This window comes from Petromyzon marinus, chromosome 27 (genome assembly GCF_048934315.1).
Source record: "Petromyzon marinus isolate PM22_M1 ecotype Great Lakes invasive population chromosome 27, UKy_Petmar_22M1.pri1.0, whole genome shotgun sequence".
Lineage (NCBI taxonomy): Eukaryota > Metazoa > Chordata > Hyperoartia > Petromyzontiformes > Petromyzontidae > Petromyzon > Petromyzon marinus.
The window spans coordinates 6,100,689-6,244,867 of record NC_133693.1 but is presented as its reverse complement, the minus strand read 5'-3'; the positions used below and the strand labels follow the sequence as shown (position 1 = coordinate 6,244,867).

Here is a 144,179-nt window from a genome sequence, read left to right as displayed (position 1 = left end):
TCGAAGCTGGTAATTAGGTAAGATTGGTTATTAAGTTTAAGGTGTGGTGGCAGGGGTTGGCAAAGGGGGAGGGGGGGGTGGTGGTGGGTGACCCCAACTTGTCGCACCCCGCCCGTAGCTGCACGTGCCCGTTAGCCGCTGCGGTGTGGATGTGACCACCCCGGGGGAGAGACAGATTGGTGGCGTCTCTCCCCACGCTGGCGTTCGCTCAGACCACGCAGCGCGGTGTTGGCGCGCGACAACCAACCACGGATGAGGTTGTTTTCGCCACACGCAGGGTAAGCGATGACCACAACAACGAAAGACAAAGATCCCACTCCCCGTGTAGCCTTTACAGACTGTTGTGGAAAGTGCTGTTCGCGAGCACCTATGAAAGGCCAGAACGGCACACGAGGGGGTGGGTGGCCAACACCACGCCCGGCCGCTTTTGTCTCTCTAGTGGCGATGTTTACACACCGCACCAGGTACTAATTTGAGGCTGAGTCGACCTAGGGGAGGCCCAGGACCGGTTCAGATAATCGTCACTGGGTGTTGGCCGTGAGCGGGAATCGAACCCGGGTCGCCAGGTTCGAAGCACAGCGTAGCGCTAACCGCTACACCGCCGCTCCCCACATACATTCAAGCATGCACACGCAAACATGCCTATACAGCATGAAGACAAAGTTCACTCGCATAGCCTTCACAGACTTTTGGGTAAAGTGCAATGAGCGAGCACCTCTGCAGGCCCTTTGTCTCCATGATATTCACAAAGGGAGCCGGGGGTTCATCATGTTACGGCCGAGTCGACCTGATGGTGGCCCAAACCAGCTTCTGATACCACTTGCACACGGCGCGGTTCGCGCGCGCACTTCAAGAGAACTCTGTTCGGTCACAGTGTAGGAGGCAGCGCTTACCCCCCACCAAGCCAGCCCACCATGCCATGTGAACGTGGTGAGAGAAGGTCGGTGTGGACGCGTGGGAGTGCAGAACCCAACGTTGACGTGACGGCTCCTTGGTGCATTGCGACTCGTGAGCGGGATGAGACCATCGAATCGCTACCACGCGCCGGAGAGAGCCGCGGTTGAAACTTGGGCGGCGGTCAACTTGTATTCAGCCGACCTTGCCCCCTTTCATACGTAACCCAGTGAGAATCGTGATCAGCATTTTTATTTATATCGGAGGAATCCGATGAGCTATAAAGCTCTTTTTCGCAGATGTTCCAGTCGGGGTGGGTCAGAACGTTACACCAACAAACGATAGATTCAAAGTATAGGAAAGGTAAACAGATCATCCATAAAAGGGTTTTTTTTTGGGGGGGGGTTTAGATCGCGTAAATGTGTCGTTAAAATCCGCCACCACCCGACACAGCCCACTAGTAAGGGTTGTCACGTGATCAGAAGGTGGCCATACATCACACCGGTTGTGTATTGGAGAGCCAAGCCACAACATTTACAATCTGAGTACGACGTTTCGCTAGTAATTATAACCAGCTTCATCAGGCGACAGCCAGACTTGTGGAGAAGTCCACCTGTTTTGTTCCTTATATTTTAAAAAAAAAACTCTCTTATGGATGACATTGGTCGCGAAAGCCTTCGTGTTAAACAAATAACTTTAAAGACACACGAATAAAACCCCACCATTTGTTTTTTTCATCTTCCCCGATAGAGCCCCCCGCCGAGGTAAAGTATTAACTTATTTTTCAGAAGCGACCTGGCCACAAATGACAGCTCAAACAAAGTAGACCACGTGCCCCCCCCCCCCTCCCGTTTAATGAGGTCGGTATTGAGACATCCGCGGAAGTTCACGACGTTCCACTCCATTGACGCAACGCCCACAACGCTCCCCATGTTGCGAGGTCCGTTCTGAGTGAGCGCGTGAGCGTCCGGGTCTGGCGAACATTCCACGAGGCTGGCTCGGGCTCACAATGGCCCCACAAACCTCCACGGGGCAGCAATGACGTCACCGAGTCTTTAAAATTCCACTTCTTTACCGGACGTGGCAAGCGGTGTGTGTGGGGTGGGGGGCTTTAGAGGTCAGAGCGCCGAGGCTGACGTTGCTGAGAAATCTGGGTTCGAGTCCAGTTTGCAGCTGCCCGTGAGTAAACCGGGGTTCTGAAGTACAGCGAGTTGATGGTGTCTCCTAGCGCGGTTTCCTAAAAGACTGCGCATAGGAAAAAACACATCACATAAAACATGGTTCGACGCTTTTATTATTATTATGTATTATTATTTCTCCGATTCTTTACCCAGGATATCGTCAGCGAGTCTTGTGACTCGTTTTCAAGAGGGCCCTGCCAAGTTTTCATAGTGCAGAGCGTTAAGTAATTTGTGGGTAATTTGTTTTCTCCTTTTCAAATTTGGTAAACGTGGACCCTGATGCCGTCACGGGATCTTTGACGACCACGGTGAAGAGGGCGGCACGTGTTTTGAAAGGGCAGTGCCACTCGCTGTACGAACCAGGGCGACCGCTGGATTGGAACCGTGAGGCTCTGCATCAATGCCACTTAATTCGCCTAAATTCCGGTTCTGAGAATGAAAATGTTGGTTTGGCGGCCATGCATTGTTACTTATTTATCTCCTGGATAGTGGCCACGAGAAGTAATGACAGGGGAGTCAGCCTGCAGTACGAGTGGACTAGTGACCACGGCAGGTAATGACAGGGGAGTCAGCCTGCAGTACGAATGGACTGGTGGCTACAGTAGGTAATGGCAGGGGAGTCAGTCTGCAGAACGAGTAGACTGGTGGCTACGGGAATGATCGAGAATAGGAGCGTGGCCAGGTGACGGAAGAGGGCGGTAGAGTCTGGCGGTAGAGCGAGTGGTCTAGAACCAGCAAGAAGGTTCGGGAATGGGGGCGTGGCCTCGGACCGTATATAAGGGGGGGGATACGCGGGAGACTCGGGGCTGTTGCAGTGGGGGTCTCCGCCTGTTCGAGTGCGAGCACGTGGTTCCTAAAATAAAGTGCGTCGAACTCGTCTCTACACATGTATGCATTTCTGAATCGGAATATTTATTTATACTGGCGAGGAATCCGATGAGCTATGAAGCTCTTTTTCGTAGATGTTCCAGTAGAGGCAGGTCAGAACGTTACAACATCAAACAACGCAAAAACACGGAGTGCAAAGTAGAAGAAAGGTAAACAAATTGACCTATTAGCTTATAGTTCAAAAGCCACCTGGCCACAAATGATAGCTCAACGAAGTGGCTTATCGTGTGAACATGTACGGCGGCAAAATAATCAAATAATCTGAAGGCATATTCAGGGCCGGATTAAGATTCTGTACGCCCCGGGGCTACAGGTCCCGTGAGTGCCCCCAGTAATATTTTCAAAAGGAAAAAATAAAGTTAGAGAAAAATCAAATGTATTTTTACAAGGCTAACAACAAAAATAAAAATTCAGCATTCACGAATGAAATAACTTTAAATTTCATCCCTGGAGGCCCTCTAGCTGGCGGAGGCCCCTGGACTGCAGCCCCTGAAGCCCCCCACGCCTTAATCCGGCCCTGGGAATATTCCTCAATGTCGTAGTGCGCGGACCGATGCACCACCGCTCTACCACCCACGTGCTTAGAAAAGAAGAAATACAACAACAGCACACAAAAAAATGATACAAGCGAATTGATTGTCGGGAATTTGTCGTGATAACAGATGGCGATGACTCACACACTGCATCGAGAGGGACCGGCAACTACGGCGGCACCCAAACTCACTGGGTCGTGTACCCCCCCCCCCCCCGGGCCACTCCCGCCGCCGTCTCTCTCCTCGTAACGCTGGGCGGAGATTCTTCCACGCACGGCGGCGGCGATGGTGGTGGTGGCGCGTGGCGCGTGCCACCGCTGTTCAATTCCATCGATTTATTTCGCAAAGTTTCGCCGAGAAAAGCGACCAAGAGGAGCGTGGCGCTTTTTGGCTCTCGAGAACCTCGTAAGGCTCTCGCCTTCATTGCCGCCGCCGCTGCTGTAAGTTATTTTTTGTTTGGGTGAGCAAAGTCACGCAACGTGCATCGTGTAGGTCGAAGTCTAGTTAAAAGGTAATTGATAGCAACGCGGAGGCGATTTAAGAGGATTTAAGAGGGTTGTAAACAAGCCCCCCCCCCCCCCCCCCCCCCACTGCTTTCACACCATCACGTGTATCTGGGCAGCCCGGTGCGACAACCTGGGTTCCGACACTCATACCCGAGGCTACGCGTTCCCGGACAACAACAACAACAACTCAGTGGCGATGGCGTCACCACGACGCTGGTGCCAGGCTACGTGCACGTTGAGGCTACCACGTGAAGTGTCGAACGGCCCGCTGGCAGGAGGTCACGGGGCAGACCCAGCAGGTGCCACCCACCCTCAAAAGGCACGTTTAGCCTTGGGTGGCGTTCACCGCCCACTTTTTGAGACGACAATTCGCAAGAAAGTCGACTTCGAGGTGACGACGACGTCTCTCGCCGTGAGCCCACTCGCCGGGCCTGCCACCGTCGTCCGAGCAGGAATGGAGCCGGGGGGCAGCCCTCCCTGCGCCCCTCCTGCGCGTCCCTTGCTCGACCCCCACCGGAGACCGCGCTCCTGTTCCCCGCTGGATGGAACCCCGAGATCGGAGATCGCTGTGGAGGGGGTGGGGTGGGGGGTCTTCCTCCATTCACCCTCCGTTATGTCTGGTGGGGCGGGGGGTGGGTCCCTATCTAGGGGGGGGGGGGGTGGGTCCCTATCTAGATGATTGACACCTCGTTTGCTGCAGGTGTTTTTTGGAATGTTTTCAATCGCCCGCTTTTCCCTATGAACCGCGCACATGTGATGAGGAAAGAGGAGGAGGCTTGGGTGGGCAGCCAAGAGAGGGATGCGGCACGAGCGTTGAATGCAATCGATGACTAGCCCAGTGGAGCAGCCACGGAGTGGGAAACGTCTGAGGTGACGGTGATGATGATGATGATGTCTGCTTTATGTGCTCCGGATTATGAGACGCGTGCCTCTCTCTCTCTCTACCCCCCCCCAACCCCCCATAACGCCCACCACAATGCTGACGCTGTCATCGTCTCAACTCAACCACCACCAATTTATTTTGCCCTCCAGATGATGAATCTACGTCATCATCCTACTTGCTGCATTGCCCACCCCCCCCCCCCCCCCCCCGCAATCCCGACCGCTGTATCTTGAAGGATAAGATCGGGGTGCGTCTTATAATCCGGTAGGCGTTGGTGTATATCGAACCAGAACTGTGCACACCTCTGTTGACAGGTTTGGAGGTGCGTCTTTCCATCCGGAGCGGTCTCATAAACCCGGCTGAAAATTTACGTTCATAGGCGACCGACGTCTCTGGGAAACGATCCTTGTTCAGAGTAGAGAAGAAGGGCCGATGCCCGAAACGTCGCCTATTGTACATATGTTTTCTTTCATTGCAGGCCCGCAGTGTTAATCACGAGTTTTGTCTGCTCCTGCTGCCTCTGCTGTTGTTATTTGTGCGCCACTGGCAAACAAAGCAGCGTGCGTCCCGCGCGCGGTTTAACTCCGAGGAGTTGGAGCGATGGAAATGACCGCGCTGCTGGCCCGGGTGGACGAAGGAAATCGTTTCGGTGACATCTCAGGCTCGCGAGAGACAAGCGGCGTGTGGACGGCGAGACACGGACAAGAGAGAGGGCATCCAGTGACGACGACGAACGATGGAACGAGAGAGTCTGTGAAGCGACCTCGCGTGGAGCGGTTGATGTTGTTGAGATGGGAGGCGGCGAGAAGGGGGTCATCCAGTGGCATCGTTAACGGCACGACGCAAAACTCGGTGCCGGTTGTAATTGCTGGTGACACGTCGTACTCAGATTGTAAATGTGGAATTGCTCTCCAACACACAACCGGTGTGCTGTACTTAGAGCCGAAAATAACAACTGAAGAGGTAGGATTGGGAACATCACAGCCAGCTATGACTGAGACGTTGTCAACCAGTTTAAGTTAAACTGGCTGTGATGTTCTCATCCTACCACTTGAGTTGTTATTTTCGGTTCTCTTATTTTACATTAACAGGTTAAATTTCCCACACTAACACAGCCACCTCGCTGGCGAGCTCGACGTTGCTGCCCTCCGATCTCACATTAACATGCTCACCTCTCACATTAACATGTTCATCTCTCACATTAACATGCTCACCTCTCACATTAACATAGCCACCTCCACGTCCACCTGGAGGGCGCCCTCCGATCTCACATTAACATGCTCATCTCTCACATTAACATAGCCACCTCCACGCCCACCTGGAGGTCGCTCTCCGATCTCACATTAACATGCTAATTTATCACATTAACATAGCCACCTCCACGTCCACCTGGAGGGCGCCCTCCGATCTGACATTAACATGCTCATCTCTCACAGTAACATAGCCACGTCTACGTCCACCTGGAAGCCGCTCTCCGATCTGACATTAACATGCTCATCTCTCACATTAACATAGCCACCTCCACGTCCACCTGGTGGGCCCCCTCCGATCTCACATTAACATGCTCATCTCTCACATTAACATAGCCACCTCCACGCCCACCTGGAAGCCGCTCTCCGATCTCCCATTAACATGCTCATCTCTCACATTAACATAGCCACCTCCACGTCCACCTGGAAGCCGCTCTCCGATCTGACATTAACATGCTCATCTCTCACATTAACATAGCCACCTCCACGTCCACCTGGAGGGCCCCCTCCGATCTCACATTAACATGCTAATTTATCACATTAACATAGCCACCTCCACGTCCACCTGGAGGTCGCCCTCCGATCTCACATTAACATGCTAATTTATCACATTAACATAGCCACCTCCACGTCCACCTGGAGGGCCCCCTCCGATCTCACATTAACATGCTAATTTATCACATTAACATAGCCACCTCCACGTCCACCTGGAGGTCGCCCTCCGATCTCACATTAACATGCTAATTTATCACATTAACATAGCCACCTCCACGTCCACCTGGAGGTCGCCCTCCGATCTCACATTAACATGCTAATTTATCACATTAACATAACTAGCCCCGCCCACTTCGTTTATGCCCCTTGGGCTACGCCCATTTTAAACCTTTTAAAACAATCTGCCTCAGCAGCTGTCCCCCTCTTTTTTCTTCCTGATGACGCCCGCTCGCGTTGCGATCGAAACGTCGTCGTCTTTTTTTGTTTGTTATTTTCTTTGAACCTATCTACGTGACTTTACCGAAATACCCAAGAATATAATATTATTATTATTATTATTATTTTTGGGGGGGTGGGGGGTTCGGGGAGTGGGCTAAGCCTTCCCCTCTAACCCCCCACAACGACGCTTACGGGACTGCTGTGAAGTCACACAGATGTTCCAATTGCGCGCGTGGTCTGCTGTTAGCAACGCTTCAAAGGTTTGTTCTAAAAAAAACCCATGATATATAAACATATACACACACGGTGTTATGTGCCCCAGCCACATTCGACTCCGTGACCACGTTGCCCGCACATGATTTACATGCTTATTTAAATAAGTCCCTGGGGTTCTTCGTAAAAAAAAGATTACGTACTGCCAAAGCAGACGTTTATGTTTTTTTTTTATATTTCCACCGGATTATAAGACGCTCCGGAAAGTACGACGCAACCCCAAAAAAACATGTGCCCAGTGTCAAGAAAGTTGTACGCACGCATGCACTTACCTGATTAACCCCCCCACCCACCCAGCCACCCACCCAGCCACCCACCAACTTTTGATTTAAAATACATTCAGAGAGTGGGCAAGTCTGCGTCTTATAATCCACACAATACGACAGTGTTAAACTTAAAGAGGTCGGCAGCGTGTATATCCAGGCTTTCGAATTCCCCTCGAGAGAGAGAGAGAGGCCTTCTAGTGGAGACCTCTCCACCAGCAGTGGCGTCGGAACGCAATTGCAAGTGAAGTAAAAAGTAATGAAAAAAAATTGCTACAGTGGCCCGTACGGGGATCGAACCCGCGACCTTGGCGTTATTAGCACCACGCTCTAACCAGCTGAGCTAACCGGCCAGCTGACAGGCATCACCAAGTCTCTTGTCATTGATTCTTAGGGCCAATAGGGACACGGGGCGGCACATGTACAGCTCTGTGTGTGTGTCAATCCACTGCTGGATGAAGGCTTCCCCACGCCACGTCGGTCGTGGAGGGGGGGGGGGTGTTTGACCATACTTCACCTTCGCTGGTCAATGCGGATTGGGAATCGAACTCAGGTTGATTGGGGGCCGTCCATAAATGACGTCACGCGATTTTGGACGATTTTTGACCCCCCCCCCCTTCGTCACGCGGCGTCACAAAAAGTCAGGCCCCCCCCTCAAGTGTGACGTCACAAAGCTCTGCCCCCCCCCCCAAACAATATTTCCATTTTGAAAATAAAACATGCTTCAAATCACATTTAACTATTGTCATTGTAGTGCGTATTTAATGTGGCGCTGCACTCTGATGTTGTAGGAGTGTTGTTATAACACAATTAGTGTTGTTACAACAATTCTAAATTTGTTTAAAGTTGCGTATTTTGATGTGACGTCACATTTCTCAAACACCCCCCCCCCCTCCTCCTCGACAATCCGAGATGATGCTGACGACGGTGATGAGTTGATTATTCGCGCGAGAGATTGGAGCGACGGAATCATCTCCGGTGGGGATTCTGAAAGGATTTGTTGCACCGCGGGGGGTTGTTCGGGTCTTCACTTAGCAGTGGGTAGATCCTGGCTGCCGACGGCGATGCCACTGCCATTGCAGGATATCACGAATGCTATAGAAGTTTGCTGCCATCTACTGAGAGCGAGATGGTAAAAAAAACGTTCAAACGCATTCGCCAATAGCAGCGTGGCCCTGGTATGTGTACTCGTCGGCGACGTTTCGGGCAATGACCCTTATTCAATAAGCACACGGATAGAAGACGCCACGTGGACAGAGTCGATGTACATTAGGAGAGATAAGGTACTAAGATTGTAGAAATGTTATGCATTGCCGCATTCTCTCGATCAAACTACGCACTGCCCCCCCCTCTCCCCTGTGTGCGTGCATGCGCGGCTCGTGAGCGTAGATTCGTCCAACTTTATTGACACCGGGCACAGGGGAGCTTGGCGTGCGTCTTCCTTTGTTCGGAACGTCTCAACGGGTCCCTGGACTCGTTTAATAATATCGCTGTGACAATTCGCCTTCCCCGATGCGAGAATCGATGACATGTTTTTGGTTTTCGTTCTGCCGCGATGTTTGGGAGTTGAAGGTAGCGGCCTCGAGGGGCTGGAAGAATCACGCAAAACTCGCTGCGTTCCGTGCGGGAATGATGATTTTTTTTATCATTCACCATCCTGGCAGCGGCGGCGGCTATTGGCTAATCGTGGACGAAAGACGGCAGTCGCTTGCATCGCGTGGCGCTTCCAGACGCGCTTCAGCGGCCGTCTGGAACGCTCTTTCTTCCGATATTAGGGAGCCACTGGTAGCTACGGACTTTTAAATCATCTCGATTGAAAACTCATTTCCTTAGAAACGGATTTTTGCGTTCAGTTTTGTTGTGTCCAGCCCCCCCCGCCGCCGCTCCCCGCGCAAACCTTCGAATATCACGGTTGGCTACGTACGGTACGAAAGAAGTTCACAGTGAACCAAACCAGTATCGGCAGATCTCAGCTCAGCAGGCGTGAGCCTGGTCAGCTCTTGAAAATGCGGCCACCGTGTGAAAAATGTCAGGACAATCGAGAAAATCCCTCCCCCCCCCCCCCAAAGATAAAGATTCCCCTGTATCGCTTTAACCGGCTGTTGGAGCGAGTGGTGTTAGAGAGCACTTATGAAGGCCGGAACGGCACACGAGGGGGTGGGTCGCCAGAACCACGCCCGGCCACCTTTGTATCCCCAGTGCGCCACCGCTCAGCAACAGCCGCGTTTCGCCACTAAGTGGTGGCGCCGTCCCCACAGCGCTTTGAGGCTACGTGAAGTGTTGGAAGGCTCGCTGGCAGGTCACGGGACAGACCCAAGTGCCATGGGTTGACCGATTGAGATGACTGGCAGATGCCACCACTACCTGTGCATCCCTACTGCGCCAACTGGCTGAATTTTATCCGCCCGGCGCTCCGCTCGTTGTTGTGAGCGTCGCTCCGCTGCCCTCCTGTGTTGTTGGAGGACGATCGCCTTCAACTGCCCAGTAGCAGCAGCAGCAGCGTCCTTCACCAGCCTCCTCCACAGATGCCGAGCTTGACGCCGCTGGTGCCAGAGTCTTCGGCAAGTCCAATAATTCCCAGACCCTCCCTGTACCGCATCAGCCCGGCTCGTCTCTAGCCCATGGAGGGCACGTTTGGCATCTCGCCATCCGGCCAAACAGAAGCTGCATTGGGGGGCATGCAGTAGCCTGGGCATGCTGGGCGACATGACCCAGTCAAATCACCCCACGCCTGCTGGAGTCCAGATCTTTCATAGCTCCCACCCCCCCACACACACACACGTGGAACAGATGACGCTCTCAAATTCCATTTTTTATTCCTTAATAACAACAGTTCTATACTTAAAAAGACTTCACCAACATACCAACATACATTACAATGTACCGTCGGTAGTCATAGCAACAGAGAAGTTATACAAATTAACTCTTACAAACGATACGAAACCAAACGTAAAAAAAATTGCTACGTATTCATTTTTTTCTTCATAGTTATCAACATTTGTATTCATATTTTGTCGTTGTGTTGTAATCCCTTAGTGAATTCGCGTATTAAATGCGAAACAGTCGATTCAAAAGACGCGTTTTGTGTGACATTCAGGAAAACGCAGCAAGTCACGTGGCACAGGAAGAAGCCTACAAGATAGCGTCGAGAAAGAAAAAACACACAATTCTCACGTTAACGATAAAAAACATTGATGAAATTTGTTGCCGCGTTCACACGGTGGAGTATTCGTTCATGGTTCTAAAACGGTGTCGGCTGAACAGTCACCAGACTTGGGTCTCAATGTCAGCTGGCACGGCCCCACCAGCACCTCTGAGCTTAACCAACTCTTTTATCAGCACGACCAGGGGGGTATTAATGAGAATACATGGAGGGAGTTATGCGCATTCCAAACGTACGTATAGTAAACCCGCGCCGTGAGACAATACGGTGGTTTCCCTCGCTTTATGCGGTAGTAGATGCGTTCCAAAAATGAGGGCGCACAAAGCGAACCCGCACGAGGAGACAGCTGGAGACACACAAAAATTCAGTACACACACAGCACGCACTACACACAGAAAATACAGTGCACACACAGCACGCACTACACACAGAAAATACAGTGCACACACAGCACGCACTACACACAGAAAATACAGTACACACACAGCACGCATTACACACAGAAAATACAGTACACACACAGCACGCATTACACACAGAAAATACAGTACACACAGTACACCGAGCACACAAAATACAGTACACACACATTACACCGAGCACACAGAAAATACAGTACACACACAGCACACACACAGTCCATCCAGCACACACACACACACAGTCCAGTCCATCTAGCACACACACACACAGTCCATCCAGCACACACAGTACATCCAGCACACACACACACACAGTCCATCCAGCACACACAGTCCATCCACACACACACAGTCCATGCACACACACACAGTACATCCAGCACACACACACAGTACATCCAGCACACACACACAGTACATCCAGCACACACACACAGTACATCCAGCACACACACACAGTACATCCAGCACACACACACACAGTACATCCAGCACACACACACAGTACATCCAGCACACACACACACAGTACATCCAGCACACACACACACAGTACATCCAGCACACACACACACAGTACATCCAGCACACACACACACAGTACATCCAGCACACACACACACAGTACATCCAGCACACACACACACAGTACATCCAGCACACACACACAATACATTCAGCACACACACACACAATACATTCAGCACACACAGTCCATCCAGTAAATCCAGCACACAATATATCCAGCACACAGTCCACAGCACACACACAGTACATCCAGCACATCGACTGAGCGAATTCAAACCGCAGTAGTCGAGCGAGATAATTTTGGTGAGAAAACATCAGTCACATCTAAGCGAGATCGCAAAAAAAAACCCATCGAATCCGCACGAAGCGAGGGAAACCCGGCACGTCGTTATGTGTACGCTCAGAAAATTTACCTGGCACACACAAAAAAAATCACACTCAAAAATGTTTAAAAATGGGTTTGAAGTGGCAGTGATTAGGCTCACGCATCCGCTGGAGACTTTTGAGTTCAATTCCTGGCCACGGCTAAACACGAGTGAGTGGGCGAGCGGTGTCTCATTCTAGTCCCCCGACGTCCTGCCTCGGTCAACTCGGCCTTCAAGGAAGAACTTACCGCCCAGTGCGACGCGTCAACAAACAAGGATGGTGAGATGAACAAGTGGCGCATGATGCCTGCCACACTGACCAGCGTTTTAATAGGTGCTCGCTAACAGTACTTGCCTCAACAGCCAAGTAAAAAGTCCACAACGCAGGGATCGTTACAGATCTTAGCAGTGCTGCGAGTCTATTAGCGAAGGTCGGAGGGCTTTGTTAGTGATCTCGGTCGTCAGTTTAATGGGGATTTTCTCGTCAAAAGAACGTACTCGCATCCGATGAGCACGGCCGGCGACGCGAAATACGTCCAACGTACACACATCATCGTTTCGTTCATTATAATGTTGTGGTTACTTTATTTATTAACTCTAAACAGTCCTTACGAGGGAGCCCATTCAACGTGTGGCAGCAGTGCCTTAATGCGATACGTGTAGTTTTATGGCAAATTGCTAAAATGAAACATCAAGGATTCAAAAAAAAATGTTTACAGTTTAATTCTTTGGGTCTTTCGGTAAAGCCACGGAGATAAAAAAAAATATTTTTATGTCTACGTGGCTTTACCAAAAGACCCAAAGAATATGAATTCCTGCAGCCACGAAAGCTTTAAGTCAAGATTTAGTTCACGGCCCTTTGTCAATGCACGGCTGGATGGAGGGCCTGCCAAAAACACGCCGGTGAGTCGTGGGGGTGTTGTTTGACCATACTTCACCACTCCGGTGAGTCGTGGGGGGTTGTTTGACCATACTTCACCACGCCGGTCAGGTCGCGAGGAGGGGCCGGCTCAGATTCCACTCGTCACTGACGGTGGCCGCGACCGGGAATCGGAAACTCGGGTGGGCAGGTTTGTGGCGCACCACTCCACACCTAAATACAATAACCTGGGGTCAATTTAAGAGACGGGGGGTGAAGAGAACTTCCGACAAAACCTTCCTAGACGCACAGAACGCGTACCAAATCCGCATACAAAACTATATGGAGGGGGTGGGGGGGTCTTTTATATATATACTGCAGATTGCATGAACAGCATATGTAGAAGTGATGCAGCCCTTGAATGTCTTGCTCACGTCACTTCTGGCAGGAGGATCTCTTCCCCCCCACTCGACGGAGTCCTATGGGAGAGGCTCCTCCCAGAAGGTATTTGGCCTACTCTTCCACGCTGGCGAGACGTCTTGGAAGACGTGGGATGCACCCACACTTTGCACCACCGCCCAGGATCCATATTTAAAACTCAACATAAGAAATCCTTTCGTTACAATGCCCCAAGTCATGCTGGTTAATGTGATCGATCGCTTGCCGTAAAATACCTTCGCTATTCTTGTGCGCTCGCGCAAACTTTTAACCACGAAAAAGATATATACAGTAAGTGTAAGTTATTTTGAGTCGTTCCTGGCTACCGTCAGATGCGTGATTTGAGGCATATGAATGTCCGCAAAATTACGTCATTAAACACGGCGACGAAGCAGCAACAACAACAACAACCGTCTGGATCGAGCTTCTTGTTTTTTTTCTTTTGACGTTTCAGCTGCTGGTTCAATCAGTCGGGCGGCTGCCGATGTGGCTCTGCTGCCTAGCGAGCACCTCCGGGCTGCGAATGAGGCGGCCCAGTGTGAGAGCGACGTGGCACCGCATGCACGCGATGTTAAAACACACAGCCTATGCATCGATCCAATGCGCGTGTGCACGCATGGGCACGCGAGCACACACACACACCAAAATGTGAGTTTCCAAAACGTTACGCTAAAAAAATGTTTTGTTGTTGGTTTCCCTCCCCCTCTCCGCCCCCCCCCCCCCCATAATGAAACGACCACGTTTCATTTACCAAATGAGAAAAAAAATAGTTAGTCAAAAAAGGCGAACACGTGCGTGTGTGCGGCATGATTTGTACACGTGCGTCGTTTTATAATTAACCCGTTACGCGTTGTACAGAATAGCCGCTGTGGGTCACTTGCGAGGGGTGAATTCTCGTGTCAATTGTGATACCCATCGTCGTCACAAGGGACATCAAAATCGTCGGCACCACCACCACCAACCATCATCAACATTTTTTTTCTAATTTCATGAAACTTGGGGCGGGGGGGGGGGGTTGCCAATTCAGCCAAACGAACTCAAGGAACAAGATGATTTTTTTCTTGTGCGGAAGGAAATCGGGAGTGCCCGGAGAATTACCCCGTGCATTCGAGGTGGGACTAACACCCCACGGAGGACGCCCCCGTGTCACGTTCGGCTGTTAACGTCAGGGCAGCGGCGGATGGAACGATGCATCGACTTATCACAAAAAGAATTGTCCTTACGCCCCCTCCCCCCGCACCTCCAATTAAGCACGGTTGGCTACGTACCGCGCGAAAAAAGTTCAACGCATGAAAAAACGTGGGTTTTCACGTCACCCCTGCGGCAAACTGGAGGCGCTACCATTTCACCGCAACTGAAAGCTAAAATTCTTGGACCAAATCGCGACTGCGAATCCCAACCATATCCATTGCATCGCGACCGCAGAGGCGATTCGTGACTCGTCTATGGTACGAGCAAGTTCCTTGGGCTGCATTGGGCCCCCCACAACTCAACTTGTCACCCTGCATCCAATGCCAGTTTTCAACCCAGTCCCACAAGGGACCAACCCAGCGCTTAACGGTAAGAACACGGCTCGCAACGGCCACATCCGCGCTGCGTCGTTTTTGTCGCGGACAGATTTCGCCCGCTCGTGTCGGAAACACCCCCCCCCCGGCTCTCTGAACGTCCCGAACAAGTGCTGGAGTCTGTTCAGAGAACCCGTCCGCCGAGTGTAAGTTTGAGCTCGTTGAAGAGGGCCTAAACGCTTTGACCAAAACCAAGAAGCGGATTCCATCCGACCGGAGCCTGGAGTCCCAGTGGGAATCATCTTCTTTGGTTCTTTCGGTAAAGTCACGTAGAATGAGTTTAAAATAATAAAATAAAATAATACAATTTTATTGAACTTTTATTCTCATTCTACGTGACTTTACCGAAAAAACCAAAGAAGATGAATCCTTGCAGTCACGAAAGCTTTAAATCGAAATTTCCCAGTGGGAACTTTTCAAATCCGGGTTTTATAACCATCAGCCGCGAAATATTGGCAATGTCAGGCAACTATTACAATTATGAGTATTATTATTATCATGCAAGGCGTAACATTTGAGAGACATTGCAACGCCAAGATTGTTTTTCTTCGAGGAGTGTGACGTGATAAACGTTTTCGCAATGGTGGCTTCATCTTGTGCGACCTTGTGTATTCCGCTTGTTTAACAATCTGTAACATCGTTTCCTTAACCTCCTAAAAAAAAACCTAACGGGTGCTTTGTATATATAAATACTTCCACATTTCTATGATATATATAAAAAAAGGCAAAAACAATGGAGTCAAACATATAGTGCACTTTTTACACAGTCAAATTCTCATAAAACATACAAAACATAAAATATAAAAGTGGGGATTGAATGCAGCGAGGGAGGGGACCGTGTGAAGAATGCTTATTTTAAATAGATAATTTAAGGTTCAGTGTCAAGAGCCCTGCGTCCGGGCACAATTGTATGGCTATAAGCGCCAAGTTGTACAATATTTGCTTTGCGTTTAAAGGGGGAAACCCCCCCCCATCTCCCCATCCCAACAACTCGCGTTTGCTAGTGTACACGCGGCCCTCGCACGCGCCTACAATAACCAAAAACAACTGAAAGCGAATACGTTTTTAAGTTTGAACAGCTGGATTTTGAAACGGGTGTGACAAGAGTCCCCCCCACCACCACCACCACCCCAGCAGCAGCTCGGCCACGCACCAGGAATGTGTTGTTAACGAGATTTGTTTGCCATCACCCTGAGATGACCACTGTGTAGGGGTTGGGTTGTTGCTGTCCACAGTTGTGCGCGATACAAGCGCTCGCCGTGGGTGCGTTATTCTGTTGAACCCGCGGGTATCTATGGGATACTTTTTTGCCAGTATTAAGATGAAGGGGGGGGGGGAAAGAATAGGTATCATACCCTTGCCGTCATCTTAACACATCCCTGAATTATTGCCGGAAAGGGGTAAAGCCTATTCTCTTTTGTACCTGGGGGGGGGGGGGGGGTGGGTGAGCACAATAGATTTGTACAAAGCTGGTGCTGGACTACCATCCCGCCTTGCGTGCATCATCATGGGTCAGGTGGCCATCGCCACCACCAACATTGCACGGGCAATGCTAATCTCAGCCTTGTCCAGACCACACCAGCAGAAGAGCTGAGCTTATTGCTGTTTGCCAGATTCTTGTTTAGACTGTCGGCTTAAGAGAGGCTGAAAAACGCTGTCCGACCTTTCGCTGCCCCGTGCCTGGGAGCTTCTGCAGAGGAATTTTCTGGAGCCACTGGGTTCTGGAAACAACGCACGGTAGCATCACGGGATCCGCACGCCGAGAGAGGGAGGCCCATTTCAATTTAGGGAGGGTTAATTTCAACAAATACTAACTCCTCAAACCCTGCGGACTTTCCGCAGAACCAGAGTTGCCACGCGATACGTGACAATACACTAAGACATGATATCAATTCATCTATGTATATTATATCTGACATATCAATCGCCACGTGGTGAGAATTATTATCCTATCTTGTTATTATCTTGATATCTTGATATATCAGATATCAAGATATATCAGATATCAAGATAGGATAATTCTCACCACGTGGCGATTATCGCGATATCGGCTTCCTGTTTTAATGTAGCTTGCATTGTTGTTTGTATTGTATGTTTGTGCTTTGCCGTACTGCCAGAACACACTCGCACACAATATCGCCACGTTATAAGACGCTCCGGAAAATTGCAACACAGCTCCACAGTTTTTTTTCTTCTTAAAAAAATCGTGATATGGGGGGGGGGGGAGGGGTTATTGTAGAGAATATGGTACTTAAAAAAAAGTTATTCAACTGCAGTTCTCAACTTAAGACCACCCCCACACATCTTCTAGTCATTGCAACTTTACAATGTATACCCACGTACATAGCACACCGCTACCCCAACACACAAGTAAAACGTTTAAATAACGCGCAGCGCAAATGACGACGTCATGTAAATCACCACTGCGTCAATGACGCCGGATAAAATAATATTTTTACGAAGCGCTAATTTAATGGGTAAATAGCTCTTTACTTTAGAACTTTAATATATATACAAAACAACTGAAATATAAAAAAAATGTTTAATGAGCAATGATAATCACAATATACGGATATTTAGCAAACACGGACGATACTTAGGCGGCAACCCCAGAGTGTTGGCGAGAGACGCCAACAGGGACCTCTCTCTGGCTCCCTGCACCTTGACCTCGTCACCCTCGTCACCCTCGTCACCCTCGTCACCCTCGTCACCACACCATTCCGTCCGGCGCAGGGTAAAAACGAGCGCCACGTGATGGGGACGATGATGCTAATGATAATGGGGATGATTGATGATGATGACGATGATGACAATGGGGATGATGATGACAATGGGGGTGATGATGACGACAATGGGGATGATGATGATGACGATAATGGGGATGACGAGGATGATTATGACGATGGGGACAATGATGCCGATAATTAAGATAATGACGATGAGGATGACAATACACCGGACCAATGCTTTTTGCCCGTGGCGAATCGTCCGTATAAGTTTGTATCCTACAAAAGTTAACAGTTTAAACAGTCCCAAGTGAGCTGACAGATCTCACTTACGATTATTTATTATTTTAACGCCGCCACGAAATTGCACCGCCGGCTTCGGCCCGTCGCTGACTATTATTATTTGATGAGGTTGGTTAGGGCCTGGGAAAAAAACCCAACAACTTCATAATCCACAACATCTTCTTGTTGTTGTCCACAAACGAAGGCTGCCGTTGTTGAGACGGATTAAATGAATGAAACATTGAACTATAAAAAGGTGGCTGTCAGTAGATGTAATAACAACAAAAAGACCTCCCATCAAATTTCCCTTGTGAAGTGTTCCATAAACGAGACTATCGTGGGTTATATCTTGACAAATAATTTACACGCATAGGTTTTAAAGTTTTTTTTTTTTACCAAAACATCTCAGAAAGTTTGGACGGAACCAGGGGGCCTCTCTCTCTCTCTCTTGTGCGAATTTAAGTGGCTGGGTCGGTCCATCTCCTTGCAAGCAGAAAGACGAGGAGGGGTGGAGGCTGTACTGGAATTGGGATTCTCCAGAAGACGCGTATCCCTCACCCCAGCGGGGCTACGCACTACGCATCCCAGGGGTCGAGACACGCTAAGAGCTCGGAGCTCCGTTAATAACGAAACTAATTTTGTGGGTTGGCCTTTGCAGCAGCAGCCGCTCCAGCGACAATCGCACGAACGTCGCTACAGCGCCTAACAACAACAACAAAATCAATGTTTTTAAAATAATTCGGGGGCGCTCTCCGGTGACGACGACACCCATCGTGTATCTTTAAATATAGCATCACTTGCGCAGTGGTGTCACCGAGAACGCTCCCGATGTGACTTTAAAAGTATTTTTTTTTCACCCCCCCCCCCCCCATCTCTCTCTCTCCCACTTCTAATTATGAGTTTCAGACCCTCGTCGCGCAAGCCTCGGGAGACGCAGCCTGGGCCGCGTAGCGACCAGATGCATAAGGAGATTTTTTTCACGCTCGCGATAAACGGCCAGTTAAACAACATCGATATCCTGTGCATCAACAACAACAACAAAAACCCAACAAGCCAAAGAGCTAACGGACTCCCGTACGGCACCGCCCGTTGTTCCGTAGATGGACTCATTCGTCGACATATGGACTTCAGTGGAAGAACAAAATAGCAACCCCCCCCTCCTGCCGGATTAAGCTCACGGGCCTTGCAAGTGGGCACGTGTTCAAACTGTGTCACGCATGTTGACATTGGTGGTGGTGGTGGTGGGGGGGCTAAGAGTAAAACTGAGCGCAACGCAAACGGCAGTGTACAACTGTTATTAATACGACGCATCCACTGGAGCTGCCGCTACGTTTCACCGCTAAAGTTACCGAAATAAAAACCTGTGGTTCTCGAATGGAAGCGCGAGACCGCCGCGCCCGTGGGAATGCCTCCAAATCGAGCAGCCCCCCGGCCGCCCCCTCCCAGCTCCCCGCGCCCCCCGAAATTGTGAAACACTGGAGGGGGTTAGTGGGGGTTTGGGGCGGCGGCATGCCGGGAAAACCATCGATTGCCTGGCAACAACTGGCGATAATCACGAAAACAACAACATTGCATTTATATGGCGCTCTGCGGGACAAAAAGAACCTCGCCCGTCTCTCCGAGCGCTTATCGATCCAACCGCTTGCAGCGTCAAAGCGAGGGCCCTAAAGAAATAAAAATAAAACGACACGGGGCAGGGGAGATAACGGCAAACGCAACGAACTCGCGCATCCACGGAGCCGGCAAACCGTCAGTTGACAACAACAACAACCAAAAAAAGAGGCCTTATCCAACAGATATGGCCATTGAACAAAACAAAACAAAAAAAAACACGGACGAACCAGAATCGACGGAGCCGAGCTGGAGAGGGGGCGCGCGTGGCAAGGAGTCCCAAAGGTTAGGAGCCAACAAAGATACCGCACGGCTGGTCGGGGTCACGCTTGGCGCACGCGAGCCCCTTTTTGCACCAGTTACGGCGCGTCTTGTAAATGCAACGTCGTCGTCGTCGCCGTCGTCGGTTGCTGCTCTAAGTCTGCGTTTAAATTGAGATACGCGGTGCACTGGCAACAGCGTACGATGGTTAAGATCCAGAGCCGGGATTTTGTGAAAGCAGGTTGTCAGATAAAACGTCGTTCCAAATTGAACATTTTTTTGGCTTGGGGCTTTTGCAATTCAATCCCTCGTGCACGAGTGCGCGGGAGTGTCCGTGTCGACTCGGCCTTAAACGAGCAGCCGGTGCGATGCGTCAACATCGCCACTGGGGAGACAAAGGTGGCCGGGCACGGTGCTGGCCACCCACCGCTTTGTGCGCCATCATGCCGGCCTTCATTAGGTGCTCGCGAATAGCACTTGCCCCGACAGTCTGTTTGGGCTATACGGGCGGGGTCTTTGTTGTGCGTGCGTGTGTATCTGCGTGTGTCTCTGTGTATCTGCGTGTGTATCTGCGTGCGTCTCTGCGTGTGTCTCTGCGTGTGTATCTGTGCGAGCGCGAAAGAGAAACACTCAAAATTCTTAAAATCACAAATTGACGATAAAAATTCGGCCATCCGCGTCGCCACATTATTTTGTTTTTAAAACCTTACGATAAAAAAAATAAAACATAAAAAAAGCAGGGGAACAGCGTCGATAACAATACCAGTGGGGATGGGGGGGGGGGTGCAGAATCTCCCCCCGCCGCACCCCAACATTTCACGCGAACGCAAAAAAAACGTCATCATCTATCAAAAAGTTTTTTTTTTACCTCGCTTATTGTTTAAGTAAAGACTCAACAAAGAATATTCACAGAGGAGCGACGCTCACGCCCCCGTCGCAAAGACGTTAATCAACGGGGGGGGGGGGGGGGGTGGGCCCTTCCCGATCAACATGACGCAGACACAACTCGCACGGCGCGTTGTAAATAGCTAGAGACGTACGCGAGGACGATCTACGCGACTACCAAGAACTTCCTCCCGACACCGATGCATTCCTTTGCCCAGTTAAGAGCTTCCCGGCTTAACTTAACGCTAAGATGCGTTGTGTGTGTGTGTGTGCAGCTTAAACATTAAAAATGGCATTTTCTTTTCTCACCTCCCGTAACACGACATCACTCAGATTGTTTTTTTTACATTTCGTACAAATGTCCCATTGAGGAAGTTTGAAGTTTCACCGTTCCAGTAAGATACATATTGTTGTTCCAGACCTGACCTGCCCACCGCCCCCCCACCTCTCCCCCCCCCTCCGGACCCCCCCACCTTGCTGATGGTGCACAAGTGTGTCGCACGTACACACGCCCGCCCGCCCGCTCACTCCTGGCGCTAGAGAACACATTTGCCAAACCAACCAGAAACGCACCCCGCCAGCCCCCACCGCCATCCACCTCTCCACAAACGTTTAACAAAGGTGAAGCCATGGGAAACCAGAAACAATCTGGTTGGCTGGCTGGCGGGCGGGCCCCCCCCCCCCGTTTGAAGAGTATGGAAAAATTCGACTCGGAAGCATTCCTTCCAATCTCGTAAAATGAGCGAGCGAGCTGCTGGCGTTGTTATTTTTACAAAATTATTTACACTTGGGGTTTTATACTGAAAGATGGGCTCCCACTGCTCCCCCGCTCCCATTACACCCCCGCCCACATCCCCCCCCCCCGCCCCCCCATTTCACATCCCGCTTTCATAACCGGGCCCTCTATTTTTTTGTTGTCGGCTTTAGTCTCGAAATAAAGTCTCCTCCCCGGCGCGTACTTAAGTCTACGGGCTCACGTCAGATGTTTCACTTGTTCGGTAACCACCAAAAACACAGTTGCGAAACTGTCATCGTTAAAATTGGAAAGCTCAATCTGCTGCTGGATGAAAGCTGCCGCCCCCACGCCATGTTCGGTCACCTGGAAGAGGAGGGGGGGGGAGGTGTCTGCCCAAAGTTCACCACCACTGGTCAGGGATTGGCGAACGCGGATAATGGGCCACGGACCGGTTCTCGAATATCACTCGCCCGTGATGGTGGCCATGTGGCCGGGAATCGAACACAGGTCGCCGGGTTCATAGTGCAGCAGTGCGGCGAGCAGGAACACTAGCGCATGCCTCGCAGCCGAAATTAAAATTAATTGGTCAATAAAAGCGAATTGTAGGAAATCGATAAAAACAGTTTCGCCACTTTCCGTGGTACCAATCAAGTGCCCTGGCCCACGGGCTCGGTTACAACATCGCCGGCTCTTGCCGTCAAACTCTTCAAAAAGAACACAAACGGCAGTAGCGACGTTCGCGGCTCGGCCACCAGGCAGGTTGTTGCGCACGGGTGTTGCTGCACACGTTCCCGTCGACGGTTGCCGAGGACCGCATTAAGAACACAAAACCTCAGTCCGAGTGCAGAACAGTTTCATTCGCGAGTGTCACAGTAGCTCCATGCTTAATTCCCCGAGACTGCAAAATGTAACCCGAAAAAATGGCCACTGCAGCTTCCGTGCACGGCATCCATCGCCTTCATATGAACCAGAGTTACCAAAAAAAAGAAACTAATACATATTTGAAAAAAACGACGGTGGAAACGGGCGGTTAAAATAATCATCCATCGGTCGAACTGTGGGGCAAATTCTCCCACCGCATGAGCGATCGGAATCCAGAGGAGCGGGGCCCTGTCGCCCGCAGTCCGGAGTGGGAGCGTCGTCGCACAGATAGCAACGGTCGGTTCTCGGAGTCTTCACCCGTCCCGTCCATCCCGTCCGTTCCGTACGTACGTCCGCGTGCGTACGCTGCACTCCCACAAAGCTGCGGTGCTCAGCGGAAAAATCGTGGCCTAGCCGCCACGACGAACACCTCTCGTCCGCGCGACCTCGGCGGGAGTGAGACGGGACAGCGTCCGTGAGCGTCGCCGTTCCTTCGGTCATAGCCACCGCCCGTCGACCCCGCCTTGGCCACCGTTCCGTCTTTCTCCGTTCCTTGCTGTGCCACCCACGAACGATCCGTCCACTCAACCACCCACCCCGCCCCACCCCAACTCGAACACCCCCCCCCCCCCCAACCTGGCCAGCAGTGCCTCTTCGTCATAAAACCGCGCATTATCACGCGGTGCAGATGCGGCCGGATTTTCACGGCAGTGCTGTAAAATTGGAAACGGCGCCAAACCGGACCCCAGCATGGCCCAGCCGCCAGCGGCAAAATTCTTTCACCAATCTCCTTCTCCCCCTACCACCACCACCACCACCACCACACCTCCCCACCACCTACTGGCGGCGGACAACATGTACAATGTCACTGGGCTGCGGTGCAATGTCCGTGGCTAATACATGGGGCTACAGATGTAGTCTGGTGTGTACACACGCACGCGCGCGCTCGCTCGCACGCATTACAAGTGTTTGGCTCGGTCATAAAATAAGCTACGTTTCGGAGCTGTCGGGAGTCATCAGCATGGCGTAAGCCACCACGCTCTCGATACACACGCGCGGTCACGCACGTACGGATGCACACACGTCCCCACACACCTCAACCACCACCACCCCCCCTCCTACTATGGCAGGCAAAGGAGTGACGTCCTCGCATCTCATCCTCCTCGTTGAAGAGGTCGTCACATCGTTAAGACTGCGATCCACTCCCCACCCTTCCCCTCCGGCGCCAGCGCCTGGCTCCACCCTCCCTCCCCCCCAGCCATCCCTCCTGCGTCTCAATTGGAGGAGCTCCACATCAGGCGAAGTACATTGTGCGCAGCGCATCCTGGTGAACCTGCACAGCCTTCGCGAGCGCCAGTGAGTCGCGTCCATTGCTCTGTCCTGAGATGTGGCTGCCCTCTCCACTGCAAAGACAAAAAAAAAACCCATACAGCCTTAACAAACATTTGGGGAAATTACCGCTTGCAAGCACCTGTGAAGGCCAGCACGGCACACGAGGGGGTGGGAGGCCAGCACCACTCCAAGCTGCCTTTGTCTCCCGAGTGGTGATGTTTACACATCGCACCAGGTACTCATGAGGCTGACACAACCTAAGGGAGGCCCAAGACCAGTTCATATAATCGTCACCGGTGTTGTCTGTGAGTGGGTATCCAATTTGACTCGCCAGGTTCGGTGTGCAGCCAACTAACCGCTGCACTACCATACCACTGCGCCCACACACGCGTGTGTAAACGGACACACGAGTGTGTAAACAAATTGCGCGTACACATGCACAAACAGCTAAAGATGATGGACCCGTCCAGCATGGCATGGGCTTGTTGCAGCTTTATGCTCCACAGGGAGCGAAGAGGCGTAAGTATGCACAAACAGCGTGTCAGCGAGCGTGCGAACGTACTTACGAGCGAGCGAGCTGCCGCCGAGTGAGCAAGCATGCTATTGAGCGAACATGCCAACGAGCATGTTCGCTCAATAGCTAAACGCGCTAAACGCGCGTGCAGGTGTGCAGGTGCGCGTACCTGTCGTGCTCCTTCTCCACCAGGTGGTAGCGTGCCCGGTACGCGACCAGGTGGGCGTAGTAGGCTGGCGCGGGGATGGAGACGGAGCGCGTGCAGCGCACGTACGTGTGGCACAGCTGGTAGGTGAGCACCTGCAGCTCGTCCGCAGAGAAGCGGTTGTCGTCCCACAGCACGTGGTAGTGGGAGGGGCGGCTCGTGCCCTAAGCGGAGGGTGGGGTGGGGGGGGTTACACACAAAGACACAGATCACCCTATAGCCTCTAACTGACTGTCGGGGCAAGTGCTTTAAGCAAGCACCTACGGAGGCCGGTACGGCACCATGAGGGGGTTGGATGACCAGCAACAGGGCCAGCTACCTTCACCTCCCCAGTGGCGATGTTTACACACTGCACCATCGACCGAGGGGAGGCCTAGGACCAGTATATGTGTAGTGTTCGATTTCACTCGGACAACTTCTGTCTTTCTTCGAACACCGCTTTATTTACAACTCTCAGCATGTCCTCCACATTCCACAGTATTCTGGTCGCCACGGCTCGCTCGCCGTGCTTCACTCGACTCGCTCGCCACCTTTGTCTCTCCACTCCCCACGATTACTTCGCTTACTCCGCCGCTAACTTCTTCGTCTCCACTCGCCGCTATCACCGTCACTATGCTCTCTCCACTGCTAACGGCTTCGTTTCTGTTCGCCGCTATCACCGTCGCTATGCTCTCTCCACTGCTAACTACTTCATTTCTGTTCACCGCTATCACCGTCACTATGCTCTCTCCACTGCTAACTTCTTCTTCTCTGTTCACCGCTATCACCGTCACTATGCTCTCTCCACTGCTAACTACTTCGTTTCTGTTCACCGCTATCACCGTCGCTATGCTCTCTCCACTGCTAACCGCTTCGTCTCTGTTCAGCTCCGCTATTGCTACGCTCTCTCCACTGCTGGCTATTCTCTTCTTCAGCTCCGCTATCGCTATGCTGTTTCCAAGCTCCGTCTCCAAACTCTCCTCCAAACTCCACGTCTTGCCTCGTCCAGCTCCCAACTCCAACTCAACCCATCTCCAAGCTCAACTCCTTCACCTCAACTCCCCTCTGTTGACTCCGACTCCCGCTCTTATACCCGCTCTCATTACACCCCCAATTAATTAACCCTCGTCCCAACGGCGCTCCGCGTGACCGTCGCACCTGTTCCTCGCCAGACTTCCAGACACCTCTCCAGCCCCGGCAACAGCACCAACCAATCACGGCCGTCCACGGCTACCCCAGCTTGATTGCCCTAACATAACCTGCACTGTATTCGCCTTCACTACAGGCTGACCCAAGATAACCCGTACTGTCCGTGTGATCATGTAATCACGCTGTTTGTGCTACGCACCTTCCTACTCCACTACATATGTACAATCGTCCCCGGCGTTGGTGGCCATGAGCGGGAATTGAACTCGGATCGACGGGCCTGCAGCGCAGGGCGCCAACCCCTGCGGCACAGTTGGCGTTCGACCCGTCACGGTGCAAGATCACGGTTGAGCCGTCGCGCTGGCGCCGACGATCTCACCTGGATGCCCGCGTGGCTGCACAGGTAGAAGTCGAACTGCGTCGGGTGGGTGATCTTCGTGTCCACGGTGGTACCCGCAGGGATGTTCCCGCTCTTCCCGATCTGCAAAGAGAAAGCGTCGCGCGGTTTAAATGTTTGTTGCTCTGCGAGAGCGAGAAACGAGAGATGGGTTTGGGGGGTGAGGATGGCTGATTACTTGTCCCATCCTCACCCTTGAGACCCCCCCCCCCGCCATTTCTGGGAGAGGGAAGGAGTGAGTGAGAGTGACGACGCAGCGATCCAAACTGAATCACACGCTCGCGATATCACTCACGCCGCACCGCAGACGGAAAGGGCAGGGTCCGGGGGAGGCAAGGGGGCAGCAGCGGCGGGGGTAGCGGCGAGCGGGCGGGTCAGTGTGGTCGCACCCGCTCGGTCTTGTCGGAGCAGAAGAGGCGCGTGTGGTGGCGCTTCTGCACGGCGATGAAGGTGATGCCGGGCTGGTAGTCCTCCTCTAGGCGAATGCACGCCTCACGGATCGCCAGCAGCTCGTGGTGCAGGACCTGGGGGGTTGGGGTGGGGGTGGTGGTGGGGCAGTAGGGGGAGCAAGAGGACGGGAGGCGATTTAGAGAGAGCGGGCACAGGCCTCGATCGAGTGAGTGAGTGCACGGGTGCCTGCTAGTTCGATTGAGTGTGCGAGCAAGCGAGTGAGTGGGTGTCCGTGCGAACAAGCGAGCGTGTGCGCGAGTGAGCGATCGTGTGCCTGCTGGGATGAGCACGCGAGCAAGCGAGCGTGTGCGTGGAATCCTGCCCAACGGTGCGTGTGTAATGACTGTGCGAGCGAGCGAGCTTGCGGGAGCATGCCTGCTGGAACTGGCCCTCGGACACCCCGTCGCGGTAGTAGATAATCTTGGTCGGCTTGAAGTGCGTCGACTTGTAGAACTGGATGAGCAGCTCGCGCGCCACCAGCGACAGGTCCTGGATCACCTCCTGCCGGTGCTGCTGCACCCGCACCGTGGCACAGTAGCGGCTCGGGTGAGCGTCCATGCTGCCCACCACCTGCACAGACAAAGATCCCCGCGTTCCACCGTGTAGCCTCAACAGACTCTTGGGGAAAGTGCCCTCCCCCGTCAGCCGTATCCGTGACTCGGGCATGGTCAGTGTTTTGAAGTCACGGCTGAGACCGGGCGTCTACAGATCCAACGATTCGGTGCAATCTGTTCACCCCATATTGCACCAGAGGCCTATTTTATAGATCATCATCTAATATCTTGGACACTTCGATAGCTCTTATTTTGTACGGAATGTTGAAATACTCACATGTACAGCGCTTAGCGATCTTCCGATTAAAGGCACTGCGCAAAATGTTTGTGTTATTATTATTGTTACTATTATCGCTAGTTCACGATCAATTTTTTTTTTTGCGTCAAGTCGCAACGTCTGAGGGCCGGGTGGGATGGGTGGAGGAGGGGTTTCCGACACACGCAGGAGTTTTACTCGCTCGACCCGAGCCAACCATCAATTACGGATCATCACCGTGTGTATACATGTCTTCGCGAAAGCCCACCGGGCGACAATTATTAATCATTGTCGGGGTTCGCCTAGGGGGAGTGCGTCGGCAAGTGCTCACGGCAGCGATGGACGGCTTCTTCCCGTCGCCGGCCGGCGGGTGGGTGACGTCGGCGCCCAGAAAGATCACCGGCTGCTGGAACACGGCCGGCCTGCGGGGAACACGAGCGAGGGGGCGTGAAGGAGCGAGCGGGGGAGGGGGGGGGGGGGAGAATGAAGGAGGACAAAGGGGGTCGACGTCAATACGAGTCACGTGACGGAACAGCGACGGCGGGAGGGGATCAACCGACACACGGGCGCAGTGGGTACAGGCATACCCCCATCACAGCACTCCGGATGCGGTCCTCTTAAAAACGGAGCACTATACAAAACGGCGTTATTATAATAATAGGTAGCGCTATAAGGGGTAGCGCTGTATACTGGTGGGTGATTGTGTGTATGGGTGCATGGATGGACAGGTATATGGGTGGGTGAGTAAATGAGTAGGCGGGTATTTGGGTGGGTGGTCGAGTGTATGGGTGGGTGGGTGCATATATACGAGTGGTTGGGTGAGTGATTATGTGGGTGGGTATATGGATGGGTGGGTGGGTATATGGATGGGTGGGTGAGTATTTGGGTGGATGCGTAGGTGTGCGAGTAAATTAGTGGGTGAGCATATGGGCGAGTGGGTAACCGTATGGGTGGGTCGATTGATATACGGTTGGATGGGTGATTATGGGTGGGTGCTTATGGGTAGGTGAGTGTATGGGTGGGTGGGTGGGCATATTGGCGTCTAGGTGAGTATACGGTAGGTGGGCATACAGGTAGTCGGACGAGTATATGGGTTGGTATACTGGTGGTTTGGCATACAGGTGGGTAGATGAGTCGGGGAGCAGGTTGGCGAGTGGGCGAGTGAGCACATGGGTGGACGGGTGGGATAGGTGGCTATGCGAGTAGGTAGGTGGGCGAGAAGGTAGGTGGGCGAGAAGGTAGGTGGGCGAGTAGGCAGGTGGGCGAGTGGGTTGGTGGGACAGGCCTCTGGTGCGGCACGAGGATGTTGTTGACCCCGCCGAGCTTCACGTTGATCTTGAGGCAAAGGTTGGAGAGCGTCTGCGGCGACGTGCGGATCACATTCTTCATCTGCACGCACTGCGTCGCCATGCCCAGCAGCGTGTCGCCCACACGCTTCACTTCCGCTGCCGCCACACACACGCGTATTAAACACACGAGTATCAAACACACGCGCGCGCACGCAAGTCCACACAACAACAACAACAACAACCGCCATTCGCCACTAAAGTGGCGGCGAAGTCACCGCAGCGGCTTGTGCCAGGCTACGTGCACTTTCAGGCCGTGTGAAGTGTCGAAGGTTCGCTGGCAGGAGACCCAGGTGCCATGGGCTGACCGACTGAGAAGACTGGCCGATGCAGGGCCTGTGCCCCCTGCTGTGTCAACGTGGCAGCGCGTTCAGAACTCGTTGCAGAGGTTCGCGATTCGAAACCGGCAGGCCTTGGGCTTCGAGTTGCCGACCCAATGCAGTATATAAAGCCGCGCTCATTGCACACAAAGTGCTTGCCACAAAATGAACCACAATACCTTGGCGATCTCGTCGAGGAGCATAAATCAATCGCGCGAAACTCCGGTCATCCTCGCAGCGGCTTTTGGCTAACCATCGAACAAAGACGGTCACCGCATCGCGTGCTTTCAGATGCGCTTCCGCGGCTGTCTGGAACACTCCTCTTTCCGATATTAGGAAGCCACCAGGGTTATGCACTTTTAAATGCAGATTGCATGCTCATTTCTTTTATAACTGCTTTTTGTGTTTAGTTTGTTGGCCTTCCAGACACGGACGCATAGCTCACCACTTTACCCTGCATCGCAAGACGACGCTCGGCAAACAAAAATATCTTCCACTCCCGGCACCGGGTTCGGGGTGAGGTCCAGCCGTGGCCGGCACTCACCGTAGACGGGCGTCTTGCCCGGCAGGATGACGAGGATGAGCTGTAGGCCGGCGTACGTGTTCTTCAGGTGCCGGAACATGGGCTCCACGCTCTCGGCGTCACGCGCGTACTTGCAGAAGCACGGCTGTCCCTGGATGGGCATTCCCGCGTCCTTCGAGATCTTGCGCAGCTGCTCCGTGAAGTTCCTGCGACGGTCGTTATTTTTCCCAGCGTTACCACCGCCATCGCAACAAGAATAATAATGTCGACTTGTAATGCTGCAGCACCGCCGCTGCCGCCACACGGGGCAGTCGCTCCTCGCTCTCGTAGAGAGAGAACGACTCCGAGGGCGCGAGGAGAGAACCCACAGACGAGCACCAAGGCAGCCACGCAATGAACCGACGATAACAACTGCCAAAGCTCTGCGGTCCTATATATATAAAAGGTGTTATCGGCCAATTAATCATACGCGTTCACATGTGGGAGGAAACCAGAGTGCCCGGCGATATGCCACATGTGTCAGGGGGTAACCACTCCATCCCATACAGACGGAAGGAGTGGAGTCAACGCTTTTGCTGTACCGCCTTTCTGCTGGCGAGCCAGGGTATTGGACCTCCTCGACGCCCACGGGAAGGGAGTTTCGCAACGTTTGCGCGGCGTTCCACCAAATCCCGATTGCACCATAGCCCCCCCACCTCCACCATCGCTCAGCCGCCACGGCCAAGCCAATGCTGGATCACACCCATCCCCACCACACAACCCTCACACCCGGCACCCGCACTCGGGCGGATTCCACTGCTCCTTGTCGCGCTCTAATATTTACCAGATTGTGATCGATAAGGTTTTGTAAATATTATCGAGAGGAGACAAAGCAGAGCGGGTTGATGGATCGCACAAAATGAGTCATAACCCTGGGCTCGCCAGTAGGCAGAACAGCAAAAGGTGGACTCCGCGTGTCCCAATCTGCGTGGGATAGCGAGCGCTTCCCCCCACGCACGCGTGGGGGATTTTCTCCGGTTGCCCCAGTTTCCTCCCACCAAAAAAAACACTCCTGAATAGCTGGCCGATAACACCTTGATATGTATACAGAGGAACGCAGAGCTTTGGCAATTTCTAGCACCGGCTCACCGCGCGGCTGCCTTCCAGCTTGCCCGCGGTTCCTCCACGCGCCCTCCAAGTCGTCCTCTCTCTCGACACGAATCCCGTGCGGCAGCGGCGGCGGCGACGACGACAACGACGCAGCGTCACAAGTTTCATTTTTATTCATTCGCCATCATCATCATCACCCACGCCGGTTCACCGCTCGACCGCGGGACTCACTTGAGGGCCTCCTCGCGGCAGTCCCTCTGCGAGGCGAAGCAAGCGACGGCCCACACCTTGATCTCGATCCCCGTGAAGAACTGCTTCCCGCGCATGTCCCACACGCCCTGGTTGGGCGTCACCATCGTCTTTGTCTGCACAGGCGACACGAGAACGTGGCGCCGGCGGCAAAGGCGGTGGACGCGTTAGCGCGGAGGTAGCCGCGTGGGATCCAGGAGGTCAGAGCGCTGGAGCCACCACGGCTGAAAATTCCGAGGTTCGAATCCAGGCAACTGCCTGTGGTTATAAACCGGGGCTTCTCAAGCAGAGGGAGTTGATAGTGTCAGCCCCGGGCCGCACCAATGGACGCGTACAAAAACCCATCACGTTTTTTTTTTACTTTGGTTTCGGCACTTAATTTGGCTAAATTCCAGCGCTGAGAATGACATTTTGGTTTTGAGTGCCCTGCGACGAACATTCAGTTCACATGCAGGTCTGGTGGGAACGTGCTTCCCTCTACTGCATGGACCAGAAGTCACGTGAAGGTTTCTCAGAGGTAGCTCTGGGATATCCGCTTGCGTCGGCCGCTCTTCCAGTAAAGAGGGTTGTGGGGGGGACTGCACTCTGGGAGGATCCGAATGGATACTCCCATCTCATGGACACGATGTGACGGAACAATGTGGGTAATATTAATCTGTGACAGGTGTATACGGAGCACAATGTGTTAGCTTGCAGAGTGTGCCGTATTACATGACCGCTGAGTCTGGTTAAACTCTAATCCAGATGTTCATCTGTATGCAGGTGTAAACAAAGTGTGATGTGTTAGCTTGAAGAGTGAGCTGTATTACATCACTGTTGAGTCTGGTAAAACGCTAACCCACTTGTTAATCTGTAGAGGGGTAGATGCAAAGTGTAATGTGTTAGTTGGAATACAGGCAGTCCTCGACTTACGAACATAATTCGTTCCTGAGACCCGTTCGTAAGTCGAACGGTTCTCGTAAGTCGGAACACAATACTGTAAAGCGTTTTAAATGCCCATATGGTCAGTGTTATGAAATGTGTTATGGTTCAACAAAAAAGGAATGCATTGTTAAACTCATGAATAAGAAACAAAAGTACATTGCCATGTAATACTGTCATGAATACTGTATAGTAAACAAAGCATAAAATAAAGTGACAAATACTTTTTTTAATTACCTCGAGTCCTGATGCTGACTTGCTTGTCGGAAGGGGCGCAATGAGTCACCACAATTGCATACAGACACGGGGCACGCACACACGCACGCACGCACACACGCACACACGCACACACGCACCAACGACAACGATTCCCCGTATAGCATTAACAGACTGTTGGGGCAAGTGCTGACGGACACGGGGTAGCCCCGCACATCAATTCGGACGATCTTCCATCGGCCAAGTCCCCGATAGCAACACAACCTGGTAGTCAAGCTACATTCACATTGAATCGGACTCGGGTCACCGGGTTCGTAGCACTGTGCGATAACCACCCACTGCTGTGCATAAACAAAGCTCCCCCATATAGCTTTTACCGGACGGTTGGGGCAAGTGCTATTAGCGAGCGCCTATGAAGCCCAGCGCGGCACACGAGGGGGTGGGTGGCCAAGACCACGCCGGATCGCCTTTGTCTCTCCAGTGACGATGTTTACACACCACACCAAGTACTCATTTGAGGCCGAGTCGACCTAGGGGAGGCCCAGGACCCATTCAGTTAATCATCACTGTTGTTGGTAGTAGAGCGGGAATCGAACTCGGGTCGCCGGGTTGGTAGCACAGTGCGCTAACCATTGCACTACCACTCCTCACGCACACACACAGGGGGGGCATGCGTGCACAGAGGCACACACGTGTGCATGCACGCACTCACTTTCACACACAAACACTCACATGCGCACACACACACAGACACCCACTCCCAGCATGAGGCCGACTCATTACATCTCACGGAGGCTAGCTCCGCTGAACAAAATAGTTCAGTGGTTCAGTTTGCAAGTGCGAGTTCGTGTTTTAAGTTAATGTAAAAAAAAATCATGGAAGCTGACTGGTAAGAGCGGTTTTTCTAAATTGCGTGTTCGTAAGTCAAGGACTGCCTGTACATGACTGTTGAACCTGGTTAAACTCTAATCCACATGTTCATCAATAGAGCGGTTTTCCTAAATCGCTTTTTCGTAAGTGTTAGCTTGTAGAGCGAGCTGTAAATGTGACTGTCGAGTCTGGATAACCGCTAACCCACAATGCAAATCTGAAAACAGGTATATACAAAGTGTAATGCGTTAGCTTGTAGAGTGTGCAGATTCTGGTAAAACGCTAACCCACATGTTAATCTGTCGACTGTTGTATACAATGAGCGATGTGTCGGGATGCAGAGCGAGCCATCTCATTTGCTCAGGCCTAGGGAAGGGACGCACCTGGCCACCGTACTGCAGCATTGGAGCGGGCAGCACCCGACCTGTGACCTCCGTCATGTCGTCGCGAACCCGGATCTCAAACTCGCGCATGAACGGATCGCCCTTGAAGTTTGCATTTTTCATCTGAAAATAACACACGGACGTGGTTCGATTCACGGTCATCGTTTCGTATGAACAGTAAAACCTTGGATTGCGAGCATAATTCGTTCCGGAAACGTGCTTGTAATCCAAAGCACTCGTACATCAAAGCACTCGTATATCAGTTGTGATCACGTGATGCTCGGCAGTACAAAGCGTACAAGTACACTGCTCGCATTGCAAGACCGCGCTCGTTTATCAAATACAAATTTCTTTAAAATTTTTGCCCGTCTTGCAAAACACTCGCAGACCAAGTTACTCGCAATCCAAGGTTTTACTGTACGTAGAACTTCTTTCGCACCGTATGCAGCCAACTGTGCTAATCGGAGGTTCGGGTGAAGGACAACAAACTAAACACAAAAAGTAGTTCTGATTAAATTAGTTTTCAATCTAGATTTTAAAGTACATAGGGTCCAGCGACTTCCTAGTATCGGAGGAGCTTTCCAGACAGCAACGAAGAAGCGCACCTGAAAGCGCGCGATGCAGCGACCGTAGTTTCAGTCCACATCGGGAGTAAAACATCACAATTGTTGATCACGAACCACTGGTGGAAATTCCACATTGTTGTGGTGGGACCTGGTCATTCCTTAAGCCACAGATGGGGAACTTTATCCGGACCGAGCACGAGTCTTGTGTAAGTCTACGGGCCGTGCGTTATTCTATGGAACCGATTTGCAGGGCTTCATTGATCACCGAATATTTTCCGAGTCGCTGTGTCTCTACCAGAGGTGGCATGCGACTCGTAAGCCACGGCCATAGCTGGAGGTATACTGGATGTGGTGTTCTGGGTGCAGAATTTTTTTTTATTGGGTCACGGATCCAAAGACCAAACAGACTGAAATTAATCCATGTCCACACAGATAATCTTTGCCTTTGTGCATGTGTGTGCACATGTGCAGTGCGAGTGTGCGACGGTGCAGTGGTGTGCAGTCTCTTCGTACATAAAGCGGTAGTTGCGTTCCTGAAGAACACTGCGTTATATAATAAATATATAATATACGGTAAAGCACAGTCCGCGATAACTCGTGAGATGCGTACACAGGCTAAACAAAGACCGAGGCATGTGGGTAGCATCCGGAAACATCCAGCAGCATCCCGCCTTGTGCGATGCTACGCCGAGGCAGCCGCACGGCCGCTTATTTATACTCGCGCGACGTATAGTGGTTCGTTCACTCAATCGCGTTATATCCAATTCGCATCCACGTTATAAAAAATGTGTTCCCCTAATACATTAATTGCATTGTATCCAATTCTAGTTATGAAAACCACATGGCGTTATAGGAGAACAGACTGTACTGGTTAGCGCACTGCGCGACGATCCCGGCAACTCGAGTTCGATTACCGCTCGGCGAATATTTGAACCCGTCTTGGGCCGCCCCAAGGACGACTCAGCCTTGAATGAGCACCTGGTGCCGTGTGTAAACATCAGCACTGGGGAGACACAGGCGGGCGGCCGGGCGTGGTGCCGGCCACACAACCCCATCGTGTGCCACGCCGGGCCTTCACAGGCACTGCTTGCGCACAGCACTTGGCCCGACAGCCTGTCAAAAGGCTATACGGGGGATCTTTGTCTTTGTGGGGCTTTGCGTCCCCACCAGTTTGCTGATTTCCTCCTGACGGTCGGGGGCCGAACGCGCCGTCGCCTTGATCATGGTCGACGTCTGGCTGTCCGTCAGGCGTCGGATGCACCGCTGGCCCGGCACGATGTTGCACACCTGGCGGGATGGGGACAGGGTTACAGCAGGCTTGCGGTTGCCGAACGAATACATCAGGTTGTGCTCATCACGCAACAAAGTGCTCGCCACAATACCTCGCCGAGCTCGTCAAGGAGCGCAAACCGTCACGCGTAACGCCCGTCATCCTCGCAGCGGTGGCTTGTGGCTCGCCATCGAGCAGACTGGCGCTGCATCGCGCGCTTTCACAAGCGCTCCCGCGGTCGTCTGGAATGCTCTTCCGATGTTAGGAAGGCCACTGGAGCTATACACTTTTAAATCTAGATTGAAAGCTCACTTCTTTAGAACTGCTTTTTGTGTTTAGTTTGTTTAGTCCCTTCCTCACGCTTCCGAATCGGAAGAAAAACTGATGATGGACACACGTACGTCATCGGGACGGGAAAGGGTTCAGAAAGGAAGTGAAAGGTTGGTTCTAGAAGGGGGTGAGGGGGAGCGTGTGGCCTCACCTCCAAGGGCAGGTAGGTGTGCTTCTCCTTCTGGCCGACCTGCAGGCACGGCAGGTGCGGGTAGCGCAGCTGCAGCTTGTGCTTCTCCCGGAAGTAGTGAGCGACAGAGCACTCCACCGTCTGCCCGCTCTCCAGCTGTAGCGGGAACCTGTGCGGTGGAGAGCAACGGAACGGTCGTTCGGCAAGTGGGGGGGGGGTGTTCGGGGTGACGCCTGAACAGAGCGATTCACTGATATGTGTGAGAGACGTACTAAAGACGAAGTTCAAGGACTCGCCCGGCTGAGGCTCCTTTACACATGCAATGCACCACAATAGAACCACGCAACCCGGAGTATGGATCATAGAGTAAACCACTGTGGTCTGTGCTCCTTCAACGGAGGAGGAGGAACAGCAAAACGACACAAACTCTCTCTGCTGAAGCCCTCTCGTCTTGGCCAGCAGCAACAGCAGCAGGCCTCGACATTGGCATCGAGCTCCTGAACCACCGTGTTGCCATCGTGCGAAAGAGTAGAATAATAGTAATATTGATGATGGAATGGCAGTTTGAGAATGTATGCTAAAAATCCCGTGACATCATTAAAAATGAGCATGCCATCATTTGTGAGCCGGCATCAAGGTCCAAATTTGCCAAATAAGACAAAAAAGAAGAATCACTCCGCAAACTACTCAATTTGTCAGTTTAACACGTAGACTTTCGCGACCAATATCTTCCACGAGGGGTTTCCTTTGGGTTAGATCGTGTAAATATATCAATCTGTCGTTAAAACCCGCCACCACCCGACGAGTAAGGGTTGTCACGTAAACAGAACGTGCCAACTCGATTCGTATAAGAACACGGTGATCATTGCCCCCTACTGGTCGGTGCCGGGTCACCTTCAGCCGCACAGGGACAGCCGCCAAAGGGGGGTAAATTACTGCCATTCAAATTGAGATGAGGTGCAATGCTCTTTTTGAGTTGCCGAGGAATTTAAGGGCGCCGTATAAGTGCAAATTTCGTTACTGTTATCACAGACCTTGTAATTGCGCGATGTATCGTGGAATCGTCACGGCACGAAAACCGTACCGCGCAAGAGCGCACGACAAATGTGCATACCAATATGTCTACCCGTGTGTGTGCGCCGAGTGCGGTGTGTAAACATCGCCAAGGGGGAGACAAAGGCGGCCGGGGCTGTCGTGCTGACCACCCACCGCATCGTGTGCCATTCCGGCCTTCGCAGGTGTTCGCTAAGAGCGCTTGCCCCATCAGGCTGTTAAGGCTATACGGGGGATCTTTGTCTTGTGTGGGCAGCGGTGGCGCCGCGGTCAGCACACTGCGCTCGAAACCCCGATCCTGTTCCTTGTGCCTGTGCCTGTGCTGACGTACGTCTGGTGGCTTGCGGACTTGCGCGAGACGCTGCAGACGCGGTACTTGCGCTTCATCTGGCCGCAGTGCGTGATCTCCACCTTCAGCCCTGCGTGGGTGTGGACAGCGGGGATCGTGGTGCGTGTGCGAGAGATGCGCGAGCAGAAACACAGCGGCAGCGGAGAGCGGCGGGGCAGTGGTTAGCGCGTTGTGCCACGGACCCGGCAACCGCCGACAACATCACCGACGAATATCTGCACCGGCCTTGAGCCTCCATTAGGTCGACTCAACCTTAAACGATGCGGTGTGTCAATATCAGCACAGGGAAGACAGCACTGGTGGGCAGGGTGCGATGCCAGCTGCATCACCCCTCAAGAGTGCCGTGCCGCTCTCCGTAGGTGCTCGCTAACAGCACTTGCCTTAACGGTATGTTAAGCCTACATGGGTATCTTTGTCTTGTGATTTGTTGCGAAGAGGTGGTGGCATAGTTGTTTGGTACAAACTGGGTGCTTCACCACAGACACGACAACAGTTTTCCAAGCTGGGCAAAGGTGTGCCTTTGTCGGTGGGGGGGGGGCGAGGAGGCCACAAATTTGTCGCTTTGCCGAAAATTACAAGGAGGCGACTGACCGCCGGTGAGCAAGCGACTGGAGTGAAACAGTGAGTGCTGGATCAATCAACCAATCATCAATCAACGCGACTACTGCTTCACACCGAATGCTATCATGTTGCAAAAAGGCCGTTGGCAGCGGGGGTAGGAACTTGGGTTTCTCCGTCACAGACATGCACGACAGCGGCATTCCAACTATGGGCCTTGCTGGCGGGGGGCGTGGGGGGCGTTGATCTGTGCGCGCGGCCGTGCCTGTGATCTCCTTGGTGAAGGCGACGCGCTGCGAGTCGGTGAGCGGCTTGCGCTGATCGTCGAGGGAGTGCACGCCCAGGATCTCGCAGAGGAACTCCACCACGGGCTGGGCCTTGTAAAACGCCGTCGCCGACACTGCCATCGCCAACATCCGTCCATTCACACCGTCCGCTCGTTAGGCCGTTAAGGGAAGATGCGATCGGGTCTAATTCATGCAGAGCGCCTTCACTCGAGGCACTCGACGCAGCTTGCAAAACGATGACACAATGGAACGGTGTGGTTGGCAGGGGGCGTGCGTGCAATTGAGGAATGAGTGAGAGCGATAGAGGGGCGCTTAGGGGATCACGAATGGGTAGGGGAGGGACGGGGCGGAGTGGAGCGGCGAGCGGAGGGAAGAGGAAGAGAATTGGTAACGGAGCAGGGGTGGAGCTTTAAGAAAGGAACGGAAAGAGGTTAAGGAGGGGGACTGCTTTATCATCTTCACGTGTCATTTAATTCTGCGTCCAACTGTAGGAACCATGTCTAAACTAGATGGCCCTTGTTTATAACATCCGGAAGTTCACCAGCAATGATTTAAGAAAGCCTGACTATGATGATGAGACAATGTGGCTCGAAACGAGCCCAGAGTTTTGCTTGCGTTGAATCAATGCTGCTGCAATTATGAACTCCCATGAAGATCGTTGGGCTGACTGACAGGTTGTGTAAAAAAAATACCTACATTTTTTGTTTGTACGTGATAACAGATGTATAAACGAATGAGATGCCAGCTTATATATTGTCATGCATTCGTTATGTTTGCTTTTCTTAAAACCAAAGTGAGGCCCCTATTGTTGTTTTTATATAAACACCAACGCTTGTTGCGCAATGCCCAAAGGGCCCAAAAACGTCGCTCGGCAAGCAACAAAAATTAAATGCGTGACCGATAACGGAGTTGACGCATTATTATTTTTCAACCAATCAAACAAAGTTATGACAAGAGCTCTGGAAAAAGAGACGATGATGGATGGAGCAGTGCGGGGGGGGGGAAGAAGCAGAAAGAAAAGCGAGGTGACCGGCAGTGCGGTGGTTAAACACGGCGTGGGCGAGATGCAGCGGTCAAGACGGGTAGACCCGAGTCCTTAATACGTTTCAGTGGAGAATCACAGGAACAGTAACCGTGGTAACAGCGATATGAGAGTGATAAGGAGGAAACTGACCGCCAGTGAGCAAAGGGAGTGCATTTGAATAGACACGGGCATACTGCCTTCCCTCTTACAGGGCACTGCCACCCTTGCCGTAGGCAAAGAGGCTTGAGCACTGCGTAGACCCGAGTCGGAGAGGGGGTGCCACCACCTGTGGCGAGATGCTCGCTACCTCGCCTGGTATCAAGGAGGTTGAGAGTTTTATCCAGACCCCGAATCCTGAATATTTGGAGTTTGCACGTTCTACCCGTGCTCACGCAGTTTTTCTCTCCGGGTCCTGCGGTTTTCCCCTCCAAATTTTTAAACGTGCGTTTAAAGCATTGCGGTGCTAGAAATGTCCACACGATAAGCCACTTTGTTGAGCTATCATGTGGCCAGGTCGCTTCTGAAAAACTAAAACAGCTATATAGCCCAGTGTATGGAAAGCACGAAATATTCACAACCTGCGGGGCAAACAGCCAAAAGTAAAGGCAAAGCATTCCAAAGCCTGGGAGCTGCACTGGCAAAAGCTCGATCACCCCTGCAGGAAATGTGCCTTGACCTCAAGAGAACTTCGAATAAGAAGGCGATCCGAAGATCTCAAGGACCTCGTTGGTAGAATAAAGACGGATTAGTTCCTGTGAATATTGTGGGCCTGACCTAATGGGTGCCTTGCGGGGCTAACCCAAATATAGTCACAAACCGTCCCCACCACGGTGAATATATCCCAACATCGCCACTGGCCCGGCACGTCTCAACCCACTACAGGCCCTCCTAAAGCCACCCACCCCCCTACCCGGGCAACCCCGGGCCACCCCATCGCTCACCGTCGATATTGAGCATCATGTTCCACATGGCGGGCCGCACCGACTGGTGGAATCCGAACCAGACCTCGCGGCCGAAGCCCAGCGGGTGGCAGTAGCCCTCGGGGGCGGAGAAGAAGGAGCGTCCCACCGGCGTGTACCTGCAACGAGTCGCCAAGGCCGAGTCAAACCTAGGGGGGGGGGCGTGGGGGTGGAGGGCCCCCAGGACAGGTGCAACTCGCAGACTCGCCACGCCAACGTTGTTTAGGTTATTCATTTGGTGGGCGAGCCAATGGGGGAGCGGGCGAGCCACCGGGTGAGACAGTTGACGAGCCCCCGGGGGAGCAGCTGGGCAGGCGAGTCAGCGGGTAAGCCAGTTGGGAGAGCCGGCAGACGAGCCAATGGGCGAGCCAGTGGGGGAGCGGACGAGCCAGGGGGCCCAGCCAGCTGGGGAGCGGACGAGTCAGCAGGCGAGCCAGTGGGGGAATCGGGTGGGCGGACGTGCCACCGAGGGAGTTGTGGGTGGCCGCGCGAGCTGGCGAACGCGACGAGGAGAGCCGGTAAAAGCCGCCCCCTGCCTCCCCCCGCACCTCATCGAGGGCAGGTGGCGCATGACGACGTCGAGGGCGAGCACAGCGTCATAAGGGACGCTCGACGACTCCCCGGCCAGCGCCTCGCTCAGCATCTGCAGGCTCACCGAGGCCACCCAGCGCAGCGACACCGAGAACTTGCGGTCGCGCCCCTCTCCCGGCAGGGTCACCTCCAGCTCCACCTACAGCGGTGGGGGGGGGGGGGGGGCGAGGGTGGGGGGGGAGGGAACAGTGCAGAGAACACGAGTGCCACGTGCCACCTGTTAACAGTCCGTTGGGGCAAGTTTGGTTTGTGAGCGCATGTTAAGGCCGCTGTGGCGAGCGACGTGGCGGCTTGAAGCCAGCACCACGACCAGCTGCTTTCATCTCCCTGGTGCTGCTGTTTATACCGCACACCAGGTGCTCATTTAAGGCTGAGTTAACCTAGGGGGAGCAGGGCACATTCAGCGCGATTAGGCCGCAGGCGTTTGAAAATCGGGCGGAGATTGCTACACCGCTGCCGGTTCCTCCGGGGGGACAGCTACGCCGGACCACTTACCCGGTCCCAGCCGATGGGCAGAGGAGTCGCCGTGTACAGGTTCTGGCGCCCGTCGTACACCGGCTTGCGTTCGCCGAAAATCTGCTTGTAGTGCTGCACCATGTGAAGCACCACCTCCCTGCAGGGGCGAAGTGCGAGTGGGGGACACACGGCTCAGGGGTTTGCACGTTACAGGTTTTCCCTCGCTTTGGTGCGCTCGTAGCAGTATGCATTAACAAAATAAAGGGGGGGGGGGCGCACGAGGCAGAATCGCGAAGCTTGGACCGCGCGCGGTCACCCAGCCCAAGATGCACCACCGCACGAGGTGGTGGCTACCTACCGAGTAGTGCACGCAGTACGAAACAAATCTACTAAACTATTTGTATTTTGCCAGGTAAGGTCCACTGAGCTCTTTTTCAGAAGCGACCTAGCTCGCAAATGACAGCTCAACAAAGTGGCTTATCATCATGTGGACATTTATAGCAGCCAAATGCACGTTTCTAAATGGAGGGAAAAACGAGGACCCAGAGAAAAATCCACGCGACCATGGGGAGAACATGCAAACTCCAAATGCGCAGCAGGCGTCAAGGTCAGGATCGAACCCACCGCCCTCTTACATACCAGGCGAGGGAGTTAACATCTCGCCACCATGCCCCACATACAACAAGATAGGCTGCATAAGGAGTGAATTCAAACCGCATAGAGCCGATTTTGGGTCCAAATAGGTTTAGCCGCAAATACGCGATAATCACACGAAGCGAAACCCGCAGAGAACGAGGAAAACCAGTGCAACACGCGAGCTTAAATGTTCCAGAATATCAAAGGGTCTCAACTATTTCAGACAGCTGTGGTAGTCGAGCCTAGGGGACCCCCGCCCCCGCACCCAAACTGCCCGCCAGCGGAAAATAATCCTATGCAGCACAAATAGATAACAATTAGATATCTTGTTACCAAGTAGATAGGATATAATTACTATCTAATTGTATCAGATATATCCAATGAGTAACTAATTGCAAAGCTTGGTTGTGAAATGTTTTCTTCCAACTTATCACCGAGCAGAAACGTTTATAATTGGCCCGCAAAAAAATAAAACGCTTTCTACGCGCGACAATTACAATCGTTGGCTCTGTCGGGTGGCTCGGCAGTCACGTGACACAATACAAAAAAACTCAATCATGCATCGCGTAACATTGGCTGTGAAATCCTGCGCATTGTAATAATATTTAGCGTGTTGAGTTGCATACCTGTCAACCCATACGGTTTACCCCATATTCTTGTACAGGGAAATTGAGTTTTCAGGTCCATACGGCGTACAGCCGTTTTGAACACGGGCAACATTTTTCTGTCCATTTGTTTGTGTTTCTCCCTCGTGATGGGGACTTTGTAGGATGAACGTTGAGGTTTACAAGGGGCACGGGGTGACCAATAAGGTCTGAATTGGTCTGCAATAAGGTAGGCACCGATGCTCATCAGGCAGCAGTGGCGATGTGTGCCCGTGCGTGCTTGAGCGCGCGAGCGTGCGCGTACCTGTTCACGCGGCGTGGACACTTATCCGGTTTCACCTCCACCTCGTAGTGCTGCAGGAAGCCCTTGGGGATATCCACCTTAGAGCAGAGACCACCGCGCAGACCGGCCAATCAGCGTGTGACGATCGGAGCACCCGTCCATCCATCCCGTCGTTCGATAAAAAATCCATTCTACAGCGCAGGAACCATCTGTCCTGCGTAGTGGCTGAGATGCTTGACCGCCATGCACAAACAGGTTATCAGAGTGCACTGTATGTCGCGTCGTACACACATGTAATGCACGCACGCACGCACACCATTGCGTCGTGCGAGAACACCGCAAGCCTAGTTGCACACCATTTTTTTTATACGAATAAAAACAACTCTCTCGGGACTCAAATCCCACGAGATTTTTGAAGATTAATTTGTATCAACGCTCTGTGCCACGAGCGCACAAATACACACATTAGATCTACATCTAAATTGTCATCAACATTGTGTCATCCCACGACACAGACCAGCCGTACAGCCTACACATTAAGCTGGGGCAAGTATAGTAATAGGTTTTACCCTTTTAACTGGCACAAAAACTGACACCTTTATTCAAGGCATCATGTTTGCAATAATCACAACACAAGCAGTCAAAATGCAAACAAAAGAGCCAACTCTGATAATAATATGCACTGTCCTTGAATTTGATTGGTCCACACCCGAGACGGCTTTTCTTAGAGCCTAGTCTCCACTGGTGTTGGACCAGAAGACGCCAAAAGGCGTACAACTCAAAAACAGCGCACTATCAGAATATTGAGGGCTCGGGGTGAGCATTTACATTATGAGACCTCCTTTGCCAGTAGCAAGATATAGGAATAGGTTTTACCCTTTTAAGTACTTATGAAGCCTGGCACAACACACAGGGGGTGGGGGATGGTGTTTCCAGGACCAAGCACGGCCGTCTTTGTCTCCCCAGTGTCGATGTTTAAACAATGCGCTGCACCCTTATTTAAGGTTGAGTCGATCTAGGAGCGGTCAAGGAATGGCTTGGATAATCACCACTAATGCAAGCCGTGGCTAAGATTCGCACTCAGGCAGTCGGGTTTGTCACGCAGTGCACTAGCCACCACGCCACTGCTCTCCATGGGATACACGTGCACACTTTTATATACACACACACAACATCTTTATACTTATGCAGTGAAACAGTGTTTTCAACATTATGTGCCACGTGCTTAACAATCACCAGGTTCCCGCGGCGTGTGACAACTTTCATTTTATTGAACAAAAGGGTAGGCTGGTAAACCAGGGAGACGTTCCTCGGGCCTTTGGGAAGGCCCGCTGTGACACCTCTTTCCCACTGAACAACTGAGCCTTACCACTGACGTCACAAACACTGAACGAGTCAAGACTCGCGTAGATTACAAGGCGACGCCGTGGTCCTCATGGCGCACTGTCGTCATTAGCCTTACCCCTGGCCCTGGAGCCGGATTCACAGGTCTTGTGAGGCCAGCGTGTGTAGTGGTTGGGTTTCCGGCTTGGCACGGAATAAGAGTCGGTAAAAACTCACATGCACAGCGAGGGCCCGGCACTGGCTCGGCTCGTACCTGCCAGCGAAAAAGGGCCATGACGGTAAACGACCGTTCGATGGCACGGGGGCAGGGCTCCACCCACCTGGAAGAAGTTGGCCTGCAGGCGAATCGTTCGTCCCAGGGAGCCCAGGCTAGGCCGCAGCGGCGGCTGGAACTCCTCGACCGGTGAGCACACCGCTGGCACGTCCACGTGTCGCACACACGGATCGAACACGCATGCACACGCAAGCACACGAGCAAACGTAACAACGCAGCGACGCGCGGCTTTAAGAATCAAACCTCGACGAAAGTTTTACGATGTCTGACGATACCAAGCAGGGCTTAATTTTTCACCGGATATCTTTCAGCTCGCACGTGACTAGAAGCAGGCACAGCTAAAGCGAGAGGAATACTAGACGTGGTGTGCCGGGCGTGGGATTTTTTTTTTACGCGTCACCGACTCAGACAGTCCCGGCAAACATTAATTCCTGCTTGGTACGCGACAGTTTGTTATTTGCTTTGGGTTACACCTTAGAATTTTTTTCTAGCAATTAAAGAGAGTGTGTGTATATATATGTGTATGCTGTAATGGAAAAAAAAAGTCAAGGATGTTTATGAACTAAACGTGGTGATGTGCAATGCGCTGTGAAAGGAAACGTAAAAGAAAAAGGATGTGATGTCACAAAAAGCGGTGCGTCTTTGGTCTGCGCACACATACAGCTGCTACGGCGGTGGGAAGACTGCTCAGCGTCGTCCACATCGCTGGCAGGGCAGACCGCTGGCACGAGCACACCGCACAACCACGCAGAGAACGCACACACACACACACGCGCGCGCGCGTAAAACTAACGCACGCGTATCACGCTGGGAGCAAGCGCACGTGCTCACGCACGTGAAAACGAAAACGCGCGCACAGTCACGCCAGGGAGCACACGCGAGTGCGATCAACACGTGCGGAAATCCCAACAAAACACACACAAAAAAACAAAAAAGACACGCGTAAAACAACACACAACACACACGTGTGTAAAACTAAAACAAGCACGGCCACAAGAGAATACACAAAACAGGCGCGTAAAACAAAAACACGCGCATGACGCAGGAGACACAATACGAGCATAAAACAAAGACACGGACAATCGGATGTGTGTGTGTATGCAGCAACCAAAAATAGAACACTGGCTGAAATCAAAATGATGGCGATTACAAATTATAAAAGAAAAAAACCAACACAATAGTGAAATGTAACAAAAATTCAATGAACACCCAGATATATTCATTGTGGGTGGGTTAACAGGTCGATAGGTATCTATGTATTATATGTGTAGGCAGGTTTATTGGATAGGTTGGCGGACGGGTAGGCAGTTAAGTCGTAGGCAAATGGGTCGGTGGGTGGGTCAGAGCGGTGGGTAGCTAGATCTTTTTCTGAAGTGATATGTATGGGTAGATAAAGTGGGTAGGCAGGTGGGTAGTCAGATATTTGGGTGAGATTGTTAATAGCTATATTAGGTATCAAGGTATATGGGCATGTCGGTATATGGCTGGGTAGGCAGAATGGTAGGGATCTAGGTGGGTAAAGATTCGTTAGATAGGTATGCGAGTTGATAATTCGGTAGGTAGATTGGTAAGTGGATGAGTAGGTAAGTTTTAAGTTAGTGGGTAGGCAAGTAGGTGTATGGGTAAGTAGGTTAAAATGTGGATATGTAGGCAAAGAAGTGAACGAGTACATAATAAGTAGCTATATGTGTAGACATGTTAATTGGTAAATACGTCGGCATGTGACAGGGTGAGTAGATATATAGGTAGGTGACCATTATTTAATCTCGGTGAAAACCTACCGAGATGTGTATTATTCAATGGAGACCTGAGATCACTCCACTCCAGAGTTTCATATCAACAGAATTGGTCAGTGGATGTAACCCATCATCATCATACAAGCATCAACCATACAGTACAGTATCGCATTTCGGTAAAATTCACGTAGCGACAGGCTCGTCTCTCACAAGCACTGGGCCGAGAGAGGTGCAATTTAATAAGCGTTATCGTGTCACGCATATCTCCCAGTTTGGCCACGGAACTGGATCACAATGGCCATGTCTCTTTCGAACAGTTGTCAAGGGTCTTTTTTCACATAGGTGCAAATTAGCAGCTGGCAGTACTTGTTTGACGTCCCCTGCGTTTTATCTGCAGGCTGCAGTTGGATTAGGGACATTTAACAAATGTTCAGCAATTTACATGTCAATGGAGCAGACCGACTCTGGGGAACATACGGACTGGATTTCACTCCGGAGGACCGGAGCCGATACAATTTGCAGCCACGGCCAGCGAAATGAGATTCCCATGTCTGGTGCGAAACCTACCTTCTGGCTGACCAGAGGTAGGTTTCCAAAAACTCAATAAAATAATTCATTAATAATTACCATTGCCCAAAAACCTCATTGTACCCTGATGAGTGTATTCTTTATGAAATGTTCAGTTTATTTTGCTGTGACTATGTTTGCTCCAAAATTAATCTAAACGTGTTTCCCCCCCTACAATATTTACCAAGGTTTCCCTTACTATATGTATATAATGTGCAAACCCTCACCTTGTTTTACTGATGTAAGAGTGAGTGTGGCACATGCACGAGCAGGGTGGGGTGCATTCACAAGAGTGAAGGGAGGGGGCGATCTAGAGGAAGGCCGATGTCAATAATTGATCATTTATTTTAAGCCTGCATCAACGCAAGAATCAATAAAATAATAGCGCCGCAACCAACGCGCGGGTCAATTCAGGTTTCTCAAAAATGCATCGCGTGCCTGATGTAATTAGGGAACATAACACGTACACATTTTACTCAATTAAAATGCCTCCGACCAAATCACTCTAAACGCGCACTATATCAACACGTCTTGGGAGCTAAGCAGACTTTAACCTGGTTAGTGATTGTACTGTTAAAATGTAATTAGCTTTTATGTCACGCAATATGTACTCTAAAAGCTATTGTCCTTTCAATCCATCTAAAAAAATAATCCAAATAAACTACCCACTGAGATTTGCCAGCGATTGTAGGCATGGGCCTGTGAGGTTGCAAGGAGATGGCACTGCTGATTGAAGTGCCCTTTTATGGGTTAATTTCCTCCCACATTAAGCATTGGCTAAACAACTCGCTAAGTAATATTCGCCAAACATCCCAGTGCAAGAGAATCCTGAAAAGATGTCTTGAGACTCCAATCCTGCCAGCGTCTCTCAATCCAAATTGCATTGGGGCACCGCAGTGGCGAGTTGTTAAATCCTTCACCTGGTATGCAGGTGGTCGTGGGTTCGATCTCAACCCTGACGCCTGATGTATATTTGGAGTTTGCATGTGTCTCTCTCTCGCTCTCCCCCCGTGGTAGTGTGGATTTTTCTCCGGGTCCTCCGGTTTTTCCCCGCACATTTAAAATCAACGTGTGTTGGGAGTGTTTGGCTGAAACATATGTCCACATGATCATATGCCACTTCGTTGCGCTATCATTTGTGATCACCATGTGCCTTCTGAAAAAGACCTGCATAGCTCAGTGGGCCTAAACCTGCTAAAATACTAAGCCATGTTATACTCTATAGCAGTGACACCTTCCTCAAGTCAACAATTTAAATGGTTCCTATTAGTTCGAGTGTGTTACGTTCAAGTTTTTTGTGTAACCAGGGGAGAACTCAAAGAGACCAGGATAGTCGCATTTGCAAGTGACCTTGGAATTACCCATCTATTAAACTCTGCATTTACTTCAACTACTCAGTGTGCATGTACTTTGAAGAAAGGCCATTGTCTGAAACCTCGCCAATTATATATAATTTTATATTTTGAAGCCACAGTGTTAATCACCAATATTGAGTTTTGCGTGTAAAGTGTACATATGTGCGTGCAAGTTTGTATTTAAAAATAATTAACCGGAGGGAAGGTAACTGTGGCACCTATTCATGGTTTTACCAATGAACGACTATTTTTTTATTTTATACCAGCTAAGACCCACTGAGCCATATACGGCAGCTCTTTTTGCAACGCGACCTGGCCACAAATGACAGCCCAATTAAGCGGGTTATAAAGTGCAAATGTATTGCAGCCAAATACTCGAAACGCATGTTCATAAATGTGGAGGAAAAGACCTGAGAAAAATCCCCATGACCACGTGGAGAGAGACACTCGCAGACTCCAAATATACATGCGTCAGGGCCTGGACCAAACCCACAACCGCCTGTATACCAGGCGAGGTAAATAACATTTCGTCACCGTGCCGCCCCATATATATGTGTAAATATAAGAGGCTTTTTGGGTTAGATCGCGTAAATATATTAATGTATCGTTAAACCCGCCACCACCCAACACAGACGACGAGGTATGCTGTACTAGTGACGAATTGGCATTTCCTGTTTACGTGACAACCCTTACTCGTTGGCTGTCGGGTGGTGGTGGGTTTTAACGACACATTTATATATTTACGTGACCTAGCCGAAAAAAAAACCCTCTATTATGGATATTGGTCGCGAAAGCCTCCTACGCGTTAATATGTAAATATATATTTTCGTTTAAATTCAGGAACGCCTTTGACACGTGCGTCCGTGCTCATGCGCCTGCACCAAGGATTCAAGGACAACTGTGGAATCCCCTCAATGCTGCCACGTGCGGAGGACGGCTTGCGACACGAGCTGGCTAAACCAGTTTAGGAGGATTTCTCAAGAGTGTGTGTGGTGGTGGTGGTTGTTGGTGGTGGTTGTAGTTGTTGTGATGGGGGGAGCGGTGGTGGAGCGGTTAGCGTCACCCGGCCAACACCACCGGGTGACGATTATCTGAACCGGTCCTGGGCCTCCTCCTAGGTCAACTCAGCCTCAAATGAGTACCTGGTGGCGGTGTGTAAAACATCGCCACTGGGGGAGACAAAGGCGGCCGGGCGTGGGTGCTGGCCACCCACCCCATCGCGTGCCGTGCCGGCCTTCACAGGTGCTCGCTGACAGCACTTGCCCCAACAGTCTGTTAAGGCTACACGGGGGATCTTTTGTATTTGATGTTAAGCAGCACAATAAGGAGGTGGGGGAGACTTTTAATATCCTTAAAGGCTTCATGCTGGGTGTTTTTTGTGTGTCTGCTGTGTAATTAAGAGATCATATGTGCTGTATGCGCAATAATTTCAGGCGAAGTGTCCCGTTTGGTTTAGTTGTAAGGTGTAGTGCTATGCTATTATCGAGGCTTTAACTGGATTTAAAGAGGAATTGTACGATGCGCGTGATACTTACCCGGGCATATACGGGGCATTGTCTTTTGAAATAATGACCAATTTGGCTTCACATCAATTAAATTAGAATCTGCAATAAAAAAATATTTCTGTAATATCTATACAGTACCATATATGCACACCTGAGTACCGCATTCCGTACAACAATTACTCTCAAGTACACTAATGTAGTGTATTGTAAATCACTTAAAACACTTCATGTTCACATGAATGGTTGACGGGATTAAAAACACTTCATAAATGTTGCGCACGTGCTGCGTGTATTAAAGGCGAATGCTAGTTTAACGTCTGGACTGTATGATGTAAGTTTTAACTGTGGTATATTTGCCCCCCTCCCCCACCCCCACCGCCAAGAAGATATATGTATCACGTATTAAAACTGCATTATGACTTTTAAAATGTAATATGGGAAAAAAAAACCATTGGGATACATGGGCGCGGCTCTTTGTCAATCCAGTGCTGGATGTAGACCACCACCCATCATCCCCCCACGCCGTGTCAACCTGTCAAACTGGACATCTGTGAAAGAATTGCTTTCTATCTCATCGGATTCCTCCAGTGTAACAAATACGTTGTCCGATTCTGACCATACTTCACCACGTTGAGCCGTGGCCGGGACTGTAACTCGTGATGCCCGGTTTGTGGCCAGGGAATACATACGGCGGAATGTAAGTGTACTTGGTTGAGTATCTGCTACACTTAGGCCCCTGTTAAGAGTATAAATCCCAATGGTCTTGTTGTTGTTGCTTTTTGGTAACAAACATGAGCGCTGTAGCGTATACGCGTTTATCGCCCCCTGCAGTATATAATTCTGTGCACTATTATACGATAGTCTACGGTGATCGTTAAATGCATGATATCACGCCTGCCGCTAGACCATGTGGAATGTACATCACTCGCTGTTGATATTTTAGCGGAGAAACCACTACGAAAAGTAAATTAAATTGTACGATTCAAACATTACTAAATGACCCCGAGCCCACCCACCCACCCCACCTCTCCCATCTCATCCTGCTTCCCCAGGCGGGGAACCTTCCCCTTCCCCGGCAGCCGCGCTAGGCAAGACCGTAGGCTCTCGCAAAACACCTCGGGCCTCGGCTCGCGCTCTCGGGAGGCAATCTTCTTAAGTTTCCACGCCAACTCAAAGTCGGCCGACCCAAACTCCGAAAGAGCCGCCCCGGGGGACGTCATTCACCCGCTATCCCCTCGGCAGTTGTACTCGAGTAGACGGTGCAGCTGGCCGTGTGGCCAAGTGCGACACAGCACGCCCCAACCGCGTCCCCTTTAAAGTCACAATAAGGAGCCGCCATAGCCACAGCGTGGGGGCTCGGGCAAGTAGTGGCCTCTTGAAGCTGGTAGGCGCCTTTAACCTGCCCCCGCCTTCATAACAAGAGACCAACGGGGGACATTGCCCGAAACGTCGCCTATTTTGTACACGACTTCGTTTAAGACAATTGACCCCGCAGTGGTAAAAACCACCCTGGTCACAGTGCGGACGGGTGCTGAAGACGCTTCGTGTATTTGTACACTGACCCACAAATATCTCAACAGGTCAGATTGTCCACACATCTCAAAATTGTGATACTTGACGGTGTTTCAATACCAGTGGCTGGCATTGAAACGTATCATACACCGAACTCTAAATTATAAAAAATATATATATTGTGGGGGAGTGTAGTGATTTATGTTTACACTCCGTAATTACAAATGAACCCAGTGACAAACTTGAGTTTCCAGTTCAGTGAATGGAGACTGCAACACTCTGTGACTTTTACAGCGCCAGTAAACTTGCATTTCCTCGCCCTGAAACTCTCCCGTTGCTGCTACATTGGCAGCTGTTTGTTTAGAGTAACTTGGTTCCAATACCGGACAGATTTCCCGAGAGCTGCAATTGTCGCCAACAAAACAAACATACCATCAACCATATTTGAATGCGAATTTCTTATTCACAATTCCTCGCCTCAACAATGTTGTCCCACGCGGCGCATACATAACGAGCGATGTGGTTGGCACAGTGGTTGGTTAGTGTGCACGCTGCACGTATTCGCCCGTCACAAGACTCACGGCTAACATCAGTGGCCGATTATGTCATCAACACCGGCCCGTTGCCCTTCCGAATCCTCCTTCCTTGCACCATCAACCTGCATTGGCCAGCGTGAAGTATCGTAAACAAAACGCCATAACCCACGTTTCGTGGAGAAGGGGGGAGCTCTCATCCACCGGTGGGTTTTGAGAATTACTGCATTGCCTTTTAATCTGAGAAACCTTAAAAAAAAACACAAATCAACCAAAAGGCAACCACGAAAAAACAAAAAAAACACGGAAGCCCACCTACACTTAGGAACTTTAAAAATGGCGTTGGCATTGGTGCAACTATAACTGTTTGTGTGTTTTCATTAATTCCATCCAGACCACCTGTGGTGAACACATCACGCATCCCCGGTGACTTCTACGCAACACTTAAAGGGGGCAATTTATCAATTTAAATCGAGTACGGTAATTCCATTACACTGGACGATATCGTATTACGTACTGTAACGTACACATTTTTTTTCATGTACAGTGCCGACAAGCCTCCATGCTGTGGGCATGAACTTACAAAGGGCTGTGACATACACACTTGTAAGATACGGCACCGGTTTATAATGTCTGTTATCCGCCAGTAAACCTATGGCTTCTGAACATCGTGGGAAAATTTTGCAATGAAAGCACCCGTACTCCCACCACTGGCTCCTTAATGAAACACTGCCACAGTGACATAAACAGTGCGGTTATTCTGTACGTTCAAGGTGAGTATTTATCCTACGAAACGAATAATTTGTGAGTCCGAAGTCTCGTTTCCAAGCGGTTCCTGCTCAAGATATTTGGCAAACTTCACGGGTTGGTAGGAGAAATTCAAAGCGGATCTATTTTCAAAAGTCCCTTGTTTATCCCAGAACAGCCTCAATTTTGAGACTAAAACACTCCCTTTTAGGAAGGGCATGCTTAATGTTCGCCAGTTCCGTGGTTATTTTTCGTATCGGGTAGTGTTAGTCCTCGCTATCACAAACCCCCATGGGACCAGCGTGGTGAAGTATGGTCAAGTAACCCCTAAAAACCCGCACTGCACGGGGGAGGCCCTTCATCTAGCAGTGGATTGACAAAAAAGCAGTCATTTCGCATGCGACGACCGGAGCGAATACAAAACACCGAGGAACACAGCGATCCGAAAATTAAGCACAACAAACCACGGCATTGGAAGGTGAAACATATCACGAGCCAACACTTTACAGTCGGGACTCCGAGAGCACGTCTACCGTGTGGGAGATGCAGCGCCCAAATAATCTCGTATATCCCGTGCGACTGCCTCGGAGAATTGTTTTAAACGTCGCAGTTTACGTGAGAGATGGCGGCACGGGGGGATGCTTTCAGCCAGCAGTGGCGTGACAACGGCCGCTGCTGATAATAATGATGATGATGAATGAATGGGTCGTGTCAATCAATAAACACCTTAATTTAAAGCCAATGGTCTTAACGGTATAACTAACCTAGAGCGGTTGGTTTGGTTGACATACAAATACGTATAGATGGTACGCACTACTGGAGCTTGGCTTTTAATTAAATTATGACTTGGGGGGGGGGGGCGGTGATTTTTTTTATCCAGCAGTAGATCGACCAAGGCCCAACGACAAAGGTGAAATTGGGAGACGCAAAGCGTGGGGGCATGGGGGTCTACTTCTACGAGAGACTCTACCACTTGCCCGAGCCGTCCCTTTAAACGTCCTCACCGATTTCCATAGGCCGGAACATGGTCGCGCAGGCAGCCAGCGCACTCTGCCCAACAACAAGGAGGAAATAAAAAATATATAAAATAAAACCAAAATCAACGTCGTCTTCAGCTTATTCCGTACTGGTTCTAGCTTCGCTGTTTCCGCGGGTCGCCCTCTCAGTCTCTTTCCTTCTCGCTCTTCGCCGCTTGTTAATAATGGTCAAACGCCACAGCGAGGCATGGCTGGCCCGGATGGCAAAGCCCCCGCTTTTTAATTCATTATTCATGAGCTTCTCGGTGGAGCTCTTCGCTGGGGCTCATGAATAATGCATGAGTCGATTAATAATTCATGAGGACGTGGGCCGCGCCTAACCCAATCGCCGTGAGCGGAATGTGCGAAATTATGTTAATATATATGCGCGCCTTGTTGCGTACCACACGCTGTTATTTATTAATTTTAATGATCCACTCCCCCCCTTTGCGTTTGCTCAAGAGATTAGGCAATCGTTTGTGTTTAATTAAAGCGGTCATGGAGATCCCTACATATTTACACAAGCCAAAAATAATCTTAATTTCGTGTTTTTGCACGTATTGCACTTTACCATGCTCACGGGTTTATTAAACGCGTTTTGAAAGTGAACAGAACAACTTTAACACATTCGTCAAAAACTTTAACACATTGGGCATGTGCTATGAAGAAGGGCCATCGCCCGAAACTTCGCCTATTATACATGCTTTTGTATTTTAAGGCCACAGTGTTAATGACGAATATGTTGAGTTGTGTGTGTGTGTAAAGTGGGCATATGTGAGTGCGTGTGAGTTTTATTTCAGGCCACACACAATAGTAGTTGTATTGTTAATTGTGTTTGCGCATCACAGCCAACGCAGCAGCAGCAGCATCACCGAAGCATGTGTTTATCCCGTAAGGTAAGATAACCCCACAACTTTTGATTCAAAACACAGCGGGTGAAAAGTGCTTTTCACCTGGATGATGTCGTTTTTAAGCACATTCTCAGCGTAATCTATGTAACTGGAAATGTATTCAATTGAATTAAACATATATGGACCTTATGGTGGGACCCCGGTGTCCCATAAGCCCCCGGCTCTCGCATAAACATTTTTTTAATGTAAACAAAAACTTTCCTCTTTTTACGTGGGGACTATGGCTTAACCGCAAAAAAACCTATCTGCACAGATGCATAGGACAAGATAAGTATTATCAAACAGGAGGAATTAACGGTGCAACGCATCTCATCTGTTAAATAACCGCAGGTAATAGGATTGTCATCGATTGATCCTGGCTGCAGACATTGGTAGGTCACAAATAATAATGACGATAAGAGAGCAGTATCACTGTATTATGCATTCCGTTATGACATATAAAGGACTTAAGTTGTGTAGGCAGCTTGAGCAGCTTTGGATAAGACTTATGATCCTGCCCATACCCGAGCATGGAGTTCGTTCGCTTGTTCAGCTCTTCTACGCATTCGTCCTCGCTGCTGCTACTGCGCTTGGACACGATATGACAACAGATTGATCCGCGCCAGGTGGGTCGCGGCAGACTACCTGCTGGATCTCCTCTCTGTTTCAAAGAACAAATTTGACCTCAGGTCTTCGCTCATTTACCAGCTTCACATTCCCTATTGCCGTACAAAAAACCGGAGGAAGGGCCTTTGCTATTGATGTTCCCAGGGTCTGGAATGCTATTGCCAATAAACTTCAACTTGAATCACTACCTATGAGATCTTCATTCAAAACTGCTCTAGAGGAGTTGTACACCCCTAGCTGCCACTGCTATTCAGTGGCCTAAAATAAAATAAAATGTTTCGCTCCGGATGACCGCTGCAAAGTATTATCTGTATTTTGATTTAGTGTGCTGATCTTAAAGTGCATTGAAATATGTGATACTCCGACTGATGCTCCTGTTGTTGTGGAGTGACTCATGCAGCCCGCTATGGCTCTAGGGTTTGGTGTTACATGTTATTTATGTAGTTTATTGTTAAAAATTCGGTCACAGTCCCTATGATCACTGTTACATTGCATTTATGGCTTTATTTTGGTGATTTTGAAAATTTTTTTGGTTTGGCCATGCTTTTGTTTATTGTAGTACGGAGTTAGACTGATGGCCTTAATCTTAGTTGTCGTGTGGTTGTTGTTGTTGTTTGACTTGCATCCCACTGGGATTTTTGCAGGCAGCGTTGGTGTACGGTGCTATTTCAGGAATATTTTGATGTTTTCCTGGATTTTCTGTTTGCATAGTCACATAATCACTTTAAGATGTTTTCTTGTTCATGTTTTTGTTTTTTGTTTGTTGCGGTTGCACCCGATTCAAGAGCCGAATGGCTCACAGAGCTATACCAAATAAATGGAACTAAATAGAACTATGTGCGCGGTGGGACGGAGTCGCCAAACATAAATTAATTACGATTTTGACTTCCATTTATTCGGGACCCCGGGGTCCCGCCATGCGGCTCATTTGTTTACACATTACAGTATTTACAATTTCTGCTGGAACGCGTTCAGTGATTTACAGATTTTTGTTTGCATTGTTTTTAAGGTTTTTTCTTTTGTAATGTTGGTGGCCCGGGTCACTCTTGCAAATGAGACTCATCCTTGTCTCTTAAGTTGTATGTTGAACTTCTTTCGCACCGTACGCGGCTAACCGTGCTAATCGGAGGTGCAAACACAAGATCCTTTGCATTCGCTCTAAACTCTAGCGCAGCGGGGCCCAACCTCTCTGGACCCGTGGGGCACTCTGTCATCCCAATACCCAAAATAAATGTAGGTGCCCTGTATTACAACTTGTTATAAGGAACCACGTGCGGACCTGTAAGAAAGTTAAATGTAATGCCAGGGTGTTCACTGTTGTTATTCATGCTTGTGATGGAAGCAATATGTACAGGAGCTCAATGCCAATGTCTGCTGCTGGCCACGACGAGAGGACTTCAGCAGTGATCTTGCCTCGTAGTTTCGCTATCTACACGGTTCATAGTTTGGGTTGCATGGTCACAATCACATTCGTGTGGCTCGTCTTTTGTCGATCTCTACGGGTCTCTCTATGCGTCTCTATGTGTCTCCGTGCATCTGTTTGTGTCTCTCTGGATTTACTATATGGTATATAGTTCGCGTTTCCTGGCCACAATGGCACCATATTTTCGATGTATGAAGGAGACGCGCGCATCGGACTGTTGTCGATGTTCTAACGCGGTTGATGGTTCCACCAGTGTCTCGAAGACGAACGTGAAAGCCAGGAAGAGATGCGACAATTGGATCTCGAATGAAGTGTTTATTATGGTTTAAAGACAGCTTGAACTGAAGAAACACTTGAGAATATTACAGCATTTCCAAGTGCGTGCAACTGTTCGGGTCTCCTGGTCAAATACAAAATGAACACACCGCACACATGTACATGCGTACGATATTCACTATACAGTTTTTCAGTTTCATTTATTAGGTATAGCCCTGTGAGCCATGCGGCTCTTGACTCGGGTGCAACCGAAACAAACAAAAACATGAACAAAGAACATCTTTCTAGATTTGAAGTTTTCGTGACTGTAAGGATCCATACTCTTTGGTTCTTTCGGTAAAGTCACGTAGGTGAAAAACATTAATAAAATAAATTAAATCACGACGCTTCGGGCGCAACACAAGCACCCGTCATCAGGTGGGAAAACCACAGCAAGAAGACAATTGCTGAAATGGTCAAGAGAGAAAGAACATCTTAAAGTGACTATGCACAACAGAAAAATCCAGGAAAAAAACAGCAAAGTCTTCCAGAAAAAAACATCGTATATCAACGCTGTCTGCAAAAATCCCAGTGGGATGCAAGTCAAACATTAACAACCAGAAGACAATTTAGATTAAAGTTATCAGGCTAACTCTGTACTTCAACAAACAAACATGGCTAAACCATAAGTATTCGAAATCACCAAAATAAAGCTATAAAACAATGTAACAGTGATCATAGGAACTGTGATTCAAATTTAACAATAAACGATATACATAACATGTACGACCAAACTTTGCAGCCATAGCTGGCTGCATGAGTCACTCCATAACAGCAGGAGTATCAGTAGGAATATATAAAAAAAAATGTCAATGCACCTTTAAAGATCAGCACACTATAATCATACATTGCAGCGGTCATCCGGAGCGATGCATTTGATTTCAGGCTACTCTGCATAGCAGTGGCAGCTAGGGGTGTACAGCTCCTCAAGAGCAGTTTTGAGTGAAAATCTTACAGGTAGTGATCCAAGTTGCAGTTTATTGGCGATAGCATTCCAGACCCTGGGGGCATCAACAGCAAAGGCCCTTCCTCCAGTATTTATTTGTACGTAAATAAGGAATGTGAAGCTGGTAAATGAGCATGGACCTTAGGTCAAATTTGTTCTTCGAAACAGTGAGAAGATCCAGCAGGTAGTCTGCTGATTTTTTTTTTAAGTACATCATGAATAAATAAGATCTGATGCACAAGCCGTCGATCATTGAGAGATGTTAAGTTTGACCCAATGTAGAGATCGCAATGGTGGGCCCTATATGGGCAGTTCAATGCAAATCTTAAGGCCGAGTGATAAATTGAGTCAAGCTTCTTCAGTACAGTACTGGGGGCTGATTTATATACGATGTCAGAGTAATAAAGTAGAGGAAGTATGGTAGCTTTTATCAATTCCAAACGGAAGATTTTGGGGAAGCAGTGCTTGTCTCAATACAGAAAAACTATTTTTTATTTTGTCTTTTTACCAATATAATCAATGTGATCTTGAAAATGCAGTTTTGAATCAAAGATGACCCCAATATACTTATATTGACTTGCTCTATTTGATAATTTTTTAAGGAATGTAATTGTGGAAAAATTACTTCCTGCTTTAGTCCTGATGAGAAGCATTGCACCTTGGTTTTGGAGGTATTCAGGAATAGTTTAAGAGCAACTAGCTGATGTTGTAGTTTATTGAAATCACCCTGGAACTTAGCAATCACGTCATCCGGAGAGCGGCCAGCAGTAATCAGTATGGTGTCATCTGCAAATAGATTTACCCTGGAATGATCCAGGTCAGTTCCCAAGTCATTGGTATAATGAGAGAACAAGAGGGGGCCGAGGATGGAACCCTGTGGAACCCCTTTTGTTATCTTAACACTGACCTCCAACCATCTATGAATACAGTTTGGGTGCGAGAAGAGTACTTTTTTAACCATTCCACTGCGTGTTTGGAGAAACGGAGGCAACTTAGTTGACTAAGGGTGTTGTGGTCGACTGTGGACAATATGCTGCACTGTAAAATAAAATAAACAAGGAGTCATGTGCCAAAAACGTGATTAATGAGGCATGGTTACTTTTTTCCACGTTCCAGGGCGCGCGTCTCGCCGACAGGGCGTAGTATATCCACGTTCCGGGGCGCATCCAGCCGCAACATGGCGTAGTACATTCACGTTCCGGGGCGCATATCTCCTTTATTATAGGGCGTAGTATATCCACGTTCCGGGGCGCATAGCGCCTTTATGTGGCGTAGCATATCCATGTCCCGGGGCGTATGCCCCGATCTTGAGGGCGTGGTGTGCGTGGTATATTCACGTTCCAGGGTACGCCCTATCCCCTCCCGCCTATATAAGGCGCCGTGTGCTACCCGCTGATCGCGCCGCTCCCCGTTGGCCCGCGAGCTCTTGCTCGTTCTAACCCTAATTGTTTCCTTTGGCCTCTCTCAATTGTTTGCTGAGTTTTGGCCGAGGTCCAGCAAAACGAGAGAGGCGTTCCACGGGCGTTGGTTTAAAACTTGACAAACCTCGGCTCCCACCAATCGGGGAGTTAGGCCTCCGCAATCGTGTTACCCCCCCCCCGCCAACCTCGTCGGCTCGCTTCCCACGGCCTCGCCTGGCCCCGGCGGTCCCGGCCTTCGTGCCCTCGCCGCCGGGAGGAGTTCGCCTCCGCCGCCTCGCGAGCCGAGCCGTGGGGGGCCCACGATGCGAGAGTAACGAGAGGGTTCGGGTCTCCGCTGGGCTTCCCCCTGATTGGTGGGGATTGCACTTCTGGCCGCCTCTTACATGTTTTAAAAAAAATAATTGTTAAACAGTATTTTTTTTAAATAAGAGCTTCGCATATCGTCGGAATTCCTCCGGTGTACATCGTCTTGATTTCCACCGTCGCGCGTTCCGTGAAGCGCACTTCGGGGCTACCGGTTCGGCCTCTGTACGAGGCCGCATTTGGAGGCCCTCTCCCCCCCCAACTCCCCGTGGCCACGTGTTGGGTCCCCTCTTGGACGTCGTGCAACGTCGTCCAACACAAAAGTGGCAAGTCTCTAAAACGAATCGACAAATAGCCACCGCTAAATGTTTGAAAACCGTGCGTGCTGCGGTGGATTACAAGTTGTCTTTTTTAATATATATACGGCGTGCTTCAAAAGAAATGTTAAGACTTCTGGGAATTTGCAACAATACCACAAGAATATGCCTGCGGGCTCTGGAGAAGATTCCACGCCTGTGTTGACAATGATGGCGAACAAGCACTTTTCAAGATATTAACATACATTGTATTATCCATAAATTTTACATAAAAAAATAGACCCATGTAAGTGTTAATTTGTATGTAAAAATGTCGACCTGGAATAAGCAACGTTCATTTGAAACCCGTTATACGGGGCATTGTTACCACCTTGCAAAGACAACGCCGCGTACAATGCTATCGCTAATCTAGTAAAATATAAAACGCCGTGAAATGTGGCAAAACGAATAGCAATAAATCCACATCGCTTGCGAATCGCTCTTAAAAGTTACACGACGTGCAATTTCGCGGGCGGTTCTCGTTGCTAATAAATTATCAGCCGTGTAAAACGACGACACGTGATAGCGATAGAGCCTTAATATGGAAGAGTCGGCGATCCTAATTGATTTTAATTTGGCCCACGCACGTTCGATGGCACGCGCCTGGGATTTTGACCACCGCATGGAAGCAAGGGTTGGTGGATCACGGGAGAGGCGTGCGAGATTGCACCTCCTCCCCTACCCCCTCCCGAATACTCGACCCGTCCCAATCTGCATGGGGGAAAAAAATTGGGCCCCCTTCGCAAGCCTGGGCTTTTCTCCCAGCATATAAACTCGCGAATTAAACAAACACCTTGATATGTGAACTTACCGCAAAGGTTTGGAGGGAAACATTTTCTCGCCCGCTCACCACGTGGCCGCGGCCTGTCCCGCATGGCTGTGGTTACTCCTCGTTCGTTACAAGTTTAAAGTTTTGATTTAAAGCTTTCGTGACTGCAGTAATTCATATTCTTAGTTTTTTCGGTAAAGTCACGTTGAAGAGAAACAACTAAATAATAAAATATATAAACAATACACCTGAAGACGACCGTTTGAGTTATGGTCGAAACGTGAGAATGTTTTATTGTTTTATATATATTTTATTATTTTGTTGTTTCTCTTCAACGTGACTTTACCGAAAAAACTAAGAATATAAGTTTAAAGTTGTTCAAATGCGCTTACAGTAAAGCGGCAGAGATAACATGTTTCATCATAGGTTGTCCTTTTTTAAACATTGCAAAGTTGAAATATACATTAACCTGCAACATTCAGCTCGCAAATTAATACACGCGCGGTGGTGATGGCATACCTGTCGACCCATACGGTTTACCCGTATTCTTTTACTGGGAAATAGAGTTTTTTTAAGGTCCATACGGCGTACAGCCGTTTCAATACGGGCACAAACGGTTCGTCTATTTGTCTCTCACTTGTGATGGGACTTTGTAGGATAAACGTTGAGATATATAAGGGGCACGGGGCGACCAAAAAGGTCTGAATTGGTCTGTAATAACGTAGTTACCGATAAGGGGGTCGACATCGATGTGACTTGCATCCCTGTGATGCAGCGCTTTGAAAGCAAGGGTTGATGGATCACGTCGGTTATCTGTGGAAGTTCCAAACCCGCGGGGCTGACGCCACCACGAGACGATACCCCCAAGTGGGTTGGTAAACCCCGAGTGGACTCTTGCGTAAACCTCCCCTCGTGCCTGATGGGGTTTCTCCTGGTCCTCCTTGAACTTGTAGCGAAAATGTAAAGGTGCAGGCCCTGCAACTGCTGCTCACGCCATCGTTGGCAGGAAGGGCCTTCACTAGAATCAGCTTCAGAACCCCCCCCCCCCTCTACTCTAGTGGGGTATCTTGGAATACTCATACACACTGGACAGATGTCTCGGGACTAAACACACTTTACAACACCACACCCAGCCTGCCTATCGACTGTGGTGAACGTATTTATTTTACTGGGTGGACCGAATGCAGCGGGGCGGATTTACTAAACTTGCCCCATGGTTTTAAACTGCTGTGCCAGGAAATGGAATTGAACCGGTGGCCCTGGATTGCAAGTCCAGTGCGCTGACCATGACACAACGGGACCCTGAAGCCAAACACTCCTTGAAATTAAAATAGCTGGACCTAAAAGTGGAAACTCGGCCAGGCTTTACTAGTAAAATAAAATGAAACGACAGAATTTTGAAGCCTATACATACATTCTTGCATTCACTGTTAAAACTTTTAAAACCACCGATATAATGTAGAACTTATTTTGCACCGTACATAGCCAACCGTGCTAATCTTGATGAAAATTCGTATTGTCTGCCAACTCCCAAGCAACCATTTGTACGGTGACTTGAGATGCATTGATCCACCTTGCAAATGCACATTATTTTACAGATGTCTGTGTATGCTCACATAGGTTGCCGCGAGTCCGCACTTTCAAAATAAAAACAGTTGATCTGATGAATGTATCCATTTTATAAAACAAGTTTGGTGGTCAAGTCTGTGTTGAAGCACACCGCACTATAAACCCCCACCCGCCTGAGTTCGATTCCTGCCCAGGGATCTCATGAGTGGTAAGTAATTGAGACGTTCTGTTGTGCCATTCAGGTTTCCCCTTCACTCCCGTCCATCCCTCGGAGGTAGCGCTTGAGTTTGCCGCCTCAATGTGCCTTCATCCCGATATCAAAAACAATATTTTTATTTGCACATTTGAACTGGTCCCATTCCTCACTCTTCACCCCCCCCCCACACTAGCCAACATGCTTGACTGGTTAAACTACCTCCATTGCAGATGCCGTGTGGGGATGCCTTCAACCAGCAGAGGCTTGACAAATGGCTGAAAACGCATTGTATTTGTATTCTTGGTTCTTTCGGTAAAGTCACGTTGAAGGGAAACAATAAAATAATAAATTCTCACGACGTTTCGACTGCAACACAAGCAGTCATCATCAGGTGGTTTTCACCACCAGCAGTCGAAACGTCGTGAGAATTTAATTGTTTTATATATATTTTATTCTATTGTTTCCCTTCAACGTGACTTCACCGAAAGAACAAAGAATATGAATCACTGCAGTCACGAAAGCTTTAAATCAAAAGCATTATGTATTTGTTAAATAAAATGTGACAAGGGCAATGGAAAACAGGCACATGTGCAATTCATGTCCATTTCTCCAGAAACTTAAACCTAAGCATGATATTTTGTAATTACATTTCTATACGTAATGTGAATTAGGAATTCTTAAACCACAAATTTTAAGCACATGAGTTTTTGAGCATACAAATTCAACCACGAGACTTGTATTGAAAGTTAGATCAACTTTAGCTGTTTATAACATACATCATAAATAGCTTCTGGGCAAGTCTCTGAACATCTGAATGCAACAGGGAAACTTGCTTCCAAAAGCAATGTGTGGCGAATTGCTCCGAGGCCGTAAGAGTTGGCCAAACATTTCAATATAGGACGACAGAGCTTGGGCAGTTGTTGGCGCCAGTTGTGGCTGCCTTTCCGCTCGTTTGTAGTTTCCCGAGCCTCCCTGCAAAAATCTGCGCGTTACAAATTCTGTGGCATTTTGAGATGCAATTTGCACGAACGGTACGATAAAAAAAATGTCAAGCTCCTGTCGGCACGCCAATGGGATGTTTAGCTCTCAAATGCTTTTTGGGCTGGACCGCGTGCTGCTCGGCACGATGCCCGACATTTCGCCCCACGTGTTGGGAGCTTCAGGGAACTGAATTTCAGTTCCTGAATATTATTTTCTGAACACGCTGGACAATCCGCATACACAAAGAGATCAACAACACTAACGCAAAAACATACTGCTTATTTTGTATCGGGGCTAGGCTCAATGAAACACACAAAGCACGCATTTTTTGTGTTGTCACTGGTGATCGGACCACGACCATCAATTCTCTGAAAACGAGAACCTAGTTTAATCACAGGCGGATGAAACCCGGACCTGAACCCAAGATCTTAATAGTCCTAGCAGTCCACGGGCCAGAGCAGACATTGGTATCACCCAGTCGCAAAATAAATGAGTAGCCTATAAGAGGAACGATTTGATAACCCATTCATTTCAAATCACAATTCACCATCATTGGCCAAGTAAATAAATTGGAACCGCTCAAGTTATGCCACATCTCGTGGCACCTACAAGTGGAATATTTGGTTTTGGCCCTCATGGACTACAGCTCAGTGTCTTTGAACTGGGGCATTACCCTATTCCCCAAGCCCTTCATAGCAGATGCATAGTAGTGCTGGCTGGTACTGGCGATCCTAGTGATGGACCACGTATTATGAAAGAGCGATACAATACCTAGAGTATACATGTACATGAGGCATGTGACGACCAATCCAATCACCCCACACGACGAATCGATGGGTTTAGTCGTGTCCTGGAAAAACCTGACAACCACACACACGGTAGAGGGCAGCACTTTACAAATCTATTTGCATATGAGTGGTGTGAAAAAGCAATATCTTACATAATCAGAGTTTGAATTTATACAAATTAAGAATTAATGTGGTGGTTTTTTGTGCCATCATAGGTGACAGGGCCGAGACCCATCAACTCACTACTACACTTGAGGACCCGTTTTAACTACCGAAAGCTGCCGGGATTCGAACCCAGGATTTCTGCGGTGCTGGAATCATTTCCAACAATATTGGTGTCTCTGTATTGTTCAGTTTAACAAAGGACTCAACGGTGGAGAAATAAAGCTGAATCTGCATGGACCTTCAGTGCTTGCAAACAGCTCTTGCCCCAACACTCTGTAAAGGCTATATGGGGGGGATCTTTGTCGCCGCACGTGTGCTTGTTGCCAAACCCATTTGAAGGCCACGACAACAGCCACGAGCATGGGAGGAGCCGCGCCAGTCGACACGGGCTGCACGTGGCGACGGCGGACATTTACTGGTCGTCTGTGAAAAAAAAAAGAGCTTCGCAAGCTTGTCGGATTCCTCCAGTCAAAAAACACCAAGATTCCGATTCTGGCGGCGACGGTCGCGGCGACGGTCTTGCCGGCGGCAGGGGTCACGGCGCCGTCGTGCGGGCGTAACCCTCCTGCAGCTCGAGGGCGAGGCGCTCGTAGCGTGCCCGCGTCTCCGCCATCTCCCGGTCGTGCCGGGCGTCCGTGCCGGCGCAGTGCTCGCGCATCCGCCGCACGCTCGCGTCCAGCTCGGCGCGCCGCCGCTCTCGCCCCTTCCCCAGCGCCTCATGCTGCCCCGCAGAGAGACCAGGGGGGGAATGACGTGATCTATCCACTGCCGGATGAAGGCCTTTCTGTCAAACCGTCGGGCCACATCTCGCCGACTTTCGACAACTTGTTGCGTTAGTGGCAGTGGGATTTGGCTGCAATACATTTCCACGTGACGATAAGCGGCTTCATTGAGCTATCATTTGTGGCCAGGTCGCTTCTGAAAAAGAGCTATTTAGCTCAGTGGGCCTTACCTCGTATATATAAACAATGCCGAAATCAAATGGTAGTTTAGCCGGGTGGTGGTGGTCGTAGCTACGCTGCAGCATATGGCTGCCTTAGTCCAGAACTGTAGAGACAGCAGCGAGGGGGGTTGGTGGATCACCGCACATACGGATATTGTGAAATTACCTTCACATGCCTGTTGAGGAGGTGCTATACCCTGGCTCGCCAGAAGGCAGTAAAGGAAAAATGTGGATTCCATATGTTCTGTCTGTAAGGGACAGTGTATGGACTGCAGCGATGCTGATTATAATTATTTTATGGGCTGGAGCGATGCTGATGATTGTGTGGGCTGGAGCGATGCTGATGATTGTGTGGGCTGCAGTGATGCTGATAATTGTGTGGGCTGGAGTGATGCTGATGATTGTGTGGGCTGGAGTGATGCTGATGATTGTGTGGGCTGGAGCGATGCTGATGATTGTGTGGGCTGGAGTGATGCTGATAATTGTGTGGGCTGGAGCGATGCTGATGATTGTGTGGGCTGGAGTGATGCTGATAATTGTGTGGGCTGGAGTGATGTTTATGATTGTGTGGGCTGGAGCGATGCTGATGATTGTTTGGGCTGGAGTGATGGTGATGATTGTGTGGGCTGGAGCGATGCTGATGATTGTTTGGGCAGGAGCGATGGTGATGATTGTGTGAGCTGGAGCGATGCTGATGATTGTTTGGGCTGGAGTGATGGTGATGATTGTGTGGGCTGGAGCGACGGTGATGATTGTGTGGGCTGGAGCGATGGTGATGATTGTGTGGGCTGGAGCGATGCTGATGATTGTTTGGGCTGGAGTGATGGTGATGATTGTGTGGGCTGGAGTGATGGTGATGATTGTGTGGGCTGGAGCGATGCCGATGATTGTGTGGGCTGGAGCGATGGTGATGATTGTTTGGGCTGGAGCGATGGTGATGATTGTGTGGGCTAGAGCGATGCTGATGATTGTGTGGGCTGGAGCGATGGTGATGATTGTTTGGGCTGGAGCGATGGTGATGATTGTTTGGGCTGGAGTGATGTTTATGATTGTGTGGGCTGGAGCGATGCTGATGATTGTTTGGGCTGGAGTGATGGTGATGATTGTGTGGGCTGGAGCGATGCTGATGATTGTGTGGGCTGGAGCAATGCTGATAATTGTGTGGGCTGGAGCGATGGTGATGATTGTTTGGGCTGGAGTGATGGTGATGATTGTGTGGGCTGGAGCGATAGTGATGATTGTTTGGGCTGGAGCGATGCTGATGATTGTGTGGGCTGGAGCGATGGTGATGACTGTGTGGACTGGAGGGATGGTGATGATTGTGTGGGCTAGAGCGATGCTGATGATTGTGTGGGCTGAAGCGATGGTGATGATTGTTTGGGCTGGAGTGATGCTGATGATTGTGTGGGCTTGGAGTGATGCTGATGATTGTGTGGGCTGGAGTGATGGTGATGATTGTTTGGGCTGGAGTGATGCTGATGATTGTGTGGGCTTGGAGTGATGCTGATGATTGTGTGGGCTGGAGTGATGCTGATGATTGTGTGGGCTGGAGTGATGCTGCTGATGATTGTGTGGGCTGGAGTGATGCTGCTGATGATTGTGTGGGCTGGAGTGATGGTGATGATTGTTTGGGCTGGAGCGATGCTGATGATTGTGTGGGCTGGAGTGATGCTGATAATTGTGTGGGCTGGAGCGATGCTGATGATTGTGTGGGCTGGAGTGATGCTGATAATTGTGTGGGCTGGAGTGATGTTTATGATTGTGTGGGCTGGAGCGATGCTGATGATTGTTTGGGCTGGAGTGATGGTGATGATTGTGTGGGCTGGAGCGATGCTGATGATTGTTTGGGCTGGAGCGATGGTGATGATTGTGTGAGCTGGAGCGATGCTGATGATTGTTTGGGCTGGAGTGATGGTGATGATTGTGTGGGCTGGAGCGATGGTGATGATTGTTTGGGCTGGAGCGATGGTGATGATTGTGTGGGCTAGAGCGATGCTGATGATTGTGTGGGCTGGAGCGATGCTGATGATTGTGTGGGCTGGAGCGATGCTGCTGATTATTTGGGCTGGGCATTCCTCCTCACCTCACGAGGCTCGTCCTGGTGCTGCAGGATGCGGTTGCACATGCGGTTTGCAGCCTCCACTGTGGAACAGACATAAGACAAGTCATGATGGGGCTCATCACAGCAGAGACGATCGATGCGCATCACATCTCGTGACGACGCTCCATCATCATCATCTACAGCCTCTTTGTCAAACTACTGCTGAGCGAAGTCCACCGGCGCCGTTTTGGACATGAAGGTTGCTTCACCATAGTTCATCCATCACGCGGGTCCGTGCAGGTTGGTGAATTGGGCGGCAGGGAGAGAACAGGGGTGGTGGGGGCGGTGGGGGTGCAGGTTCCAGAATAAGTTCAGGTATCACGAGGGACTGACATTAGCTATGGCTGGGAATAGAACTTGGGTGGCCGGGTTTAACGTTCAATTAGATGTGCATGCAGGGGCAGTGGGGGGGTGGGGGGCGGTGGTGTGGGGAGCAGTGGCACAGCGGTGAGCGCAATGTTCTCCGAACCCGATTCGATTCCCGCTCACGGACAATACCAGTGACGATTATCTGAACCGGTCCTGGGCCTCCCCTCCAGGTCGACTCTGCCTCAAATGAGTACCTGGTGCGGTGTGTATACATCAGCATTGGGGAGATGAAGGCAGCTGGGCGTGGTGCTGGCCACCCACCCCCTCATGTGCCGTGCCTTCACAGGTGCAACTCGCTAACAGCGCTTGCCCCAAAAGTTTGTTAATGCTATACGGTGGATCTTCGTCTTTGCTGGACGCTGGTTCAGTGGGTGTTCATCGCACAGCGCTATCAACTCTGCGACCCGAGGACGATCAAATGCGAATGTAGCTTGACTATCAGGACGTTTTGCTGTCGGGGACTTAGCCTACGGAAGATCATCCGAATTGTCATACGGGGCTTCCCCGTGCCCGTCAGCACTTGCCCCAACGGTCCGTTAATGCTGTCCGGGGGAACGTTTTCGTTGGTTACGTGTGCCTGCGTCTGTGCGCGTGTGCCCCATGTCCGTATGCAATCGTGGTGGTCTCTGCGCGGAACTCACGGCGAGCGAGCATGGTGGGGAGCTCCTGGGTGAGGGCCAGGGTGTCGGGCAGCAGCGAGTCGGCCATGCGTGTCATCGTTTCCTCGGCCTCCTGCAGGCGGCGCATCTCGCGGTACCCGCGCCGCTCCTGCTCTCGCACGCCAGGTACTCGCTTGTAGGTTTAAACCGACCCAGGGGAGCTTCAGGGACTGGTTTGAGTAGTTCAGAAATATGGAAATCAAACTCGGGATAGACGGGTTTGCAGTGCAGGGCGCGAACCAGTGACAAACGTCCCGCGTACAGCCTGAACAGACTGTCGGAGCAAGTGCTGTTAGCGAGCACTTATGAAGGCTGGCACGGTACACGAGGGGGTGGGTGGCCAGAACCACGCCTGACCGCCTTATATACAGTACAACAACCGCCATGCGCCACTAAGTGGCGGTGAAGTCACCACGGTGCTTGTGCCAGGCTATGTGCGCGTTAAGGCCACGTGAAGCGTTGAACGCCCGCCGGCAGGAGGTCACGGGGCAGGCCCAGGTGCCATGGGTCGACTGAGATGACTGGTCGATGCACCGCCTGTGCTCCCACCACTGTGCCAACTTTCTGCGTTTTATCCGCCCGGCGCTCCGCTTGTAATTGCTGTTTCAGGGGGACTGCCTCCAACTGCCCAGTAGCTCCAAAGTGGCTTGGCACTGTCCAGTAGCATCCTTCATGAAGCTCCACAGAGGCAGATCTTGATAACGCTGGTACCGGTCATCGTCTCTATATCCTCAACATTGTAATGATGATCACGATGCTCACCTCGAACTCGCGAAGCATGAAGCGAGCCTGGCCATGCGTGAACGCTTTGTGGTCCAAGAGACGGGTGCTGATCTCTCCAGCATCTGTAACATGATCATCATCAAAACTATTATTATCAGCAGCATCACGATGATCAGCAAAAGCACAAATGGCATCGTCGGCACAATCATCATCATTAGCATAACCAGCAGTACAATAATTATCAGCACCACCACCACCATCATAAGCATCAACTTCATCATAATTATCCATTATTTCCTTGAAAACACTTCCATCAATTTATGTTATCAAAACCGGTATTATGATTATCATCATGCCACTACCATCTTCGTTATCACCAATATTTCCCATGCCAAAAAACATCACCACCATCAACAACTGCACCTTAGACCAGTCAACATTATTACTGAAACACAACACGAGCTCACCCTTCACGATTTTTTCCATCCCAGTTCGCGTGGCCATCGTCTTCGTGTCCGTGGAAAGAGAAGTTGAAATCGGGTAAACCGTGAGGACAGAATCGGAATGAACAAAACCCATCAACATGGTCACCCAGAACCAACATCAACGCACATCTATGTATCAAAATCATTTCAGGCTTCCGGTAAATCACGTGACTGCTAAGTGGCCACCCCCACTCCGAATCCCCCATCCCCGCCCTCTCCCCGCCCCCTGTGAAAACAGACGTTGCTCCTCCACGTAGCTCACTCCTGCTCGCTCCTTCCTTTCCTCTCTTCCCCTTCTCCCATCATCATCCTCACCCTCTCATTCCCAACCATCTTGGTCCGGCAATTTTTTCTCCCCCTTCTCCCCCCATTCCTTCCTGCACGGGTGCTCCTCCTCTCTTCCTGCTGCTCATCTTGAGCCGTGCCCTCCTCTTTGCCCATCTTTGGGACATCTGTCCCGGCATACCTTCCCTCTCCCCGTTCCTTTATATTTTGTTTCCCACGCATTAAATGCTCGACTCTTACCCCCGTTCCTGTGATGTGTCCCACGGGTAAATAGTTTCCGTATCATTTTGCAATGTACATAGACGGACGGCCCTTCTGAGTTCGTACACTCCTGGTGGATGATGATGATGATGATGGCCTCAAAACGTCGTGCCGGTCTCTGATCATACGTCTCCACGGTGGCCATTGCGAGTTGGCCAAAGCGGGGGGACACAGCAGTACAGTGTAACATTCGAATTTGCTTCACTGCCACGACATTTACACTGGCCACCGTTGCAAGCGGATTATCCAGGTGAAAACATTTGAAACTAGACGAGAAGCACCTACATCTACTATTACAATCGCACATTCATCATAGAATCAGCACCATCAATTCACCACCATCATCGAGCTATCACACCATCCGTAGTCAACAATCACCGTCAATTCCATCATTACCATTATCAAAATCATTGCAGGCTTCCGGTAAATCACGTGACTTCTAAGTGGCCACTCCCACTCTGAATCCCCTCCCCCTCTCCCCGCCCCCTGTGAAAACAGACGCTGTTCCTCCACGTAGCTTACTCCTGCTCGCTCCTTCCTTTCCTGTTTCTCTTCTCCCATCATCATCCTCACCCTTTTAAGCGGTGACGATAATTATGTGCTCGAAGCACAAAAGTAATCCGGTTATTTTTTTTTTTTAACATCATACTATTCTCGAGGATTTCGGCGAAAACATTACATTGGAGTAATAATTGTAAAGTCGGAGCAATTCTAAAATGAACCGTGTCAGTCTTCCGTCTGTTACTCCCACCTCTTCGCGGTCACGACTGTGTCTTTCCGAACTTCTTCCGCCGTTTATGCATTAAGACGGGAACATCCCGTTTAGCCAGTTACCCAGACAGTTTCGGTGATCAGCAGCCACTAACAGCAAAGTTATCGTTGGGGTGGAGAGGAGGAGCCCAGCCAGCAGCCAGCCAGGAAACTCGAGGCACCAGGTTATTTTGATCCAAGCAATATGCAGGCTTACTGAAACTTGCGTGGCTTCCGAGATCTGACGTGATCGTGCGCATTCTGGGTAATTGCAACATCACAATAATCACGTCAGCAGCATACATCTATGATGATCTTTGCATCGCAAGCACATCGCCATCAAGGCAGCAGTACCAATGCATCAGCATTTTCAATCCATTACCACCAAAATCATCACAGTCGCAGCATCATCAGATTCATCACCACCATCAGATTCATCACTACCATCATAGCATTACCATCTCATCTGCCACACCGTCGTCTTTACAATCACACGACCACCAGCATCATCATCACACTGCATTATCATTTGCACCCACATCCACTATTACAGTCGCACATTCATCATAAAATCAGCACGATCAATTCACCACCATCCGTAGTCAACAATCACCGTGAATTCCATCATTACCATTATCGTCACCGCTTTTAAGCGCCTGCACTCGCATCAGCCCGGAGTGTCTTTTATCTCATAACTGAATTACAAATCACGGCGATTAAATTAACACTGAGATCAATAACATCATCAGCTGACTGCCGAAGACGTCTGTAACACTGGGCCCACGTGATCCGCGCGCAACTTCCGGGTCGAGTGTCGTCCCTCCGCCGCCCCGCCCCTCCGCCGCCCCTCCGCCGCCCGCCCCCCGGCCCCGTCGGCCCCCCCCCCGGCCCCGTCGGCCCCCCCCCCGGCCCCGTCGGCCCCCCCCCCGGCCCCGTCGGCCCCCCCCCCGGCCCCGTCGGCCCCCCCCCCCCAGCTCCGTCGGCTCAATCTCCTTCTTCCACAGTCTAATTTAAAAACATTTTATTCTGAATCCGGTAGATGTACATTTAACTCTCTCGGTAGGCGCACTTCTGATTCCGGTTGACGTCTTCTGAATCTGGAAGACACTTCTGAATATTCACCAGACTCTGCCTCTTCCGGAAGAAGAAGATCACAGAAAATCTCCTACGTCACAGCCCCCCCCCGACTCGCTGTCAATGGCGGACGCCGAGGCGGAGGAACGGGAGCGGCGCGCGCGGGAACTCGAGGACTTCGCGCAGCAATGCCGACGGCGCCTGGAGGAGGTCGCCTCCTCCCTGGGGTGGAGCATGGAGGTCCTGGAGCGAGCGGCGAGCGAGGAGAGCCTGGTACCTGCCCCGTTCCTTTTACATTCACTTGTGGCCCAGACCTAGCCGCGCTGGAGAAACCTAAGGATCGTTGCGCCGCTGTTTCGAATTGGTAGTCCGTATTGGCGACGCAACGCTGCTACGCCCCCTTCTGATTGGCTCTTTCTTCTGGAGTGTCTCTAAAACGAGCATATCTATTGGGCGACGTTGAGCGACTTGCTTATGTTGACTACGATAATGAATTTACGTTGGAAAGCGCTTGCAATGGCCTACGGTATTTTTTTTTATATAGGGTAATTGGATTTATTTTATTAATAGTGGCTGATTAAAAAACTATTTTAGTTGCCTAATTCCTGCTTACCGATAGTCGTAATCGGGGTTTCATCGATTGTATCATCGATCCACGGCTCGATGAAGGGCGCTGCGCAGTTCCGTGGGGATTATTTGGCCATACTTCACCGCGCCGGTCAACGCGCGTTGGTATAGACCCAGGGGTCGGCAAGCAGTATAATGAAAAGGGGCATTTGTTTTGAATTAGGTAAATAAAAAACCCTCAGGCTTTCAAGAGCCGGCAATGCACGCGGTGAATAACGTCAAGAAGCAGCCCATCAAAGAGCCGCAGTTTTTCCGACTCCTGCCATCGATCGATGGAGAATAAAAGTCGAGCGCTGGCATTGCAAGCTATTACAATCTTGCAAACGACGCGATACAGTAGCCGTCTCGGTGTGACAGCGAAGTCACAATAAAAAAAACATTTCCCCCACCCCCCACTGCTCCTAGGAGCCGTCACTTCCGTGAGAACTTTCCCAGCTCGTCCAAAGCGCGACGCTCGATTTCCACGTTCTGCTCTTTAGTCTCAATATAATTACCACCACGAAGGTCTGGCTTCATCGAAGTCTTCCGCCTTTGCTTCGCAATCAATAAGACCGTCATCCTAGGACCACTCACACAGTATCATAGCCACCACCTTGGTCTGTCAAGACGGGCGCATTCAGGTTCACTTGTTATGTGTGATTGGGCAATGCTCATTATCAGGCGAACGATAGCTACAGTACTTCTTTTTGTGTTTAGTTTGTTGGCCTTCCCACCCTCCCCACCTACGATCGGCACGGTTGGCTACGTATGGTGGGAAAGAGGTTCAACATCCATGCATTACTATCGTCTCCGGATCATGAGACCCACGTTTCTCCTCCCTGTATAGTAAAGCAAACAGTTGTGGCTGCATTTTATCATTTGGTAGGTGGGGTTTGTGTGTGTGTGAGTGTGAGACGCAGATTTTTTTTCACGTAATTGATACCGGGCACAAGTTTTGGGGTACGTTATGAGACCTCCTTTGCCAGAAACAAGATATAGGAATAGGTTTTACCCTTTTAACTGGCACAAAAACTGACACCTTTACTTGGTGAATGTGATCCACGTGGCTAAAGATGGGATTGTGTATGTGTTTGCGTGTGCGCGACTGTAGGTCGTGTGTCCCATAAACTCGGGGCACCGCATGCCGGCCGCCTCGCTGGAGCGGCACGTCGAGACATGTCGACTCAGCGCGCAGGGCTACTCCAAGGACGACCAGGCGAGTGCCCGAGTGTGGTCTTTGTCACCTGTGGTGTATGGTGGTTGAGGAGCGGTAGTGGAGCCGTCAGGGGCGGCTCGTGACATTGCCACGAGGTGGGGCTGTTGTGAGTGACCTCTGACAAGACGGTGTTCTAATTGAGAAAAACCCTCGTCATGTTGTTATTGCCTTCCCATGAAAGCGATATAATTCCTGGTGCGATGTGTAAACATCGCTGTTGGGGAGACAAAGGCGGCCAGGCCTGGTGCTGGCCACCCCACCCCCTCGTGTGCTGTGCTGACCTTCATATAGGTGCACACTAACAGCACTTGGCCCAAAAGTCTGTTTAGGCTACATAGGGGATCATTGTCTCGTCTTGTCTGGTGATAGAACACAGTGTGAATAAGACAAAACAGTCTCGTCTAGTTGACCGAGTCCATAACACGGGTGGATGAAGAATTTTAACATTTTAATTTTCCATTTTGTGTTTTTTTTCAGGAGAAGATGATCGACACAACTTTTTTCTACGAGAAGGCCAATGTCCCGTCGATCAAGATTGGTAACAGTCGCACATCACGACTCGACACTAAACCATCAAGATTTCAATGTGCCCATTTCATTCGGATCTTTGTGTGTTGCAGACAAAGAGCAGCAAGCACAAATCATCCGTGAGGCGAGGGTGAGGAGCTCACAGGGCATGGGGCTCTTTGCACCAGGTGAGAGGGAGGGAATCTTCATTCACTCACTGTGGGCCTTGTGTGTCACGTGTGTGCGTGTATGCATTGGCACAGTGGGGAGCACGTGTGGTGCATCTGCCATTCATCTCAGTTAGACCACAACACCGGGGTCCAGCGAGCCTTCGGCACTTAATGCGATGGTCTAAAAAGCCCACCTAGCCTGGCACAAGCGCCGTGCAGATGCCACCAACACTTGGTGGTGAATGGCGGCTGTCGTGTGTGCGAGCCTGAGTGATTCGCTTGCCAGCCCATTCAAAACGTAGCACAGAACAACCGGGTGTGTTGGCATGCCTGTGATCTAGCACTTTGGAGGAAAGGGTTTGGTGGATCACATGGAGAACTGTACAACTGCCAAACCTGCTGGGCTTCCATGCAGATTTGCAGTCAATTATAATTACAGTAGCATAATTTGCAATTATATTGTGACTGTGCTTAATTGTGCTTGAAAACATTACCACAGGTTTTTAAAAATGTCATTTTCAAGAGCATGTTTGGGTCAATAGTGGATTACTTTGAAGGCACAGGGGTTTCTGAATCGGGTAGAGATTTGAGAAACTCCCAAACTCACTAAGATACCAGGTGGCCCGGAGATGGCAGTACAGGAAATGGGTTCTTTAACCCGTCCGCGAGAATCTCTAAATTATATCTCCAGTGTTTGCTTTTTGGGTTCTCTCCCGAGTTCTCTGGGCTCCTTCTGCATGCAAAACTCATTTGAAATGAGACGTTCAGAACGACCCACGCATGCCATCCTCACACCCAGGTCTTCGAGTGCCACATCGGGGTCCCCCCTTGCCCCCCTCCCTACCGATGATTCCCATATTAATTTGCCATCCAGGGCACAATACAAATTTTGCATTCACAGATGTCCAGTTTTGAAACTGGACATCTGTGAAAAAGAGCTTCCTAGCTCACTTGATTCCTCCAGTCTAAATAAAGCATTTAAATACAGAAGCAGATAATGATTTTAAGCACGGCAACTACGCACACTGCGTAAAAAAATAATTATAGCTTAAATGCAAAAATAAGGCATCACCACCAGGCACAAATGGTAGATGGCTGTCGCCTGATGAAGCTGGTTGTAATTACTGGTGACTCGTCGTACCCAGATTGTAAATGTTGTGGCTTGGCTCTCCAACACACAACCGGTGTGCTGTACTAGTGACGAATTGGCCACGTTCTGTTCACGTGACAACCCTTACTAGTTGGCTGTGTTGGGTGGAGGCGGGTTTTAACGACACATATATTTACGCGATCTAACCCAAAAAAACCTCTTATGGTTGATATTGGTCGCAAAAGCCCACGTCTTAAACTGGTAGATGGCTATTGTACTGATGAGCCTTAACAAGGATGAAACCTGCAACCTGTATGCAGTTGTCGGTGCCGATCACCAGGCAGTGTGCAGAATGTGTGCGAGAATGGTGGCGTCATTTTGATCTGCAACGCACAGCGAGGTTCCCTTTTTGCTGTTTCCTGATGTCCGCTCCCACGATGCTACCGCGCGTGGCAACGGTGCCGGCGTGCCGGCTTCCCACAATGCAGTCGTATTCAAACTTAATACGCCAGTGGTGATACTGGACGTCACTAGAGGGCGCTATGGTGGCATTCGTTTTTCTCGTTCACTGAACAGCGTTGGTACCAGGCTTGTAGCAATGTACTGGTTTATTGATTTTAATACAATGTATAATGCACGAGAGTCGATTATTTGCGTTTTATGAAAAGTATGTGCAAATGGTCATTTACATTCAGGCAAATGGATTCAACAAAACTATACAAACCAGGCGTGGAGAATGTTTACAAGATGGGTGAAAACCAGACTTGAAGAGTAGTTGTTTTCAGCCGTTTCACAACCTTTGAATTGGGACAATTCATCACATTGCTGGTTAAATCCTTTTTGTTTTGATTTTTTCCTCCCCCTACTTCCTCCCACTCTCCTTCCCCCCCCCTCCCCTCCCCCAGTCACAGGGGTGAGTATGTGAAAGACGGAGCGAAGCATTGGTCGTTTTAGCGCTTGCTCGCTCTGCCAGGGTGTTGTATAGTCTGCCCTGGCAGTATCCTTCCGTCTGGTATCCTTTCACCAGCGCCACCCACTGTCGCCAAGTCTCGTGCACGTATACACGCGTGTGTGTGTGTGTGCAGTGCGTGTGCCGGCCTTCATAGGTCCTCGCGAACGGCACTTTCTCCCAACGGTCTGTTAAGACTATACGGGGGTGATCTTTGTCTTTTTCATTGGAGGAGATGAAAAAGGCTCGGTCATGTTATACTTTTGGGAAGCGTAAGGGCGAAGAGAGGTTGGGCAAGACACCAAGCGGGTATACCCATCAGATGAGAGACGAGCAAACATTGATGATAGGGTGGATACTGATGAAAGAAGGATGAGAAGTCAGACTTAAAATGAGACTTGAAGTATCAAGATCTCTGAGCAGCCCATTCAAATTATTTGGTGATACTGCACTGGCCAGAGGCGCTAATGCAAAAATAACCAAAAACCGAACATGCTCGTCAATGGCACTGGCCGCTCAAAGGAACAAAATGTAACAGGTGACGTTTTGAGTAATTACTCTTATTAATTTCATATTAACAGTGAGTCCATAGAGATGCAGTGGATAAGAGTTGAGTTGCAGATTGCGCTTTACACAACTTTCATCCAGACGTATCCACTCGCTGCCAGTGGTAGAGGTGACCATTTGTTAACCTGCAGGCGTGAGTCAATAGCCGAGAACACACAAGCAGGGTAATCGGGTGACAAGAGCTGGGGTGGTTGTAGAAATAATGACCCGGGTTCGATTTCTGTTCACGGCCAACACCAGTGATGGTTATCTGAACCGGTCTTGAGCCTCCCTTAGGTCGACACATCCTCAAATGAGTACCTGGTATGATGCGTAAACGTCGCCACTGTGGAGACAAAAGGCCGTCGGTCATGGTACTGGTCACCCCACCCCCTCCTGTGCCGTGCCGGCCTTCATAAGTGCTCGCTTATCAGCACTTGCCCCAACAGTCTATTAAGGCTAAACAGGGGATCTTTGTCATTGTGCACGAGTGAATGGTGGCACAGTACTTAATGTTCAGACTAGGCAACCATGGTTCAATTCTCAGCCATGGGTGTAACATCAGTGGCGAGCGGTAACTGAATTTTTCCCAGAGTGCCCATCAATCGGGGGGGGGGGGCAGGGGCGGCATGGGGGGGGGGGGATCTCCTTCTTCCTGTGATGCATGAGCGTGGGTGGTTGTGCTCGTGAGCAGGTGTTGTGCACACGTTTGACTAAATGTGCCACCCGGTTGCCCTCTCCTGACTACTTTTCAGGAGGGTCACAAGTGGCTGTTGATTTTTATTTAAAACATAATAATATATGAATCCCATTGTCGATATTCTTTTACAGAAGCCAATCAAGTCTTTTAACCCGTTCGGTTACAAGCAAGAACCTCAAATCCTGTTATAGCTGGACTAAAATAACAAACCAATAATCACTTTAATCGAGAACTTCAGGGACTACTTCCGCGTTGGAAGGGTGTACAGGCGGTATATGCAATCGCGCTGAGAAATGACCTCAACTTCACCATCGTTATGAACACTGCAGAAACGTCGTTGTAATAGATCAATATCAAGAAGCCATCGTGGCCAATGTTTATTGACGTCACCGCACCTACACCGTTCACTTAATTCTGCTAAATCCTGCAGTTTTAAAGGAAACGTTAAACAAATGAACACATTTCGGAAAAGCAATGCCTGACTCGTCGTTGGCTGCGTTTCCACGTCTGCGGAAGCGTCGGTGCAGTCCCGGTTCAGAACCGTCCTGCGCAGTACCTACTGTAGCATTGGATTGTGTGTTATAGAATTGGCGTCTTGATTTGTGGTTGCATTAGTGGTATTAATAACATCACTGCAAGCTGTAAATGGGCCAAATGGAAATCATGGGGTTTTGTGAAGAAAATGGATATACCTCGACACTCGCCGGCACAATAATCTCGGTATCCGTGTGTGTGCATGTCTGTATGTATGTATGTGTGAGCGTCTGTGTGCCTATGTGTGTGTGTGTGTATGGTATGTGTGCATGTCTATTTGAGTGCGCGTGTGCCTGTCTATTCGTACGCGTGTCTGCGTGTCTATTCGTACGTGTGTGTGCGCGTGTGTCTGTGTGTGCGCGTGTGTCTGTGTGTGCGCGTGTGTCTGTGTGTGTTTATGTGTACGCACGTGCTGTGTACGTGCAGGCGAGTACTCGGTTGCACCAGGTGCGGTGCCCCTGACGTACGACCGTGCGGCGTGCGAGCTCACGCGAGCCGATCGCGTCGCCGTCTACGACTTCATGGTGGCAGAGGCGGCCAGGATGGGGGCGGCCGTGAGCCAGCCAATCACGGACGAGCTCTATATCGACTGGGCGGCCAAGCTCAAGAAGGGTGAGGCACGGGGTGGATCAGAGAGGTCGGAGATGCCGAGTTGTCACCGCTGTAAACCTCCCGAGTTTGATTCCCGGATTTCAGCAGCCGCCAGACTGAGATTAAACCCGGGTTCACAATCGTAATGAGTTGATGGTCTCAGCCCATCACCAATGAATTGCATAGAGCCCCATAGACGATGACTATGGCCCGTAGACTTGCATTGAGACCCATAGACTTGCACAGAGTCTTGTAGAGATATCATGTTGAACTACACTCACTATAACCTGAAGACGCATTGAAGAGATAAAAGCTCTTTTGGATTTTGAATTTTTCCTGAAAGCCTTTGCTTCTCCTCTTTCCCTGCCTAACGATCCGTTTGTCTGTCCCATCCGTCTTTTGTCCGTCCGTCTCTCCGTCTGTTGACGCGTCCCTCGTGCAGCCCAGGCGAAGCAGAGCGGCCCCAAGTCGCACCTCGAGGTGCTGGCCGAGATGCGTGACTACAAGCGCCGGCGCCAGAGCTACCGCGCCAAGAACGTGCACATCACCCGGCGCTCCCACACCGAGGTGTCCCGCTCACTCGATACACGCACACTCGCTCGCTAACTCACATGCTCAATCACACATTCGTTTACACTCTCATTCGCTCGCTCACACACTTGCTCGTTCCCTCACTCGCTAGCTCGCTTGTTTGCTCGCTCACTCGGAGTTGGGAGTTTTGGGTTTCATTTACCAACACGCTCGTGCGCTCACTTAAGCATCTTAGCCGCATTAATCAGATACTAGAGGGTTATATGTTGGGCGTGACAACAGTCATCTCTGTCACTCCAAGGGCCTCTGTACCCGCCCATTACGTTGTAACCGCGTAAGACCGTTGTGTGTGTTAAAACTAAAGCAAAATGTTTTATTTTAGCAGGTGAGGCCCACTGAGCTATGTAGCTCTTTTTTAAAAGCGCCCTGGCTACAAACGATAGCTCAGCGGAGTAGCTTATCAGGTGTCAATTTATACTCTGAATGTGTGTTGATTCTAAATGTGGAGGGAAAAACCGGGGGACCTGGATTTTACGGCGTCAGGTTTGGGATCAAACTCACGACTGTATACCAGGCGAGGTAGTTAACATCTCGCCAATGCGTGGGTTCCCGTGCTGAGGGTGTTTGAAAGTCTAACTCGGCCCTCAGTATGGAAGATGCTCCCTACCCTTTACAACGACCGCTGCACCTCACTCCATGACGCGAGCGCCTTGTTAACGGCCCGGTCGTTGTGTCTCATCGCGAACCCTCTCGTCGCCCTCGGGATCGCCACCGCGGCGCTCGCCCAGATCCTCCGCGAGGTGATCACCGTGCACACGGGCGAGCTGGCGCGGCAGTGGCGCGAGGATGCCGCGGAGGGGGGCGAGGTGGAGGGGAGTGGCGGGGAGGCAGCGGCTGCACCGCCCTCCAACGAGGACGCGCCCGACAATCGTACGGCCGACCGACGCAGCCGGTACGAGGCATCGAGTGTGCGAGAGGACGGTGGGGCAAGGAGATGGTGGGGCGAGAGGGTGGCGGGGCAAGGGATTGCTGGGGTGAGAGAGTGGTGGAGTGAGAGAGTGGTGGGGCGAGGGGGTAATGGGGAGTTAGCTGATGGTGGGGCGTGGAGATGGTGGGGCAAGGGATTACTTGGACAAGAGAATGGTGGGGCGAGAGGACACTGGGGAGCGACCATTGCACCAGCGCTGAGTTTTTGCTGCAGCTGCTGAATAGAGTTCGGGGCAACGCGTCTTATCCACATTGATGTGGGAGGCACAGTTGGTGGATCAACGAATTTGTGGAATAGAGTTCTCGTCCTGTTTTCCCTGAAAATGAATCCATCCTCTTGGCCGTAAAATCACCATCATCATGAGACGTCATTTATCCACTGCTGGATGAAGGCCTCTTCAAGACGTCTCTGTCGCTCGGGGTCTCGCGATGCAACAGTTCAATCGGCAACTTTGCACAAAAACCCTATTACTATATTTTGGTGCTTTCAAAGGAGGCCTCATGATATAGATGCTTACCCCGAGCTCTCATTACTCTGATAGTGCATTGTCTTTGAGTTGTGCGCCTTTTGGCGTCATCTGGTCGAACACCATATGAGACTAGGCTCTAAGAAAAGCTGTCTCTGGTGTGGACCAATCAGTTTCTAGGACAATGCATAAATTATCAGAGTATTGTTATTAATGTAAACATGATTCCTTGTAAAAGGTATCAGTTTTGTTGCCAGAAAAAAGGATGAAAAACCCTATCAATAAACTTTGCACAAGTTGATTTCATCGCTCCGTCTTTGCGGTGGACGCTCTCCCGGCCATGTTTCCACCTCTGGCTGCCAGTCCATCGTTAGTGTCCACCTCGGCCCATCGTCCCTTCTAGCCATGACTTGTCATGTGCAAGCCCACTTACCTGTGTGAACAGTAAAACGTGATTTATTGCCTTGTCTGCGTTCATTCCGTGGTTCTACTTGTTCCTCGTCATGTCTCGGTTTGATTTATTTGCGTGAAATTCTCCTTGCACAACTCTTTGGCTTGCGTTCCATTTTCTTTGTCTGCATCCGTTTGTCAGATCCATACGGATCGGCATCAAACGGCCTCCTCATTGTTAAGCCTGACTCTGGAACCGGACAAGGCAAACGTCGGTTCCCTGTCACAGCTCCAGTCGTGTGGACTTTACAATGGCATCTGTCGTCACTTGTGTCAGAATCTGAAGACGCTTTCTTTCGCGTATTCTTCCACGCCGCTCAATGTCCTTTTAACGTAAAATTTGTGCGCGTTGCAAATTTAATGAGAGCACGAATGTTGTAACACTTGACGCTTATCCTCATCATTTCATCATGGTTCTACTCGCTTTATTGTGGTTTAGGTGCTTGTTGTGGGTCACCATTCCTGTGCTGAATGGTTTGAAACTGATGGCAATGAATGCAATGATTTGCATCGCCCTCCTTCCTGTGCTGTTGTGTTTGGTCTCCCAGGTCGAGGTCGCGAGAAACTCGGCACTTGGATGACCGGGAGACGAGAACCCGGAGCCAGAATCGGGGCTGGGGCCGCGATCACAATCAGAACCGGAGTAGGGAACAGAGTCGGGAGCGAAGTCGGAACAGGAGTCGCCATCAAAGTCCGGAGCGGAGCAGGCATGGGAGCAGGGATCGCAGTCGGGACGGGGGCCGGAGGAATCGAAGTCCGGAGCGTAGCAAGAACTGGCGTCAGGACCGGAGTCGGATTCAAATCCCGGTTGCCAGTCGCAGCCGGAATCACAGCCGGGATCGGAGTCCAGAACGGCAGAGCAGGAAACGGGACCGGAGTCGGGACCGGGATGAAAGCACGGAGCGGAATAGTAATCTCAGTCGGCATCGGAGTCCGAATCTAAGCCCGAAACGGAGTCGCAGCCGGAATCAGAGTCCAGAACGGCAGAGCAGGAAACGGGACCGTAGTCGGGGCCGGGATGAAAGCACGGAGCGGAATAGTAATCTCAGTCGGCATCGGAGTCCGAATCAAAGCCCGAAACGGAGTCGCAGCCGGAATCGGAGCCGGAATCGCAACCCGGATCCCAATTCGGATCAGAGCAGCAGCAGCAGCGGGAGCAGGAATTCCCACGGGATTGCCGAGAAGAAGCGACGCAAGAAGAAAAAGAAGAGGAGGAAACGGAAGCGCGAGAGGAGCCATCGGAAGAGCCAGGAGTGTGGTGGCGGCGGTGACGAGGAGGAGAGCAGCGAGGCAACGTAGGCACCGCGTGCGCCGGTGCTGCAGCTGCGGATAAAGGCGCAGCTCTGCAACCGCTCGCTCATGCTGCTCCTGGCGCAAGGGCTCCCTCTCTGGGGAACTTTAAAACGGGACGTTGGTCTGCTCCCCACGGCCGATGGGACGTGCTGGAAGACGAAGACGTGGACTAACCCACGCTTGTACCCCACGCGCGTGGCCTGCCTGCCAATCGACCGACCGACGGGATTAAAGAAACCCGAGATGGAGTTGAACCGGCGACGTCTGGTTTGCACGTCCAGTCTGCTGACCGCGGGCGACGGGATCCGTCACGCCCACCACATCTCCACGGCACGCGGGAGTTTGGCTGTGATTTGAAAGGACCTCAAAGAGACCGTCTCTCATGCAGGCCCTGTGGCCCCCACTCTGGATGTTAGACCGAGTTGCGTGGACGTCGCGTGCATGACCTCGACGCGAATAAATCCTGTTCGTCACACAGCCGCGGTGGAACTTGCCTCTGTGGGTCACGTGGTGATGTGTGTGGCGATTGCTGCTCAGATCGATCCGGTGTGAACCCACTCTCACCATAACGTCGGTGGCTCTCAGCCCCCCTTTTCCTTGTCTTCTCCCCGTGATCTACCAGCCCAGTCAGCTGCCCGCTTACTGCTGCAGGCATATTTTGCGAGTAATGCTACAATAACAAACACAAAAATATTACTACGTTTTAATTACATTCACATCGAATTGACACCTACGACATTGAGTTAACACTTCACAACCGTTAACTGTAAATGTTTACAATTTAATATTTACACTAATAAAACCCCTTGCTGGCGCCGTGAAGCCGACCGGGAGGAAGTCACGTGGTTCGCTGGGGTGTGGAATCGCTTTAGAAATATTGTGATGGGATTCAAGAATGTCTTTTGTACAATTTGTAAAATAAGTTGCAGAAATAAATGGTGATAATCGGAACGGGAGGTAGCACCAGCATAACACGTGGAAGGCCGAGGTGTCCAAGGCCACGGGTTCCCCAAATTTCATACACCAGGTAAGCACATGGCATTATAAATACTAGTGCTTTCGTTAACACGTGACCACTGCTGTTGCGTGAATTGTTTCGCGTACGTCTCCTCCCCCCCCCCTCTCTGTCATCCACCCCTCCCACCCAGAGATGTCACACGTACCCCCCCCCCCCCCCCGGGGTTACGCATACTACTGGTTAACTAACCCGCTGCCCTACATCGCACGGCCGACGTGCCGTCAAACTGTAAAGTGTCCTCGTAATAAACGGGTTCGGGCCTTCCAACGTGTAAAAGTCTGATGGATTTATTTGGCGATATTAAAAAAAAAACCGCCGTCCTTGGCTCGCGCGCCGCTGAACAAACCCGCACGGCTCGCGCCGTGGTTTTTGCCGCGTCGGTCGTAATTGCTTCGGTCTCCGGCCCCCTTGCCCGCTATTACGCGCCAGCTCTTCAACGGCCGACCCGAACGCAGCGGACGTCCGGGCGACGTCGAATTTCAAGCAAAGCCCTGCGGCGAAATGCACCGGCTGGACACACGTGATTTGTAACGCGACCTGCAGGAGGAGTTGGAAGTTATGGGTTTTCAAATGACCAGTCTTTGCACTTATTTTTTTTGTTAACGTTTACAATCCACAGGTGTGCATGTTGAGGCACTGGCTCGAATGACAAACATTCTGCACGTTCGTCGGTAACGCTGCAGAGAGGCGATCAGCTACGAAGAAGAGGGCCGTTTCCTGATACGTCCCCTGTTATATATTACAGTAAAACCTTGGGATTGCGAGCATAATTCGTTGCGGAAACGTGTTTGTAATACAAAGCACTCGTATATCAGTTGTGATCACGTGATGCTCGGCAGTACAAAGCGTATACGTACTACTCGTATTGCAAGACCGCGCTCGTTTATCAAATTAATATTTACTTAAAAAATTTGCTCGTCTTGCAAAACACTCGCACACCAAGTTACTCGCACTCCAAGGTTTTTACGGTATTGCTGTCAGGGGGCAGCGATGTTGACGGATGTGTTGAGTTAGTTTTTTTCTCTGTGCTTGTGCACCGCTGCCAATGCTCTGTCACAATCGCTCTGTTATTGACCTGAATGTGTCATTGCATCTCTTCTCTTATGATGGGAAAAAAAAACATTTTTCCACAATAAACCCTCGATGAGTCTTCAGACTGAGTTTCAACAGGATTCCTGCACCATTCGTTATGGAGTGGGGTTTTTTTTTTCCTTCCTCTTCGGAAGAAAATTGAGTGCCCGGAGAAAATCCGCACGTACGGGGGGGGGGGGGGGGAGATGACGCACAACACGTTACAGATTGCTGTTCTGCCCAACTCACATCCCAAGCATGCTACAACACGTGACATTCCCCAGGCAAATCTGCCAATCCGCCATCCCAAATACCAACCAATCTCAAGCTCGTCAAGCCTCTCGCCATCCTACTTGCCTTGGGCGCCACGGTGGCTAGGAGATGTTAACTACCTCGCCTGCTATACAGAAGGTCGTGGGTGCGATCCTGACGCATGTATGCTTGGAGTTTGCATGTTCTCCCCGTGGTCGTGTGGACCTTTCTCCTGATCCTTTGATTTTTCCCCTCCAAATAGAAAATTGCGTTTAGAATATTTAGCTGCTTTACATTTCCAAAAAAGGTGATAAAGATATTTAGCTGCTTTACATTTCCAAATGATAAAGAGCCTCTTTGTTGGGCTATCATTTGTGGCCAGGTCGCTTCTGAAAAGGAGCTATATAGCACAGTGGGCCTGACCTGGTGAAATGAAAACAGTAATAGTAATATAACCTGTCGGAATTACCACTTCTTTGCTGACTTGAATGGAGCACTGACATGTGAACATATTTGGCGTGGAGAGAGTAAAAAAAAGGCACTGATGTAGTTTAAAAAGGCAGGTCTCCTGCTCAAATGAACATTGAGGCGGTGCTCATCTACCGTGAACAGCCCTGCGGAGCCGCTGGTGAAAATGCTGCGTTCCAATGATGGGGCAAGTCTATCCAGGTTTGAAATAACTCCGTTTGAAAATCCAATACCTGTTGAAGCTACCGGTGAGCTGGTGCTTATTGATAATACATTTATCCATACGCTGGCCACGTAAATTGATATCTTTCTAAACCTGACAATTTTGTTGGGTCGTGGAGGTTCACTGACAACAATTGTTGACAAACAACCGCACATGGCCTGACTCTAAATAGTTATTATTTTACTATGCAAGGCCCACTGAGCTATATAGTTATTTTTCAGAAGCGACCTGACCACAAATGATAGCTCAACGAAGTGGCTTATCGTGGAAATGTATAGCAGCCAAATACTCTGAACGCATATTGTTGATTCTTAATGCGGTGGGAAATTCCGGAGGAGCCGGAGAAAATTCCACGCGACCACGGTGAGAGAGACACGCAGACTAAAAAATATACAGCAAGCGTCAGTTTCGGGATCGAAGCCACGCACTCGTGTACACCAGGAGAGGTAGTTAACATCTCGACACCGTGGCGCCAACAAATACGGATGAACCACTGTTGACTTCTCCCCACAAAGTGGTTACTTTGACCGGCCTCCTGGAGGGCTCATGGGTTCAAGTCACCCCCCACCCCTAACCCCAACCAGGACTTGAACTCGGACCTTTCCCATCGTGAGCCGGGCTCGTCCCTACAGCCAAGCCACCGGGCGCGGGCGTGCAGGCGTGAGGGCGGTGGCAAAAGTGACGGACGAGGGCTTTGTCGCCTCCGAATGTCAATCACCGGCATCAAAAAAACGCTGGGGCGAAATTATTGCTGGCCATTCCCGAGTCGTTAGGTCTATAATAAACCCCGCGTGTTTTCTCACGTACGCGATAATGAATGCCGACTCGTGTTGGCAAAGAGAATTAATAAGCTGTCTTGGGTCGCGCCACATTGACAATTTAGTGGTCGGCTATATTAAAAAAATATGTAGCGTAAACGTCCGTTCTCAAACCCCTTGTTCGGCTGTGTCGTACGCATTCGTTGTGTGTTGGCAACCCGAGGGCACCCAGACTGTTCACGATCCCTAACTAAACTTAACAATTTTAATTGTATTTTACCAGCTAAGACCCACTGAGCTATGTAGGTCATTTTTTTTCAGAAGCGACCTGGCCACAAATGATAGCTCAACGAAGTGGCTCATCGCGTGGACCTTTTGTATAGCAGCCAAATCCTCTTCGGCGCACGTTGATTATAAATGTGGAGGGCAAAAACCGGAGGACACGGAGAAAATGCAAACTTGGTCGAAGCCCTCATCCAGCAGCGGATTGACAAAAGGGCCTTTCCATGCACGTGTATATGTTCCAAGCAGAGTGTTGGACGGGGTTATGCTAACTCTGGCAAGTTAAAATTCACCCCCCCCCACGGCAGAGATGTAGGGGCATTCAACAGGACGCACGTCTCTTGCTTGTTGACTTGGCAAATGCGTACACGGTACCATCAAGAAAGTTTTGGGTTAGGCTTCTCACCATCGGGGTCCCTGACCGTCTGCTCGTGATGATTAAAGGCCCTCGTGACTATTAAGGGCCTTCGTGATGGTGGTCAGGCCCGGGTAATCCTGCGTAGCCTGAGGTTAGAGTCGTTTACCTAAATTAAGTTTTTTTTTTTGGGGGGGGGGGAGTTAGATCGCGTAAATATTAACGTGTCGTTAAACCCGCCACCACCCAACACAACCAAATTTGTGAGTTTCGTCACGTTAACAAAATGTGCCAATTGGTTACTAATTCAGCACACCGGTGTGTTGGAGAGTTCACCCACAACAGCCAATTAGTAAGGTGTGTTTACATGTCAAACCTTACTAATTGGCTGTCAGGTGGTGACGGGTTTAACGACACATTTACGCGATCTCACCTAAAAAACCTTTATGGATCATATTGGTCGCGAAAGTCTATGTGTTAAGCCGTTTACTTGTTCACCTTGAAGTGTGACAGGGATGTCCTCTGGCCCCTCCACCGTTTAACATTTTTTGTGACCACTTTGTTCGAGAAGCTTCCCATTGCTGTTCCAGAGGAATTTCCATCAGCTGCATATACAGTGGGAGGCTGATAATTTCCCGAGTGAAGTCTAGGGATAGCACCTTTTGATCAACCACGTTATGAATATTCATGACATGAGAAATAGTTGCAGGCTCTGCTGCTGAACCTGGCGCATGCCACCATGAGGTGGTGCCTTACCATCAGCCCCACCAAAACAAAGCACCTGCCTGGGTATTTTGTGTTATGGAACACTCAACCCCTTCAATTCCCCATGAGTGATGGGGCAGTTGTGGGAATATTGGAGATGTTCCATACCTGAGCAGTGTGTTCATGGCCAGCTCCAGTTTGGCAGCGTAGGTCTCATTTAGTTCATCAGCTGCGTAACGCTGTGTAGCAGCTATCTGGTCTATCAATCCATAAGAATCTCCGGGTCTTCTCGGTCACAGTTATGTCCAGCATTCTCTACCTTTGGGATATGTGGACCCCCATAGAAAGGCATCTGCGCTGGCTTAAAACCTCAGAGGTTGACCTGCCTACGATCCATCCCGAGTTTAATCAGGTTGGATTGTGTGAGGAGCTCAGATCTGGAAAGCGAGGCTACGTTGGCTGGGCCATGTAGCCCGCATGCCCAGCCACCGCATGCCAAATCAGCGTCTGTTTGGTCGAATAGAGGGGGATAAACGGGTGCGGCACGGGATAGAGAAGAGATGGACTGACGCGGTACAGGAGGATGTGGAATTGAGTGGACTTGGCCTCATTGGAGGAAGCTCGTGAAGGATGCTCCTGGGCAGTTGCAGGTAGTCACCCTCCAAATAACAACGGAGGAGCGACACTCACAACAACTAGCGGTTTGCCGAGTGGCTAAAGCGCAGCAAAGTTGAAACATTGGGGAGTACAGGTGGTGCCTCTACCGGTCATCTCAGCCAACCCACAACACCTGCATCTGTCCCATGACCTCCTGCGAGCAATCTTTCGACACTGCACGTGTCTTCAAGGTGCACCTAGCCTGACACAAGCGCTGTGGCAACGTCGGTGTCTATGTGTGAGTGGGAGGGAATGTGGGTGTGAGAGTCGAGGAGAGGGTTGTGTGAAATAGAGTGCGTGTGTGCGAGTGTGAGTCAGAGAGAGAGATAGATACGGGCGTCAGTGTGACTGTTTTCATTAGTAACGCCTCTTTTATCACCACTGTGGTGTATTTAGCATCCCGCACCGACACGCGCACACAGATATATACACTGACACACACACATATCGACATACACAGATTGACACACGCAAAAAAACAAAGATCCTCCGTATAGCCTTAACAGACTTTTGGGGTCAGTGCTGTTAGCGAACACCTTTTAAGATCAGAACGGCACACGAGGGGGTGGGTGGCCAGGACCACGCCCGTTCGCCTTTGTATCCCTAGTGGCGATGTCTACGCACCGCTACCAGGTACTCATTTGAGGCAGAGTCGACCTAGGGGAGGCCCAGGACCTGGTTCAGATAATTCTCACTGATGTTGGCCGTGAGCGGGAATCGAACCCGGGTCGCCGGGTTCTCAGCGCAGCGCGCTAACCGCTACACTACCGCTCCCCACCGCTCCCCCACACACACACTGGCACACACACAGACACATGTACGTAGGGTTTTTTTAAACTTCTTTCGCACCCTACGTAGCCAACCGTGCTAACCAGAGGTTACATGTATACGTAAACATTGGCACATACAGATATATACAACGACAAAGGGCCCCCGTATAGCCTTTGCCAGGCTATTGGGGCAAGTGCTGTTAGCACTTTGAAGGCCGGAACGGCACACGAGGGAGTGGATAGCCAAGACCACGCTCGACCGCTTTTGTCTCCCCAGTGACGATGTTTACCATACCTGTCATACCCATACGGTTTACCCCGTATTCTTGTAGAGGGAAATTTAGTTTTCAGGTCCATAAGGCGTACAGCCGTTTCATTAGGGGCAAAAGAAAGTTTTATTTATTTATTTATGCGTCTTTCTTGTGATGGGGCTTTGTAGGATGAACGTTGAGATTTATAAGGGTGACCAATAAGGTCTGAATTGGTCTGTAATAATGTATGGCACTGATAAGGGGTTGACAGGTTTGGTTTACACACCGCACCAGGTACTCGTGTGAGGCTGAGTCGACTACGGGAGACCCCGGGACCGGTTCAAATATCGAACTCGGGTCGCCGGGTTCGTAGTGCATGCAGCGCGCTCACCACCGCGCCACCCAAAACAGAGACGCAACGGAGACACAATGCTGTTTCAATCATAATTATAATTGAGACGAGGCTCAAAAGAAAGCCGTCTCTGGTGTGGATCAATCAGTTTCAAGGACAATGCATCATTATCAGTGTGTTTTTTGTCTGAATTTTGACCGCAAGTATTGCGGTTAATGCAGACATGATTCCTTATAAAGAGGTTTCAGTTTGCCAGAAAAAAAAGGGGGAAAACCCCTATTATCATAATTGTAATTATTACGCTTCTTTACCCGGGTAAAGCCTCGTTGGGGCTCAAGAGCCATCTTGAGGAAGCTTCTCCCAAAAGTTCGTCACTGGATGTGGCGGTGACCTGCCACGTAGATGCCCAGTCGGGTACGTCTCTCGCGGTGTCTTTTTACAACCTTGACACGAAAATGGGACGAAAGCAGACGGCAACACGATGGCCTCATCTTGCGAAGGACGTCACGGGTTCAGTGATACTATTATTCATACAGTGATACTATTACACATACAGTAATGAGTAATGCTAGTGTCCATGCAGTAATACTAGTATACGGGAATGCTATTAGACATACAGTAATACTATTATACAGGAATACTATTATACAGTAATACTATTATACATACAGTAATGCTATTATACAGTAATACTATTATACATACAGTAATACTATTATACAGGTATACTATTAGCCATACAGTAATGCTATTATACATGAATACTTTTAGCCATACAGTAATACTATTATGCAGGAATAATATTATCCATACAGTAATACTCTTATACAGGAATATTATTATACATACAGTAATACTAGTATACAGGAATACTATTATCCATACAGTAATACTATTATACAGTAACACTATTATACAGGAATACTATTATCCATACAGTAATACTATGATACAGGAATATTATTATACAGTAATACTATTATACATACAGTAATACTATTATATAGGGATACTATTATACATACAGTAATACTATTATACATGAATACTATTATCCATACAGTAATACTATTATACAGGAATAGTATTATCCATACAGTAATACTCTTATACAGGAATATTATACAGTAATACTATTATACAGGAATACTATTATACATACAGTAATACTATTATACATGAATACTATTATCCATACAGTAATACTATTATACAGGAATAGTATTATCCATACAGTAATACTCTTATACAGGAATATTATTATACGTACAGTAATACTATTATACAGTAATACTATTTATTAACCAGTAATACTATTATACATACATTAATACTATTTATTATACAGTAATACTATTTATTATACAGTAATACTATTATACAGTAATACTATTATACAGTAATACTATTAGACCTACAGTAATACTATTATACAGTAATACTACTATACATACAATAATACCCCGATTTACGTCTCCCCACCTCCACGTCGTTTCACAACTGCGTCGTCGCCGCGTTATTAAGGCCGCTACCCGATTGGCCGTCGCCGCAACCCCGCACCCAACGTCGGCTGACGGCATCGCCCAAGCCCCCTTCTCGTTATGCGTCGCCTCTCAGCCCCCCCCTCCCTCCCTCCGCCGCAGTACGACTACCACGTGCACGGACGATCTTGCGTTGGGCATAAAATACACCGTTGCCGTTCTACAGAGTACCATATATTACCCACGCACGCTCGTTTTGGCGATTCGGCGGGGGGTGGGAGAGAGGTTGGGGAATGTTACTTTTATTCACGTCGTTTCGATGTGCGTCGTCGCACCTTGCAGGAACGCATCCCCGACGTAAAACGGGGGCGGATGGGGCGGGGGGGTGGTGTTGCCGTGGATTTCATTTCAGGGCCAACAGCATTACTGACACGAGCGTGTCGAGTTTGTTGTTAGTCATTGTTGCTAATCGTGATTGTGCACGACTGCCAAACGCAGCAGCAGCAACAGCGCCAAACACAGAGTTTTTGCTCGAGTCGAAATCAGCGCCGCTGAGAATATATATTCACTCCCAGAAGGCCCTGCGGCTGATGAGATGTGTAAAAAAAAAAGAAATTCGAGTGGAGAGAGAGAGATGTGTGGGAGGTGGATCGTCTTCTTATTCACTCTGTTGACGAGACTTGTGACTGAACTTCGATTCTGTTCCTACGCATGATGATGGCAGCAGCAGCAATCGTGTTCAAGGAGCTCGATGCCAATGTCGAGGTCTGTTGCTGCTGCTGCTGGCCACAAACGAGAGGGCTTCAGCCGAGGGAGAGTTCGTGTGGTGTCAGCTGTTCATCCTCCGGTGAAGGAGCGCAGACCGCAGTTGGTTTACTCTGCGGTCCATACCTTTGCTTGCATGGCCATAATCACACTAGTTTGGACGGTCTTTAATTGTGTTCACGATGTATGCATCTATGTATCTCTCTGTGTCTTTGTGTATGTCTATGGGTCTCTATGTATCTCTATGTGTCTCTATGTATGTCTATGGGTCTCAGCAAGCAGGCACAGTAGGGGGCACAGGTGGTGCATCTGCCAGTCATTTCAGTCAGTCAACCCATGGCACCTGGGTCTGTCCCGTGACCTCCTCCTGCCAGCGGGCGTTCGACACTTCACGTGGCCTCAAAGTGCACACAGCCTGGCACAAGCGCAGTGGTGACGTCACCGCCACTTAGTGGCGAATGGCGGTTGTTTTTGTTGTTGTTATGGGTCTCTATGGGTTTTACTACATGGCCCATAGTTTGGGTTGCATGGGACCACAATCGCACTACCGTGGCTCGGGAAAGGGAAAAAAAAACATATAAAAGCAAGCCTAGCCCTGGTGCACGGATGGTTTGAGTTGTCTGAGCCCTGGGATCCCAGTGTCCAAGCAATGTTGCTTTAATCGCCCATAAATACCACACATTCAAAGGGGCTCGGGCACATGCACAGAATCCCACACGCACACGCCAAACTAGTGCTGGCACAGCGCGCCCAGTCGACTAATACGCATGGAACTAATGAATCATTGCTATCACATTCATTGTGAAATTGTCAATCATTATTATTGATTCGTTCATTCATTGTCATCAATCACTGTTTTATCAATAATTGCTATCAATCATTGGTGTGAATTCATCGTTATCAATCGGCATCGTTATCATCGTTGTAATCCATCGCTGGATGAAGGCCTCCTCCACCAAGTCGCCGTCACCGCTCACGAAACCACCTGCGATGTAACAATCCAACCGGCGCCTGTTTGCGCACCGAGTGCATTCGTTTGCATCATCTCGCCGTCGGGTTAAACACAGCGCACATGGCGAGATAATTACAGAATAATTAGCTTGTTGCCACAACCGTTATCATTGTCATCATCAAAGGGCGCGTTCGGCGTTGTGCCAAAAATAAAAGTGTTCCCCTATCGGAGGAACCGCGTTATAGCGGAAAACGCGTCATAGTGTGAACACCGCCACGCGTTAAGCGATGACTTGCCCTCCACAGAACCCACTCGCAGACCAAACTCCCTCTGATGGACTCACACGGACCGGCGGCCGATCTCTCTCGTCGCATCTCCAAAGCTAAGCAGGGTTGAGACTGGACGGATGCTTGGATGGGCGACCGCTGTGTCCATAAAACTGCGTTGTGGGAAGCAGACAAAAACAAATTCAGTGTTGTATTGTACGCCTATGCTGCCATGTACATGCTCCCCGCCTTCACCAGCCCGCACTGACGAGCGTGGTGAAGTATGGTCAAACAACGCCCGCGAAGAACAAGGCGTGGGGCAGCCTCCATCCAGCAGTGGGCCTGACAAAGGAACGTGAATTATTCTATCGTTGTTATTATTATAAATTAAGTAATAATTATTGCACTCTGTCACTCTCACGTCAGCCCTTCCCTCTCCAAACTGCCAATCTCCCTCCCCTCGTACCACCAGCCATCTCCCTCCCTCGTGTAAGCCATCATCTCCACACTCCACATCTCCCCATCTCGCCACCCTCACTCCCCCACCTCTATCTCTCCTACCTTACAACTATCATCTATACCCATCTCTCGCTCCTCATCTTCCTCACTCCCTCCCCTCGCCGATCACCTCCCCACCCATCTCTGTCTACCGCTCGTCTCTCTCTCCCACCCGTGTCTCCCACACACCCACCCATTTCTCTTTCTCTCCCACCCACCCACCCATCTCTTTCCCCTCCCCATATCCCCTCCCTCTCGCCACCTACACCTATAATAGCCGCGTGTCTCTCCGAGTCCCCGTGCACACAATCTTTTCTCCATCCTTCCTTCCTCCCCCTCTCCTCCTTCTCGTCCCGCGGAGCCACAGGGACCCGGCTATGGACCCTTTCTCCTCCTCTTCTTCATCGGGCGAGCTCTCTCCGAGCACTCCCGGCGCTCCGCGGAGTCGGAGCGGCAGGTTCGGGGAGTCCCCGCTGAGTCCGGGACTCTCCCCGCGGAGTCCTCGGAGTCCCGGCTTCTCTCCGGCGGACAGAGCCGTCGCCTTTCTCGCAGGTGAACTCGCGCGCACGCACGCGCGCACACGCGCATCTGTGCGCGGATGAGGAGCGGTGGTGTAACGGTCAACGCGCTGCGCTACAAACCCGGCGATCCGAGTTCGATTCCCGCTCACGGCCACCGACACCGGGGAAGATTATCTGAACCGGTCATGGGCCTCCCGAAGGTCGACTCAGCCTCAAATGAGTACCTGGTGAGGTGTGTAAACATCGCCACGAGGGAGACAAAGGCGACCGGGCGTAGTCCTGACCAGCTACCCCCTCGTGTGCCGTGCAGGCCTTCATAGGTGCTACTCGCTAACAGCACTTGCCCCAACAGTCTGTTACAGGCTATACGGGGGGTCTTGGCTCTCTGTGTGCGCGTGTGTGTTCCATTTGATCTGGACACAGTCCCATCATCGGTGAGCTCCTTCGGCAGGCGAGGTTGCGTTGGCTGGGCCACGTAGCCCGCATGCCCAGCCACCGCATACCAAAGCAGCTTCTGTTTGGACGAATAGAGGGGCATAAATGGGCACGGCACGGGCTACGGATGAGATGGGTTGATGTGGTACGGTAGGATATGAATTTGATTTAACTGACTGGCACCAGCGGTGTGAAGATCGGCCTCTGTGGAGGAGGCTCGTGAAGGACGCTGCTACTGGGCAGTTGGAGGCAGTCGCCCTCCAATAACGGAGGGTAGAGGAGCGACGCTCACAACAACGAGCGGCTAAAATGCAGAAAGTTTGCATAGTTGGGGGGGGGGGGGGCATCTGCCAGTCATCTCAGTCAGTCAAGCCAAGGCACATGGGTCTATCTGTCCCGTGACCCCCCGTCAGCAGCGAACCTTCGACGCTTCACGTGACCTCACGGTGCACCTAGCTTGGCACGAGCGCTGTGGATGTTGTTGTGTCCGCGTGTGTCTGAGATATTACAATCTTAATCATTATCATCATCAACAGCATCGTATAACATTTGTATCGACAGCAGCAGTAGCAGAAACATCCCCGTGATCGTTATAGTAGCAGCACATTCATCATCACCACCATCAGAAGCAGCAGCAACAACAGAATCGTCGTATGTATTATCATCTTCACCGGCAGCATTAAAGTAATCAATAGGAGCAGAATCATCACCATCATTATCGTCACGAAAAGAATCATCAGGTTCCGTATTGTCAACATCCTCACCATCACCGTTGTTGTAAACAAATGGTCTGATGCTGCTGCTGCTGCATTGGCAGTGGCGCACAAGCACACTCAACAACAATAACAACAACACACTCAACAACAACACACTCAACAACAACACACTCAACAACAACACAACAACACACTCAACAACAACACACTCAACAACAACACACTTAACAACACCACACTCAACAACAACGCACTCAACAACAACACACTCAACAACAACACCACACTCAACAACAACACACTTAACAACAACACACTCAACAACAACACCACACTCAACAACACACTCAACAACAACAGCAACACACTTAACAACAACACTACACTCAACAACAATTTTTCGTGTCTATTTGTGTTGTGTTTCTCCCTTGTGATGGGACTTTGTAGGATGAACGTCGAGGTGTATAAGGGGCACGGGGGTGACCAATGAGGTCTGAATCGCTCTTTAACGAGGTGGACATCGATCAGGGGGGTGGACAGGAAGGCAGGCCAGCTCGGTGGACGAAACTTATCGGACGCGATCGACTGCTTGGGTGAAGCAGCTGTGCAATGCGCTGCCAAAGCATCCGTAGCATCCAAGCAGATCTTCTTTGGCAAAGCAACAAACAAAATAATAACGTGACGACACGACGCGTCCGAGCGAGCGAGCGAGAGCGAGAGAGAGCGTGAAATTTTTTGTGAAATCTTTCATTTAAAAAAGGGGGGGGGGCGGGCGGGGGGGGGGCACATAAAGCGAAACATTGAAAAAAAAAACCGAAATGATGAGCGAAGCAAAGTGCCGACTACACCGAGCATCTTCTTGTTTCCTCTGATCGTTAAAAAAAATAAGAGAGCGAGCGAGCACGTCCCGCGCGCGGAGATGGAGCGATAGAATCGGTGTCCCCCGCCCAGTTTCTGGGTGGATAATTCAGTGTACACAAAACAACTAAATTTATTCCTGGGTAGTAAGTGTTATTTCCTAATTGCTTATGCCTCAAAAGTACAGAAAGTGGCTATTATTATTCCCCACAAACTTTGCTTTTGTGACCAGATTTAGTGATATGTTGAAATGTACCTATTGTCAATGAGAAAACGTGGTGTGCATTTGTGTCATCCCTTCACGTAAAGTTTGTGGTGAATAATAACAGCACCGTTTTCTCTACTCTTTTAGGCGCGAGCAATGAAAAAAAATAACACTTACTACCCAGGGACAAAAAAATCGCGTACCATAGTGATGAAGTACATCGCAGGATCGCGAGAGGCATTCGCCCACCTGCTACTGGCACAGAAGAGTTCACACACTGACGGTGTTGCACGTCCGCCCTCGTGAAGCTTGCGAGAGCACACGCCGGGGAGATGGAGCGATCCCAAGAGATTGTGTCGGGGTGGAGCGGTGAGCTTAGGGGGAGGGGGGGGTTATATCGCGCTGCGTAGACGCTACGGACCCGGCCAGCCGAGTTCTATTCCTGGCCACGGTCAACATCGGTGACGATTGTATCTGAAACCGGTCCTGGGCCTCCTCCCCTAGGTCGACTCGGCCTCAAATGAGTACCTGGTGCGCGGTGGAGTAGACATCGCCACTGGGGAGACAAAGGCGGCCGGCCGTGGTGCTGGCCACCCACCCCCTCGTGTGCCGTGCCGGTAGCCTTCATAGGTGCTCGCTAACAGCACTTGCCCCAACAGTCTGTGACAGGCTACACGGGGGGAATCTTTAGATCTTTTAAATCACAAGGCAAGGCTGCGATGGGTGGCAACGACCTGGGAAGGAAGTTCTGGCATGCAACAGTAGACTGAGCATGGCTGATGATGAGTCAATCGTGTGAAGGAGCTGTGATGTGACGAGGTTGTTATGACGAGGTTGTTATGACGAGGTTGATGTGACGAGGTTGTGATGACGAGGTTGTTGTGACGAGGTTGTTATGACGAGGTTGATGTGACGATGTTGTTATGACGAGGTTGTTGTGACGAGCCTGATGTGACGAGGTTGCTGATGTGACGAGGTTGTTATGACGAGGTTATGACGAGGTTGTTATGATGAGGTGTGCGCACGTTGTGTTCAAGCTGTCACGTGCGCTTCGCTTGCTTTCAACTAAAACCATTAACGGGCGTGGCAAATACACAAGGCAGAGACAAAGATCCCCCGTATAGCCGCGTTTTTTTAAAACAGACTTTCAGGTCAAGTGCACACGAGGAGGGGGGGGGGGGTAGAGTGGCCAGCAAAGACTACGGACCAGCCTTTGTCTCCCCAATGCCGATGTGTCACGCACCCTGGGTGGGCGTTTAAGGCCAAGTAGACCCAGGGGAGGCACCAGTTCCCGGCGACGATGATATAACGCCGCACGAGAAGGTGATGTAAAGTATGCAGTGCAGTTGGCGCTTTGAGGTCGGCGATAATGATATGTGTTCTAGCTTAAGCGAGTGAGATGACTGACAGATGCACAACCCTCTGCTCGCTGCTCTGCCTATTTGCCGTACTTTGTATCCGCCCGGCGCTCCGTTCGTTTGTTGTGTGCGTCGCTCATCCATCCTACGTTGTTGTTGGAGGGCGACTGCCTCCAACCGCTCAGCAGCCCACTCGACGTGCACCGCGCCTGGCACTGAGCCCCCCTACAACACAACTGGGCGATCTTGACACCACTGGAACCGGTGTTTGGCAAATCCACTCAGCTCCACGTCGTCTCGTACCGACATCAGCCCACCTCTTCTGTAGTCCGTACCACGCCCGTCCACCCCCACCACCCACCTCTATCCGGCCGAACAGAAGCTGTTTCTGTGTCACACACGCACACCTGGACACAGGTAATGTGTACGATACATGTCACGGTGGTCTCGCCTACGCGTGGCTTCAATGCAAAACGAGCACTTGGAGGGAAATTAACTTACCGGGCGTGAATGTGTGTGTGTAACATTGTGTGTGTGTACATTGTGTGTGTAACATTGTGTGTGTGTGTAACATTGTGTGTGTATGTAACATTGTGTGTGTATGTAACATTGTGTGTGTAACACTGTGTGTGCGTGTGTAACACTCTGTGTGTGTAACACAGTGTGTGTGTTTAACACTTCGCGTGGCCTTTATGTGCACATAGCCTGGCACAATCGCCGTAGTCACGTCACCGCCACTTAGTGGCGAATGTCGGTTGTTGTTGTTGTTGTGTGTAACACTGTGTGTGTGACACTGTGTAACACTGTGTGTGTAACACTGTGTGTGTGACACTGTGTGTAACACTGTGTGTGTGACACTGTGTGTAACACAGTGACACTGTGTGTGACACTGTGTGTAACACTGTGTGTGTGACACTGTGTGTAACACTGTGTGTGTGACACTGTGTGTAACACTGTGTGTGTGACACTGTGTGTAACACTGTGTGTGTGACACTGTGTGTAACACTGTGTGTGACACTGTGTGTAACACTGTGTGTGTGACACTGTGTGTGTGACACTGTGTGTGTAACACTGTGTGTGTGACACTGTGTGTAACACTGTGTGTGACACTGTGTGTAACACTGTGTGTGACACTGTGTGTAACACTGTGTGTGTGACACCGTGTGTGTAACACTGTGTGTGTGACACTGTGTGTGTGACACTGTGTGTGACACTGTGTGTGTAACACTGTGTGTGTAACACTGTGTGTGTGACACTGTGTGTAACACTGTGTGTGTGACACTGTGTGTAACACTGTGTGTGTGACACTGTGTGTAACACTGTGTGTGTGACACTGTGTGTAACACTGTGTGTGTAACACTGTGTGTGTGACACTGTGTGTGTGACACTGTGTGTGTGACACTGTGTGTAACACTGTGTGTGTGACACTGTGTGTAACACTGTGTGTGACACTGTGTGTAACACTGTGTGTGACACTGTGTGTAACACTGTGTGTGACACTGTGTGTAACACTGTGTGTGTGACACCGTGTGTGTGACACTGTGTGTGTAACACTGTGTGTGTGACACTGTGTGTAACACTGTGTGTGTGACACTGTGTGTAACACTGTGTGTGTGACACTGTGTGTGTAACACTGTGTGTGACACTGTGCAGTGAGGAGCGGTAGCGTAGCAGTTAGCGCGCTGCGCTACAAGCCCAATTCGATTCCCTCTCACGCCAACAGCAGTGACGATTATCTTAACCGGTCCTGGGCATCCCCTAGGTAGACTCAGCCTCAAATGAGTACCCGGTGCGATGTGTAAACATCGCCACTGGGGAGACAAAGGTGGCCGGGCGTGGTGTTGACCACCCACCCCCTCGTGTGCCGTGTCCGCCTTCGTAGGTGCTCGCTAACAGCACTTGCTCCAACAGTTACAGGCTACACAGGGGATCTTTGTGTGTGTGTGTGTAACACTGTGTGTGTTGGCTGGGTCATGTAGCACGCATGCCCAGCCACCGCATGCCGAAGCAGCTTTTTGTTTGGCCGGAACAACACACGAGTGGCCAGCACCACGCCCGGCCGCCTTTGTCTCCCCACTGCTGACGTTTACACACCGCACCAGGACAATCATTCGAGGCTGAGTCGACCTACAGGGGAAGCCAAAGAAATGGTTCAAATCATCGTCACCGGTGTTGTCAGTGAACGGTAATGATCGAACTCGTGTCGCTCGGAGCGCAGTGCGCTCACCACTGCGCCACTACTCCCACACGAACGCATGCACGTGCACGCGCATGCGTTGGTACGCGCCCGCGCACGCGCCCACACGCACGTGGCCCCCCGCATCCCAACATCGCTCACCTGTCACGTCAGCTGCCCCTGCGTGTCGGGTCTCGACTGACGCGTCGCAGAGGTCTCGATTGTAAATCAAAGCCTCGCCTACCTGCACCGCTTACCTGGACACCCCCCTCCCCCCCTCCCCCTTCCTCCACCGCATACCTTGCTACCGCGCTACCTGGTTTTGAACGGACCAGCCCCGGCTGGACATCTGTGAAAAAAAGAGCTTTAAAGCTCATCGGATTTACTCCAGTATCATTAAACATTCTGATTCTGAACACCGCCAAAGATAAAGATCCCTAAGTGTAGCCTTCACAGACTGTTGGGGCAAGTGCTTTTAGAGGTCACCGACGAATGTCGGCACGGCACACGAGGGATGGCGGGGTTGGCCAATACCACGCCCGGCCGCCTTTGTCTCCCCAGTGGCGATGTTTACAGGTGCTCATTTTAGGCGAAGTCACCCTAGTGGAGGGCCGGTTCAAATATTCGCCGCCGTTATTTATTGGTCGTGAGCGGGAGTCCGTTGCTCGGTAGTCGCGCGCTAACCGCGGCATAACATCAGCACTACAGCGCCCCATGAGCGAGACACGCGAGGCAAAGATCCCCCGTATAGCCTTGACAGACTTCTGAGGCAAGTGCTGGTAGCGAGCATCCGTGGATGTCGGTAGGGCACGCGAGCGGCTGGTGGCTTGGCCAACACCGGGCGACTCATTCGTGGCCGAGTCTACCTAGTGGAGACCCAGGACAGCCTCATATATTCGCCACGGGTTCGTAGCGCAGCGCGCCACCGCTCCGCGCACCTCGAGATGCGCACAGACACGGGTTACACGCCGCTAGGCCCAGCCATCTAATCAACTAAAAAGCAACTAACCGTTCGATCGATCACTCCCTTCCTGACAGCCTCGGGCGGGTGAGGTATTGGGGGGGGTTAGACCAGAGCGGGCTAGTTCAAAAGGCAGGGCTTCGACGACAACTATGAGTGGAACGCTGTAGCCCAGCGGGCACGCGGCCGCTCCCATTGAAGGAGCCGGGCGCGTGTGTGGGTGTCAGCGTGGTGGTCGTGGTGGTGGCGGTGAGCGAGGCAGCCCCATCTGGATGGCTGCAGGGCTGGGTCTCGCAGCCCACCGTCAAAGCCAAACACTCGTAAGTGGATAATGATATGTATATATACGTATTGTGTTATACAAGCAGCAAAACAAGCCATGTAAATTAAACTTTTTTTTTGGTTTACCAGATTGGCCCACTGAGCTGTGTAGCAATTTTGGGTTATGAGCGACTTGGCCACGAATGAAAGCTCAACGAAGTAGGCTGAACACCACGTGGACATTCTCAGAAGCCAAATAACTCTGAAGACACCTTCATTCTAAACGTGGAGGGAAACACCGAAGGACCTGGAAAAAGATCCACGCGACCACGGGTGAGAAAGAGAGAGACACGCGAACTCCAAATGTACACCAGGTGTCTGGGTCGGGATCGAACCCACGACCTTCTGCATACCAGGCGAGGTAGTTAACATATTGCCACTGTGGCACCCCTAAGACGTTAATAATGCGGCTATGCTGTGGTTGACGATACGATATTACAACCCGCGATATAACGATTATCGGGATGCCAGGATCGCTTAACCGCATACACTAATATTCAATTATTTAACGTTACCAAGTAAAGCCCACTGAGCGATGACTCAAGTTATTTGTGCAGAGGCGACATGGCCACGCACCCAATGATGGCAGCTCATCACCGAAGTGGCTGACATCGTCATTATCATCACACGTGGGAATGTATAGCAGCAGCAGCAGCCTAATAATTAGAATGCGTGTTGATTCGTAATGTTGGAGGCAGTCACCCGGGGAGAGAGAGAGCACACGGTGACCCCACTCACTCACTCACACAGACTAACACTATCACTGTCAAGCACTCTCTCACTCACTCACACACTCACTCACTCACACAGACTAACACTATCACTGTCACGCACTCTCTCACTCACTAACACACTCAATAACACTCTCACTCACGCTCACACCCACTCACACAGACTAACACTATCACTGTCAAGCACTCTCTCACTCACTCACACACTCACTCACACAGACTAACACTATCACTGTCACGCACTCTCTCACTAACACACTCACTCACACTGTCACTCACTGTCTCTCACACACCCTCACACTCACTCACACAGACTAACACTATCACTGTCACGCACTCTCTCACTCACTAACACACTCACTCACACTCTCACTCACTGTCTCTCACTCACTCACTCTCACTTACTCTCACACTCACTCACACAGACTAACACTATCACTGTCACGCAATCTCTCACTCACTCACACTCTCACTCACTGTCTCTCACTCACTCTCACACTCACTCACTCGCACAGACTAACACTATCACTGTCACGCACTCTCTCACTAACACACTCACTCACACTCTCACTCACTGTCTCTCACACACCCTCACACTCACTCACACAGACTAACACTATCACTGTCACGCACTCTCTCACTCACTAACACACTCACTCACACTCTCACTCACTGTCTCTCACTCACTCTCACACTCACTAACTCACTCTCACTTACTCTCACACTCACTCACACAGACTAACACTATCACTGTCACGCACTCTCTCACTCACTAACACACTCACTCACACTCTCACTCACTGTCTCTCACTCACTCTCACACACTCACCCTCTCACTCACTAACACACTATCTCACACTCTCACTGTCTCTCACTCACTCTCACACTCACTCACACACCCTCACTCACTCTCACACTCACTCACAGACTAGCACTATCACTGTCACGCACTCTCTCACTCACTAACACACTCTCTCACACTCTCACTCACTGTCTCTCACTCACTCTCACTCACACACTCACACAGACTAACACTATCACTGTCACGCACTCTCTCACTCACTAACACACTCTCACACTCACTCTCACACACTCTCACACTCACTCACACACGCTCGCTCACTCTCACACTCACATACTCTCCTTCACACAGACTAACACTATCACTCTGACTCACACACTCACGTACCCTCACACTCATTCTCACTCACACTCACTAACTCACTCTCACTCACTCACACAGTCACTCTGACTCATACACTCACATACTCTCACACTCATTCTCACTAACTCACTCTCACTCACTCAGTCACTCTTCACACACTTACATACTCTCACCCACTCACTCTCACTCACTCACTCAGTTACTCTGACTCGCACACTCACATGCTCTCACCCACTCACTCTCACTCACTCACACAGTTACTCTTACTCACACACTCACATACTCTCACACTCATTCTCACTCACTCAGTCACTCTGACTCACACACTCACATACTCTCACTCACTCACTCTCACTCACTCACACAGTTACTCTTACTCACACACTCACATACTCTCAACCACTCACTCTCACTCACTCAGTCACTCTGACTCACACACTCACATACTCTCACCCACTCTCACTCACACAGTTACTCTTACTCACACACTCACATACTCTCACCCACTCACTCTCACTCACACAGTCACTCTGACTCATACACTCATATACTCTCACACTCATTCTCACTCATACTCACTAACTCACTCTCGCTCACACAGTCACTCTTACTCACACACTCACATATTCTCACCCACTGACTCTCACTCACTCACACAGTTACTCTTACTCACACACTCACATACTCTCACTCACTCACTCTCACTCACTCACACAGTTACTCTTACTCACACACTCACATAATCTCACCCACTGACTCTCACTCACTCAGTCACTCTCACACACTCACATACTCTCACCCACTCTCACTCACACAGTTACTCTTACTCACGCACTCACATACTCTCACCGACTCACGCTCACTCACTCACACAGTCACTCTGACTCATACACTCACATACTCTCACACTCATTCTCACTCATACTCACCCACTCACTCTCACTCATACAGTTACTCTTACTCACACACTCACATACTCTCACCCACTCACTCTCACTCACTCACACAGTTACTCTTACTCACACACTCACATAATCTCACCCACTGACTCTCACTCACTCACTCAGTCACTCTCACACACTCACATACTCTCACCCACTCTCACTCACACAGTTACTCTTACTCACACACTCACATACTCTCACCGACTCACTCTCACTCACTCACACAGTCACTCTGACTCATACACTCACATACTCTCACACTCATTCTCACTCATACTCACCCACTCACTCTCACTCACACAGTTACTCTTACTCACACACTCACATACTCTCACCCACTGACTCTCACTCACTCACACAGTTACTCTGACTCACACACTCACATACTCTCAACCACTCACCCTCACTCACTCACTCTGTCACTCTGACTCACTCACATACGCTCACCCACTGACTCTCACTCACTCAGTCACTCTGACGCACACACTCACATACTCTTACCCACTCTCACTCACTCACACAGTTACTCTTACTCACACACTCACATACTCTCAACCACTCACTCTCACTCACTCACTCAGTCACTCTGACTCACACACTCACATACTCTCACCCACCCTCACTCACTCACTCAGTCACTCTGACTCACACTCACATATTCTCACTCACTCACTCTCACTCACTCACGCAGTTACTCTTACTCACACATTCACATACTCTCAACCACTCACTCTCACTCACTCACTCAGTCACTCTGACTCACTCACATACTCTCACCCACTGACTCTCACTCACTCACTCAGCCACTCTGACTCACACACTCACATACTCTCACCCACTCTCACTCACTCACACAGTTACTCTTACTCACACACTCACATACTCTCAACCACTCACTCTCACTCACTCAGTCACTCTGACTCACACACTCACGTACCCTCACCCACTCTCACTCACACAGTTACTCTTACTCACACACTCACATAATCTCACCCACTGACTCTCACTCACTCAGTCACTCTCACACACTCACATACTCTCACCCACTCTCACTCACTCAGTTACTCTGACTCGCACACTCACATACTCTCACCCACTCACTCTCACTCACTCACACAGTCACTCTGACTCACACACTCACATACCCTCACACTCATTCTCATTCTTACTCACTAATTCACTCACACAGTCACTCTTACTCACGCACTCACATACTCTCACCCACTGACTCTCACTCACTCACACAGTTACTCTGACTCACACACTCACATACTCTCACACTCATTCTCACTCATACTCACCCACTCTCACTCACTCACACAGTTACTCTTACTCACACACTCACATACTTTCACCCACTGACTTTCACTCACTCACTCACACAGTTACTCTGACTCACACACTCACATACTCTCACCCACCCTCACTCACACGGTTACTCTTACTCACACACTCACATACTCTCAACCACTCACTCTCACTCACTCACTCAGTCACTCTGACTCACTCACATACTCTCACCCACTGACTCTCACTCACTCACTCAGCCACTCTGACTCACACACTCACATACTCTCACCCACCCTCACTCACTCACACAGTTACTCTTACTCACACACTCACATACTCTCAACCACTCACTCTCACTCACTCAGTCACTCTGACTCACACACTCACGTACCCTCACCCACTCTCACTCACACAGTTACTCTTACTCACACACTCACATACCCTCACCCACTCACTCTCACTCACTCACACAGTCACTCTGACTCATACACTCACATACTCTCACACTCTTTCTCACTCATACTCACTAACTCACTCTCACTCACACAGTCACTCTTACACACTCACATACTCTCACCCACTGACTCTCACTCACTCAGTCACTCTGACTCACACACTGCAGCAAAGGGGGAGGGAGAACACGCGGACTCCAATCTCAAAACGGGCATCGCCAGAGTCCGGGATCGAACCCACGGCCTTCCTGCGTACCAGGCGAGGGAGGTAACAGCTCCTCGTCACTTGGGCGAATGCTTTTAATTAATCTGTCTCCTTGTGTCTGCACGTTGATGCGTACCGCTTTTGCGTACGAATACATTCAGCCCAAGTCCTTTGACTGCAGTTCACTCGACGTAACGGATCACAAGGGGATTAGTTAATCACCATTATTGAGCACTGATTCATGTTCTGCACGATAGCACTTCGATACATCACCTGATGATGCAGTTGCCTTTTACTCCGATATCAATCCGCGTCGTCGCTGTCCGTGTATTTTTGGTCGTCTTGGTTTTTTCCCATTTCTGGGTGACGCACGCGGTCAGCTCTTGCAGAATGCGACTCGATGCTGATGGTCTCTCCCGAGTTGTCAGCCCGGTTAAAGATACATAACCTTGACATCCCGGCCTTGACCTTGACGGCCGTCGACTACGGGAGACTGCGGCTGCTGCTACTGCTGCTGCTGACTTTCGGGCTCCTCGTGATCATTGCAACGTCACAATCTGTGTCGCTCGCAACGCACGTGACGGCACGGAACGACGACGTCACGTGCCGTCAACGTAGCCGTAAAACGAATTTACAAAGCGCTAATATAATGAGCAAGGGCTATTTACACGTCGCAATACTGTCGTAGTATTATATCTTTGGTTCTTTCGGTAAAGTCACGTAGAAGGGAAACAATGAAATAATATATATTTTTATTATTTTATTGTTTCCCTTCTACGCGACTTTACCGAAAGAACCAAGAATATGAATCCCTGCAGTCACGAAAGCTTTAAATCAAAATTGTCGTAGTGTTGTTTATGAATGTAAGCTTAATTTGTTGTTATTGCGTATGTTTTTTTAATGGGTGAGTCAGGGAATAATATCGTACTATGTTCGGAAGGAAAAAAAGTTCTGCTGGCTGGATTCTGATCTGCCTGGCTGGACCGCAAGTGCGCGTGCGTGGCAGTGACGTCACCGCGCACGTCTGCGCGATGACGTCAGCCGCAGTCCAGAAGTCTCAAGCCGGGTTCGTGCGTCTCGTTGACGTCACGCTTGCCCCCCCCCACCCACCCACGCTCCACCACGGCCGTGGACACGCTGTCACACATGTGACGAAAAGTTTTGCTGGCTGGCAGGATGGCTGGAGGGACAGGCGGGCGGTCGCGTCGAAGGGACTGCGCGAGCCGCTGGTGTGCTTTGCGACTGTTATCAACGGTAATTATCGTAGCTAACAGTCCCCACGGTAATCTAACCCAGGGCGGTCGGCAACCAAAATCACGGGCAGAGTAAAAAAATTTTGTTGTTGAGAATTCGGTCCAAAAAAATAATAAACCTCAATATTTTAAGAGCCGCAAGTTGGCACGCGGTGAGTACCGCTCACGAAGCGGTTACCAAAGAGCCGGAACCGCAGGTCGCCGATCCCCTGATCTAGCCCGAGGAGGTGAAGTATGGTCTAGTAGCCCCCCGCGACTCGCACGGCGTGCGCGGATGTTTCACGTGACCGCCGCCGTGCGAGTAACTTTCGGCGTAACAAAAACAAAATTCTTCTTTCGAATTCGCAAAAAAAGTTTTGGACCGCGACGCCGGCGCACGGTTGTCCAACTCCTTTTGAACCGAGGTCGCGGGGATCTGCGAGAGTTCCCCCGCGATGCAGGCGGTCGCCCAGTCCTCTGTTCCGCTTGGTGGTTGACACCACACCACCCGCTGTATTGACCAGGGCGGACCACCGGTCCCGAACCGCGCCAACCTCCGCAACGAGCGGCCCCAACGCGTCACCGCTGTGCCGCGTCGCCGCCCTCAAGTTGACGAATGTGACGAGGTTTTGTATTTGTGTGTGTAAAGAGGGAAAAAAAAACACCTTTAGCGGTTTAACGAAGACATGAGACAATCTATTTTTTTAATTTTGGAGACTTGAGTCAAGGCTGCCTTGCCTGCTCCTCGCCACCCCCCCCACCCCCCCGGGTGCTGCTTTCACTGTCTCTGCGGTTGGGCAGTTTCCAACCCAACTCGGTCTGGGTTTTCTCAACCCCCCAGCAGAGAGGCCGAGAGCGAGCGAGGGAGCGAGGGAGGGAGGCGACTCACGTTGAAGGTGACAGCGGTGAGAAATGTGACTGTCAACACAGGTGAAGTTGATCGGGGCGGCCGCCTTGTAAGCGTTATTACTCCGTCTGCGGCTGTGCGTGTTTACCCAGCAAAAGCCTCGCGGAGTCCCAAGACTCATTCTACGGAGGGTCCTGCCACGTTCTCGCTGTCAGGGGAGTGGGCGATGATCGTTAATTGTTCTGTGAATTTCAAACGAGTGATTTTTCGGTAGTATTTTTATCGATTCATTTGGTGAATATCAACTGAATTGTAAACTGTTTTGTTTATTTATTTATTTCTTTTTCCCCCAGGTAAGGCCCACTGAGCTTTGTAGCTGTTTTTTTCAAAAGCGACCTGGCCATCGCAAATGGTAGCCCAGCCGAAGTGGTGATGGTGTAAACTATTGAACTACTCAACTATTTCTATTTATTTACCAGGTACAGTGTGGGAAAAAAAGTATTTGATCCCCTGCTGATTTTGTACGTTTGCCCACTGACAAAGAAATGATCAGTCTATCATTTTAATGGTAGGTTTATTTGAACAGTGAGAGACAGAATAACAACAAAAATCCAGAAAAACGCATATCAAAAATGTAATAAATTGATTTGCATTTTAATGAGGGAAATAAGTATTTGACCCCTCTGCAAAACATGACTAAGTACTTGGTGGCAAAACCCTTGTTGGCATTCACAGAGGTCAGACGTTTCTTGTAGTTGGCCACCAGGTTTGCACACATCTGAGGAGGGATTTTGTCCCATTCCTCTTTGCAGATCTTCCCCAAGTCATTAAGGTTTCGAGGCTGACGTTTGGCAACTCGAACCTTCAGCTCCCTCCAGATTTTCTATGGGATTAAGGTCTGGAGACTGGCTAGGCCACTCCAGGACCTTAATGTGCTTCTTCTTGAGCCACTCCTTTGTTGCCTTGGCCGTGTGTTTTGGGTCATTGTCATGCTGGAATACCCATCCACGACCCATTTTCAATGCCCTGGCTGAGGGAAGGAGGTTCTCACCCAAGATTTGACGGTACATGGCCCCGCCCATCGTCCCTTTGATGTGGTGAAGTTGTCCTGTCCCCTTAGCAGAAAAACACCCCCAAAGCATAATGTTTCCACCTCCATGTTTGACGGTGGGGATGGTGTTCTTGGGGTCATAGGCAGCATTCCTCCTCCTCCTCCAAACACGGCGAGTTGAGTTGATGCCAAAGAGCTCCATTCTGGTCTCATCTGACCACAGCACTTTCACCCAGTTGTCCTCTGAATCATTCAGATGTTCATTGGCAAACTTCAGACGGGCATGTATATGTGCTTTCTTGAGCAGGGGGACCTTGCGGGCGCTGCAGGATTTCAGTCCTTCACGGCGTAGTGTGTTACCAATTGTTTTCTTGGTGACTATGGTCCCAGCTGCCTTGAGATCATTGACAAGATCCTCCCGTGTAGTTCTGGGCTGATTCCTCACCGTTCTCATGATCATTGCAACTCCACGAGGTGAGATCTTGCATGGAGCCCCAGGCCGAGGGAGATTGACAGTTCTTTTGTGTTTCTTCCATTTGCGAATAATCGCACCGACTGTTGTTACCTTCTCACCAAGCTGCTTGGCAATGGTCTTGTAGCCCTTTCCAGCCTTCTGTATGTCTACAATCTTGTTCGTGACATCCTTGGAGAGCTCTTTGGTCTTGGCCATGGTGGAGAGTTTGGAATCTGATTGATTGCTTCTGTGGACAGGTGCCTTTTATACAGGTAACAAGCTGAGATTAGGAGCACTCTCAAGCTGAGATTAGGAGCACTCCTGAGATTAGGAGCACTCCCTTTAAGAGTGTGCTCCTAATCTCAGCTCGTTACCTGTATAAAAGACACCTGGGAGCCAGAAATCTTTCTGATTGAGAGGGGGTCAAATACTTATTTCCGTCATTAAAATGCAAATCAATTTATAACATTTTTGACATGCGTTTTTCTGGATTTTTGTTGTTGTTATTCTGTCTCTCACTGTTCAAATAAACCTACCATTAAAATGATAGACTGATCATTTCTTTGTCAGTGGGCAAACGTACAAAATCAGCAGGGGATCAAATACGTTTTTCCCTCACTGTAAGGCCCACTCAGCTTTGTCGATCTTTTTTTCAGAAGCGACCTGGCCACCGAAAATGGTAGCCCAGCCGAAGTGGCTCATCATCATCATCACGGGGACATTTGTAGCGGTAGCCAACAAACTCTAAAACGCGTACCGTTGATGCTGAATGTGGAGGGAGAAACCGGAGAAAAATCCACGGGGAGAAAGAGAGAGAGGGAGAGAGGGGGAGACACGCGCAGACTCCAAATACACAGCAGGCATCGTCAGGGGTCGGCTTCGAACTCACGTTGCCGGCGCACAATGGCCTTCTCCTGCGAATGGCGTCACGTGGATCTCGAGCGTGCTCCGTGAAGCGGATTGGCATGGCGCGCCGTGTTTGCAATACACGACCGCGGTATTAACCAGGGCGAGACGCTGGATTTCGAACCGCGCCCAAACCTCTGCCTGCGGCAAAGCGGCGGTCGCCATTGATTTGATGCAACGCGCATTGGGTGAGAGATGCAATAGCGAGTTCGGTGCGCACGTGTGTCTGAGCCTCTGCGTGCCTCTGTGTGTGTGTCAATGTCCTGGTGCGATGTGTGTGGGGAGACAAAGGCGGCGCGGGCGTGGTGCTGGCCACACACCCCTCGTGTACCGTGACGACCTTTATAGGTGCTCGCTAACAGCACTTGCCCCGACAGTCTGTGAATGATTTGTGGGGGGGTCTTTGTCTTTCTGTTTGTTTTACTATGCGCGTGTGTCTTTGTATTTGTACTCATGGTGTAGCGGTTAGCGCGTTGCGCTACGAACCCGGCGACCCGAGTTCGATTCCCGCTCACGGCCACCAACACCCAGTGACGATTATCTGAACCGGCCCTGGGCCTCCCCTAGGTCGACTCAGCAGCAAACGAGTACCTGGTGTAAACATCGCCACTGGGGAGTCAAAGACAATGCCGGGCGTGGCGCTGGCCACCCCGACCCACCCCCTCGTGTGCCACGCTGCCCTTCGTAGGTGCTGCCCGCCCCAACACTGCGTACACGGCTATACGGGGGACCTTTGTCTTTAGCTTTGTCGCGCACGTGCGCGCTTTTGCCCGAGTAAATCCGCTGCTGAGTGCGCGCTTCCGCAACGAGGCGAGGAATTCGCGCGCGCGCGAAAGTTGCTCACGGGTCGCTAGACTCCCGATGGAGCATCACACGCGCGCGCGCGCACGCACACAAAGACAAAGATCCCCCGTGTAGCCTTAACAGACTGTTGGGGAAAGTGCTGTTAGCGAGCGGCACCTATGAAGGCCGGAACGGCACACGAGGTCGTGGGTGGCGAGCACCACGCCCGACCGCCTTTGTCTCCCCGGTGGCGATGTTTACACATCGCACCAGGTACTCATTTGAGGCTGCGTCGACCAGCACTGGTTCAGATAATCGTCACCGGTGTTGGCCGTGAGCGGGAATCGAACCCGGGTCGCCGGGTTCGTACCGCAGCGTAGCACGAACCGCTACACTATCGCTCGCATCGCTACCCCCCCCCCCCTCCTATACACACAACAACACCGCACACAGACAGCACTTACACAACAATGGGGTTGTATTAGAGGATTTTTTTGACCACCGGGGCTTCAATTCTAACTGAATATTTTTTTTGCCGGCTCGCTGTGTCGACTGGCGTTTACGGTGGCAAGTGACCGTCAGTAACCACAGCCCACAGAGCGATACTCGATGTGGTGTGCCGCGTGCGTACATATTTTTGTGACCTGTTGCCGAACAGGCGCGATTGAAATGAGTGCCCCCCCCCCCCGGACACAGATTTGTAGTGGGAATGACAACGCTGTCAATAGTGGGCAGTGAGGTCAGGTGGCGGTGGTGGTGTTGATGGTGGTGGTTGTTGTGGCGGCTGGTGGTTGTTGTGATGATAGTGGTGGTGATTGTTGTGGTGGGTGGTGGTTTTGGGGTGGTGGTTCTTGTAGTGATGGTGGCGGTTGTTGTGGGTGGTGGTTGAGGTGGTGGTTGTTGTGATGGTAGTGGGTGATGTGGTGGGTTGTGGGTGGGGTGGTGGGTGGTGATTGAGGTGGTTGTGCTTGTTGTGATGGTGGTGGTTGGGGTGGTGGGTGGGGTGGTGGTTGTTGTGATGGTGGTGGTTGTTGTGATGGGTGGGATGGTTGAGGTAAATGCGTTGTGGGTGGAGTGGGAGGGATGGTGGTGTTGTGATGGTGGTGGTTGATGTGGTGGGTGGGGTGGTTGGGGTAGTGGGTGGTGGGTGGGGTGCTTGGGATGGTGGGTGGGGTGGTTGGGGTAGTGGGTGGGGGTGGGATGGTTTGTGTAGTTGGTGGTGGGTGGGGTCGTTGGGGTAGTGGGTGGTGGGTGGGGTGGTGGGTGGGGTGGTTGGGGTAGTGGGTGGGAGTGGGGTGGTTGGGGTAGTGGGTGGTGGGTGGGGTGGGTGGGGTGGTGGGTGCGGTGGTTGGGGAAGTGGGTGGGGGTGGGGTGGTTGGGGTAGTGGGTGGGGGTGGGGTAGTGGGTGGAGGTGGGGTGGTTGGGGTAGTGGGTGGGGGTGGGGTGGTTGGGGTAGTGGGTGGGGTGGTTAGGGTAGTGGGTGGGGGTGGGGTGGTTGGGGTAGTGGGTGGAGGTGGGGTGGTTGGGGTAGTGGGTGGGGGTGGGGTGGTTAGGGTAGTGGGTGGGGGTGGGGTGGTTGGGGTAGTGGGTGGAGGTGGGGTGGTTGGGGTAGTGGGTGGGGGTGGTTGGGGTAGTGGGTGGGGTGGTTAGGGTAGTGGGTGGGGTGGTTAGGGTAGTGGGTGGGGGTGGGGTGGTTGGGGTAGTGGGTGGTGGGTGGTTGGGGTAGTGGGTGGGGTGGTTAGGGTAGTGGGTGGGGTGGTTAGGGTAGTGGGTGGTATCGTGTCACTGTGACCGCTAAAATTCCCAAGCGAGCAACAAATTCAAAGAGGAGTGGGCAAAGCAGGGAAAGCAGGATCAGTGGTAGAGTTAGGTTTATGGTCAGTGAGCGTCTCGTACTAGTGGCTGGTTGATTGCTTGATTCGAGTTAGGGTTCGCTCAATGCTCCTGCAGGTTTCATTAAAGCCATCACCATCGGCCCGACCGTTCGACCTGTGTCTCTCTCCTCTCTCCCCCTCCTCACACTCTTTTTTTTCTTTTTACGATCAGAGGAAACAAGAAGATGCTCGGTGTAGTCGGCACTTTGCTTCGTTCATCATTTCGTTTATTTTTTCAGTTTTTTCCAATGCTTTGCTTTATGTGCCCCTCCCCCCCCCCCTTTTTAAATGAAAGATTTCACTCTCTCTCTCTCCCTCTTCACTCTCTCTCCTCTCTCTCCTTTTTTTCCCTCCTCTCTCCGCGCGTCTCACGACTCTCGCGCCTCCGCGAGACAATCGGCGCTTCTCTTCTGGAATGCGTTCAGAAACCTTGCAAGGGCTGACGCCACGCGCACACATATCCATGGCGCGCGGGTGGAGCGGAATCATCTCCCCTCGATCTGGCACCTCCATCCGTCCAGCACCGCCTACACCCCCCCGCCCCATATGACCCCCCACCCCACCTCGTCTTCCGTACGGCTCACGCGGATACAGTATAGCGACGACGACTGCGTAAAGGTGGACAAGCCAGGCAATGGCCGTCGGGAACAAGCGGAGTATGTATGTCGGTGTGTAGGTTTTTGGTTACGAAAGTTTGAATTCGAATTTTTTTTTATTTTTTTATTGTTACTTTGGTTTGCCCACCCCCTCCATTCGTTCAAGTTGGATGGGTTGAAACGTCCCAGCGAAGAATGATAACTTACGTACGGGCGGGCCTTGGCTTAAAAAAAAACAAAAAAAAGTGGCCGTTCCATTGTTTGGATGTGCGTTACGGGGCAGCGCCAGGCTAGGTGCACTTTGTTGAGGCTACTTGGAGCAGTTGGAGGCAGTCGCCATGCAACAACAGCGGAGGCCGGAGGAGCGACACTCACAACAACGAGCGGAGCGGCCGGGCGGATAAAACGCAGCCAGGTGGCACAGTGGGGGAAGCACATTTGGTGCATCAGCCAGTCAACGCACTCAGTCAACCCATGACACCTGGGTCTGTCTCGTGACCTATCATTAGCAGCGAGCCCCCCGACACTTTACGTGACCTCGAGGTGCACCTAGCCTGACACAAGCGCCGCTTGAACAAGCGGTTGCTCTCTCACCTGAAGACGATTGCTCGTGTTGCGATCGAAACTTCGTGATATATTTTTATTATTTTTGTGGCTTCACCGAAAGACCCATAGAATAAGCGGTTGCTTGTTGTTGTTGTCGGTTGCAAATATTTACCGAACAATATTCCCCCGCCCCCTCCTCCCTCCCGCCCCCTCCTCCCTCCCGCCCCCCACTTAAATTTTACTCGCAACGAAACGTGGCCGCCGCCTGGCGGACAGAGCGCGTGGTGTTTGCACCGACCGTCAAAAGGCACCAAACCGTGATGGGGGGAGGGGAGGGAGAGGGGGGGGCATCCGCAGCACGGACAAGAGACGCACGAAAATAATATATCAACGAAGTGATGACGGTGTCAACTATTGAACTTCTAAACGATTTTTTTAAAATTGATTTGGCCAGGTAAGGCACACTGAGCTATACAAATCTTTTTCATAAGTGCCATGGCCATCACAAATGATAGCTCAACGAAGTGGTGATGGTGTAAACCATTGAACTGCTAAATGTTATTTTGATCAATTTCACCAGGTAAGGCCCACTGAGCAATATAGATTATTTTTCCAGAAGCGACCTGGTCATCGCACATGATAGCTCAACGAAGTGGGCTCATAGCGTGGAAATGTACGGCAGCCGAATACTCCGAACGCGCGATGTTGATTCTTAACGTGGAGGGAAAAACCGGAGCACCCGGAGAAAAGTCCAAGCGACCACGTGGAGAGATAGAGAGAGAGAGACGCAGATTTCAACTCGACAGAAGTCGTCAGGGTCCGAATTGAACCCAGGCGAGGTAGTTAACATCTCGCCATCATGGCCAGATGTGTAGTTGATGATGATGGTGGTGATCCTGATGATAATAATAATAGTGGGATAGTCCCTCTAGAAATGTAATGGGATATTGTCCCTGGAAACTGGAATAAAAACCTAGTCCCGTGGGATGCTGGTTATGAATGCCGTGGCGGCAGGCGGGCGGGCGGGCGGGGGGGGGTCTCACGAATTCATGGAATGGCTCATCACTCTGACGCAGAGGCGTGAAGTTCGTGCTCTGAGTATGAAGTCGTTTGTAGAGGGAATCCCGTGAACTCATTTGACATCACACAGTGACGGCACACACACACACGAACGCACGAACTCATTCACCCACTCCCTCACCCGCCCATTCAAACACCACACTGCAAGTGACAACAACACGCTCACCCACTAACCTACCAATTCACTCACCAACCTACTAACCCACCTTACAAAGATCCCCCGTGTAGCCTTAACAGACTGTTGGGGGCAAGTGCTGTTTGCGAGCACCTATGAAGGCCAGAACGGCACACGAGGGGGTGGGTGGCCGCAACCACGCCCGGCCGCATTTGTCTCCCCAGTGACGATGTTTACACACCGAACCAGGCACTCACTCCGACGAGATATAGAGCTCACCTGCGGTGTGGCGAGTGAGTGAAAGGATGAGTGAGTGAAAGGATGAGTGAGTGGGTGAATGGGTGGATTGTTGTGACAGACTGTCGGGGCAAGTGCTATTAGCGAGTAGTACTTATTAAGGCCGGAGCGGCACACGAGGTGAATGGTGTGGGCAGCACCACACACCAGGTACTCATTTATAGGCTGAGTCGACCTAGGGGAGGCTCAGGATCCCCCCCCCCCCCCACCGTGTAGCCTTGAGCAGGCTGTTGGGGCAAGGGCTGTTCGAGAGCACCTACCAAAGGTTCGCACGGCGCACGAGGTGGTGGTGTGGCCGGAAAAAACCACGCCCGACCGGTCCGCCTTTGTCTCTCCAGTGTCGATGCGTTTCGCATCGTGGGTGGGGGGCAACTCGTTTCACGGCTGAGTCGAGGAACGGCCCCGTGACCGCTTCAGATATTCACCGCTGATGTTGGCTGCGAGCGGGATTTGAACTCAGGTTGACAACGGTTGCAGTGGCAGGGCGCTAATCACACACAACAACAACAACAACCGCCATTCGCCACTAAGTGGCGGTGACGTCACCACGACGCTTGTGCCAGGCTATGTGCACCCTGAGGCCACGTGAAGTGTCGAACGCCCGCTGGCAGGAGGTCACGGGGCAGACCCAGGTGCCACGGGTCGACTGACTGAGATGACTGGCTGATGCACCACCTGTGCCCCCTACTGTGCCAACCTGCTGTGCTTTAGCCACCCGGCGCTCCGCTCGCTGTTGTGAGCGTCGCTCCTCCGCCCTCCGTTGTTGTTGGAGGGCGACTGCCTCCAACTGCCCAGTAGCATCCTTCACGAGCCTCCTCCACAGAGGCCGATCTTGACACCGCTGGTACCAGTCATCGGCAAGTCCACTCAGCTCCACGTCCTCCTGTACCACATCACTCCATCTCTTCTCTAGCCCGTGCCGCGCCCGCTTAGCCCCCTCAATCCGGCCAAACAAAAGCTGTTTCGGCATGCGGTGGCTGGGCATGCGGGCTACATGACCCAGCCATCGCAGCCTTGCCTGCCGGAGGAGCTCACCGATGGGACCCTGCCCAGATCTTTCAAGGATTTGTGAGCTCCTCACACAATCCAGTCTGGTTAAACCCAGGATGGATCGTAGGCAGGTCAGCCTAAATGTTTCTAACCGGCGAAGATGTTCCATTAGGGGGGTCCACGTTTCGCAAGCGTAGAGAAGGGAGGGAATGACCGTGGCCGAGAAGACCTGAAGCTTAGTGCGGAGCGACAGACCAGGTAGCTTCCACACAGCGTTACGCAACCGATGAAAAGATATTGCCGCTCGACTGATTCGGAGTGAGACCTCTGCTGTTAAACTGGAGCCAGTCATAAGCACACTGCCCAGGTATGGGAAACTCTCCACTCTCTCCACAACTGCCCCATCACCGATTGGGAGTTGTGGGGGTGGAGTGTCCGATGGTACAAAATACCCAGGCAGGTGCTTAGTTTTGGTGGGGCTGATGGTAAGGCCCCACCTCTTAGTGGCACGCTCCAGTCTCAGCAGCAGCGTCTCCAACTCCTCCTCTGACTGAGCAGCTATTACCAAGTCATCAGCATACATAACGTGGTTGAGCAATAGGGAGCCATCCCTTGACCGCACCCGGGCATCGATTAGCCTCCCATTATATCTGTACCATATGGAGATTCCCCCGGTACAGCTATTGAAGGCTTCACGAACTACGTGGTCAAAATAGATGTTAAATAATGTGGGAGCCAGAGGACATCCCTGTCGCACCCCAAGGTGTACAGGGAATGGCTCTGACTCCCGGCCACGTAGTTTTACCCGGGCCCGCTCACCATCATGAAGGTCCTTAATGATCGTGAGCAGAGGGTCAGGTACTCCAAAAGCACGAAGAACGACCCAGAGCCCAGGCCTACTGATGGTATCATAGGCCTTGACCAGGTCAATAAAGCAGAGATGTAGGTCTTGTTGGAATTCCCTACACCTCTGCTGTAGCAGACGGACAGAAAATATGGCATCTGTGCAGGACCGCCCTTTCCTGAAACACACACTAACTCACACACACACACTGCACACTAACGCACACACACTGCACACTAACACACACACACTGCACAATAACGCACACACACACACTGCACACTAACGCACACACACACACACACTGCACACTAACGCACGCACACACACACTGCACACTAACGCACACACACTGCACACTGCACACTAACACACACACTGCACACTAACGCACACACACTGCACAATAACGCACACACACTGCACACTAACGCACACAAACACTGCACACTAACACACGCACTGCACCCTAACGCACACACACACTGCACACTAACACACTGCACACTAACGCACACACACACACTGCACACTAATGCACACACACACTGCACACTAACACACACACACTGCACACTAACGCACACACACACACTGCACACTAACGCACACACACACACTGCACACTAACGCACACACACTGCACACTAACGCACACACACACTGCACACTAACACACACACACAGCACAATAACGCACACACACACTGCATACTAACGCACACACACACTGCACACTAACGCACACACACACTGCACACTAACGTACACACACTGCACACTAACGCACACACACACACACTGTACACTAACGTACACACACATACACTGCACACTAACGTACACACACTGCACACTAACGCACACTAACGTACACACACTGCACACTAACGCACACACACACACACACACTGCACACTAACGCACACACACACTGCACACTAACGCACACACACACTGCACACTAACTCACACACACACTGCACACTAACGCACACACACACACACACTGCACACTAACGCACACGCACACACACTGCACACTAACGCACACACACTGCACACTAACGCACACACACACACTGCACACTAACGCACACTAATGCACACACACACTGCACACTAATGCACACACACACTGCACACTAATGCACACACACACACTGCACACTAACGCACACACACACACTGCACACTAACGCACACACACACACTGCACACTAACGCACACACACACACTGCACACTAACGCACACACACACACTGCACACTAACGCACACACACACACACTGCACACTAACGCACACACACACACTGCACACTAATGCACACACACGCACTGCACACTAACGCACACACAAAGACAAAGATCCCCCATATAGCCTTAACAGACTGTAGGGGCAAGTGCTGTTAGCGAGCACCTATGAAGGCCGGAACGGTACACGAGGGGGTGGGTGGCCAGCACCACGCCCGACCGCCTTTGTCTCCCTAGTGGCAATGTTTACACACCGCACCAGGTACTCATTTGAGGCTGAGTCGACCTAGGGGAGGCCTGGGACCGGTTCAGATAATCGTCACTGGTGTTGGCCGTGAGCGGGAATCGAACCCGGGTCGCCAGGTTCATAGCGCAGCGCGCTAACCGCTACACTACCGCTCCCCACGCACACACACACACTAACGCACACACACTGCACACTAACGCACACACACTGCACACTAACGCACACACACACACTGCACACTAACGCACACACACACTGCACACTAACGCACACACACTGCACACTAACGCACACACACACACACTAACGCACATACGCACTAACGCACATATAGACAAATACAGCGATCCCCGTAATGGGGTCAAGTGCTGTTAGCGAGCACCTATGAAGGTCGGCATGGCACACGAGGGGGTGGGTGACCAGCACCACGCCTTTGTCTCTCTACAACCGATGTTTATCCACAGACGCACACATACATAATAGCAAGGTCCCCTCGTTTAACCTCACAGGCTATCGTGGCAAGTGTTGTTAGCGAGCACCTATCCAGGTGTGAACGGGGACACGATGGGGTGGGTGGCCAGCACCACGCCCGACCGCCGCCTTTGTATCACCAGTGCTGAATGTCATACATCGTACCGTGTATTCACTTGAGGCTGAGTTGACCTAGGTGAGAACCGCACCATATGATAGACAACACAACTTAAATCACACTCATTGAGGATGCATCATCTCGGCTCTTGCCACCAGAGGGCACACGACCAAAATTATCACCCGTCACTATCGTCTACACTCTACACTCTACAGCAAGCCATTAATGCATGCACGGTATGTTGAACTTCTTTCGCACCGTACGTAGCCAACCGCGCTAATCCGAGGTGCCAACGTGAATCCACTGCTGGGTGAAAGTAGGGCTGAACGATTTGGGGAAAATATCTAATTGCGATTTTTCTGACAGATAATGCGATTGCGATTACATTTTTTAAAAGTCAAGCTTCAGTTCAATATTAACTGTGTAATAGACTTCAAACATGTGATGGAGCGTTACCACATGATACCATCAAAAAAATGAACTGCTCTATATATTCTAATGCAAGGATGAGAACTGAAAATATATTAATTGCTTCCAACATGTATTTATATATATAAAATAATAATTTGAAATAGAACAATCAAACATAGAACTATTTATAAGTTAAATTAAAAAAAGACATAATTATAGAAAATAAAACAATTTCAATAAGAAAGTAATAGGACTTTTCAAATCGCAATCGCAGCCTTTGCGATGGCGATTTGAATCGATGAATCGTTCAGCCCTAGGTGAAAGCATGAGCAAGCCCTTGCGATCTCTCGCGATCCTGCGATCGAACGCTCCATTTCCTGTGTGGAGGTAACCCAACATCTCGCCCCGACACAACAAAAAAAACGCTCGGTCACAGCCCCCTCTGCACGCCGACCATACTTCACCACGCTGGTCAGTGGGCAGAACCGAGGGCCCTCTCCCCTGTCGCTCGCCACTGATGTTAGCCGTGAGCGGCAAAAACAAAAACAAACAACTCCACGGGTCTGCCAAGGTTCGTAGCGCAGTGCAGACCCATTTAGGGTTCATTCTCACAGTGATTAGTCAAGCCTCGTCCAGCCCTCACTACCGCTAGCCCTAACGTTGGCATGCGCCAGTGCGATAGCTATGAGGTGTGCAGGCGGTGCAAAGGGCACCGCGACGGTGCGGTGGTGGCTGCGATGCTGCACGTGGCCCGCCTGTAACCCAGCGCTGTCGATCAAGCCGCGAGGTGTTGGTGGATTACCGCCAAGCAAGCCCGTGGGGGAAGGTGGCGGGGGAGAGGGGGGGGTCCACCCGGTGGCAGTTGCACCGCCTGCACCACACTCGGTAGCGGCGCTACTGCAGGTGAAGGGGACGTGGGGGGGGGGATGGTTGTGGTGGGGTGGGGGGGTGGAGACGACGGGGGGAGGGGGGGGTGCGACTCGCCAAGGTGACCTCCCGCACGGGACGATCGTCACGGGGGGATACCCGGGCGTTGGCGCAAGGCTGCGGGGACGTAGCGGTCGGGGGCTGGCGGGGTAGGAGGTGGAGATTATAATTATTCATCCCGCAGGTAGGTGTGTGTGTGTCTGTGTGTGTGTGTCTGTGTGTGTGTGTCTGTGTGTCTGTGTGTGTGTCTGTGTGTGTGTCTGTGTGTGTGTCTGTGTGTGTGTGTCTGTGTGTCTGTGTGTGTGTGTCTGTGTGTGTGTGTCTGTGTGTGTGTCTGTGTGTGTGTGTCTGTGTGTGTGTGTCTGTGTGTGTGTGTCTGTGTGTGTGTGTCTGTGTGTGTGTCTGTGTGTGTGTCTGTGTGTGTGTGTATGTCTGTGTGTGTGTGTCTGTGTGTGTGTCTGTGTGTGTGTGTCTGTGTGTGTGTGTGTCTGTGTCTGTGTGTGTGTGTGTGTCTGTGTGTGTGTGTCTGTGTGTGTGTCTGTGTGTGTGTGTCTGTGTGTGTGTCTGTGTGTGTGTGTCTGTGTGTGTGTGTCTGTGTGTGTGTCTGTGTGTGTGTCTGTGTGTGTGTGTCTGTGTGTGTGTGTCTGTGTGGTGTGTCTGTGTGTGTGTGTCTGTGTGGTGTGTCTGTGTGGTGTGTCTGTGTGTGTGTGTCTGTGTGTGTGTCTGTGTGTGTGTCTGTGTGTGTGTGTATGTCTGTGTGTGTGTGTCTGTGTGTGTGTCTGTGTGTGTGTCTGTGTGTGTGTGTGTCTGTGTCTGTGTGTGTGTCTGTGTGTGTGTCTGTGTGTGTGTCTGTGTGTCTGTGTGTGTGTGTGTCTGTGTGTGTGTGTCTGTGTGTGTGTCTGTGTGTGTGTGTCTGTGTGTGTGTGTCTGTGTGTGTGTGTCTGTGTGTGTGTGTCTGTGTGTGTGTGTCTGTGTGCTTTTTCTTTTACTCGTGTCGCGGTTAGAGCGCTGCGCTATGATCCCCGCTTCGCGAGTTCGATTCCAGCTCACGGACAACAACGGTGACGATTGTCTGAACCGGTCCTAGGCCTCCCCTAGGTCGACTCAGCCTCAAATGAGTGCCTGGTGCGGTGTGTGAACATCGCCACTGGGAAGACAAAGGCGGTCGGGCGTGGTGCTGGCCAACCACCCCCTCGTGTGCCGTGCCGGCCTTCATAGGTGCTGCTCGCTAACAGCACTTGCCCCAACAGTCTGTTAAGGCTACACGGGAGATCTTTGTCTTTGTTGTGTGTGCGTGTCTGTGTCTGTGTCATGTGCGGGTCTTCATAGGTGCTGCTCGCTAACAGCACTTGCCCCGACAGTCTGTTAAGGCTACACGGGGCATCTTTGTGCGTGTGTTGTTTCGGTGTGACCGCTGCGTCCTCATGAAGGTGGGCGCGTGCGTGTCTGTGCGTTTGTGCGCTACGAACCCGCCTACCCGAGTTCGATTCCGGCTCACGGACAATGCTTCGTGACGAATGTCTCGCCCGGTCACGGGCGTCCCCTAGGTCGACTCAGCCTTATAATGAGAAGCTCGCGCGATGGTGTGTAGACATCAGCGCTGGGGTGCTGCTCGCTAACAGCACTTGCCCCAACGGTCTGCCGAAGGCTACACGGGGAGCGGGGGGACCATTGCCTTTTGTGTATCGTCACTGCCACAACCCTAACCCTGGCCGCACCCACGGCCAATAGCCTCGTGAACCTGACGCGATAAGGAAGCATGGAGGACCACTCCCACTCGAAAAACAAACCCACGCACCATGCACAGGCAAAGATTCCTCCTGCCCCCCCCCGCGTATAGCCTGCACAGGCTGCTGGGGCAAGTGCTGTTAGCCAGAACCTCGTGCACCACCCGGGCGCAAGAGGGCTTGAGTGTGACCGGCACCACGCCCGGTCGCGTTTGTCCGTCCCACTGCTGACGTTTAACACACTGGATCGTACTTACTCATTTGGAGTCTCCCAAGTGCTACATCATGGGACCTCCTTTGCCAGTACCAAAAATATGAGAATAGGTTCTTCCCCTTTTTTTTCTGGCAACAAAACAGTTGGTAAGATATTCTTGGTTCTTTCGGTAAGGTCACGTAGAAGGGAAACAATAAAATATTAAAAATATGAAACAATAGAATTCTCACGAAGTTTCGACTGCAACACAAGCAATCATCATCAGGTGTGAAAACCACGGCAAGAAAATTTGAAAAAAGCGGCGGGTTTTTTTTAACGTTAGCACCACGGAGAGCGATTGGGCAGTTATTCAAATGGACGAGTCCATCTATGTTCAGAAAAGAGGAGGGGGGAGACGAAAATAATGGATGCGGTCTGAAAGCCACCATAAGCGTGAACAATAAATTAAGACCCGAAATGGTTGATCAAATCCTTCCAATGATTGCTAAGCCAGAATCCATCTTCTCGGTTAAAATTGTCTCTGTGCTTGTATATGTGGATAGCCTCATGAACGAATCTCTCATGATAGCCAGATGGCTTGCAGAGAACCTCTGTCTTGGAGAAGTCAATGTCATGCGAGCCTACTGAATTATAACAGTGATCTGCCACGGCCGAGGTGTTGGTCCTATCGTGTTTTAGATCTGCTTTGTGTTCACGGATGCGGTCCGAGACATGTCGTTTCCTCGACCACATCAATTCCATACACCCAGCCATCAGATTTACCATGGAAGAGAAACCAAACGACATGTCTCGGACCGCATTCGTGAACACAAAGCAGACCTAAAACACGGTAGGACCAACACCTCGTCCGTGGCAGATCACTGTTATAATTCAGTAGGCTCACGTGACATTGACTTCTCCAAGACAGAGGTTCTCTGCAAGCCATCTGGCTATCATGAGAGATTCGTTCATGAGGCTATCCACATATACAAACATAGAGACAATTTCAACTGAGAAGATGTATTCTGGCTTAGCAATCATTGGAAGGATTTGATAAACCATTTCGGGTCTTAATTGATTGTTCACGCTTACGGTGGCTTTCAGACCGCATCCATTATTTTCGTCTCCCCCCTCCTCTTTTCCGAACATAGATGGACTCGTTCATCTGAATAACTGCCAAATCACTCTCCGTGGTGCTAACGTTAAAAAAACGCCACTTTTTTCAAAATTTATTGCTGTGGGTTTCACACCTGATGATGATTGCTTGTGTTGCAGTCGAAACGACGTGAGAATGTTATTGATTTATATTTTTATTATTTTATTGTTTCCCTTCTATGTGACTTTACCGAGAGAACCAAGAATATGAATCCCTGTAGTCACGAAAGCTTTAAATGAAAAGTTGTTAAGATGTTAAAACACCAAACTGAAACATTTTACAAGGAATCATGTCTGCTTTAACCACAATACTTGTGGTCAAAATGAAAACAAAAACATACTCTGATAATATATGTATTGTCTTTGAAACTGTGTTAGGTGTACTCCTTTTGGCGTCCTCTGGTCTAACACCGTTTTGAGACGAGGCTCAAAAGAAAGCTGTCTCTGGTGTGGACCAATCAATTTCAAAGACCATGCATATATTATCAGAGTATATTTTTTTGTTTGCATGCTGACCACAAGTATTGGGGTTAATGCAGGCATGATTCCTTGTAAAAGGTTTCAGTTTGGTGTTTTAACATCATAACACAGCTGTTTTGTTGCCAGAAAAAAGGGGAAAACCTATTCTCTCTCCAAGTTCTGTTAGCGAGGAGCACCTTTGAATGCCGGCACGGCACACGAGGGTGTGGGTGGCCAACACCACGCCCGACCGCCTTTGTCTCCCCCAGTGGCGATGATTACACACCACACCAGTTACTCATTTGAGGTTGAGTCGACCTAGGGGAGGCCCAGGACCGGTTCATAAAATCGCCACCGGTATTGGGCCGTGAGCGGGAATCGAACCTTTGCTCGCCGGGTTCGAAGCACAACGTGCTAACCGCTACACTACCGCTCCCCACATATATACAAAGACAAAGATCCCCCGTATAGCCTGTAACATATATTCACACACACACACGCATACAGCGTCCCCACCAAAACACACACGAAATACACAACTCCACACCCACACACCCACCCAAAGGGTCCCCACCCAACACACACGCGCCCACACACACACACCCTTCATACACGACTTCAGCTGCTATGCGCTCAGTGCAGTGTAGCGGACCAAACTAGCACCTCTATAAATCCATTTGCTCGTTTCTCAACTCGTTGGCGTGAGCGCAGCGTTATTAGTGAAGAATGCCAGCCCTAGGTACTTTCTGTGGCATTCAGTAGAATAGTTTGGGCTGCTGTGAATTTTGATTAGCTGCGTGTGGTACAAATCCACGCTGTGTTAGTCCACGCGGTGTGTTAGTCTGTGCTGTGTGTTAGTCCACGCGGTGTGTTAGTCCACGCTGTGTCCACGCTGTGTGTTAGTCCACGCGCGCTGTACCCTATAAGGTTAGTCGACACGCGGGTTTGAGTTTGGACCTGTGTTGTTCCTGCTGCTGCTGCTGCTGAAGACGCTATGAGTGCACTCGATGCAGTGAAGAAGGAAGCGATTGATGGGAAAATACACAATAAGCAAGGTATCGTGACATCATCATCATCATCATCAGTTGCTGCATCATAATCAGCAGCATCATTGTATCATTGTTATCAGCATCATGGTGACACTACTACAACCACCACGACCAACTCATCACTGTAATTATCACCATCACTCGGTCATCATCATCATCATGATTGACACCATAACCACCATCGCTCCATTCTCATCATCACACGATTACCAAACACCGTCACCAGCATCACTCCGTCATCATCATCATCATTACACCACCATCATCATCACCACCACCACTGGCATCATTTTCAATCACGCATGATCGGGACAATGCGGAGTAATAGCAATCGTCATGATCATAATCGCCACAAATACAAATCTATCGGAGTCATTTCACCATCAATATCACCACTGCACCATCATCACCACCATCACCAATAATACAGCATCATCATTACCATTCCACAATCGTCAACACCACTACACCATCATCACCATCACCACTACCACCAACATACACAATCATCATTGCCATCACCGCTGTCACAATTACAATGACGACATCGCCACCACCACCATCATCACAAACATTTGCAGCTTCAACACCACCATCATCATGGTCGTGAAAAACTCGACATCCGCATCTCACGATGTGTATGATGACCGCACCCTCTTGTCACGACGCACGACAGCCCGGTTACGCACACACGCGCGCTCAGTCGCTGTGCAGGTGAGAGAGCCTTGAACCAGATAGGGGTCCGTGTGTCAAGTCTGTACACAAGAACAATAATCCCCCGTATCACCTTCCAGACTGTTGGGGCAAGCGCGCACGAGGTGGGGGGGGGGGGGGTGTGGGGGGGGTGTCGGGTTTGGTGGTGGGGGTGGTGGCGCGTTCGATGTCACCAGAACCACGCCCGGCCCGGCCGCATTTGTATCCCCAGTACTAATTCCTCTTGTACACGTCACATCAGGTTACTCATTTACGGCTGAGTCGACCTAGGAGGGGACCGGGGGTGGTGATAGTGGGGCGGGGGGGGGGGGATGACCCAGGACCTGAAACGGGCTCAGCAGGTCGCAGCATCGCCTGCCGGATTCGCCGCGCCGTGTGCGCTAACCGCAGCGCCACCGCTCCCTTCCCCCCAGCAGCACGGACGACGCGTGGCGCGCGCATCGGCCGCTCGGGACGTTCACACGCGGGGGCGTGTCGCGATGCAGCGTGGCGAGTAAGCCCTTGAGTACACACGAGGTGGCCGCGGTTCGGTTTGCTCGCGTGCGCTGTCGTCCGGCGGGGGAGGAGCGGTGGGCGCGGTGGTTAGCGCGCCGAGCGACGAACCCGGCCACCCGGGGCTCGGATTCCCGGCCAAGGATGACGATCTCGGAGGCAGGCGCTAGCCGGACCGCACCGGTCCTGGGTCTCCCATTAGTCGACTCAGCCTCAAATGTGTACGGCGTGGTAAACGGTCGGGTAAACATCAACAGTGGGGGAGACAAAGACGGCCGGGTGTGGAGCCGGTCACCGTTCCACTCGGCGCTACAGTCTTCGAGGCTACGCAGGGGATCTGTCACAAACACGTGGCCTACGTGACTTCACTATCCACTCAGTCAACAAAGACAAAGACCCACCCCATATCGCCTTTGAAGACTTTTCGGGGCAACAGGCACAAATACCCGCACAGACGACCCACAACAGACAAAGGTGAAGACGACTTTAAAGCGCCGCCGTGTGGGCTGACTGCCGTGGTCGCGAGTCGCCACGCTCACACACAGACACAGAGATCACCCCGAACCGACCGTCTAGACTGCAGGGGGCAAGTGTTGAGTCGACCGAGGGGAGAACACAGGGCCGATTCATTCAGATTGCACTTTTCCACAAAACCTTGCCCGTGGCCGGGAATCGAATGCAGCGGAGCTCGCTGTGCTAACCAACGCGCCAGCGGTCAGCCCAGCCGGACCAGATTAGCGTTCGAGCTATTGTTTGGGTTTCAGGTTGAAACCGGGCCAGCTAAGGTCACGGCTGGATGGGGCCAGGTCAAGGCTTGGTGGAACCGCACGGCCTCACACAATCGGGGCACGCAGGCATCGCAGAGACAGAGAGCCGCCGACTTCCTCCACTATTGACAAATATGAAGATCCCCCGGATAGGCATAACATGCTTTTTGGGGCAAGTGCTGTTAGCGAGGGCCTATGAAGACCGGAACGGCGCATGAAGGGGGTGGGTGACCAGCACCACGCCCGGCCGCTTTTGTCTCTCCAAGTGCTGATGTTTACACATTGCACAAGGTACTAATGTGAGGCTGAGTCGACCTAGCGGAGCTCCAAGTCTGGTTCAGATAATCGTCACTACTTTTGGCCGTGATCGGGGATCGAACTCGTGTCGCCGGGTTCGTAGCGTAACGCGCCGACCGCGCAACTTACTTGCTATTATAATTATACACACAAGCACACACAGAAACAACAGCCTGGTAGCGGGCTGTTGTTTCTGTGGAAAGGGAAGCCGCGTGGTTCGTGCCCTTCATTGATCACGGATGCGCTGAGACTCCGTAATGATGAGGCACAGCAGCAACCGTAATCTATATGCGCCTCTGCGCATCAGCTGGCGAAGCGAACGTCTGTGCCCATGTCTGACGCTGTCAGTGTGTGTCTATGTCTATTTCTAGGTCGACTCAACCTCAAATGAGTACTTGGTGCGGTGTGTAATCATCACTATTAGACAAACAAAAGCGGCGGTCGTGGTTGCTGGCCATACACCCCCTCGTGTGCCGTTTCACCAACAGCACTTGCCCCGACATTCTGCTAAGGCTATACGGGGGATCTTGGTTTTTGCAATGTGTCTATGTGTGTCTCTGTGTATGTGTCTACATCCGAGAGTCCACTCGTACAGACACGGGAGAATACTCGATCCACGCGTTGCTCACATTGAGTCCATAATGATCACGGGAGCTTGTTGCAAAGTTGACGTCCTTACAGGACCGCTCTGACAGTTTCACCACCACCACCGCCACCACCACCACAACCACCACAACCACCACCACCACCACCACCTAACTTGAGGTCGTCTCTTCCCCTTCATCACCCACCTTTGGGTGCGACTCCAATGGGTGTCTCGTGCACCTGCCCTCCCCCACACTGCACGCGTGTCCCACCCATCACAACCTCCTCCTCGTCTTGGTTCCATCTACGGCGCTCTCCTGCCACGGTCTATTCCCAGATCCCAAGTTGCTTTTCCGATCGTCATCATCCTCCTCCTTCTCCATCCTGCATCCGGGTTCCACTCATTACAACCTCTTACTCCATGATCACATCAACATCCATTTCCTTCCACCTGCTCTTCCGAATCTCCAAGTTACTTACCCCATCCTGCAATGGAATGCCTGGCATGACTCCGCATCTCTCCGTATTTAAAGGCCGCACGATTCGTCTCTTCCCATAGCGTCGTTTGTAGAGTCCTGCTCTCTGGCCCGAACAGTGATGACACAAACACTAAACACTATTTAAACGTAAAAACATTTTTTTTAATTGCAGCAGATAAGGACCACTGAGCTATATAGCTCTTTTTTTCAGAAGCGACCTTGCCCCAAATGATAGACTCGACGAAGTGGCTTATCATCACGTGGACACTTATAACAGCCAAATACTCTAAACGCGTGATGTTGATTCTAAATGTGGAGGGGAAAACCGGAGGACCCGGAGAAAAATCCACCCGACCACGGGGAGAGAGAGAGAGAGATACGCAAACTCCAAATATACAGCAGCAGGCGTCAGGGTCAGGGTCGAACCCACGACGTCCTGCATATCAGGCGAGATAGTTAACATCTCCTAGCCACCGTGGCGCCTCTCACCTCCCCCATCCCGCTGTATTTGAGGCCACCTTAAAAAAAAAACCCATGAAATTATATAAATATAATCGCTGACGTTTTGGAGTATTCTTCATTTTTGTTTTGAAGAAGGTTCATTGCTCGAAACGTCACCTATTAAATATTTACATATATTACCCCACTTAAGGCCACAGTGTTACGAATGATTTCGTTTTTGTGTGGTTGTAACTATGGTAGTAGGAGCGATAGAAGAGCGATAGGGAGGCGACTGACCGCCGTTGAGCGAGCGAGTGAACCGGAGTGGACCAATGAGCGGAGTCCACGGGCACGGTAACCATGGCAGCAGTAGTCACAGTAGCGATAGAAGAGCGATAGGGAGGCGACTGACCGTCGTTGAGCGAGCGAGTGAACCGGAGTGGACCAATGAGCGGAGTCCACGGGCACGGTAACCATGGCAGCAGTAGTCACAGTAGCGATAGAAGAGCGATAGGGAGGCGACTGACCGTCGTTGAGCGAGCGAGTGAACCGGAGTGGACCAATGAGCGGAGTCCACGGGCACGGTAACCATGGCAGCAGTAGTCACAGTAGCGATAGAAGAGCGATAGGGAGGCGACTGACCGCCGTTGAGCGAGCGAGTGAACCGGAGTGAGTCACGGAGCGCTGGGTCATCAATCGGCCCCGACCGCTCTGCGTTGAGCCCCTGCCGCGTGCAGGTGAGGGCAGGACGGGGCACTTGAGGGAGACGACGGCGGCGATCCGGCGCAGGCCGAATCTGTCGCTCCGCTATCGGGTCAAGCGACGTTCCGACTTCAAGAGGGGGGGGGGGGGGCACCGTCACGGAGAGAAATGATGCGGGGTTATTCAGAACTCTGAATTCAGAACTCTGAATAACCCCGCATCTTTGGTTCTTTCGGTCAAGTCACGTAGGTAAAAAAAATAACAAAAATTTAAAAAATGAAAACAGCTAAATTAAATCACGACGTTTCGGAGGCAACACAAGCTTCCTTCATCAGGTGTGCTTTTTACACCTGATGAAGGAAGCTTGTGTTGCCTCCGAAACGCCGTGATTTAATTTAGTTGTTTTCATTTTTTTTTATTTTTTACCTACGTGACTTTACCGAAATAACCAAAGAGTATTATTCAGAACTCCCTGAGTCACGGCCATTGCTGACACGTCAGTGGGCCCCACAAATGATGTAGCTGGTGCAGAGTGGTGAGGTGTGATGGCCACGCCATCGCCTGGTGTGTGTGTGTGTCTACTCCGGTCTTAATAGGTGCTCGCTAACATCACTCGCCCCAGCAGTCTGTTAAAGGCTATACAGGTGACCTTTGTCTTTGTAAAGTGGTGAACGCGCAGCCGGCGACACGAATTCAACTCCCGCTCTCGACCAATAGAACAGTGGCGAATATTTGAGCCGGTCACGGGCCTCCCCTAGGTCGATTCAGCCTTAAATGAGTACCTGGAGGCGGTGTGTAAACATCGGCCAAAAGGGAGACAAAGGCGGCCGGGCGCGATCGGTGTTGGCCACCCATTTAGTCGTGCGCCGTTCCGGGTATTAACAGGTGCTCGCAAACATCTACCCCGGGGGATGTTTGTGTTTATATTACACGCTTTCTTTTAACTCACTCTGTTGTTGTATCCTCAAATATTGTAACTCAATTTTAACTCACTTCCCAATGTGGTATCGTCTGCAAACTTGTTATACTTATGTCACACTGATGACAATACTATATTCTATCATTAAAAATAAGAAATATCTATTTTTAAACAATCTTTTTCACATGTTATGTTTCGGCTTGGGTCTAATTTTCCACGGCCCCTTACGTTGTGGCGAGCTTCGGCGGCCACTTCCTGGACTCGTGGAGTTCTGCCATTACTAGTACGTTACATAAAACCGTGTTTATTTTTTTTAAAAGGTTTAAAAAATTTTTTACTTATTTTTATGTTGGCGTGGGGCAGCGGTGAGCACATCGAGCCACGAACTCGGCGACCCGAATTTGGACTTCCCGCTCCTCTCGGCCAACATCAGTGACGCAAAGAGCACTCCGCTCACCACGAGCTGAGTGCACACGGCGACGCTTGAATGTGTTGCGTCGTTAAGGCAACGCCCTCCGCCTTTTTGACCTCCCCCCTCCATCCCCCCCATTTTAGACCTCAACGTCTGCAAATGATTGACTACACAGCGGGCTATGAGCAAGGTGTGGGAAGGAAATGCTGGGGAGGGGTGGGTGGGTGGGTGGTGGTGGGGCTTGCAGAACGTTTGGCACGAGCTTTGTACGGGGAGTCAGTCTTGGACCTTCGAGGACACCGCGCGCGTGCTGCTGCGGTGGTAGCGATGGCGGTGGTGGTGGTGTGGATATTTTCCTCCGCAAGTTGAACGTTCAGGGAGAGAAGCCTCCCTCGCCACCACCACCACCACCGCCGCGAAGCTGCCAGTGCGTTGGTGGTGGGTTGGGGAGGGCTAACCGTGTGTCGTGCAGCACCACCGGTGGAGGGAGCCGACTCCTCCTCTCGGGCTAGCACCCCAGGTAATGCCCATCAATCGCTTTAGGCTGCATTGTTTACAGATCTGTTTTACTGCAGCCTGGCACAACCCTTTGGTGTCCTCTGGTTAAAAAAAAAAAAACGTTTTGAGACGAGGCTCAAAAGAACGCAGTCTCTGTTGTGGACCAATCAGTTTCAAGGACAATGCCACAGATATTATCAGAGTGTGTTTTTTGTTTGCATTCTGACCACAGGTATTGTGGTTAATGCAGACATGATTCCTCGTAAAAAGGTTTCAGTTTGGTGTTTTAACATCTTAACACAGCTGTTTTGTTGCCAGAAAAAGGGGGAAAAAACTATTATCATGTATAAGAATGTTAATAAATGCACAGGGTTTTGATGAATCAAAGTACATTGCACCTTACGTGCCCGTGTTTATTTTGTCTTTTCGATGATTTACCTTCTATAAAGAAAATCTGGCCACGTCTCGCCCCCCACAGAAAGGGCATCTGGCACCCCCAGGGGGTGCGTGCAACCCAGGGGTTAAGAAGAATCACCGCTCGAGAGTGTGAGACGTGGAATCGTGTTGACCCGGGCGGCTTTCTCTCTCTCTCCCTCTCACGCCACGTGAAAATTTGTCGCTCCAGGTGTCACTCCCCGCGTTCTATAATAATCCCAACTCGCCGTCACTCACTGGCTGAAAATATCTTACGAATGACACGTTACACACATACACACAAAACATTCCTCAATGCAGCCGCAGCAGCAGCAGGACCCTCCTGATAAAAGACCCCTCAGCGTGTCCTGGATCAATAACTAATTATTATATCGCCATCAATGGCTTTTGCTCTTGACAACGCTTTCAGGTTGTTTTTTTTTGTTCTTCCTGTGATGTCGTTTTTCAAAGAAGCGGCCAAACATTACGAAGCAAAACTGCCCCCGCCTAACGCCTGAAACAGAGTGGAGGGGGAGGGTCTCGAGACTCGGCGACGCTTTTCGTCGGCTGAAGAGTTCCGGTTTGCTGAACGATAAACCAAGTAAACCGGTCACCTAAAACTTGATTTGGCGCTTTCGTGACTGCAGGAATTATTCTTTGGTTCTTTCGGAACCATAGAATAAAACCGGTAACCTGTTTTGAGAACCGACCAACGGTTCCCCAAGTGGGGAACGCGGCATATTGATCGGGGAGCGGGATGTGCCGACAAGGGCAATCGGCGAAGTAAAAACAAAGACGGCACGGCGACTCAAGCGACTCGTGCCGTCACGGTCTGCGCCTCGGTTCTCAGTAAAACTAAAAAGGCGAAGGCGCAGGCCCTGCAATTGCCCACTGCTCGGCGCAAGGGCCCCTCCGACGGATGGAGCTGTAGGGGATTGTTGTTGTTGTTGTTGCTTGGGGCACCGCTTTTTTTACGGCTGATCCAGACGTTTGTGGAGAGTGGTGTGCGTACCCACACTTTACCCCACCACTCGCGGTCTGTCGATGGACTGATCAGAGTGCACGCAGGGAGTGCACGCAGGGATGCTGCTGGGGAGAGAGGAGGAGGCGACGGCGGTGGCGGGGGGTGGGCCATGAAGGAATTTAAAAAACTTGCCCCCATTGTTACAAACGCCGCGCCTGTAGATGGGATCGAACCGGGCGACGTCTGGTTTGCAAGTGTCCAGTGTTGGCTGCTGACCGTAGCATCCCTTCTCTCTCGACAACAACAACTGGCTCAAGCATCTCAAGGCAGGGCTCTCTTCACAATGAGCCACGGGGCTTCGCTAAGGACCTTTCTGGGTAACCGAATGCGATGACCGCAGTGACGTTGACAATTAGCGACGTCGTTTATCCTGCGCTCGCTCGCTCTCTCTCTCTCGATATATAACATCTAAATAAAACTCCATAATCCCCTCCCCCCCAAAAAAAAAAACGCACCGCACATTTCTATCTTCATTGAGCCACTCGATTTCACAACGCGCAGTGGCCGCGAGGGATAAAAATGCACGGGATTAAACGTCACCGCGAGCGTGGCACTGTTTGTACACGGGGAAATGTGAACAGGTTGCAGCATTTTAATGTCTCCGAGTGACTCACGCGCGCCCCCACCAACTCCCCCACCACCGGCATCGTTGATACCGAACGCGAGCGGCCGTGATCTCACGCGGGCAGGGCAGGGCCCGGTCCGCTCCGGCCAACAGCAGTCGCAGGTACAGACAGACAGAGAGATATTCGCTGTGAAGGCAGCAGCGAGGGTTGGTGGACCACCGCACGCACAAACGCCGTGAAGCTGCCCTTCTTGACGTGGGCGTCGAGAGGGAGGAGGAGGCGTTCTGCCATAACCTCCTCTGGCTCGCTAGGGTGAAGGCAGTTCAGCAAAGTGGGACTGATTGCCATCTATTTGCATATGTGAATCAAAAATGTAGATATACTCTTTGGTTCTTTCGGTAAAGTCACGTAGGTAGAAAAAAATAATAGATCACGAGGTTTCGAGTTCGGCAGTTTTTTTTCCTTGCTGCGGTTATCCCACCTGATGACGATTGCTGGTGTTGCGATCGAAACGTCGTGATTTATTATTATTTTCTACCCACGTGACTTCACCGAAAGAACCAACGAGTATGGATTCCTGCAGTCACGAAAGCTTCAAATCAAGATGAAAAATGTAGACATTTATTTTACGAACTAAACTGTTTTCTTTAATCTTACCAGGTACGGTCCACTACGCTATAGAGTTATTTTTCAGAAGCCACCTGGCCATCACAAATGATCGCTCAAAGGGGGGTGGCGTATCGCGTGGACATTTAGAGCAGCCACTTACAGTAAACCTTGGATTGTGAGTAACTTGGTCTGCGAGTGTTTGGCAAGACGAGCAAAATGTTTAAATAAATATTAATTTGATAAACGAGCGAGGTCTCGCAATACGAGTAGTACGTCTACGCTTTGTCTGCCGAGCGTCACGTGATCACAACTGATATACGAGTGCTTTGATGTACGAGTGCTTTGGATTACAAACACGTTTCCGGAACGGATTATGCTCGCGATCCAAGGTTTTACTGTGCTCTGAACGAATGTTTCCGAATGTGGAGGGGGGAAAAAAACACCCAGAGGACCCACAGAAAAACCCACGCGATCACGGGGAGAAGAGGCACGCAAACTCCAACTACACAGCAGGCGACAGGATGCGGATTGAAGCCACGACATCCTGTGTACTAGGCGAGCAGTGGATTAACCACATGATGTATACAACAATTACGATTTGTCAAGTTGTATGTTGTCAGCGCGTCTGTGTGTCGCAACCGTTCGTCATCGAACAATAACGTGCCTCGCCAAGGCGGGTACAGGGTGGAGGAGGATTTACGTCACATTCCTGAGCTAAGAGCCATGCTCCGTAATGTACGTAAACGAGATGTATATTTAAAGGCGTAAAACACAAACCATTATTGCACGTGCGCGATTACGCTATGTTTACATTTCCATGGGGCATGCGTGTGTGTTGAGAGCGGTTATATTAGGGGTTTTTGTCTTGTTGGGAGCGGTGGGGGAGCGGTCGTGTAGCGGTTAGCGCGCTGCACTATGAACCCGGCCACCCGAGTTCGATTCCCGCTCACGGCCAACACCAGTGACGATTATCTGAGCCGATTGTGGGCCTCCCCGAGGTCAACTCAGCCTCAAATAAGTACCTTGTGCGGTGTCTAAACATCGCCACTGGGGAGACAAAGGCGGCCGGGCGTGGTGCTGGCCACCCACCCCCTTGTGTGCCGTGCCGACCTTCATAGGTGCTCGCGAACAGCACTTGCCCCAACAGTCTGTTAAAGGCTATACGGGGGACCTTTGTCTTTGTCAGGTTACATGAAGGTCAGGAGGCACCCCAGGTGCTACCGCGAATGTGCTCCGGTCTTGGTTTTTGAATTTTCCGCAACAGGTGCCACTAAGTAGACGAGACATGAGAGTCAGGAGAGAGAGAGAGGGAGAGAGGAAAGAGATGGGAGGGAGAGAGATGGGAGGGAGGGAGAGAGAGGAGAAAGAGAGATGGGAGAGAGCGATATAAGAAGGAGAGATGGGAGAGATGGGGAGAGAGAGATAGGAGAAAGAGAAATGGGAGAGATGGGGGAGAGATGGGAGGGAGAGAGAGATGGGAGGGAGGGAGGGAGAGGGATAGGAGGAAGAGAAATGGGAGAGAGATGAGAGGGAGAGAGTTAATTTCAGTTAATTTATTAGGTATAGCCCTGTGACTCATTTGGCTCTTGAATAAGACGGGAGAGAGAAAGATGGGAGGGAGAGAGGAGAGAGACGGGGATGTGAGGATTTAGAGAAGTTAAATGCGAATATTGTGCGTGTCGAGTTGTATTGTAAAATGTGCCTGGTTTTGTACTTAAGTGGTCACAAAGACGTCAGGTCATTCGATTTTTTCTTACAATATTCCGGCTCTTGTACCACTCAACACATGCATCAATAACAGTGTTGGCCTTACACATGAATAAATATAGTAGGCGACGTTTCGAGCAAATATCCCTTTTTCGGAGCACATATAGAGGCCACTCTTCGACCTCTCTGGCCCTCTCTATGTGCTCCGAAGAAGGGCCATCGCTCGAAACGTCGCCTATTACATACAAATGTTTCCTATTAAGGACACACACACGGTGCTTATGACGACCGTGTTGTTGAGTCCTCCCCCATTCACGTGGAACAGACACGACGCGAAACTCATTCACTCGAACCGTAATTTCACGTTCATGGAGCGCCGTCACTCAAGGCTCTCTGTGGCATAGCCACAGCTGTCGACCCATACGGATTAAACCCCCGTATTCTTGTACAGGGAAATTGAGTTTTCAGCTCCATACGGCGTACAACCGTTTCGATACGTGCAAAAAAAGGAAGTGTCTTATTTGTTTGCGTTTTTCCCTTGTGATGATGACTTTGTAGGATAAACGTTGGGATTTATAACGGGGCACGAGGTGACCACTAACGTCTGAATTGGTCTGAAATAAGGTAGGGGCGCTGATAAGGGGTTGTCAGGCATGCAGCTGTCACGGACGCGTGGACTTTGACATCGCCGCAACTCGCGTAGGAATTCGTGATCACGACCGTGATGTATCTTTGCGATAGTATAAACACAGGCCTTGCACGCCTGGGGGTACAGCAAGTAGATTGATGTAGAGTCTTAGTTCGGGCTGTTCCTGCCCTCTGTTCCCTGGGGTTTTCGCCGGGCACAGCAGTTGTGGAGCGCCCCGGTGGTGAGATGTCACCTCCCTCGCCTGGTGTACAGGAGGTCGTGGGTTCAAATCCTGACCCTGACGCTTGCTAGAGTCTGCGGTCTCTCTCGCTCCTGTGGCCACGTGGGTTTTGCTCAGGGTCCTGCGGTTTTGTCCTCCGCATGTATAATGAACGTCGAGCGTGCAGAGTATTTGGCTGCTTGAAATATCCACTTAATATGCCACTTCATCGCGCTGTCATTTGCGGCCGGGTCACTTATGACAACGAGATACCGAGCTCAGTGGGCGTCATTTGGTTAAATAAAACATAGGTTAGTTTTAATGCGTGTGGTGGACTTCTTTCGCACCGTACGTAGCCAACCGTGCTTATAGGCAAAAAAAACCCTGATAACATTATAAATAATAATAAACGTATCCCTCGAAGAACCCTTCCGAAATTTAATTCGAGGCTTGACTGTAGTAGCAGCATGCAGATAATCTCGCGCTAAAATATTCACACACACACACACGCGCGTAAAATACTCTCTCCGGCACACACAGTACTCGCACACAAAATACCCTGCGTACAAAAGACGCACGCGCACACCTCCGCTTAGCACGGCTGGCTACGTACGGTGCGAACAAGTTTGTAGGCACAGGGAGTTGGTGGATCACGTAGAGAGAGGTTTGTGAAACTCCTCAAAGCCCGCTGGGGGCTGCTGCGAGGTGGCCAGGAAGTTGTCAAGGCCCCCCCCCACTGTCCCCCCCACGCCCCCCCCCCCGTTCTCCCCGCGCCCCCGGCCACTCTCCCCCTGTCGCCCCCCCGCCCGCCCCCCACGACACTGCGGGGTGACGATGGCCGTGGGTTTGTCTCTCCCCGCTCTCGACACGCTCGCCGTCGTGATGAGCCACTCCGCCTTCCATTATTGATGGCGTGCCGCGTGCATTGTGCGCTCGCGCTCATTCATTATTGACGCGGGGAAAGTCGTCATCTCTTGCATCCTCAGCTCCGGATGATCTCCTCCACCCCACCCACCCTCGTGCCAGCGACCCCGAGAGGGCCCTCTGTGCGGTTGCCACCTGTCCCGGGTCTGACCCGGCTTTTAACCGGAGGCGGGGAATCTACCATCACCCCCGCAGTGCTGGTTAGGGGACACGTCAACAGCCCAGTTACAACAATGCCAATGACGTTGCTACCTTGGGGGTTTGAACCTTCGGACTAACGTTTACACAATCACACTGCTGTCGATTGCCTTTTGTGTATCTCTATGGGTCTCTGTGTATCTCTATGGGTCTCTATGGGTTTCCGTGAGTCTCTGTGGGTTGTCTAACAGGTCCATAATTTGGGTTGTGTGGCCACAATCACACTGCTGTGGCTTGTCTTTAATGCATATCTATGGGTCTACATGTGTATCTATGGGTCGCTGTGTGTCTCCATAGGTCCCTATGGGTCTCTATGGGTCTCTGTGTGTCTCTGTGTGTATCTGTGTGTCTCTGTGGGTCTACCAAACGGTCCGTGCTTGGGGTTGCATGGCCACAACCGTGGCTACAACTGTAGCTCGCGTCTTCAATGCTCCGCGGCCTGTTGTCGATGTTCCGATGATGCGGTTGACGGTTTCCACGGGCGTCTTCGACGAGAGTCAGTTACATTCGCCACAAATGAAACGCGATACCCTTGCTGATCTCTTGCAAGGAGGATCAACCGTCACGCAAACTAGGGTCATACTCGCAGCGGCTTCGGGGCTGGCCGTCGAACCAAAGACAGTCACCGCAACGCGCGTTTTTCGGATGCGCTTCTGCGGCCGTCTGGAACGCTCTCTTCCTCCCGATATTAGGAAGCCTCTGGATCTGCGCACTTTTAAAACTCATTTATTTCAAAGTGCTTTTTGTTGTTCAGTTTGTTGTCCTTCCCCCGCACGGTTGGCTACGCACGGTGCGAAAGAAGTTCAACATACACGCGGACGTCAAGGGGCAACGGCGCATCTCGTTAGAGTCGCTCATTAGGGAAGGTGCCGCTAATGACGATTAAAATTAATCCACTTTTACAATTCTCTCCCCTCTCCACCCCCCACCGCCGTTGATGAACCCCCCCCCTCCTTCCCCACTCGCAGATGAGAGGGAGAGAGTTCAAAAGAAAACCTTCACCAAGTGGGTGAACAAGCACCTGCAGAAGGTGAGGTCCCTGTGTGTGTGTCTCTGTGTGTGTGTTGCTCTGTGTGTGTCTGTGTGTGTCGCTCTGTGTGTGTCTCTGTGTGTGTGTGTCGCTCTGTGTGTGTGTCGCTCTGTGTGTGTGTCGCTCTGTGTGTGTGTCGCTCTGTGTGTGTGTCTCTGTGTGTGTCTCTGTGTGTGTCGCTTTGTGTGTGTGTCGCTTTGTGTGTGTCTCTGTGTGTGTCTCTGTGTGTTTCGCTCTGTTTGTGTCTATGTGTGTCGCTCTGTGTGTGTTGCTCTGTGTGTGTGTCGCTCTGTGTGTGTGTCTCTGTGTGTGTCTCTGTGTGTGTGTCGCTTTGTGTGTGTATCGCTTTGTGTGTGTCTCTGTGTGTGTATCGCTTTGTGTGTCTCTGTGTGTGTGTCGCTCTGTGTGTGTGTCTCTGTGTGTGTATCGCTTTGTGTGTCTCTGTGTATGTCTCGCTCTGTGTGTGTCTCTGTGTGTGTGTCGCTCTGTGTGTCTGTGTGTGTGTGTCTCTGTGTGTGTCTCTGTGTTTGTGTCTCTGTGTGTGTGTCTGTGTGTGTGTCTCTGTGTGTGTGTGTGTCTGTGTGTGTGTCTCTCTGTGTGTGTGGGGAGCGGTAGTGTAGTGGTTATCGCGATGCGCTACGAACCCAGCGGCCCGAGTTCGATTCCCCGCTCACGGACAACACCAACGACGATTATTCGAGCCGGTCCTGGGCATCCCCTAGGTCGACTCAGCCTCAAATGAGTACCTGGTGTGGTGTTTAAACGTTGCCACTAGGAAGACAAAGGCGGCCGGGCGTGGTGTTGCCCACACCATCCACCGGGTGTGCCTTTCCGGCCTTCATAGGTGCTGCTCGCTAACAGCACTTGCCCCTACAGTCTGTTAAGGCTTTACGGGGGATCTTTGGTGGGTCTTCGCATCGCTAGACTGTGGCAGATCACGGTGGCGGGTCGGGAGATCTTAAACCAGCAGTGGATTGACCACGGCTGATGATGACGACGACGACGATGTTTCTAAATGCTTTGTGGCTCACTCATAGCTCAGCGGGCTTTGCCTGGTAATATAAAAAAAACACAGTTGTGTTTATTTGGGTATATATTTTAAGTGATTTGTTTACCTTTCGTATACTTTGCATACCCATCGTGTTTTTGTACTGTTGGTTGTTGTAACGTTCTGATCCGCTCCGACCGGACATCTGTGTAAAAGAGCTTTATAGCTCATCTGATTCCTCCAGTGTGTATATATATATTCTGTTTCTGATTCACTCACTCAACCACCGCACTGCAGGTCACAACAGCTCACCCACTCACCTACTCACCCACTCCCTCAACCACTCCCTCACCTACTCACCCACTCTCTCACCTACTCACCCACTGCCTCACCTACTCACCCACTGCCTCACCTACTCATCTCTTCGCTCAACCACCACCCTGCAGGTCACAACGATGCATCCACTCACTCATCCTTTCACTCACTCGCCACACTGCAGGTGAGCTTTCATGATTCATCGGATTCCTCCAGTAGTAAATCAATATTCTGATTCTGATTCATTGGCTGTGTGTTCTCCCGCGTGTCCCGTGTGCTGTGCGGGTAGGCCAAGAGGCACGTCGATGATCTGTACGTGGATCTCCGGGATGGACACAACCTCCTGTGTCTCCTGGAAGTGCTGTCCGGGGAAAAACTGGTTCGTGAAGAATACCTGTACGCACACACGCTCACTCACACACTCAATTACTCACTCACACACTCACTCACTCACTCAATTACTCACTCACACACTCACTCACTCACTCAATTACTCACTCACACACTCACTCACTCAATTACTCACTCACACACTCACTCACTCACTCAATTACTCACTCACACACTCACTTACTCACTCAATTACTCACTCACACACTCACTCACACACTCAATTACTCACTCACACACTCACTCACTCACTCAATTACTCACTCACACACTCACACTTACTCACTCAATTACTCACTCACACACTCACTCACACACTCAATTACTCACTCACACACTCACTCACTCACTCAATTACTCACTCACACACTCACTCAATTACTCACTCACACACTCACTCAATTACTCACTCACACACTCACTCACACACTGACTCACTCACACACTCACTCACACACTGACTCACTCACACACTGACTCACTCACACACTCACTCACACACTGACTCACTCACACACTCACTCACACACTGACTCACTCACACACTCACTCACACACTGACTCACTCACATTCACTCATTCACTGACTCACTCACACACTCACTCACACACTGACTCACTCACACACTCACTCACACACTCACACACTCACTCACACACTGACTCACTCACATTCACTCATTCACTGACTCACTCACACACTCACTCACACACTGACTCACTCACACACTCACTCACACACTCACACACTCACTCACTCACACACTGACTCACTCACACACTCACTCACACACTGACTCACACTCATTCATTCAATGACTCACTCACACACTCACACAATGACTCACTCACACTTACTCACTCAATTACTCACTCACACACTCACTCACTCAATTACTCACTCACACACTCACTCACTCACACACTGACTCACACTCATTCATTCAATGACTCACTCACACACTCACTCACACACTGACTCACTCACACACTCACTCACTCAATGACTCACTCACACACTCACTCACACACTCACACACTCACTCACTCACACACTGACTCACTCACAGACTCACTCACACACTGACTCACACTCATTCATTCAATGACTCACTCACACACTCACACAATGACTCACTCACACTTACTCACTCAATTACTCACTCACACACTCACTCACTCAATTACTCACTCACACACTCACTCAATGACTCACTCACACACTCACTCAATTACTCACTCACACACTCACACTTACTCACTCAATTACTCACTCACACACTCACTCACACACTCACTCACTCAATGACTCACACACTCACTCACTCAATTACTCACTCACACACTCACTCACTCAATTACTCACTCACACACTCACTCACTCAATTACTCACTCACACACTCACTCAATGACTCACTCACACACTCACTCAATTACTCACTCACACTTACTCACTCAATTACTCACTCACACACTCACTCACACACTCACTCACTCAATGACTCACACACTCACTCACTCAATTACTCACTCACACACTCACTCACTCAATTACTCACTCACACACTCACTCACTCAATTACTCACTCACACACTCACTCAATGACTCACTCACACTCTCACTCAATTACTCACTCACACACTCACACTTACTCACTCAATTACTCACTCACACACTCACTCACACACTCACTCACTCAATGACTCACACACTCACTCACTCAATTACTCACTCACACACTCACTCACTCAATTACTCACTCACACACTCACTCACTCAATTACTCACTCACACACTCACTCAATGACTCACTCACACATTCACTCAATTACTCACTCACACACTCACACTTACTCACTCAATTACTCACTCACACACTCACTCACACACTCAATTACTCACTCACACACTCACTCACTCACTCAATTACTCACTCACACACTCACTCAATTACTCACTCACACACTCACTCAAATACTCACTCACACACTCACTCACACACTGACTCACTCACACACTCACTCACACACTGACTCACTCACACACTCACTCACACACTGACTCACTCACACACTCACTCACACACTGACTCACTCACACACTCACTCACACACTGACTCACTCACATTCACTCATTCACTGACTCACTCACACACTCACTCACACACTGACTCACTCACACACTCACTCACACACTCACACACTCACTCACACACTGACTCACTCACATTCACTCATTCACTGACTCACTCACACACTCACTCACACACTGACTCACTCACACACTCACTCACACACTCACACACTCACTCACTCACACACTGACTCACTCACACACTCACTCACACACTGACTCACACTCATTCATTCAATGACTCACTCACACACTCACACAATGACTCACTCACACTTACTCACTCAATTACTCACTCACACACTCACTCACTCAATTACTCACTCACACACTCACTCACACACTGACTCACACTCATTCATTCAATGACTCACTCACACACTCACTCACACACTGACTCACTCACACACTCACTCACTCAATGACTCACTCACACACTCACTCACACACTCACACACTCACTCACTCACACACTGACTCACTCACACACTCACTCACACACTGACTCACACTCATTCATTCAATGACTCACTCACACACTCACACAATGACTCACTCACACTTACTCACTCAATTACTCATTCACACACTCACTCACTCAATTACTCACTCACACACTCACTCAATGACTCACTCACACACTCACTCAATTACTCACTCACACACTCACACTTACTCACTCAATTACTCACTCACACACTCACTCACACACTCACTCACTCAATGACTCACACACTCACTCACTCAATTACTCACTCACACACTCACTCACTCAATTACTCACTCACACACTCACTCACTCAATTACTCACTCACACACTCACTCAATGACTCACTCCCACACTCACTCAATTACTCACTCACACACTCACACTTACTCACTCAATTACTCACTCACACACTCACTCACACACTCACTCACTCAATGACTCACACACTCACTCACTCAATTACTCACACACTCACTCACTCAATTACTCACTCACACACTCACTCACTCAATTACTCACTCACACACTCACTCAATGACTCACTCACACACTCACTCAATTACTCACTCACACACTCACACTTACTCACTCAATTACTCACTCACACACTCACTCACACACTCACTCACTCAATGACTCACACACTCACTCACTCAATTACTCACTCACACACTCACTCACTCAATTACTCACTCACACACTCACTCACTCAATTACTCACTCACACACTCACTCAATGACTCACTCACACACTCACTCAATTACTCACTCACACACTCACACTTACTCACTCAATTACTCACTCACACACTCACTCACACACTCACTCACTCAATGACTCAAACACTCACTCTCTCAATTACTCACTCACACACTCACTCACACACGGACTCACTCACACACTCACTCACACACTCACTCACACACTCAATTACTCACTCACACACTCACTCACTCACTCAATTACTCACTCACACACTCACTCACTCAATGACTCACTCACACACTCACTCAATGACTCACTCACACACTCACTCAGTCACACACACACTCACACTCACTCACTCAATTACTCACTCACACACTCACTCACTCAATTACTCACTCACACACTCACTCACTCAATGACTCACTCATACACTCACTCACACACTCACTCACTCAATTACTCACTCACACACTCACTCACTCAATTACTCACTCACACACTCACTCAGTCACACACACACTCACACTCACTCACTCAATGACTCACTCACACACTCACTCACTCAATGACTCACTCACACACTCACTCAATGACTCACTCAATTACTCACACTCACTCACTCAATTACTCACTCACACACTCACTCACTCGATGAC

General features: G+C 50.6%; 5 protein-coding genes and 1 non-coding gene across 10 annotated transcripts in view; 2 read left to right on the top strand and 4 right to left on the bottom strand.

The window, feature by feature from the left end:
* Positions 1–7,883: 7,883 nt before the first annotated feature.
* Positions 7,884–7,957, bottom strand: TRNAI-AAU (transfer RNA isoleucine (anticodon AAU)). Its single transcript has one exon. It is a non-coding gene; the product is annotated as a tRNA-Ile (tRNA).
* Positions 7,958–23,540: 15,583 nt separating this feature from the next.
* LOC116946611 (protein argonaute-2-like) lies at positions 23,541–53,013 on the bottom strand. 3 transcript variants are annotated; one of them, XM_032961686.2, is made up of 22 exons: positions 52,731–53,013; positions 44,433–44,492; positions 43,818–43,912; positions 42,175–42,251; positions 40,669–40,786; positions 40,131–40,312; positions 39,565–39,701; positions 37,578–37,712; positions 36,737–36,824; positions 35,374–35,521; positions 34,790–34,909; positions 33,057–33,179; positions 31,825–31,842; positions 30,649–30,782; positions 29,350–29,534; positions 28,425–28,584; positions 27,471–27,561; positions 26,705–26,899; positions 26,269–26,403; positions 25,862–25,963; positions 24,322–24,521; positions 23,541–23,709 (listed from the first exon to the last, which is right to left on the bottom strand). In XM_032961686.2, the coding sequence occupies exons 1-22, from the start codon at positions 52,750–52,752 to the stop codon at positions 23,601–23,603; spliced, it is 2,634 nt and encodes an 877-aa protein (XP_032817577.1). In that variant the 5' UTR covers positions 52,753–53,013; the 3' UTR covers positions 23,541–23,600. The 3 variants fall into 3 exon arrangements, with proteins under 3 accessions (XP_032817577.1, XP_032817578.1, XP_032817579.1); XM_032961687.2 differs by lacking the exon at positions 31,825–31,842; XM_032961688.2 differs by lacking the exon at positions 44,433–44,492.
* An 8,128-nt stretch (positions 53,014–61,141) lies between these two features.
* On the bottom strand, positions 61,142–70,880 carry BLOC1S5 (biogenesis of lysosomal organelles complex 1 subunit 5). Of its 3 annotated transcripts, XM_076070047.1 has the most exons (7): positions 70,699–70,880; positions 70,285–70,328; positions 68,754–68,793; positions 68,326–68,408; positions 67,546–67,672; positions 66,518–66,576; positions 61,142–64,212 (listed from the first exon to the last, which is right to left on the bottom strand). In XM_076070047.1, exons 1-7 carry the CDS (start codon positions 70,733–70,735, stop codon positions 64,027–64,029), a joined length of 576 nt encoding a protein of 191 aa, XP_075926162.1. In that variant the 5' UTR covers positions 70,736–70,880; the 3' UTR covers positions 61,142–64,026. The 3 variants fall into 3 exon arrangements, with proteins under 3 accessions (XP_075926162.1, XP_032817582.2, XP_075926163.1); XM_032961691.2 differs by lacking the exon at positions 70,285–70,328; XM_076070048.1 differs by lacking the exons at positions 70,285–70,328; positions 70,699–70,880 and adding an exon at positions 70,069–70,278.
* On the bottom strand, positions 64,219–66,510 carry LOC142929231 (uncharacterized). Its single transcript, XM_076070046.1, has one exon. The coding sequence runs from the start codon at positions 66,505–66,507 to the stop codon at positions 64,603–64,605; it is 1,905 nt and encodes a 634-aa protein (XP_075926161.1). The 5' UTR covers positions 66,508–66,510; the 3' UTR covers positions 64,219–64,602.
* A 346-nt stretch (positions 70,881–71,226) lies between the features above and the next one.
* Positions 71,227–83,950, top strand: SNRNP48 (small nuclear ribonucleoprotein U11/U12 subunit 48). Its single transcript, XM_032961689.2, has 8 exons — positions 71,227–71,414; positions 72,859–72,963; positions 73,441–73,501; positions 73,584–73,658; positions 77,886–78,071; positions 78,493–78,617; positions 79,370–79,533; positions 81,034–83,950. Exons 1-8 carry the CDS (start codon positions 71,265–71,267, stop codon positions 81,782–81,784), a joined length of 1,617 nt encoding a protein of 538 aa, XP_032817580.2. The 5' UTR covers positions 71,227–71,264; the 3' UTR covers positions 81,785–83,950.
* Positions 83,951–93,165: 9,215 nt separating this feature from the next.
* The window catches only part of LOC116946705 (plectin-like), a 91,346-nt gene continuing 40,332 nt past the window's right edge, over positions 93,166–144,179 (top strand). Inside the window, exons 1-3 of the mRNA XM_076070045.1 lie at positions 93,166–93,454; positions 138,433–138,494; positions 140,087–140,176. Of these exons, the coding sequence (XP_075926160.1) occupies positions 93,280–93,454; positions 138,433–138,494; positions 140,087–140,176 (327 nt within the window). The 5' untranslated portion in view covers positions 93,166–93,279. The remainder of the gene's footprint in view (positions 93,455–138,432; positions 138,495–140,086; positions 140,177–144,179) is intronic.

What these genes read in the sequence shown, in the direction of transcription:
- LOC116946611 (XM_032961686.2), bottom strand. Translation starts at nt 52,752, where the DNA reads ATGTTCCGGCCTATGGAAATCG. An exon ending in CGCCACCTGCCCTCGATGAG is followed by an intron (nt 39,702 to 40,130) that starts GTGCGGGGGGAG and finishes GACTCGTTGCAG; the next exon opens with GTACACGCCGGTGGGACGCT. An exon ending in GCTCCGACAAGACCGAGCGG is followed by an intron (nt 25,964 to 26,268) that starts GTGCGACCACAC and finishes TTCTCTTTGCAG; the next exon opens with ATCGGGAAGAGCGGGAACAT.
- LOC142929231 (XM_076070046.1), bottom strand. Translation starts at nt 66,507, where the DNA reads ATGCCCAGCCCAAATAATCAGCAGCATCGCTCCAGCCCACACAATCAT.
- BLOC1S5 (XM_076070047.1), bottom strand. Translation starts at nt 70,735, where the DNA reads ATGCGAGTGCAGGCGCTTAAAAGCGGTGACGATAATG. An exon ending in TAAAAGCGGTGACGATAATG is followed by an intron (nt 70,329 to 70,698) that starts GTAATGATGGAA and finishes GCAATTACCCAG; the next exon opens with AATGCGCACGATCACGTCAG. An exon ending in GATGGAAAAAATCGTGAAGG is followed by an intron (nt 68,409 to 68,753) that starts GTGAGCTCGTGT and finishes ATCATGTTACAG; the next exon opens with ATGCTGGAGAGATCAGCACC.
- SNRNP48 (XM_032961689.2), top strand. Translation starts at nt 71,265, where the DNA reads ATGGCGGACGCCGAGGCGGAGGAACGGGAGCGGCGCGCGCGGGAACTC. An exon ending in CGGCGAGCGAGGAGAGCCTG is followed by an intron (nt 71,415 to 72,858) that starts GTACCTGCCCCG and finishes GCGCGACTGTAG; the next exon opens with GTCGTGTGTCCCATAAACTC. An exon ending in TGTCCCGTCGATCAAGATTG is followed by an intron (nt 73,502 to 73,583) that starts GTAACAGTCGCA and finishes TGTGTGTTGCAG; the next exon opens with ACAAAGAGCAGCAAGCACAA.